The sequence below is a fragment of the Melospiza melodia genome, chromosome 6 (genome assembly GCF_035770615.1).
Source record: "Melospiza melodia melodia isolate bMelMel2 chromosome 6, bMelMel2.pri, whole genome shotgun sequence".
Classification (NCBI taxonomy): Eukaryota; Metazoa; Chordata; class Aves; order Passeriformes; family Passerellidae; genus Melospiza; species Melospiza melodia.
Genome location: NC_086199.1, coordinates 51,084,818 through 51,200,223, shown reverse-complemented (window position 1 = coordinate 51,200,223; position 115,406 = coordinate 51,084,818). Strand labels below are relative to the sequence as shown.

General features: G+C 42.8%; 1 protein-coding gene across 6 annotated transcripts; it reads right to left on the bottom strand.

Annotated features, from left to right (window-relative positions):
• Positions 1–4,656: 4,656 nt before the first annotated feature.
• Positions 4,657–97,490, bottom strand: MICAL2 (microtubule associated monooxygenase, calponin and LIM domain containing 2). 6 transcript variants are annotated; one of them, XM_063160607.1, is made up of 35 exons: positions 97,139–97,490; positions 79,763–79,970; positions 79,013–79,129; positions 77,957–78,058; positions 75,964–76,119; positions 74,659–74,759; positions 72,256–72,513; positions 71,354–71,469; positions 70,275–70,401; positions 69,996–70,086; positions 69,756–69,903; positions 67,723–67,922; positions 66,728–66,840; positions 63,602–63,673; positions 62,877–63,026; positions 61,653–61,757; positions 60,224–60,436; positions 59,920–60,021; positions 59,193–59,321; positions 53,580–53,678; positions 53,087–53,167; positions 51,547–51,733; positions 50,382–50,470; positions 49,957–50,056; positions 32,883–33,075; positions 28,816–28,991; positions 27,136–27,210; positions 23,427–23,524; positions 20,498–21,791; positions 16,349–16,443; positions 14,381–14,473; positions 12,888–12,981; positions 9,074–9,173; positions 8,567–8,640; positions 4,657–7,827 (listed from the first exon to the last, which is right to left on the bottom strand). In XM_063160607.1, the coding sequence occupies exons 1-35, from the start codon at positions 97,400–97,402 to the stop codon at positions 7,643–7,645; spliced, it is 5,805 nt and encodes a 1,934-aa protein (XP_063016677.1). In that variant the 5' UTR covers positions 97,403–97,490; the 3' UTR covers positions 4,657–7,642. The 6 variants fall into 6 exon arrangements, with proteins under 6 accessions (XP_063016677.1, XP_063016678.1, XP_063016679.1 ...); XM_063160608.1 differs by lacking the exons at positions 53,087–53,167; positions 53,580–53,678 and having other exon boundaries at positions 60,224–60,442; XM_063160609.1 differs by lacking the exons at positions 53,087–53,167; positions 53,580–53,678; positions 59,193–59,321; ... (1 more) ...; positions 60,224–60,436; positions 61,653–61,757.
• Between the last annotated feature and the right edge of the window lie 17,916 nt (positions 97,491–115,406).

Below are 115,406 nucleotides of genomic sequence, written 5' to 3'. Positions count from 1 at the left end.
TTTGTTGCATGCCGTTTGTGTGTGCCCTGGAAAAAAACTCTATTCATCCATCCTGCTATCAGTTATAAACAGGAATGAGCCCAAGGCTGAGCACAATCCTTTCCTTACATTTACCCTCTGGTTCTAGCACCAGTTACTGTCTCAGGCCTTTTCTCTTTGGATTTCAGCCTGAATTTCACACATTATTCTCTTTTTGCAGAAGTGCTGCTTATACAGTGTGTGTATCATTTTAAATAACATAATAAACGACAGCTTCAAAGGGAGAAATACACACATCATGCACTTTTTAAAATATGCCTGTAAACCTGTGCTATTTACAAACAGAGCAGTGACCCAGCTGAATCTCCCTTTGGAGCCAAATGACTATGCATGGATGTCAATATAGGATTTTGTGGGCACAGCAGAAGAGAGAACATGTTGGTAAGCACAAGTGCACTTGCCTTTGTACCCCTGTGTTTGTGGTAAATACAGAAGGAACAAGCCAGATGCCTCACAAAGAGCAGTGGATACTGAGCTGTGCAGTACAGAGTGGTCAGAAATCAACAAACATTTGTCAATTCCCTCACAAAACTCTTAAAAAGACAGAATCATTCCTATTTCTCAACACTCAGTATATGTAAATTAATGATAAATACAGTGTTACTTATTTGATAGCCTTGTGAACTATGGGAGTTTGACATCACAAGGTGAAAAAAATGAAATGAAACAAAGTGTTTAAGATGAAATTTATCAAATCCGGAAACTCAAATTCTGTGTGCTTTAAGTAATGATGCTAAACCAACAGCCAGACCCTAAGTTTAAAGTTTTGATTTTGGGATTTCTTTCAGGATCTTTGTGCAGTTTGTTGTGTGTAACATTACTGCAGTGTTTTTCCACTTGTGATGGATAGTTACAAAATTTCCCCCCTGTATCTCAAATTTAGAATTATATATGCTACTTTTTTTTTGTTTTGTTTTTATATAGGAGAATATATGAACATATAGCCTTAAATTAACACTGTATTAATCACAAAAAGCTTTATAGAGATACACAAGGTCGAAGTTATGGCCTTAATACTGCATTGATCACAAAAGGCTGTATAGGTATTCACAGGGTCTGAGTTGTGGCAGCTCTGGGGATGGAGTTTGCTCTGCTCTGTATTTGACAATAGAACACTCCAGGATGGTGCTGCAGAGGCCAGCACAGCACACAGCAGTCAGCAGGTGCAGTGAAACCCACATTAAGCAGGCTGCTGCTGGGGCTGGCCCTGCTGCACCTGGCACAGGGAAGTGCAGAGCAGACCATGAGAGCTCTCACCACGCTGCCTGTCAGCGCCTTGTTGGGCCAGAGGAGCCAAACATTACATCAAATTAATTGTATCCTGCTCACTTATTTACTTTTGCCAGGCAATAAAAGGTGGCTGAGTCCCCTCCCCTCCACCCTACAAATAATTCTTATTCACCTGCATATCTGACCATGCACAGCTGGTTTTTATTTCTTTTTATATGAGATTAAGATTGGGCATACTCATATGCTGGAATTTAAAGCACAGTTATGATTTCTACTCTAACTTCTTTGGTAAAAGAATATTCTGTTTAAATAATGTAACAAAATAGCATCGTTTTACAAAAGTAAGAGAGTATTTCCAAACAGATTCTAAAAACGTCCAATGAATTTTTGTTGTACATCAAGGAGCAAAACAGATAGATTAAGATGTGATAAGGAGACATGTACATGAAAGATAAAAGATAACATGTTGTATACAGGCACAGAAATTAATAACATGAAAGCTTCAGAGGAAAGAAAGTGGGTTTAAAACTTTTTGGCAAAATGGGAACGTCATCCTGGTATTCACTACTTTTGGTAACATGTTGTTACATCAATTAGTCATCTATAAAAACTGGGCCAAGTTTACCTGCCTTTACAACTGTCCTTCTTGAGATAGTTTCAGGAAAAAAAAAAAATCAGTATTATGGTTTTTTTTCCTTAAGAAGTTTCAGTTGTAGCCTTTGTTTGGGCCTGTAGTTATGTACAGGTGTGTTACACAAATGTTCTAGCAAGCACAATACTGGCATGCAGTGACACCATGATATTCCCTGAAAAATCCCTTCACCAGGATTTTTCTCCTGAGAAGCTGAAAGCCTCAGAAAAGAAATGTGAACAATAATTATCTGACTGCTTGGAATGTGGTCTGGAGGTTGCTCGAAAACAGGTGCATCTTGGATTGCTTCCATGTGAATTGTTTTTAATTAATGAACAATCCCAGTCCAGCTGTGTCAGACTCTGTGGTCAGTCACAGGTTTTTATTATTCATTCTTGTTAAGCCTTCTGATGTCTCCTTTCTCTTTCTTTAGTACAGTAAAATATAATATAATATAATATAATATAATATAATATAATATAATATAATATAATATAATATAATATAATATAATATAATATAATATAATATAATATAATATAATATAATATAATATAATATAATATAATATAATATAATATAATATAATATAATATAATATAATATAATATAATATAATATAATATAATATATCAGCGTTCTGAGAACAAGGAGTCAAATTCTCATCTCTCACCTCATCCTGTGGTTTCTTCTGTTACTCATGAGAAGCAACAGAAGAAACCACAATTTTTCTCATAAATATCAGGCAAAGAGATCTGTGTGAAGTCCAGCAAGTACCTTGCCCATTTGAAGGAACAGCATTTGCATGCTGCCACGGCAAACCCATTGTGCTAAACAATGCCAAAATGTGTGGTCCATGAAAGCCCAGCAGGGACAGCATAAAAACAAAAATCTTAACAGCAGCAAAGTTACAAAAGGTACACAATGTCTCCAATCTGCTATGCCACATCCTGTTACTTGCTCAAGCAAGGAAGAAAACAGTGTATCTCTCATGGAAAATAACTACTAAACTAATGCAAAAATCTTAGTTGAAATCAGAATGCATTGGGCTACAAAACAGAAGTTTCAAGGCACATGACCTTTAAATTTGTTTCCTATGGTCAAACACACTGAAAATCAGTGAGGTGTCCTTTTACCTTGGAGGCAAATGGGTTGGTCTTGGTTCAAACAGTGATTTACAAAATTGTTTTCCCCAAGCTTTTTATAGAATCACAGAATTGTTTAAGTTTGAACAGACCTTTAAGATCAAGTCCAGCCATTAACCCAGTGCTGCCAAATCCACACTGAACCACATCCCTAAACACCAACTGAGTTTCTTTAGATCTGTGATCTTTTGAAGAGGGGATAAGGAGGGTGTGTGCATGCACTGTGATTAGAAGAGCCCCAGTAAATTCCTGTGGTGGCATTTCTATTCTGCTCCTGGGACGGAAAAGTCCACAAGATGGAAGGGAAAGGACATGACAGTGAAAGGAAAATCTCAGTTCAAAGATGCCAGAAATGACACTGACCTCTGAAGAGAAGCAGCTGTCTGTCAGAACCCAGGAAATTCCTCTGGCTGCCCTGGAGGACTCAGGACCCTGCCCGGGGGGCTCAGAGACCTTGGCACAGAGCCCAAGACCCCTGTGCCTTTGATTTAGCCCTTGAAGCAAATTACCACCTTCATATGAAGAATTACAAGTCAAGAGAGTTTAAGTAAAATAATAGTTTGTCACAGGGTGAAAAATAGATTTTTGGGTTTTTTAGAATGGGGGCTTGGGGTCCCAAGATGGAGGAATTTGGGTGTACCCTGTCCTTCTTCTTTCTTCTTCTTGGCCTCCATCTTCCGGGTGATGCTGGCACTTTTGGATTGGTTTAGAGTAGAAGCTCACTGTCTAACATAGGTGATAGGTATTGGGAAGTTATGTAAATATTGTATATGTAGTTTTTAGTATAAAAAGATAACACTGCCCGAGGGTGTGTGCCTCTGTCCTGCTGAGCAGACCTCAGCAGGCCAGAGAAAGAATTTCATAGATAAAAAACAATAAACAACCTTGAGAATGAGAACTGAAGAGCTCTGACTCCTTCTTCGACCGCCGGGCTGGGAAAAGAGACTTTCTAACCCATCTCGGGTCACTGTGAGCAGCAGAGATTCTGAGAGCTGTCCATCTGTCCTGTGAGGAGGAGAGACCCATCCATCAGTCCAGAGTCACTGAGCAGGGCACAATCCTGCTGGCTTATCCTCTTCTCTCCTCTGGGCAGCACATGGTCTGGGTCAGTGAGACTCTCCCACTGCTGGAAAGCAACAAAACAAGATGACCTGATAGAGGGAAAGTTAGTGCCATTTGAAAATTGACAATTAATTGGCAATTATGATTTTGATCACCATTTTGTCAACACTTTTCCTTTGAGTCTTGAAGGAGCTGTTGTAATTTGTGTGTCAAGCCCAAGGAAAGCAGCTGGTGAATTCCTGTGTAAGCATGTGTGGAAGTTGTTGGTCTCCTGGGGTTTGTAATCTCTTCTGTTATAGATGCCCCCTAACCTCAGTGTCATTATTTCTGAACCACAAAAGGAATCTGTGCGTGGCAAGATGCTGTGATTTACTTACCAGTACATGAGTTCAGAAGATGATTTAATTTCTTTAGCCAAAGATCTGTCCTCATCTCACATTATTGTGCTGTAGGTGTCAGTAGAAAGAAATTTCTATGGAAATTATCTGGGGACTTCAAGAGTGAGCCAGAATTTTATTCTTTCAAATAGATAATTTCTCACAACCAGCCCATTTAGACACACTCAGTACATTCCAGCACATCACGTTATACCCCAAAATGACAGTGCTATACCCCAAAATGACAGTGCCATCAACTTGAAAATGAACAAATATATTATAAATTAGGGAGCCAAGTTACAGAGAAGATTGAGTAGCAAGAAAACTGATAACCAAACCAGTGTTTAAATACATTTCTAGTAGAAACCAGCCATAATAAATTGACCTGGCAACAGTGCACATAGCTTCTCCTTTTTTTAACCCCCTTCTCTACTCTCACTATACACAAAGACCTGCTTTAAACGACTTAGGAGTTTACGATTTTCTAAATCACTTGCACAGTTTATTTTTGGGTCTGATCTTGTGAGGTACTTAATATCAGGCAGGGCAGCAGTAGCCTGACAGGTTTTTCCACCCAAGAGCAGACAGTTTTGGGTGGAACACATGTAACCACCACAGGGCATCTAGAAAAGTGCTTCTTTAGCAGAGAATGTTTTTGATGTCCATAAAGTTCTGATGGCCCTCAGCTCCTGCAGACTCTGATACTCTCAAGAGTGCAAGTCTTTGAAGCTCAAGGGAAAGCACCCTTTGGAGTTTGGTTTTATAGCTGAACAGGTATCTATCTGCTGTAAACTGAAATCTCAAGGCATATTTGCAGCAGCAAGACTAATGTGAATGGGACTACTTAATTGTAAAAGTGAGGTGAGAAAACCAATCTTTGATATAACTGGAGATTTCTGCAGAATTCTCCTCCTTTGCAAAGCTCTAAGAATTTTGCTTTCAAACTTTTGAAAAATACCTTGAAATCATTATGATTTTCACAGAAAATGATGACATTTCTTAGACTGTCTTTTTCTACAGGACTGCATGAGGGAGGATTGGGGGCAGTGATAAAACCCAGAAATTTTCTCCACCAAACTGGAAATACCAGCAGATCTCAACAGAGAAAATGAAAATATTTATTGCTGCTCTGCCTCTCCTACTTTGTGTCAGTCTTAAGTAATAGTTAGTTTAAAGAATCAATCACTGCAATCCATCTCAGTAAAAATGTCATCTGAAGATCAGGTATGCTTAGCCTATGAATGAGAGGGGGAAAAAGTCTGGTGGTAAATTTTGGAAAACATTTAAGTATTTCTTCCATATCTTTTCACTGTGATGGAAGACAAATTGTATGTTAAAGCCCTGAATGCTGTGTTTTAAGGGTATCCCTTCAAGTTACAGTCACTGAGAACACTGTTTAAAATCTTAATTCATATTTAATTGCTAATTATGTACCAAACCTATACAGCTGTCTACTCTACAAGGCACAGTTTTGCTGTACACAGCTGTTAGAAATACACATTTTTCAATCAAAATCAGAGACAACATCCAAACTGTAAGATGCAATCAGACACTCTTACCCTCTCCAAACAGTCTAATAAATAGATATAAATAAATACTGCAGAGCAATAGTATAAAGCTTGCACCAACAGAGGTATATTATTTATCTGTGACCAATAGCAAAATCTTGCTTTTACCTTTAGAAAGGATATTTCAAATTTCTTGCAATAAAGAATGAAAAACAAAACCAAAACCAAACCAACCCTAAAGATAACTCAGAAATTATTGTGACAGGATCCAGTGTGTCTGTTACTTTACCAGTACCCACCAAGAGGTTTTTCAGTTTAAAGCTTTTTTAATAGGAATGCTTCTATCTTTGGCTGTACCACAGGCAGATGCTGCAAATTAGCACCATTCACAAAATAATGAGAACATCAAATCTTCTCAGAGCACGAGGTAAAATGATAGTCAAAAAACAGTCTTTCAGTTTCTTCTTGTTTTTTCCAGTTTGAAAATCTAGTGTATCACACATACAGCTGGGAATATTACCAATCTTAAATTGGCAGAATTATCTCAGATTTAAGAAGTTACTTAAATTAGGAGAATTTCTGCATGCCTTTTTGCCAATATCTACAAATGCGTGTACAAAAAAGATAGAAGATGGTCCCTTTAAGCAAAAAATATGCATATATTCTCAAGCAGCAGGATAAATGTAATTGAAATACACTCACAATATTTTCTTTCAAATGTTGATACTAAAAACTCAACATTTTTGCAGTTCTTTTATGGGATGGTTGTCGGGGAAGTCTTTAACTACTATACCATTTATTACACCCAACAATACAATTTGTGATGTGTTTTGTGAAGAAATTGTAAAGTATGCCCTAGTAAATTCTGCCCTATAGTCCAATTGGGACTGAATTACTATTTTTAAATTATCTTTTTGCTGATTTTAAAGACCTTAGTCTCTGATATACAGAAACTTTTTTGTGCATGTAACAGCTGTAAGGATAGTCACCCCTTTGATAATCCCTTACACTTTTACAAAATGCAGGCATTTAATAATGCTTTAACTTCTTGTTCAAAAATACACAGTGCAATAAAACTTATAAATACCTGAAAAATTAATTTCTGGTGTTGCATTTACAGTCATTTTAGCAAGTGCTCATATGTAGTTATTAGTCAAATGACTCTTCCTCCACCAGAAATAAAGACTAACCCTATTTTTATGAGATGCTTGTTTTCTGACTTTTCTATACTTGACCACGGCTTGGCTGTGCCAAAATATTAACAAAGCCACACAGAGATTCAGACAAACAGATGGAGAGTAAGGCTGTCTCAGAAATACTAAATGATGTCATCATGTTCCTCAGAAACTCTACTCTCAGCACTAAAATAAAATTCCAAGAGCATAATGGAGCTCTGATTTCCCTTTCACTGGCCCTGGTGCCTGTCAGACAGACACATTAAGTCCAAATCTGGATCCCAGTGATCCTTTGAGCTCACAGTGAAATGACTGTCTCTGGTCTAAGCAAAAGACCTGCTTTAAAGCTTTCGATAACAAAATGACGTGCTTCCCAAATAAGTTAATTTAAAATTTGAATTCCTTCATTTTCCAGAAGAGTGTATCTCCGTGAGAAGGAATACTGCTGAAAGGATGTTTATTTGCATGTGGCTGTTTAAATCCTGCTCAGCTGATAACCTGTAGATAAAATGAGGCTTTCAAAGTGCTGGTCTTCTGCTCTTTCTTTCACTCTCTGCTCTTCTAAGGCACATACGAGTCTGTCCCTTTCTTCAACCACTTTCATCATCTCGGTAAAAATTTCATCCTCCTCGTTCAGATCCATCTCATCTTTAAGGCTGTCTAAAAGGCCACAAAAAAGAGGTTAAGAACCAGATCACTGTTTGCATTTTAACTGTTGGTGCACAGCTTGAATTAACACTATCATCAACGACAAATGTAGTCAGTAGCAGTTAGTATGGTTAAAGTTACAGCTTAGGAAAATTTTCTCCTGGATTTGGGCCACTTGAATTTGATCATTAGGGTTCCTAGAGTCTATAGTAGATCTGGTACAAAATTTAGACTGGAAGGGATAGGAAAAGCACTACTTAATTATAGAAGCAATTAAGCTGTAGTTTAAATTTAGCTCACAAGGTAAAAATCCCTACATAAAATGTAGTACCTGTAAGGAAATGGAAAGCATTTTTCAGAAAATGTAGTGAAACCTGCCATCACTTGCAATCCACATGCCTAGAACAAATCAGGATATTTTGGGATACTCGGTGCTATGGAAGCACTCTTCTCCCTGCATTGCTCCTCCCCACACTCCTTTTCAAATCCCAAATGAAAGGACAAGCCCAGGCTGTAATCCCAAGTACTTCACAGCAGTCCCAAAACACTGTGGTGCCCAGCAATGCTGCATAAGAGCAGAAAATCTCTTCTCTTAGGTGACAGAAGAAGTCACTTTCCATTGGTGTCCATCATCAGCTGGCCTGGAGAGCTGCCTGAGGGAGCACAGGAGCCTCAGCCACCCTTTTTGGAGCAAGCAGAGTTGGCACAGTCTGTCCCTGTGGGCTGCAACACACTGTCCCCTCTGACTTACCATCAATGGCCATTTTCTCTCTCAGCTTTTGCTCCAGCCTGCTTTGGTGGTCCTCCAATTCTAGCTCTTGGGCTCTGGGTGCAGCAAAAAGTATGTTAAAGAAGCAGCTTTTTTCAATGAAGACATATATGTTAACATGATTTCAATTCTGGGATTCTGTGTTGTGTTTATCTGGTATTTTCTCTTGCCAAAGCTGAAAGGTCTGCCTGTGCCAACATCTCCAGAGCAGCTCCAGGAGAACCACTGCCACCTTTTACATTAGGTATGGGGTTAAACTCCCCCATGCACAGCAATGCTTAAGGCTTTGAACCACCTGTGCTTGGCTGGTGGCACCCACATTGTAATTCTGCATAGGGCTGAACACACACATGAAGGGCCTCCAGAGCTACTCTGGATTTTATTCCTCAGCTGTCTCAAATGCAGCACACAGGAAGGTGTTCAGGTGTGAGTTGTGAGTACATTTTTCCCTCTCCCCTCCCATCTTTAATACTTCTTGTTCTTACTTACATAATCAGGAGCTCAGACTCATAACGCATTAATTTATTCTTCTCCATGACCAGCTCAAACCATTCATGTAGCATCTGATTTTCATCCTTTGTGCCTGAATCTGTGGGAAATAGGAGACTTCAGTGTGCTTTCTTTCCAATGCTTTTGCCAACTAAGCTCTCCTGTGTAAGCCTACATGACTCCAAATGGAGATGGTTTTGGTGTGACTTACCCCAGTAATGGCTGAGTACAACAGGTATGACATTTTTGTCTATTTTTGGTTGACACTTGTGGCTTATTGCAGCTAAAGATGCATTGGATTTTAAAAAACTTTTGTCCTTAAGTTTTTCCTTTCAAATAATCACATATTGGGCACTATTTCTGTCCCTTAGCTCAGTGTCTCCTTTGAAACTGGGCTTCAGAGCTGAACTGTGTCTTGGTGGATATTCCAATAACACCATCTGCCTTCAGGATGTGCACACTGGCAGCTTAATCCCTGCTTCCAGTGGGCATCAGACACACCACTGCAAATTCTCTCCAAATTTCCCTTCACTTGTCAACTGGCCTCTAAATCTGCGTCTGCTTTCAATGACAAATCTGTGATAACTGGGTGGTTTTATAACACAGGGCATCACTGATGGACAGCCTTTCTCCCAAAGAGCTCACAGCTTGACTCTGCCTCGCTGTAGAAGAGGGTGGATCTCTCTCACTGGGTAAGGACCTTTACTCTCCTAAAATACCATCTGAACAAAACTCCTTGGCAATGAAGAACCCCTGGGTGTTTTCAAATGGCAAGTCAGAGCACATATGTATTTCTTTTCCTTGCTGTCCTTTTTAACATCCTCGTGACTTCACATTTCCCATTCATTTTTTCACAAAACAAAGCCACCCCATCTCCCTTTGATGCAGAGTTACAGCAACACTGATGGCACAGCCAGCACACCTCCCACATCTGTTCTGCCTGTTCCTGCCTGCTGCCACACTTTAGAAACTCTGTCTCTCTAATAAAAGACTGTGTATTGTAGCTTGATTGAGGTAAGCAAAGATACTGCAGTTTGCAAAAAAACACTCGTTTTCATAAAATCCACAAAAAGATGCAATAAAAGTAGCCCTTGTTTTGCCTCCTCCTCCATCCCACAGAATCCCCCTAAGTGTTCCCAGTGGCATTTTCCCCCTGAGCTTTTCATATGTTTGTTACTAGCAATTTAAATACTTATTTAAGTCTGATGGAGCGCTCAATGCCTTCCAAGGGCAGAACAAACCAAAGAAGCATTTTGGATGATATAGTTTGACAGATATTTTTAATAGGTTAGAGGAAAAAAAGTTTGTGAGTTTGTTTTGTGAGCCATGTTGGCTTTTCCCTACAGCATTGCTAAAGCAAACCTGTCCTGGTTTACAAAAGTCTCTTGACTGAGATCCATTTGAAAGTCAGCCATTCTTCTTATTACATCAGAGGCATTTCTATTTTCATCACTTTTGAGGGAATTGTATATAGGCTGTGGAGGAGTATTTACTGAACACTCCTCTCAAAACCTGAACCTTCTCAGGTTGATGCTTCACTGTCCCTTCTTACAGTCATCACACAGTAAAGGGATCTTGGCCAGTTTGCACCTTTTTAGGTACAGTTAAACCTCATATTCCTTATTTCTACAGTCTTGCAACTGATTTCTTTTGACTCTGTTGAAAATTCCGACACACGTCAGATATGTTTTTTGTGAAATCAAAAACTAGCTCCAACATGTGCAGATATTTATTCACCTTCCAAAGCATGGAGACATTTCCTAACGTTCTCTCAACATAGGTTTTCTTCTTTACCATCATTGTTTATGACTTGATTAGTCAACTGAACCCTTATGCTAATTTCAGTGGAAAACGTGTTTTGAGATTTTTATTTCTGTATTTTCTTGTAGGCAGAAGCTCTCCATAAGCCTTCACAAATGTCAGTGAAAAACAAAGCAATGGTACATCAGTGATTTATTATTTGGTATTTTGAACCAGAATAAAGGAAATAACGAACATGAAAAATTATTCATAGGACTGATATTATTTCTTCTCATTTTTGGGGGTGGTTTTTTTTGGGTTTGTGGTTTTTTCCCTAATGCATGAATTATTGTCACTACAATTACAAGATCATCAAAATCTCATTTTGCTCATCAGTCTTCATGGCAGTTGTTTCGCACCCACGCATGTTCTCTTCTAATTCAGTTGAGGAGCTAATGAATAACTCCCCCTAACAAAGAGGCCATTCATCCCAGGCTTGCAGAATTATTAGAGGAGAGTTGCGTAAATGTCACTGCAAACTGCTGTTTGCAGGCCTGCCTCTAAATTTGGTTATTCACAACCTTTGCAGCTCAATATTATTGCTGAACTGTGATCGTTTTCTAATTACCTTAATAATACCTATTAAATCACTTGAATTGCATAAGCGCAGACCTGCTTAAATACAACTTAACCTAATAAACACTGGTCATTCATTAAAAAGTAATGCTCATTATTTTTAGGAAGCTTGAACAGAATATTAAACTCAGCAGTTCCTGCATCATTACACATATGTTATTGTGAGCAACAAAGCACTCACATTTTGTCTGGGGAGCTCATGGCTTTTGCACCAGAAGAGTTATTGAGAGACAGTAACATCCTACCTTTCAGTATCTGCCCTATTTGTAACTGGCCACCTACACACAAACAATCAACAGGGAGAAAAAAACAGTACTTTCACCTTAATGAGGGCAATCCAATTACCAGGGATGGTAAGAGAATGAGAAGCATCGATCTCTTGGCAGGCAGCCTTCTTTAGGAAATGCGATTGTCAAAACAGCAACAACAAGAAGTGGCTCTAGGCCATTTATCCTGGCATTCTGTGCCTATCCCAAGAGCTAGAAGCTTCTCGTCCCTCTATATTTTTGAGATTTACAAAAAAGAACCACCTTCATAAAAATCAGAAGAAAAAAGCTAACTCTGTAATTCTCACAGCCTTTTTAGCAGACTTTCTCACAGGCAGTGAGTGGGGTGCTGTTTGATAAAGGGTTATGATTTCATTTAAGAAAAATAGATTATAAATTTTTAGATAAAATTTGGAATAGGCTGACACAGTCAATTCTAGGAAATTAGTTAATAAATATGAAAGGTTGGGTGAATGCTCTCTTGCTGAACTTAGTGTTCAGAATAGGGGTGAGAGCTGCTATGAAATGTGGTCAAAAGACCAGCATGGAGGGGTTGGACTGGATTACCTGGTTAAGACAACAACAAGATCAGGTGCCAAAACATATCTGTTGTGCAAGTGCCTGTCAGGAGAACACAAGGCTGCCATCCCCTGCCATCCTCTGGGGGAAGAGCTGTGCTGGTGGGGTCTGTGCCTGTAGCCTGCTGTTGCTATAGCATGGCCACTGGCTCTAATCATATTAATGGCATTTCACACTCCAGGAAAGTCATTAAAGACTCTGTTACTAGGCACGGGCTGCTGCTGGCTTGGTAACTGAGATATAGCTCCTGGAAACCTCACCGGTTCCCTCCACAAGATGAAATTTAGCTCAGGATGGGACTTAAAAAAAAAAGTGTGGGGGAGGTGGTGTTGGGGGAAATGTAAATTCACATTCAATAGCATTGTCATTAATTCAAAATCTATGATAACCAACAGAAAATTTAAAGCATTCAATGTAAAGGTGCTTGAGCTAACAGAGAGTTTGAGAAAAAGGTTTATCAATCATTTTTGTCGTGCCAGTTATTGTTCCTTTTCGGATTTTGCACCAAACTATTTCCATGACAACCATTAAAACCCTGTGTTTTGGAACAGGTTAAAAATCCCACCACTGAACAAGCAAACTGCTTTGTGTACCTGCTTCTCCTCTTAGTTCTCTCTCCAGTTCGACACCAAAAATCTCCAAAGTTCTTTGTCTTTCCTCCAGTTCTTCTAGCTGGCGCTGGATTGCCTGCAAAAATGTAATGATAGAAAAGCTACAGACACAGCTTCAAAATTCAGAGCCAAAAGATGGCCTCAGTTCTCAGAGAAACAGCTTGGAAAGGTCTTGGAGGAGTCGTGGCTCCTGCCAACTCATTGCGTGTCCCAGGCACCTAAGCAATTCAAATATGCCACCAGGTGCCTGTCACAACTTTATCTAAGTATCACAGGCACCAAAAGAACCTCAGCTTTTTCTGAGTTTTAGCTCTCCCATTGTAAAAAAAGAGATCACAACATTTCTGTGTCTCACAAGGTGCAAAAAGTCAATATTTTCACATTCAGAGACATATATTCTGAGATATTACATTAGTAAAGCTCATATAAATAGGGAAGGTTTACAGCTGGAAAGCTCTGCTTGCTATTTTATTGTCCATGGGAATTTTGTTTGGTTTGCTTTCATATTTCACCAGCTTTTGACCCAGAAAGAAAAGGATCTAATAGCTGTGACAATTCAGTGGCACTTCAGGAAGGATTTCTACATCCATTGTCCATTCCCTCTGAAATAAGACTTTTAGAGGTGTGGTGGGGATAAAAAGCATGAAACACCTTAAAAGGTTGAAATGTCAAAGAGAGATGCTCAGCAGTTCCCATTTCAGGCTGTGTTAGGGCATTCCAAGCCAAGCCCTCAGCAACAGCCTAACAAATACAAAAGATCATTCAAAAAGTTTGGACTTCATTGTTTCCACAAAGCATTGAAACAAGAGTAGTCACATATGCATCTAATGTCACCTGGAGATCATTTACAATTCTGAGATAAAAAACTAAAACACAGCTTCTCTTCCCATGTATTGAGCAGGATACATCTGAGATCAAATTGTGCAGAAGTGCATGTACAAATCTTAAACTGTAATTGGAAATAATCACACATCAGTAGAGTCCAGAGCTTTCCTAGCATTCTCTGAACAGCAGGGCCTGTATAAAATGAAGTGGCTCTCTGTCATTAAGGGGAAAAATGATTCACTTTCGTTGTTGTAGCAGGGAGAGAACAAAAGCCATCACTGCATTTTTGTATCCTCCTGTCATGCACAGAGGTAATGGCTCAGTTTCGTACATTGTGCAGGGCTGATGTTACTTCCCCTTTCTATCTCTCTCCCTCTTCAGTTCCCTTCTCTTATTTCCAGCCACTATTCCCTCTTGTTCTTCGTGCACATCTACAAAATCATGATGCCAGTTATGATGATCTCCAGGGACTGACATGGGTTTGTCAGGGCCCTGGCACAGGCCTCTTCCTGCTGCTGCTGGGGCATTTCAGCACAGAGAGCAGAGAGCCATGCTGAGGAGTGAGGGGAGCTGCAGAGCCCCTTTGGGTCCCCCCATCCTCACCAGTCACTCCTGGGGACAAAGGGGACATCTGTGAGCTGCATTTTCACCTGTGCTTTGTGAAGCCTCTTCAGCTCCTCTTGTTTAATCAACTGCTTTGTCTCCTTCTCCAGCTTCCTTCTCTTTCTGAGAGCCTTTTTTGCCTGTAAGAGACACAGAGGGAAAGAAAAAGGCAATCAAAGCACGAGTCTGCCATTGCAGCTTTCCTCAAAGCTCCCCCAAAACCACAGAGCCCCTGAGGGTGGGACTGACCCTGGGGACAGTCTGAGCCCATCCCCTGCCCAGAGCAGGCTCAGCTACTGCAGGCAGAAGGGAAACAGCCATGTAGGAGCATTTACAGACATTTGCTATGCTGCCTTTAAAGCTTTACAAGCTCCCAAGGCAGCCCTCAGCGGGTGTCAATAAAACATTTCCAAATCACAAAGCTGGCTGTATACAACATCCCACTATACACGGCCATGCAGAGGCTGGGGAAAGGACCAGTTTAGGGAAATGCAACCTATTTCCATTGCTGGAGCTCTAAAGTGGTGAATTCACATCATGGGACACTACTTGAAGCCCTGTGAAACCTTCCCTAATGCCATTGTTGTGCTGCATTACAGAGACTTTTGCTTTTCCCCAGGGCACTTGTTGCTGCTGTTGGGAGATCAGGACAGCACAGGGAATCACCTGCCAGGGAAATCACCTGCCAGGGAAATCACTTGCCATTTCTCCATCTTGCCTTTGACCCAAGCTGTCCTGAAGTGCTTCAAGGCTGTGGTGTTCCCATTTTGGAGGAGGCAGGATACATGAGCACCACAGATGGGACAAAATTAAAAATTAACCAGCCACGAAGTCACTAAAATTATTCTCACCAAGTTTTGCCAGATACAAACGGTGGAACTGGCAAAATAGCAGCCAGAAGTGGCATGAAAAGGGATGGTGGGAGACAGCTGAAAGAAGCACACCGAGTGGGGAATGTGCATCCAAACTGAGCCACTGATAATGCCCATGTGCAACAGCTGCTCCTTCTTCCCCTTTCTGGCAGCTTTCCTGGAGCTCTGCCTTCTCCCTGCCCTGGTCCTGCCCTGCCTGAACTGCTGGGGTCACTCCTATCCAGCTTGCTCCCATGTCTCCCTTCTTTTCTCTATTTTATTTAAACCTGCTTTAATTCTCCATGACATTATTGTACTGCAGATTGCCTTTCCTGTAACAGGCAAGATGAATGAAGAATTCCTGCCATCCCAGTACACCCTGACACAGAGCCACTGGGGACAAGTGCTGCCACACATTGCTCTGCTTTGGCTCCACTTTTTCCATTCAAAGTCCCACTTGGAACAGATATTTTTCAGTCTTTTTCAGTACTTTGCTTTCCTTCCTCTTCCCCCCACCCCCAAAGGCAGCAAATCAAAAGGCCCCCTCATACTATAAATCACATTTACTGATATCCTACACAGGAAAGAGATATAACACCTTTCTGGTGAGCCATCCAGACAACAGAAGCTGTGTTTCCTCACCTCAGAGCTGGGTTGGAGGGTTCAGGGGGCTGTAGCCCCCAGCTCCTGCTGTCAGCACTTTTGGGGTACAGGGCCTGGGGGGGGGGATTTATCCTAATTAGCACAAGTGGGTGAGCCACAAACAGAGTGTTTTCCAGGCAACCTGCCTGCAGCTCTTCTCCAATGAATCTGCATTCCCCCAAAGGAAATCTGCATCTGTTTGGTTTGTTTTTTCAATAGCTTGCTTGTTGGGCTACTTATTTAAGGCCACTTAAGGATCAGCTTCAAAGCAGCTTCAGTGAAACATTTCTGTTTGTCAGATGAAGACCTCCTCTGTCAGTGCTGGTATAACCAGGGGAAATTGACGGTCCAAAGAGGCAAAAGAATTGATGATGTTCATCAGTCTTAATGTAATGACATGTAACCTCCAATGTTCCAATCCCCACTTTGAGGAACTGCTGCATGTTTTAGACCAAAATCATATGACGAATTTTCAATACAGCCCAACTAGGGAAATACCTTTCTGTTTCCAACTCAAATTACCTTCTGTGTTAATGAAGGCTTGGATTCAAACTCCTCATCAGAGGATGAAGTAGAATAGTCAGTAGCTTGTTTTCTGACAGGTATGTGTTTATATCCTAAAACACAATAATAAAACGATCAGTGAAGCAAAAAATACTGTTCTTTAACTTAAACAGACACTTTGCACCTGCCCTGAGTTCTAATCAGCAGCACCTAGAGCAATTTGGACATTCAACTGACAACACTAATTAAAAGTTTTATCCCTGTCAAAAACTCTCTGGCCATATATTTTATTTTTTTCTAGGTACTCCAAACAAATAAATTAATTCCTTGAGCACCCTGCATGTAGCACGCTGTTCTGAATGCACTCAACATTCATTAAAATGTATATCTGAAGTTAGCCATATTACCCAAATGATTGTATAAGGCTCACTATACAGTGTAATTGAATGCACAAAGTCTCAGCCAGCTCTTAAACAAATTACCCTTATGTGGCTTGTAGCATCTGGCACCCATTTTTACTACATGACATCTGCTCAGTGTAAAATAGTTGGCGTCAGAATGTCTGGTCATATAAAAAAATCACAAATGTAATCAGAAGCAAATGGACTAAGAGAACAGGGCTTTATCACACAGCCTCATGCAACATAAATATTTCATTAATTATGTCTAAACAAATGTCACTTATTTTTCTGCTTTAGGAATATTATCACATCATTGGGCTGTTGATTAAAATGCCATAAGAAGTCAGGAAAATCTGTACATCACAACAATACACTCCATAAGGAAAACTCAAAGTTTGCCTTTGGAAGAAACATGCTTTCAGAATTATAAATTAAATTACATTTAATTGCAGCAATTTTATCTTGCCTGTTTTTCCAGCATCTTGTTTCAACTGGGTGTAAATATTTGAATTTCTTCTTAATTTGTCTAATGCGTAGCTTCATTCTCTTTAATTCAGAAAATAAAACCTCTTTTGGAACATCTGTCTCTATGCTTCAACCTGCTGCAGGGTTAATGATTAACAGCTGGCCATCTTGGAAATGTACATAATTTAAAGCTAACACTGTTAGTTTTTCTTTGTATCTACAAGGCAACAGTTGGCTTTCTAGGTGTGTTCAGATTGAAATCTCCTCCCCTTCACCCAGTGTAGATATTTCTTCTTTGCCTTGCTCTGGGTCTCAGGGCTGAATTAGGACTTTTGCCTCCAGCCCTTATTTAAACTCAGAATCCATGAAACGTGTTCATCCCATTGTCCTCCCCTTTGGGTGATATCAATAATTTAGGAAGCATTACAAGGTCTGGAGGAGAAGCAGCCTGCTCCATACAATGAGACAAACAAGCAACAAAAATCCCCAAACCAAAACCCAAAAAACCCCCTCCAACCAAACAGGGTGAGATAGGCAGAACTTAGCCAACAGCTGTGAGAATTTGGACAAAACAAACATAACAATGTTCAAACTTAGGGACTTTACTGAGTCATTAAGATCTGACATTTAGAACTGCAGTACTAAAGTTAGATGATAACAATTTGCCTCCAAATATGACAAGCCTAAAGCTTGAGCTGCTGCAGAGCTGATATCAAAAATGTAGGTTCTTTTCCAAATATTAACTCAAGTCCTCTAGACTTGGGCTTTCACTTTCCAGGCATCGCATTCCTTCAGACTGGGAGTTATTTATTGCATATTTCTTATTTCCTGAGTACTCTAGCATCTCCCTCATTTCCAAATTAGCATATGTCATGCTAGAGCTTTCCCTCCCCATGGAACAAGCCCTCAGATGGAAGTGCAATGCTTTTGAGAACCTCTCCCTTAACATGAACACCCAAGGTACTCATGTTCCCAGGTAGCCTGAGGTCCCCTGGAAAGCAAGGGAGCTGTGATGTGAAGAGCTCCTGAGGTGATGCCCTGAGTTAGATGTGGGAGCATTTCTGATTGTCCTGCAGATTCCCAGGGAAACCCAGCCCTGGTGTCCATCTGCCTGTCACAGCTCACTGCCCTTTCCTCCCTGGGCTGCTTTTGTGCCATGCAGCCTGAACACACAGAATGTCTTGGAGCAGGAATTGTTCTGATGACATGATGCTGTATTCATCTCTTGGCTTCCTCCACAACTGTCCAAGACTGCATATTTTTGTAAAGTCATGGGATTAATCCTGACCACTGTAAGAACTTCAGTGTTTTACAAGAGAGAGAGATAAAGTTACACACATCTCCTGGGGCACTGGTGTCCAAAATGAGATGGAAGCTGGTAGGAAATGGAAGGAATGGCCAGTGGGAATCCAGAAGAATGAGCAGCAGAAAGAGAGGACTTGGCTTGGTTTCATATCTCTGCTTCTCCACAGATTTCTCATGTGGTCTTATGCTGGTAATGAATTTTCTAGTGCCTCAGCTCCCCTTCTAAAATACAAAATCAGTGCAAAAGCAGTGTCCTCACTGAGCAGACACTGCAAACACACAGAGCTTCTGGGGCACAACAATGCAGTAATGGGAACCTGAAACATTTGCAAGCAATCCCTTCCCAGTCTGAGTGAGCACAAAACCAGCAAAGAGAGCTCACAGCACGTTAAATTTCCTCATCAGCTGAATTTGCTATCCTGCCTCAAGTATCAGTAATTAACATGGCACTTTGGCATTTTTTTGAATTTCAAAAGGTCAAGTAGGCTCAGGAGAGAACAGTTAGCCATCTGATTGAACAATTGTATTGATCAGTTTTTTGGGGGCAGTTTTACTGCAGGTTGGAACACAAAGGAAGCATCAGAGGACAAAAGCCTTAAAGATATTTGTGTAGTAAATCAAAAATCTGAAATAGGTGCTGGAAGTACTTTTATCCCTTAAAGAAATTTTCTGAAATTTGTAGTAAATTTCAAGAGAGGAAAATAATAACAAGAAGTGTGTGCCTAAACCTTGTCATCACTTCATGGCTAAAGTTTGCCAAGCCTGGGCCTCTGACAAGGGCCTGTATGAGACAGAAATGCCATTTCTGAGAGTCAAACAGGACTCAGCTCTTTACTAGTTTTACTATTTACAGATTAACTCAAATATGAATGTTTTAAAAACTTCAGAGAGCTACAATGTTGAAACATTGAAGATAACAGATCACTGGGCAAATTACTAGATTAGAGCTTCATTTTTTCTTTTTTTTCTAAACAGATTTTGTATTGCCTATATTCAATAATTGTAATAATTTAATAATTTCTCTTCTGGCTTGGACAGCAGAGGAATCCAACACATTACACCAGCATGTTATTTCAAAATATTTTCAGCATAAATCAAGTAAAGCATTATTCAAACTTGCAAGAACTTTTCCCATTTCAGTATGAGCACAACATACCAATTACTGCAAAAATATTTCACACCTGAATCTGTGTGCTGCACTTAATTCTTTCTGAGCCTCTGCTCACATCACTCAGACTGCTCTTGGTCTGGCATCAATATTTCTTGGACTTGTCTGCAGTTTTAATACTAACCTTTCTCTAGCAAGCAAACAAGAAAATTGATGCCTTTTAATCACTGCCAAGATAGACTCACAAATAGGTCAGAGGAGGTCAATAAGGTGCTCTCTCCTCTCAGATTGAACAACAAGGGGATATTAATGACACTGCAAAGCTCCCAAAAGTATGTCCACAGTGGTCACTGACAGCAGAGCTGAGGAGACACGTGCTGAGGAAGCACAAACACAGAGCAAAGCTTCTTGCTGCTGCAACCATATTGCTTCAGTCGCTGGTTCCTCATGCAGGGAAAACAAATGTACTCTGCACTGCAAAAACTGGAGCTTTTGGTGCTTGTCCTTCTGCTTGCCTGCTCTCGTCCCCCTTCCACAGCCTGGTGTCACTGCAGAAGCTGCTGTGCCCAGCGTGCCACTCTGCCTTGCCACCCCTGACCCAAACATGTCCCAGCAGCAGGGAGCAGCAAACCAAACTCTGGTCCAGCAAGATGCTTCTGCTTGCAAGCCCACTCCACTCCTTTAAATCTGTAGTAACTCCTAAACTTTAGCCACAAAATTGTAGGAAATACCTAGAAATTAAACATAGCACACCACAGGTGTGTGCCTGCATGGGCATGCACAGGTCTTTCAAAGGTTAAGTGCTATTACACAATAAAAATAATAGTGATGATGATGATGATAACAGTAATAATAATAATAATAAAGTAATTCCTCTGGTGTCCTCACCTGTGAAAGGATAGCACAACCTCTCTGGAGAATGGTCCTTAAGGATAGGCAGAGATGACACCAAGGAATTCTGTTCCCTCTCATGAGCTTTGCTTCTCAGTCTGTTGAAGAGTGACCCTTTCTGTGCACAGTCACCCAGACTGTCCTTGGGCTCTGCAGAAGAAAGGGGAGTGGACTTTTCCTTACAGACACATATTTCACCCATGGGAGTCCCCAGAGGACTGTCCTCAAAGGTGAACTTTTCTAGGAGTCCTGGGACCTCCTCCATCCTAGTGCAAGCTGGTTTCTGAGGTATATGTGCTGTCTTGGAGGGCCTGTGGGGTGTGAAGGATACCTCCTCCCTGGAGTCCCTTACAGATATCCCTTCTGAACCCACAGAAGAACGAGACTGATTTGAGTAAGAGCTCCCATCTCCTACGTATTTTCCTGCCCACTCCCTTATTTTAGGATGCTGTGACTGAGTGTTGTTGTTGTTCCTGTTCCTTTGGCTCAGGGAATACCCAGGAGCACTGGGGAAGCTGAAGAAGGCTTGTTCTGAGGAGGCTTTGACTTTGGTGTCCAAGTCCTGCTTTAATCCTTCTGGAGCTGAGGTCAGAGGCTCCCAAATGGACCTTCTGATGGCATTGGCTATGAGCCTCAGTGGGGACTTTGGCTGGGTGGCTGCATGCTCCCTGGACACCACATCTGGAGCCCTCAGAGCACCCTTGGTGTGCACTGATGAAGCTGGTGGAGAACCATCTGCAAATAGGGGCAGTTGTCCAGGGCAGCCAGGGCGTTTGAACACTTCTTTTGTCCAGGCAGCATCCCTTGTGTCCAGAGCCATGGGGGCTCTGTTCTTTGCCCAGCCTGCACTGCTCCCTCCTGGCTCTGTCCTGTCTAAGCCACACAAGGGCTGCTGCTGCCTCTGTTTTGCCTCCTTAAATTCTTGCTCAAACTCCTCTTCTGGGTGCCTGGTGGCTTTGCCATCTTTCTCTTTCAAGTCCAGAGATGACCGTGTGTTTGTCTCCCTGTTAAGGTGCTCTGGTTCAAAGGTGTATTTCCATGTTTTTTCCTTCCAGTCCCAGGCTGAGCTGTCACTGTCTGTGTCTTCAGGCTCAGGAAAATCAGCAGCCAGTGTCTGATTCCCAGCAGGGCTCTGTGGAGAGCCCGTGGTGCTGCTCTGAAAGGGACAGTGGGGAACATAGCAATGGGTGTCTTCAGGCATCCCCCTGGCTTTTTCTTTTCTTTGAAACACCGGGCTGCAGGGTTTGAAATGTCCTCTTGAAATTTCTGGTGATTTCTTGTAAGAAGCCAACTGTGAAGTACATTAAAAAAAATTATTTTAGGGATATAAAAACACTGCTTTGTGTAGCTTCTATTTCATAAAATATTTTATTCCACTTTAATCTCAGCATAATAGTAATGAACATAATGTTTAATTTATACACAAATACACGTGTAGATGATAATGTGAGAAAAGCTTTTCTCCCTAAAGGGCTAATATTTCTCTAGGAGTAGCAATCTAATAATAGTGGAAATTTTAATAGTCTAAAAATAATGTTATTCATCTTTATGAATTGCCTTTAATATTTTCTTTAGAAAGAAACAATCCTATCTCCAGGAAAGCAGACAAGAGCAGATCTGCTCTATTCTCCTGTGCATTCCAGTTGCATCACCTTAGAGTTTTGAGCAAGCAAAAGAGACCATTATCCATCCTCTTCAAATTTCTAATAAACACTACATGTTTATGTAGTGCAGGTAGGAATGGAAAAAGTGACCCAGGAAAGATTATAAAATGTAAAATGGTAGTTTTATACAATTAAATTAGTTCCCTCTCGTGGTTATTTTTCCTTTGGTAAAGGCTTAAATTCATTACTCCAGCCACCAAAATCTTCTGCTAAAGATAGTAACAGGGATAAATACCCACTTTATGTAGCCAGCAGAACAAAACTAGAGTTCTTCCTTCCTTCTTAAAAGGGAGGCATTTTATCATCAGTGCTATGTGATAATGGATGCTGTGAAGATTGAATTCCTGCTTCCACTTCTGTGCCAGATACCCAAATTCACATGGGTGAAGCCATTAATCTGTCTGACTTTTCACTTCCCAGAAGCAGCAGAAGCAAGGCAATAATGATTGCACTTTGTTTGATGACTAAAGTTGTTACTGGCCAGGATTTTGGATTAAAAAAAAAAACCACAAAATGTAAGAAACAATAAACAAATAAACACCCTGTTAATCCTTGCTTTCCAGAGTAAGGAAAAGGGCTGTGAGCAGTGCTGGTAGGGCAGGAGCTGAATGGGGTCAGGCAGTGCTGTGCAGCTCTGCTCCCCTGGGACCTTCCCTTCCTGGCCCCATTGTCCTGCACCGGATCTCAGCCACCACCATGGACGTGGAAGAGTTCATTTTTTTCCCAACACAGGTCCAGAGGTCAAGTAATTTAAGTCATGTTTAACCCAAAGGTGGGACAAGTGTCCAGGGCATGGAGGATGTGGGCTGGTCCCTGCTCCACCTGGATCCAGGGACTCTTTGCTCAGGATGGGCAGTCAGGACTCCTGCACTGCTGCACTCATGGCAGGCCCACCCTTCCTCATTCTTATAAAAACTAAAAATAAAAAGCCTTCAGAAAACACCATGGAAATCTGAGGTCCTGAAGGACCCAGAAGATGCTCCCGAGCAGTGGGAGTTGTGAAGTCCTTTTCCAGCCTAAACTACTCTGTGATTTTATGACTGATGCAACAGATTAGTGGCTAACTCCTTGTGTGACTGAGGCCTGAGTCTCACAGACACTTGATTTGGGAATGAGCACATCACATCCAAGTCTCTTCCCTCTGTACAGCACAAGTCTGGCTCCACCCTCAGTGGTCACTGTGAGGACCAAAGCTCTTTAAAGGAGCAGGGACAGCTTGCTGAGAGTCCCGGCCATCCTGCTGTGCACAATTCCCTTTGTACCTGAGTCTGGGAGTGCTTCTCTGCAGCACCATGCTGGCAGCTCCCTGAGCTCTCCTTCCCTTGTGGCCCAGGTTTCTTGCTTGACAGCAGAGGAAAGCCTGCAAAATACACAACTTTTACCTTCCCATTGGTATTGACTTTGTCTATAAATATCTAAAATGAAGTCTGCAATTGAAGAAGAAGAGCAGAAGATTAAACAGCCTCCTGAGTAGAGTTAAACCTGAAGAACTGACCTGCAGCATTGAAGTTTATGGCCTCACTCACATATGTGTGTGCCTGCTGTGCCAAACACATGTTGATATTTTCAGTTCAGGACCTGAACTGCTTCCACTTCAGGGCTGGATGTAGTGAAGCACCTTTGGAGTTCCAGGAAACTTCTGGAAAGCCAGTCCTCTTTAGAGGGCCTTCAGGCCTCAGAAGCAGAGGCAGTCAAAGCAACCTGTGACTTTTGAACTTTGGGTAATTCCAAGAAATGAAGGAAATGGATGACTCCTGAGAGGGCTGTCCATCAGAATGGGGACAAAATAGGAGATGTATCCACGTGCAGGCAGCAGGGACAGAAAAAAAGTCCCCCAAGTCAGGACAACAGGCAACAAGATCTGCTGGGATCAGGCAGGGTAATTAATTACTAAAGGAGGCAACACCCACCTGAAGGGAGGCAGGAGAACTTTCCCTACTTGTGCCTATGGGAATTTTACATAACAAATAATCTTTGGACAAACAAAAGTATCCCTGATCCAAGATATTATCATGTCCAGCTATAACATGACAAGTATATTCACAGCTCAGTCATTAACTCCCAAACCCAAGCATTAGTCTATGGGGAGAATTCCTGCCCACTCCAGCTCTCATGGGCACACATGAGAACATTGCTCCACACAAAGCCACAGCCCCCACCTGTCACAGGGAAAACAGTTTTGTTCCCACCAAGATGCTGAAAAGCTTTTGAAAGCTTTGCTTTCAAAATAGGATTTAAAATAAAAAAAAAAAAAAAAAAAAAGTTCCCTAGGGCACTGTCATGATCTTCTTGGCCCCAAATCCCAAGATAAATTAGGAGCATGGCGTTCCCTGTGGCCGTGCATGGGGATTAAAGGTTTTGAAAGGTAATATCCTGCTCTGAGCCTTTCAGCCAATATAGCCATGACACTGATTTCCTCTCCTTGGCTGCCTACCCTGTGCTGTTTATGAAACATATGTGTTTGGGGAAATATGCCTGAAAAGGAGACTGAGGTTTTTTTCATGTGACTGATGATCACATGAATTCCTTTAATCAAATTGGATTAAATATAGAAACTATGACTTACAGTCTTCCTCCAGAGAGTAAAAAAAGCTTTTATTCTGCTCCCAGTGTATGCTGACTGTGCTTTACACCTCATTCTAACAGCATACTTGAGCTGCAGGCAGACTCATGCAGCACATTGCTTCCCTCTCAAAGGCTTTTAGCTCCCTCTACAGCCCTTGAGCACACGGAAGATTTTAACAAAATGATGGAAAAATTAATTGGCAAACCTGTAAGTAATGCCCTTGCTGAGAACAAGCTGAAAATCAGTCAGAATTAAGAGTGACACCCCCTCCAGTCTTCTCTGCTTTCCTCTCTAACAATCTTTCTTACCCCACACACAAACCTGGATCAAGAACCATTACTGATCTTTTAAAAACTGAGATCAATTCAGGCAAGACTTTAAATCCAAGCCTTTGGTGGAGCCAAACTCTGCTGTCTGTGCCAATTCCCACGTGCTCTACAGTGCTCCAGAGGCAGAGCCAAGGCTGGCAGGGATGCCAGGAGACCTTGGGGACACCGTGTCCCACCTGCTCACGCCAGGCATGGTGGGGCACCCCAGGAGCCTCTCAGAGCCTCCTGGCACAGGCAGTCCCAGGGCATGCAGCCCTGTCTGTCTGTCTAGCACAGCTGCCTCTGCAGGGACAGACCTTCACAGAGCTTGTGGGAGCCTCCTCTCAGGAGCATGGAATGGCTGTGTGTGTGCCCTACTGAGATTTACTGAGTTATCCTGAGGCACCCAGGCCTCCAGGGCACTGTGGGTGGGCAGTGACAGTGCTCATGTGCACCTGATTGAAGGCAAGGCTGATGCCAGGAAGAGGAAATGCATCTTATCTTGTCATTTGAGATATAAAAATTCATCCCATAGCACAGGGACTTGACAATAATCTCAAAGCTTTCTTGTGCATTCAAAGCAAGCTGAAATGCCTCTGCTTGAGCACTGGTCCCAGCATAGGCACAGGGATCCTGCCTGCTTCAGCAGCAGAGCCATAACTTATCTGGGATGCTGGGCAGCAGCAGAAATGCCCGTGGCTGCAGAGGGCAGCTTGGGGCAGGGTTAAAGAGCAGCTGTCCCCACCATTCCCAAATCCTGCTGTCCCTGTGCCCAGGCACTCAGTTCCCTGCACAGATCCCACCCTGCTGCTGCTGGACACGCACGTTTCACACTCCAGCCTGCCAACACCCCCACTCCCAAACACAGCTGCACCTCTGGGGGGCTCTGGGGGCTGCTGGGCTCCCCCAGCCCCTCTCTGGTGAGGCCATTCCCAGCAGGAACCTGCCAGTCCTTGGGGCACAGGCAGGGAGGTGAGGGCTGTGCAAGCACAAGGGACATCCAGCCCCAGGCAGCAGGGCTGAAACCAGGGCTGGTGTCTGTGCCATTCACATTCTCTGAAATATCCCCCCTCCCAGGAGTTTCACCTGGGAATCTGAGAAGCCTCAGAGGAAAAGGGAAACAATAATTATCTCATTTGCTTCTCCTGTGTTGTGCTCACATGTGGAATGTGTTTGGAGATTGTTTACCCACAGGTGATTGTTTCATTGCATTCTGCTGTGAGTCAGGAGTTTTCATTATTATCTTTTTAGCCTTCTGTAAGTATCCTTTCTGTATCTTTAGTATAGCATTCTTTAATATAATGTAGTATCATAAAATAATAAATTAGCCTTCTGAGACCATGGAGTCAGATCCATCATTCCTGCCCCCATCTGGGGGGAACCCAAATACAACAGGTGTCTTGTCTGGGGACCCCAGCCCAGGAGGAAGGTTACCTCAGCTGGGAGGGGTGACCACACTGTGTATCAGAAATTAATAGAGCACAATCTCTATCAAAATCACTGCATTCCTGCGTGACTCCCACAGGGAAAGGCAGGTCAGCCCAAAGCAAGGAAAATTGCTACAGGACAAGAACCACTAACACTTATTTTCACCATCTCACCTCTTGGGATTGGCTTTGTCCCTTTCACCAACCCAGAAATATCACCTGGGGGTTTTTTACCCAACAGAAAAGAGGTGACAGCACCAGTGGGAGTGTGTCAACAGGCACCTCCAGGAGCACTTCCAGTGAGTGACACCAGGTCAGCCCCAGAGCCACACCTGATCAAAGGCGATCAGTGCAGGCAGGCTAGAGACAAAATCTGCAACTCTGGGACAGGACTGTGTGTTCCCACCTGGAGAATGAAGTGGACACCATCTGCTGATGGGTGCAGTCACACAGAAAGGGAGTTTGATCTTTTGAGGGTAAGAAAATGGAAAGAAACATTTGGTGTGTTTTAGATCTCTGTTTTCTCAATTAGTCTCTCAAAATACAAAACTAGTAGTGACTTGTGACTCAAAACCACAGAAACTCTAAAGGAAAAGAGGGAATACAGACAGCTAAAGGACAGGAAAACAGCATGAATAGTAGATACAATCACTTCTCAGGCTCTACTCACTTGTTTGGAATTTTCTCCTCCAATTCTGATACTTATTTAACGCCGTGGACTGGAAACTGTTGGCTCTCTGGAGTGCTGGGCAGAAACAGAGGGGACACAGGGTAAGCTAATGCAGCACAAGCCGGAGAGCAAACGTGGAGCTGGGGAGAACAGGCGGCAGGAGGAGCAGAACCCCAAATTCCCGGAGCAGGGGCTCCGTTCTCCGAGCAGCTGCAGCCGGGAGAGGGCAGCGCGCATCCGCAGGGATGCATGAGCAGCTCCGAGCTCTGCCTGACCCCGAACCCAACAGGGATGGGGCAGGAAAACAGCCCAGCAAACAGGGACGGGAGCAGTAAAAACACCCCAGCAAAAGGGATGGGGGCAGGAAAAACAGCCCAGCAAAGAGGGATGGGAGAAGGAAAAACACCTCAGCAAAGAGGGATGGGGCAGGAAAAACATCTCAGCAAATGGATGGGGGCAGGAAAAACACCTCAACAAACAGGGATGGGGCAGGAAAAACACCTCAGCAAACAGGAATGGGAGCAGGAAAAACACCTCAGCAAACAGGGATGGGGCAGGAAAAACATCCCAGCAAAGAGGGATGGGGACAGCAGGAAAAACATCCCAGAAACAGGGATGGGGCAGGAAAAACACATCAGCAAACAGGGATGGAGCAGGAAAAACAGCCCAGCAAACAGGGATGGGAGAAGGAAAAACACCTCAGCAAACAGGGATGGGGCAGGAAAAACACCTCAACAAATATGCATGAGAGCAGCAAAAACACCTTAGCAAACAGGCATGGGGCAGGAAAAACACCTCAACAAACAGGGATGGGACAGGAAAAACACCTCAGCAAACAGGGATGGGGCAGGAAAAACAGCCCAGGATGGAGCAGGAAAAACACCCCAGAAACAAGGATGGGGCAGGAAAAACAGCCCAGCAAACAGGGATGGGGGCAGTGGGAAACTCAGGACGAAGAGGGACAAAATCCTTTGGTGGCTACATGGAGCCACAAGCTGCTGGGCACCTTTTGGGTCTGCTGCTGTCCTTTTGCATCAAAGGGCATCCTTATTCAAGAGGGGATTTTAATTGCTGTGTACAATCCCCTCTTTTCTGCTAGGATTAAAAATGCATATATGGATGTGGGAGTGGTGGGAGATGGGAAGAAAGGAACGCTGGCAGCCTTTTATTTTCTGCAGAACCATGTCTTTGGCTGTTTTGTGCACATCTTTTAGTTGTGACCAGCTCCAGAGAAGAGTTTCTTTCCATTTGAAGGCAGACTGCTCCCAAACCCCTCCCCACCTCCCTGCTAGCTATGTCCTTTCCTCCCTGTGCTTTCACTGGGCACAAAACCATGCAGCAGCTACCTGTAGAAACCCAAACTGTTGCAAGCAGAGCTCTCCAGTGATTCCCAGCCTCACCCTTGCCTAGGCAGTGCTGCAGATTACCTAACACCACCCTAACATTTTACTGGTGGGAAAACATCCCTCCCACCCCTGCAAGCCAAGCACGAGGCACAGCTCCTCCAGGCTACCCTGCACTGTGGGAATGTGCTTTTGGGCAGAAAAAAGGCAGAAAACCCCCCAAAAAGACAACCTGGCCACACTGCAGGAACAGCCTCCACTTTGAACAGTCTCCCCCAGTCCTACCTGCACCCTCAGAGAGGCAGCTGGAGCACCCCCACGCCAGGGTACTGCTTACCATCAGCCACTTTGGATGTTTTGGAGCTTTCCTGGGACACTGTGGGGCTCCTGATGAGTGATGCCCACCTCGGGATGGGGCTGGAGCAGGCGGGGGGCGAGGCTGGCACCAAGGGATGGGCTTCACCCACCTCTGAGCTCGAGGAGCCCCCGGGCACATCAAACTCCAGCTCAGAGCTACAGGGAAAAGGGAGAGAAAAATGTGTGATTAGCTTTTGGCAAATATTGAAATGAGTATTATATGGGTTGTGTTAGAAAGTTATGCTGTATTAATTCTCTTAAGCGTGTGGTGAATATAGTTTTAGGTTATAACATCATGTTAAAATAGAAACTATGCTATGTAGGGTACTTTTTCTTTTAAGGGAGGACTCACAGTGAGACAGCACCCACAGGACACCTGAATCTTTCAGAGAAAGAGAAAGAGAATTTATTGCTCCATTATCAGAAGAAATGAACTTCTTCCCACCTCACTCAGCCCTGAAGACGCCGCCAGGATTCAGAGGAAGAAGCTGACACTGCCCAGACAGAATCCTGTGTTTGAATGGAATTTATGCATCATGTATGAGGTGTATAAATATGCAACAGGCTGTTGCTTTTAAGGGTTAATCCTCTGTTAACATGGGTGGGTCCTTTTTCGGGCTTATTTTGCCCAGAAAAGGTACCTGGATCATCCATAACTCTTTGTTTTTATTGTCTCATATTGTTCTAATCCAAATTGTCCAAATTATTATTACTCTAACTATATTACTATTTATATAACCATTTTATTACTATTAAACTTTTAAAAACAAGTGATTGGTGTTTCTCACAAGGGCAAGATGGAAGTGGGACATTTCAGGAGGTGCAACCAGCACTAGCATGAGCCCTGACAGCAGTGTGGGTGTTTCAGAGGAAGAGGTGCCTGGCAGCCAAAGCTGATGGCCTCATTTTCCTCCTTTCATCACCACGATGCCAGGACTGTGATTTGCTGTGGGTGCTACCCAGCTGAGCTATCCCCATTGCCATCAGAGTCTGGATTTGCACCCACAGCCACAAGGTTCAGCACCTGGGATCAAACCCCTCAGTGAAACCCCTCAGTGCTCACACAGCAAGGCCAGGCACTTCTGCCTGCAAGTATGAACTGAGGGAAACAGCATTTGCAGTGCTGGGATTGGCCTGGAAACAATGCACCGTGCCCTGTTCACATTTTTCCTGTAGATTTGTGAAAATATGAGGAGAAAGGAGCCTGGAGGAGAGGCGTGAGGACAGCCACAGGCCCAGCAAGCAAGGCTGAGTCAAGAAGCTGGAGAAAATCGTAAGCATAAGTCTAGAGAGAGAGGATTGGGTGAAGCTACTTAAGCAGCCTTCAAACGTGCAGAAGGTGTCTGTAGGAAAGAAGGAAACAAACTCTGCTCATTCCTGGGAGCCACTGGGCCAGCCCATGGAACAGTGAGCAGCACAGGGAGGCACCTGAGCTGATCAGAGGCAGATTATGGCATCCCCTTGAGTAAATGTAATTAAAAATACACAACACAAACACACCATGCACATCCTGACCTTGCCTCAGGGCACATCAACCTTTTGAGGTGATTATTAGCCCTTTTTCTAGTAACCAGGCCATTTCTTTCATCTCTGAAGTCCAGGCTGTAGGGAGCAGACACCATCAGCCCTTCTGATGTGACCACATTGCCATTGCAGCCACACATGAGTGCACTGCAGCAGGATCCCTCTCAGCCTCTTTTGCATGCCAACAATACTGCCAACCTAATTTATTCCCACCTAAATCTATTCCTGTGATGATTAATAGCTGTACCTCAAAAGAAGAGGAGTTCACATTGCGAGCAGTCCTGCTGGCATGGCAGGAGAACGCTGCTCTGTGTTTGTACAGAAGAAAGCAGGGTTTTGTTGTCACAGCCCAGCAGGAAGAAGAGGAAGAGGAGAGGCTGCAGGCCTGTATAAAGGCACACATTTGGGTAGCACCGACCAGTGCTGGCCCCCAGCTGTGCCCAGATCCAGCCAGCAGTGCAGGGAGGCCAGGGCAGGCAGGACAGCAGGGAAGTGAGCACCTCTCCAGGTGCACTGCTCTCTGAACAGCAGGCTGAACCACAGTGGCCTTGAATGTCATGCTAAAACACACTTTTTAAGCTGCCTTTCAAGCAAAGTCAACCATACAGATAGATACAGACATATATATGTAGAAGTATAAATATATGAAGTCTTTGACCCTGTGTGAGACCCGGTGTGGTTGGAGAGACACCACACTGAGATTGGGCAGAACGCCTCACCGAAGGAAAGGAAAAAGCCCTGCCATGAACATTGATTGATATCTTTCTGTTTTAAAGAGCAAAACATGTATTTTCCTTGGCCAGCAAGGAGGTAAGTGCTCTAGTATGAGGTTTCTCCTCTTGTCTCTGCTGGAAAGGGGGCCATTATTCACATTATTCAAAGCCTGAACTGCACAGCTGTCACTGCTCGTTTTCCCAGTCCCCCCGAGTTCCCTGCAGCCAGCCCAGCAGTGCCATTTGTCACTTGCTGTTTCTCTTGTCCCCCCTTTCAGGCAGGGACTGTCCTGCTGGAGCAGAGGGGGCAGTGGGACATTCACCCCTGTGCCACTGGCACCCTCTGTGCTGTCACCCCTGTGCCAGGTCCTGCTGTCCAGCCCCAGGGGAAGGAGCTGATCCCTCAGATCAGGGGATTAGCTGGCTTCCATCACTGTCAGGACATCAGGAGCTGCAGGGTGCTAGCAGGGGATGCAGCACATGCTCTGCAGAGGAGCTGTCAAACGGGCAGGAAACCCTTCCCTGTGTTCTCCATTTCCTCATGGACAGGCTCATCCTTCCCTGTAAGAGCACCCAGCACTCACAGGGCACAAACCCCATTTACAGCCACCTCAGGGAACAGCAGGAGGTTGCATTTCTCAGGGCCAGGCTGCTCTCTAAAAGCTGCACACAGCACTACAAGTGGGTGTTTAGAGGGTGTCAGAAATCTGAATGAGCTTCCCAGCAGAGCAGCAGTGTTTGCATCAATTGGTCTCTTGGGTTTGCCTTTTCTCCTTTTTGTTTTTCACTTCCCCTCTTACTGTTTAGTTCTCAGTAAGGAAAAGTGCTTTACTCAGGGGAAACCAATCTAATCTTCAGATGGAATGAACTGCCACAGAACCCTGCCCTAAAGCAAATATACTCTCATGAGTATGTAGAAATTGGGCTTCCTCTGACAGCTCCCCAAGGTTCATCAAATTTCAGATTTCTTAGGGATGGGCAGGCTCTCAAAACCCAGGAGAGGCCCAGGGTGTGGAGCTGCAGGATGGGCCCAAGGTGGGAGGTGGCCACGTCACAGGATGCACCTTTTGCCATAACACACCCATTGCCCAAATCCCAATTCCCTGTGTAACAAAAATTGTCCATTCCAAGAGCTGAACCCAAGCTGATCACAGCAATGCTTTACCCTCTGATCCAGGCCCCTGTGTGGGATGGGAATGTTTGAACATTTCCTGCAAAGTGATTCATGTGCCTTGTGGGGATTTATGGTTGCGGTTAAGAACAACTGTTATTCTGAGCATTTGTGAAGTTGTTTTTTTTTTGTTTGGTTCTTTTCTCCCACCCTCCTTTGTTGTACATACATCCAGTACTATATTATGTTATGATTTTCTTTAGCATTCCAGAGAAAAGCAAACTGCTCTTGCAGCTTTAGTTGTGTTTTAGGTACCTGCTAGCATCACTGGTGACCATGACTCGAACAGCCCGGAGGTTGTGCTCAGCCAGCTCCTCCTCGGGGATGACCCAAGGAGAAAAAGGAAAAGCAAACTGGTCTTGCAGCTTTAGTTATGTTTTAGGTACCTAAAAGCAAACTGCTTTTGTAGGTTTAGTTGTGTTTTAAGTACCTAAAAGCAAACTGTTCTTGTAGCTTTAGTTGTATCTTAAGTACCTGCTAGCATCACTGGTGACCATGACTCGAATGGCCAGGAGATGCCCAGCCATCTCCTCCTCAGGGATGACCCAAGGAGAAAAGCAAACTGCTCTTATAGGTTTAGCTGTGTTTTAGGTACCTAAAAGCAAACTGCTCTTGTAGGTTTAGCTGTGTTTTAGGTACCTGCTGGCATCGCTGGTGACCATGACTCGAACAGCCAGGAGGTTGTGCTCAGCCATCTCCTCCTCGGGGATGACCCTCACGATGGCCCACTCGGGGGAAGGGGGGCACAACCAGGGCTCCAGCTCCTGCTCTTCAGGGATGCTCCTTGCCTTCTTGGGGGAGCTGGGCTCATCAGCCACGGGCAGGCAGCAGCCTGGAAGGCACAAAGGGGACAGCAGGCTGTTAGGGGAGGAGGGAGTCCATGGGGCACCTTGCCCCTGCACTTGAGTGGTCCTTGGCTGGTGGTTTCTGCCTGGGGTCCCCAAAGGCACAGGCAAAGTGTGTGCACTGACAGCCTGGCATGGCAGAAACACCCCTCCAGCCCAGGACAGCCCTGTCAGGGCTCCTCAGCTTGGATCCAGAGAGAAGGAGCCTTCAGGGGCAGCCTCAGCTTCTGCAGCTGCGGGTCCGTATTGTATTTGCTGGGACCCCCGTGGCAGGGAGGAATGATGGATCTGACTCCATGTTCTCAGAAGGCTAATTTATTATTTTATGGTACTATATTATATTAAAGAATACTGTACTAAACTATACTACAGAATAGAGAAAGGATACTTACAGAAGGCTAAAAAGATAATAATGAAAACTCGTGACACTTTCCAGAGCCCCGACACAGCTTGGCCCCGATTGGCCAAAGAGTGAAAACAACTCACAGCAGAATCCAATAAAACAATCTCCTGTGGGTAAACAATCTCCAAACACATTCCACATGAGCACAACACAGGAGAAGCAAATGAGGTAATAATTCTTTTCCTTTTTCTCTAAGGCTTCTCAGCTTCCCAGGAGAAAAATCCTGGGTGAAGGGATTTTTCAGAAAATGTGAATGTGACAGGTCCTGTGATATCAGCCTGGTGCCCGGTGGCAGCAGTGCCACACGTGCCAGCCACACAAGTAGGGATTTATGGGCTTTTTTCCAGCCTCTTATGGACCTGTTTGCATGGCAGGAGGCAGATGAACCAACCTTGCTTGGATGGCTGAACCTTCAGCCTCACCCTGCAAGTTTAGGTCAGTTTAGGACAGCGGGAATGACGAAAATAAACACAGACCCCCTCAGGTTATTCTTGATTGTGTACAGCAAATACAGAACCTGGTTTGTGAAAAGCAGCAGCATCCCAGCAGCTGAACAGTGCTGTCCCTGAACTTCACATTCAAGCAGGGGAAATAAAGAATAAAGCCATGTTTCCCTCGCTCACTGCAAGTGGTTGTGACAGGAGATCGTTTCTCCCTGTGAAATCCTTCACTTCTGAGCAACCTTTTCTACCCACAATTTCCCACCCAAGCAGATACAAACATATCAGCTGCAAAGTTCCCTGGGGCTGGGTGCAGAAGGGACAAATTACAAGCTCCAGGAGAGTGGCTGTGCCCATGTGTGGTGCTTTACCTGCATTCAATTCAACACTGTCCTTCTAATTTACACCTAGACTAGGGGAAAAAACATCAAACTCGGGACATGGCTTATTTTCTGATCTGCTGGAGCAAACCATCCAGTTAACATCAATTAAACTCCTATTTAACTTGCAGTGCCTCCATTTATGGCAGGAGTGCACTCACTCCATCCTTCTCTTTGCAGGAGTTTTTAGCTTGAACACTCTCAGGCCCTACATCCAGCTCAATAGCACCACAGCAGCCACATGTTTCTTGACTGCAGAGGTTTCATTTCCTCTGGGAGATAGGAGGAAATTCATACCTCTCTGATTTTTATGTCTGACTTCTAGTTCGGCCCAACCAGGCCACCCACCCAAGGATGCTGTGGGTTCCAGCAGCTAAGGAAAATTCAGTGTTCTGAGCCAATTTGTAAACCCCAAATCTTCCAACTCAACTTTCTCCTTAAAAGATGGTGCATTTTACATGAAAATCAGAGCAAGCAAATGCAAATAATATTTTACTAGCTCTTTCTATAAGTTCTGCACCCATGCTGGCAATAAACACTGCCCAAGGTCACTTCAAGGGGCTGCCAAAGAAAGTCAGTTTTGCCATCGGCTCGCACACTCAGTGTGTTCCTTCCCACGCCACTCACTATGCTTTCCCTGCCACACTACCAGGAAAGAGGAGAAAACATGTTTATGACTAACAGACACACAGCTGGAGACCATCAAAACCCACAGACAGACAGACTACCTACAGTGATTGCTAGCATGGTTCCTGAACGTGAATACATTTCCAGTCAACATGTCCCTCTGCAATGCCTTGCTGCACATCCAGTTTCCAACCATAAGGGACACGTAACAGTCAGAGCTGGTGAAGGACCTCAGGGTGCCACCATCAGGACACCAGATGACAGTGATGGATGGTACCATTACCTCTCTGAAGAGGTAAATTTCTGTGCTTGCTTTTTTCTATTGCATTCTTCCTTTTTTTTTTTTTTTAATTTCTTTCTGGCATTACAACCTCTCCACTTCTTGAACTCTGCACCCAGGAGCTGACCCTCCCAGCAGGCTGTTAAAACAGCAGAGTCCTTTCTGAGCAAGTTCAGTTTACATCCACAGTGATGCCAAGCAGGTTCAAGACCAGCACCCCTGCCCATGGCAGATCTCTGTAGATCCCTTCCCACTCAAACCACTCAAGGATTTGAAAGCAAACCCACTCCTTACTAACATATTTTATCAATATTTGTAGTGAGACATATAAATTGAATAAATTACATTGCACTCAGCTCCATCAAAGCAGAGACTGGACCATCTTGGTGTTCCTGTGTGTGGGACACCCACATGGGCATGTGAACTCCAACACTAGCTTACACATTCTGAAGGGACTTCTTTACAGCTCTTATTTTGCACAGCTAGAGAAGAAGGGCTATGTGAACTAATTTCTGCTGAATCAGCCCAGAGGCTGAGTACTCACACAAAGGTGAGGCACACATTTATGCTGCTGGACAGATGTTAGGCTAAATTAGAAGCAGGTCATTCAGAAATTTCCAGCCTCACAGCTCTCCCTGAATCCTGAACAGCCAGCCATCCTTGGTTCTCAGTGATCTGTCAGCACAGCAAGGCTGAGCAGGAGGACCCTGATTTTCTGGAATTCTGACTTCAGGGTGGAAAGCAGGCTGTAAACCTCAGTGCCCATCATAGTGCAGATTGAGACTGCCAGGACCTCAGAATGCCAGTGAAGGACTTCAGGCTGCTGCTGCTTGAGTCCTTTACTAACTCTGTGCCTGGCTCTTGAGTATCTCCAGCAAGGGACACTCCACATCCTCCCTGGGCAACCTGCACAGCCACTGCACAGCACAGCAGCTCTCCCTCATGTTCAGGTGGAACCTCCCGTGCACCAATTTCTGTCCATTGCCTCTTGTCCTAGTGCTCAGCGCCACTGAGCAGAGCCTGGCTCTGCCCTCTTTTCACCCTCCCTTCAGATACTGATAGACTTTGATTAAGTCCCTCTCAGTCATCTGTTCTCAAGGCTCAAATCTCTCAGCCTGTCCTCATGAGAGGATGCTCCAGCAGCCTAATCATTTCCTCCCCAGGACAGGAGGTTTTTGACTAGAAGCCAAGAGGCTGAGTCAGAGGAACTGAGTTTATCTCAATTAAAGCTGCAGAGGCATGGTGTGTGCAGGATGGAACAGGCACAGCCCTGTTCCTGCTGTGCAGAGGGTGCCATGCCATGACCTTTGCGGGGCCTCACCAGAGGAAGCCCCACTCCTCAGGAAACAGGCCCTCAAAATAGCATTTGTGTAAGGAATTACTTCATTTCCACCGTGCTCACTCCACACTCCTTGTGCCTCAGCATCCTACAGACTTCCAGCAGGGAATTTGCCTGCTCCACAGCACACTTTGGGCTGGAGGCCCTGCTAATCCTTGGCCTAAACACCCAACTGACCCAGGGAAGGGGGCTTGTCATAGATGCTACATATAAATTCGTGCTGAGGCTATAGTAATCTCACCTGATGAAAATCCTGGCATGCCAAAGGAGGATTCTGGGGAAATTCCCTCTGATGAGATTGCAGCGATATGCACCAAGATCCTAGCCTGATTATTCATCTCCAGAAATGTTGATTCCAGAGGATTATTCATCTGACTAAACCCTAGCAATATGCATTGAATATGCATCATCAATAAGATAAATCTGTGTCTCCTAGAATGTATGTTGCAGGAGATTTTCCTCTAACAAGGTGAATTATTTACCAGCTTTGGGAAACTCTCAGCAAGAGCAACAGCAAGGAAGGAAAAACTACATGAATATGCCAAGAGGATAAGATCAACATAAGAAAGCAAGAAACCCTTCCCAGCAACCCTCAGAGCTTGGAAACGTATAAAACAGACTTAGTGAGAGCTGTCTCTGGGTGATGCACAGAGGAGAGGAGCCATAGTGGCCCTCCATCTCACCCAACGCTGTGAGCCTGGTTCAGCACTGATCTGAGCTTTGCTTGTGGCCTTTTTACCTTTGTATTTTAATTATGGAATAAATTCTCCTTATTAATCCAACTGCCTAATTCCTTTATAACAGGCTGGAGGAGCAGGACAAGGCCCTGTGGGAAGGTGTGAGCACTGTCACCCACATATGATGATCCTTCTCATCCATAACCCTGCCCCAGTCTTTGGCTGACTTGCATTTAGAGCAAAGAACATGGCTTTAGAGTTTGTGGGGTTTTTCTGTTTGTTTGCTTGTTTGGTGGTTGGGGTTTTTAACTTTTTTTTATGCAAGCAGTGAAGCTTAGCTGCCTTCAGCTGCTTAAGAGCAGCAACACAGCCAGTGATTTGAACAGAACAATCACATATTCATCTGGCCTTCCCACTCAAACACGATGAAAAATGTGGATAAAAACAATTTCTCCTTTGTCTGCATTTCAAAACTCACCTCACCCTCCTCACATGGGCAGAGAAACGACTGTTTTCCTTACAGGGCAAGGATTTAGCTAAGCCCTGTGGTAACTGAGAAGTATTCCCAAGGCTTCAGCTTGCAGGGCTTGTACCTGGGTTGGCTCTCACCCAGAGGTCAGGGCTGGTCAAAACTGACTCCTATCCATGGGCTTGGCCAAAGAGCCCCTGCAGACCCCAAGGACAGATACAGATACAAACCCCTTCCCTTTAAAACATAATTTTTCTCTCCATTAAGTGTCATGCCAAATGTTTTAATTCAATGTTGTGCCAGCTCAGACAGAAATGTCTGCACCAGGCCTTGAATTAGTCAGAGATGCAGCAGTGAGGGACAAAGACATTATAAAAGACCTTTCCCTCCATCTCTCTGGAGATGCTTTCCCGGGCTGAGCCCTTCAGGAAGCTCATGGGCTCAAGGCCTTGTCTTGCTAACCAAAAGCAGGCAAACTCAGCACAGCTCTTCTGCTTGCTCAAAGTTCAGTGCAACCCTGAATTTGCAAGCCTCTCTCAATGACAGGCTTGTAAAATTCACATTGCTTACAGAGTGATTATCCACCATAACCTAAAAAGCATTTCTACCTTTTTTCTTTTTTTAAATAACTTTTTGTAATGGCAGCCTCAGTCTGGATGCATTTCAGCATCTAACAGGGCCATCATGCAGCACCACTGTCCTGCAAAGGCTCGGTGCCTGTCGCAGACATCCTTTTCACTAAAAATCCTTTCTTTAGGATTTTCCCTTCTGGGAAGCTGAAGGCCCAGAAAAAGAATGGAAACATTGGTTATCTGCTGCTGTGGAATGCAAGAGGTGCATCTGTGACTGGCCCATGTTGGATGTGTATAGTTAATGGCCAATCAAGGACCGAGTTCTCTCTGGGACAGAGTGGGAGAGAGCTCCTTTGTTATTCATTCCTTTTCTATTCTTAGCTTAGCTAGCCTTCTGAGAATTTTTCCTTCTATTTCTTTTTAGTATAGTCATAATGTACTATATATATCATAAAATAATAACTCAAGCCTTCTGAACATAGAATCAACATTCTCGTCTCTCTCTTCACCTGCAAATCCTTGTGACCACAGTCACAGGTGCCCAAGGCAAGAACATGGCAGTGAAACCTGATGTCCCCACAGTTGTCGCCTTTCCTAATGGAAATTCTTCCAAAACCATGCCTTGGATCAACGCATTTGGAGAGCCAAAGTCATCCCAAGGTCCAGAAACAAGAATAGAGAAATCTCCTGGGATGTGGGGTCAGGGCCTCTGGCATCTCAAGAGGTTTTGCTGATACTTTGGGTTGCCTTTCTTCCCTGGGTACGAGGGCAAAGCTGACAGTGCAGCAGAGCAGTGGAGAGACCTTCCCTGTCTGTATTGTGCTGCCTGTTGCAGACACGAGCCACATGGATATTCTTACAGCCTGAAAGCTTGCAGTGACACCCTGCTCGGAGGTGAGATTACAATGGGCTTTGCTGAGCTGATGAAAACACCCTGGGAGTCCCTGGCACGGGTCCCCTTCAGAAACGTGCCCAGCAGCAGTGTGCCACTGCAGCTGTGCCAAAGAAGCTGCCCTTTCCAAAGGGGCTTAGCTCTACCCACCCCGGACACCCTCTCTGATTCCCAAGACAAGGCATTGATCACTGCAGCATCCCAGTGCCCCCAGCCCTAGGGCCAGGGCTGGCACCAGGCACGAGCAGGAGATGCTGGGTGTGCTGCCAGTCCTGCCCCACAAGGCAGCCTGACTCCAGCCCTGTTGGGGAAGATGAAACAGGAAAGCCTTGTAAATATGATTGTCTGGCAAAAGATTTTGGGAATATGGAAAGTATAAGGGAGATTGAAATAAAAGCAAGCTTTGAGATACCTTAGCTACTGAACAACTGGAAAACAATGGTGTGGCTGGCTGAAGGTGATCCCCTTTTGATGAAACAACACCCTCTGCTTGTAGACAGCTCCAAGGTCAGAGCAGACCCTACAGCTTGGCAGAAGGGGCCCAAAGAGGAGTTTTTAGGGTTTAAAATGTAACACAGTATGGTAATGTAAAGATTCTTATAAGCTATATGTAAATGCTATAGGATTTGTTATTCAATGCAGAAGATGATTTATGGTATTGTAAAGGGGACTCACTCTCTTACGCTTTTGCTCTCTTATCCTTTTACTCTCTTGCCCCTCTTACTCTCTCATCCTCTCTACCCCTCTCTTCTTTGGGGCATGCTCCAGCTGTGGCTGCAGCTCCCAGCAGGGCCCTGCACCCAGGCTCTTTGCAATAAACCCCAAATCTCAGCAGGGCCCTGCACCCAGGCCCTCTGCAATAAACCCCAAATTCCTGCACTCAGGCCCTTTGCAATAAACCCCAAGTTCCAGCAGGGCCCTGCACCCAGGCCCTCTGCAATAAACCCCAATTCCACAACCTGGCTTCAGAGATCTCTGCTCTCCGTCTGTCCTGACAATCCTACCCCTCAAAGCTCCTACACAGCCCGGCTGCTGCTGCTGCTCCTGACTCATGTGCCAAGGCAGATGACACTGCTGTGACCTGGCACGGAGGTGACACGGCCCTGGGAACCTGCCAGCTTCAGGCAGAGCCAAGCTCCTGCTGGGGCAGCTGGACCGGGTCAGCCGCCTCCTCCCCTGCCCACAGTGGCACAAAGCCTGGGCTCTGCCAAAAACCATTCCCCTCCCTGCCAGCAGCCAAGCAGCTCAGACACCAGCTGGCCCAGGGCAGCTGCCTTTGATCAGCTCCTCCCAGGAGTGGCTGCTCCCCACGTGCCTCTCTCCAGCACGGACAAAAATGGTCAAAGATGCTCCAGTGAAAATCCCCAACCAAGGCAGCTGCAGCCAGCTCTCCATCAATTGGATGCTGCTGGGCCACAAACAGCAGGAAGTGTTCCCATTTCTCCTCCCTCCTCCTCTGTAGCTGGTTTTAAGTTATGTGAGGGGAATTAATTTTTAAGCAAATCCTGTGGGATTTCTTGGCTAAAGTGAGTCAGACCAAACGGGAGCCCCACATAAGAGGAAAGGGGGAGTGAACCTCACCAAGTCAACCGAAGTATGAAAGCTCACACAAACCCAGAGAACATCCCTGAAGGCAGATGAAAAGCATGAACAGAGGCAGGAAACAACAAATTTTAAAATTATATCTACCTTTCTTCTTTGGCCTACAACACACTCAAGGTACTGGTGGTCAGGAACAACCAGTTTTATGGGGAGGGTGGTACAGAAAACAACAGCAAGAACTCCTGATCTGCCCAGGCTGAGGTCCCCACACACAAACACAAGGTCTGGGGGCTGACCAGGTGGAGATGCCCCAGCAGGACCCTCAGAGGGGACAAGAAATTATCCCTCCCTGCTGCTGGCAGTGAAAGGGGACCTCATCCCTGCTCCTCAACTGTGGAAAAGCAGACAAGAAGCAATTCCTTGTGAGCCTTGTTTGGGGGATAGGGAGGAAGAATGAAACCTCCTGAATCAGTTATCCCAGCCTGCAGTGGGGATGTGATGTTCTGTAGCACACCTGAGGGCTGTGAAGCAGGAACAGTACAACAGTACTTACCCCAAGAGCCCCAGCCACTCAGCACTGGCACGGGGCTTTCTGGTCCTCAGCTGAAAGGCACCACCAAACACAGAGCAGGGTGTGGGTGCCTGGCACCCAGGGCTGGCAGAGGGCTCACCCTCCCTGCCTCATTCCAGGCTCCAGCCTTGCTGGCACCCTGCGTTCCCCGCTGGCAACCCTGAGGCTCTTGGCCTGCCACTGCACTGTCACCTCATCAGTCACCCACAGGGCAAGGGCACCCTGCCTGGCCTTGTATGGAGCTGCTGACTCAGGCACTGAGAGCACTGGGCAGCTCTGAGGTGGAGTTACTCACAAACGTGGGCAGCTCTGATGGTGAAAGCAAACACCAGCTGGCATCACACACCGGCATTAGGAAACTCAGTCAGCAGACCACAAATTGATCTGCAGCACACCCAGCCCGCTTACTGCCTGACTCCTCACTGTGCAATAAACCAAAAAAGCAATCTGAGTCCAGCTTACGAAACAGCAGTGCTTCAGGAGAGCTGTGGGGACAGAAGGGAGGTGTGCCAACAGCAGAGCTGTGCAAGCACCGCTGAAATGAACCCGGTGAGCTCAGGGGCAAGATCCCGAGCAGAAAGCACTGTCCAGGAAAGCACAACCCACGTGGCACTGGCAGAGGGAATGGGAAAACACCTCCAGCTTGGTTAGACCTTGGTGTTGCTGAAATACAGGGCTCAGCAGCCCACACGAGTGAGACCCAAGCTCAGAGCTGTCAGAGCTTCAGCTGCATCCTGCAGCCTGAGCTCAAAACACACAAGGCTGCATGGGAGCACTGCCTGTGTCACAGCTGGACTCTGAAGGAAGACATCCCACTGAGGTATCCCACAGATCTGCCTTAGGAGGCTATCAGGCTTCCAGCAGCATTCCCAAACTGATGTGCTGTCCCAACTTCGACTTTTCATCCCACCTGAGAAAACACCAGGTAGGTTTTTGCCCTTTGAAAAGGATTCGTACAAAAGGTATGGGGGCTGACATTTCACAGATTTCAGTTCTTACCACATCTCCTCTTCTTCCTCCTCACACTTCTAACAGAAGCAATTTCCACTTTGTTGTGGCCAGCACATGGCAAAGAGTGAAGGGCACTGCTGCTCCCATTATCCATGGGGTGGCACTGAGCACCAGATCAGCTGCCTGCCTTCCAGCTAACACTGCCTACAGAGGCTTTCCTGCCACCTCTGCCCATCCCTGGTGCAGGGATGAGCCCCCTCCTGCTGTCCCCATGCCAGGAGATCATCTCCTCACTCTCCTGTGAGCCCATGCCAGCACCTACACAAGTTCCTCAGCAGCAAAACACTTTCTCCAAGTCTCCATCACCTACTTCGTAAACATTTCTGAATTCCGGCACAAAATAAAACCATGGAATTTGGAGCTCTCAGAGTCAGCCAGAGACTCCCATGATTTTTTAATGCATCTGAGGGCACAGTGCACGTATATGTGCTAATACAAACTGAACAAAAATTAACAAAGGAGAACAAAAAAACAACTTAGAGGAAACCTATTAGATATACTGAATAACTGAATATGTGTCTTTAGGAAAAATTGATTCTCAAACAAAACCTGCTATGATAGCATACTACTTCTATCACTTTAGAGTAAATATATATTTAATTAGAGCAATCTGTGTTAGTCTGGTATATTAAGGCATGTATTAGTTATGAATTTGGAGTGCAGCAACACCACTTTCAGTTTCCAGTGTCCTTCAAAATAGTATTTTTGGACACAGATTCAAAGCACTAAAAACCTTAAAACAAAGACATGAATGAATGAATACCTGCAGAACAAATGCTGAAAGGGCAAATTCAATACTATAGCAACACAGAAATTTCATCATTTCACATTTCAAAAAAACAGTTCAGAAATTCCATCCATTTCAAACAAGTTTGGAGCCCACCACCTGATGAGATTAAAGCCTCACTTCTTTTATGTGAGCACAGCTCATGAAGTAAAGGAAAGAGACTTGGGGAAATATTTACATGACTAATATGTATACCTGCATCAGGCATTGATACATAACATCATCTTCAGTGACATGATCTTTCAGGCAAAAAAAAAAAAATCAAGTCATCTGCAAACATATCATGTCTTTGAAAACATAAATATTAATGCAGAACTCAGTGCATTTCAAAACTCAGTGTTTTGATTGGAATGTGAGGAATGAGTGAGCCAGAAGTGAATTAAAGCCAATTATAGTAACTAATTGCCATAATGCTGTGGAAAAATGCAGATCATAGTCTTTGCTTGAGGTTGGAAGACACACAGAAGCAACTTTCACTGGCATTTTACAGCTGTAGTAATTTAGAAGAAACTCAGAGGAGCAGAAATTACTCTTCTTGGTAATGAAAGGCTGGTGTTTGAATTTGAGCAATTTTGAGAAGTTTTGTCTGTATTCTTCTATTCAAATCAAGTATGTTTAACACCTGCAAGACCTTTTTAATTTTAAAGGCTTAGCACAATTATAATAAAGGTGGGTTACCTTTAGTGGATGCTGACATGTTTGATTTTTATTAACAGACACCTAGGCAGTTAATGCTGCTTGGCTTTGAGGATGAAAGGCTAGCCTGGCTTTTCAAAAAAAGAAAAGGCTCTGCAGAGAACTCCAGGGCACAGCAGGAGGAAGATCCAGGTCTCCTGCTCACACAGCAAGAGAAGCAGTCCCAAACCAGCTTGTTACATTCACACAGCCCTTAACCCACCAGGCTCTCCCTTCAGCAGCACCACCAGCAGCAAAACAGGGAATGTGTGGTTTTATTGTGTAATAATTTGGACCAAGAGCGAGGGAACCAAGACAAACATCCTCCTCTCACGCTGATCACTTAGTCTGTTTTATCTCTTACCCATACACTGTGTCCTGCCTTGTCCACGAGTGCGTGGGCTGTCTTCTGCAAGGTGATGCCCCTGCTGACAGGATTGCCTATGATGTGACTGCCTGGGCCTCCTGCACCTCTGGGAGAATAAACCCAGGCTCTAACGTCACCCCAGTTCCAAGTTACTGCACCGATATTTTAGCAGGAATGAGCGAAACTTTATGAGAACAGCATGAACAGCTGATGCCTCTCAACGCTTCAGTGCCACACAAATCATCACCTTCTGCAGGCAAAAATGCTCTTCTGATGTTTCCCTGTCACTGCCTCAGCCTAAAACTGTAAACTGTGCAGAGAGCGAATTCAGTTTTACCCCAATTGCTTTGTCTGATACAATCAAGTGCCAAGGATTGTCCTCAGTGCCATTTGTTGCCCCATGTTTTCACAATGGATATCATCTTCCCTTCAGACAGCAAACTTTTAACTGAGCCTGGTGGCTTTTCCTTTGGCAGGGAAGATGGAAGAGTTCATTGAGAATAATATTTGCTCTTCTTTGGCAATGATGTTGTCTTTAGCAACAATTTTTAAAAAAATAATTTCTGTCATTCAAACAACCCCAGTGAGGTTCAGTTTTAATTCATTAAAAAAAAATAAAACCACACAATCTTTCCATTAAACTCTTGGGACTATTCTTTCTGGGATTTGTTTGTTTTCTGTTTTTTTTGTTTTTTTTTTGAAATGCAAAGGAAGAGATTATAGCTTAAGAATTGCAGAGTAAGCAAAAGAAAGAAAATCAAGGGGAGGAAGACTTAGGAAAGTTCTTTTGAAGAACCTGTTGTTTAAAAAGAATTCCACCACCAGCTTAAAATACAAAAATTAAAATAAAATTTTAAAAGAGTAATTACATAAAGCAAGGCAACTGTTAACAGGCAATGGGTCACCACCAGCTTCAGCTTCCAGAGGTCCAGCAGGTACTGGGAAGAGCACTCCAGAGCGAGTAGCAAAGGTAAAGATTTATCCTGGGTTATTGCCTGCTTTTCCCGAACACAACAAAAAACCCAAACACATTAACTTATTACCTTTATGACATATGTTAATATGTAAAATAGCAGTGTAAGGAAAGGTAGCAGAGGCCAAAGAGAGGAGGACAGCGCTGTTTGTGTGTGCCCCATGCCCACCAACACCAGCTCCTCATCCCCAGGAAGGGTGAATCCCAGCACCAGTCACCCTGGCCAACTCCTCAGGGACCTTGATGTGCATCACAAGGGACACACATGCAATGACACCACCACAGGGAAACTCTGGGGCCTCTGCTCGGGCCACAAGCAGGGTAACACCACAGCATCCACCACAAGAGGAAGGTGCAAACCCAGCGTGAAATCACTACTAAGTCTCTGAACCCAGGAAATCTTTATAAAAGGAAGAGATGAAACAAGGAGACTTATAAAGAACTACATTTATTTTTGTTTACAGCAGATATCATAAATAAAGCTAAAACAATTTTCACCATGTGCAAAATACAGAATTTCCATGTGAAAATTTAAATACAGAGTTAAAAACTATTTAATAAAAATATTCAGTTAAGATTATAAAGTAAAATGAAGACAGAAGATTTAGGAAGAGAAGGACAGAATCCTCACTGAGCAGGAAGAGCAAGGAAGACTCTGCAACAGAGAGTAAAAAACACAGCAATAGGAAGGGTTTGAAATGGCAGACCTTTATGTCATGACCTTCATATTAAAGCATGCTGAGCTTTGTAACAACCCACTGCAGCCCTGAAATACACTGGGAGTCACATCCCAGCCATTTGTGCAGGAAATGACGTTTGAAACACTGAGAGATTCTGTGTGGGCACAGCATGGGGACTTTCAGAGCCATCAAGTCATTTTAGGATACCCACACAAATAAATACAAGTGGCTGAGTCGTGCAAATGTAGAGACCAGCAAGATAAGAGCTCTGGCCCTGCTGCCTTCCACATTTCTGGCTGAGGTGTGTGAAATGGAGTAGATGGCAGAGGATGTTTGGCCCCTCCTAAAACTGCTCTTAAGATCAATTCCCAAAGGCCCTTCCTTCCCTTTGAGAGGGGTCCTTGGCAGGGACAGCTGGGTTATGACCACATCAGCCAGACCCTCAGTGTACTTGCTGGTCACCCTGAGCCCTTGGGTCTTGCTGGGATTCATTTCCCCTTCTAGACTGTCACCTATACAAACTGAACCTTATGTAAAAAATTCATACAAAACAATGGTGGGAGTTGGTCATGGAGAGGGGAGCAGCAAGAGAAACCAAATCATCAGAGTGCCAGGCAAGGCCCAGGCAATAAAACCACCCAAACCAAAGCACTCTGGCATGTTGGTAGTTCAGCCTGAGAACTACATGCACTTTTAACTTATTACCTTTATGACATACGTTAATATGTAAAATAAAAGTCAATTTTAGGCCTGTCTATAATGTCACTTGGGGTGGAAGACTAGAACTTGCATAGTTTAGGCTACTTTCCCTACAGAACCTTTTACACCACACTTTTCCAGTAGGAAAGCAGGGAAGTGCTCAGACACTGCTTGCTCATTGGGTGTGTGAGCTCAGTGCAAATAGGTGCTCATGTTAACCCAGAGAATCAGCTGGGCAATCACACCCTGACCTTATTACAGATCTTTCCTTCAGTTCTATGAAAGAAATAAGGCTTTAACAAGTTCTTTCAAGAAACCCTCTACTGCCTAACTTACCTTAAAGGCACAGGGAAGCGCACATGCACAGACACAGAGAGAAAAACATTATTTTTTCTAGAACTGTGAACTCAGCAACAGGTTAAATAATCATGCCAAAGCTCTATTAATATACCAGACACACAGATTGCTTCAACAGTTAAAAAAAAAAAAAAACAAACCAAGAACACACAATGAAATGCTTTCAAACAACAGGGTTAGTCATGTAATTTTGGAACTGGAAAAAAAATCACCTGAGAGCAGAAAGGCTTCAGCCAGTGAGCGGGTGCAGCACCGGAATGTTGAATTGGACTAAAAGCAATGAGGGAGATTGGCAGAGAAGACAGCAGGGAAGAAAACACAGAACTTCACTTGGTTATGTAGGAAAGCATCAGGAAGATTACATAGGTACAAAGAATAACTGGCCAAAATGGAACTGCCTTTTTTCATTTAATTATCAACGAGAACAAGCAGGTATGAGTATTACTAGCACAACAGTAAGATGAAGAAGTCAAAAAATTGAGCAATTGGAGTAATACCAATAAAATAACCCTCCCAACAGAATCATCTGCAAAATCCCAATGGAATATGCATGGCAATTAAGATTCCTCAGGAAAACATTTTCATTACACAAGTTCCTGAACTCTGCTGTGGAAATGTAGGGATTTATGCCCCATTATACAAATCTATACAAAATCAATACCATATTTTAATTTGTTTTTAATCTTATTTTTACACTTTCTACTAGTAAGATTCATTTGGTTTAAGTTCATTGGCCAGAGATTTCCAAGTTTCTTGGAAATCTTCTACATCTTCTACAAAAACTTTTGTAAATCACCATTTTCCCTACGTTTACCATTATGCTCTCTCTGCCATAGTAAACAGCAGGAGAAAGCTTTAGGAAGAAGTGTTCCTAAAGACTCTCCTATTGACAAACTGAAACCAAAATTGATGGCAGCCCAAATTTGAAAACTCGACTGCCCAGCAGTTTGCTGTTCTGCAGGAGTAACTACACTGCAGACTGCCTCCTTTTTAGGGTGAAACAGTTTCTATCATTAGAAAAATTATTAAAGAGAGTGCAGTGTTTCCAGGTCAGGTTTTTTAAGTACTGTAAGAAAAGTACAGATACATTACATATATACAGATGGCCACCATGTAACTGTAATTATTGCTGTGTCCACTCAATGTCATAGCAAAGTTTGGCTGAATACATGTTTGAGCCTTAAAGGCAATTTTTGCCAAAGGAATGCTACCTTATATCTAATAATTTTCTTCAAGCACTTTTTCAAGTTCTGTGCATAAAAATAACATTTTTTACCCCAAAATACATAACCACTCTAAAATGTGAAAAGCTCATCCTCATAGTTTAAAGAAAGTCAAACTATCTAGTAGGAAGATCCAGTTTGCCATTTATTTTAAACAGCAGACACATTTCCTTTTCATACCTAAGAGGCAAAACAATTAAAATCATCTTTTCCCACATTATAGCAAATCAAATCAAATCAAATCAAAACAACAAACCCCAAGGCCTGCCAGCCCATAAGCAGCACTGTCATTTGGGACCACTGGCAGGTGATCCTCAGTTTTGGTACTAACTGAATGCAACAGTATTTCCTATTGCTTATGCCACATTCTTCTGGCTACAAATAAATGCTACAGACGCTTTTCATTTTAGGCTACACATATTAGATTTACCTATTTCCTGGTAAACTTCTGAATATAAAGAAGTACTTGAAAGGCAGGGAGCATGCTTACCTCGCTGGCTAACTAGGCTGAAAGTAATGAGCATTGGGATGTCACTGTGTCCTTGCTGCTTAACAGATTAAGGCAGACCTTCTGATTAAGGCTGAGGGACATCTGAAAGAAATTTACTCATCTGCTGCTCCAGATAATACAATTTCACCTTTCTGCCACTAGGTGCACACGTTGAAATGAATTACCCAAGTAAGAAGTTATCATCTAGGAATACATTTTTTGGCTTTTGATGTTTGTTCTAAACCTGCATTTTTAAAAAATTCCAAAAGAGACTGGGAGCAGTGCCTGCACAGAGGCACAACAGGAGTGACTTCACTTACAGAGGAGTGCTCCATAAATTGATATGCCTCATATCAGCCACCAAATGAGGAAGCCTTGACTTGAGGAATGTTCAGTCTACTTCTTCCTACCAGTTTCTTTGACTTAAAATTTCAATCAAGTCTTCACTCAACTATCATTTGCTCTTCAAATTTATTGAAAAACTTCAAATAAATTAGTAGAACAGATAGTACCCACTATCAACAAAAGGTATCCATCACATGTAAAGCAATGTAAAAGGCATTTGACTTGGAGCAATGTGAATTATGTACACTATTTTTTTGAAACATATTAACGCAAGTAAAAATCTCATAACCTAGAGCAAAGATGAAAGCAAGAAGAAAAAAAAGCTACGTGCTTTACTCAGGTTTCAAATCTCAGCCATTTGTCAGAAATATTCCTGAAAGAACAGACATTTTTTCATGGTCTAACTGAAAAAAGAAAAAAATAAGCTGGGGAGAATAGGGGGGAAAAATGGTTTCAAAATGTACCATCTTCTCCAACAGTCTGATCACAGAAAATAACAGGGAGGAAAATAATCTAGAAAATATCCTTCATATGACTCCATGTTCTGGAAATGTGTTTGGACACTGTCCTTCATGCTCTAACATACAGTACATTTTGTGTTGAAAATTTCAATTGTACCTCGCTTCTATCAGAAGGAATCCACCATTCAATGAAGTCACGCGTCACATTGCACGAAGAGCAAAAACAAAGCCCTCCAAACCAAAATTTCCCCTCGAGAAAATAGCCAGGCTGTTAATTTTGAAAATTTGAAAGGCACAACTGAGCAAGACACGCGGAAAGATTCAAACCCTACAGAATCTTTTCACCCATTCAAGTATGTTTTCAAGTGATAGCTCTGCTTCCCGGTACATGTGAGTGAGTACCTCTAGGAGAGCGCAGAGGAGTGGCACCCCAAGGCTCAGGAGTTCGTACAGGTAGGTATAGTTATATGCATTGTCCCTGAAATGGAGGTGGGTAGCGTGCAGGACACCATGCATCCAGTTAGACAGGCGGCTGGGAATGTCAAGCAGATCCCTGGTCACCCGCAGGGGCCAGCTTAGCGTGCCCCCTAAGAAGGAAGTCAGGATACCTGGGGACCTGTCCTCTGGACTGCTAGCAGTGGACAAACTGCTTTCTGTGGTGATCTCTGTGGGTTTGGCTTCCACTTTCTTCCACGCGTCTATCGCCTCCTTAGGAAAAGCGGTAATAAAATAAAAAGTGTTAAATATGTTTCTAAAGTATGTTAGTCCAATTTCTGCTACTGTCTTCAAGTCTTTACATACATTTTCATTTCCAGTTGCTCCGAAGTTCAACTTTACTTTGCATAGAAAAGCTAAATTCCATTGAGAACCAGATTATTATTAGATATGCCAAGCTCACAGAAGGAGGAGGTTTGTATTTTAGCACTGATTTTCCTGCACATGAGGTAGAAAACATCCACACACACACATGTATTTCACTCTGCCCCAGATAAAGGTGCCTCAGCATTGCACTGACAATAAAATCTTTCCATACCTTTCCGTGGATCTGTATTGTTGCCCTTCTCTTTCTGTGTTTCGTACTGATTTTGCAGTGTGTAAAATGAGGTTTACAGTAAAATTTACCTACAAGAGGGAAAAATCATCAGTTACAGGATATGTTATACATACATATATGGAGTGAAAAATCACTGTTGCATCTATTAAAAAAATGAAACCAGGATAATGAACAGTTGGGTGGCAAAAGGAAAGGGAAACCTGGCACTGATTCTGACTAACAGCTCTGAATAGGTTTCTTTTACGGATTTGCACATTAGTTCAGCAACACAAGGTCACTTATCTACCTCTCAGGTATAACATTAATAAACAGCAAAAAAACAACATCCCATAAATACAAAGTTACAAACCAACAGAAGACATCAAGCAGGAAAAAAGAGGTCAATAATCTGCTCAAAAGACATCTTTTCAGAATCTCCACACTTAAAAAGAAAAAGAACCACTTTGACCTTGAATCTTTAGTATTTCTGCAGAGGGAGATCAGGTTAATACTCTGATCTACTCAAGTACTTTGGAAGGGACAAGGGAATTTCAATTCAGTTTGATAATTCCATTCCAAACTTTAAAAGAAAAAAAAAAGAAAAAAGAAGGAAACCCCCAGGATTTAGTGGGATGAAGCACCCAAGATCTGAACCTCTTGTTCTACAGCAGCCTGGAGCCTGGAATAAATCACACTGTGCTTGGTCAGTCCTACTGCTTTCAACTCCTGACCATAACACTGTAACAGAAATAACCTACATTCCCTGCATCCATGTAAATCTGCCACTGTTATGGCTTGTCCTTATAGATCATGTTATTTAATGGCCAGCTTTAAACAGAGATAAGAATAACTTTATATTATTGGAGAAACCTCACCCCTTTTTTCCCCCCTTACTCTGACCTGTGATTTGACAAATTGCATTTTGGTTACTCAACTTATTCTCCACTGAGGATTTCTTCATTTACAGCTCAGGTCTGTCATAACTCAACTCTTCTGAAAAACTAGGACTGCATGTACAAGGACTCAAAGATCAGCAGGGACACAAACAGCACACTTGGCAGACCTCCTCCTGACCGTGCTACCAGGACAGACCTTTCTCCTTAGTTCCAGCAAGAGCACCAATCTCAGACATTTCAAAATACTTCCAAAATAGCTCCTCCATTACCTTCTTCAACATCAAAGGCATAAATTCCTAAGCGGAGTGTTGTAGAACAGATTTCACACTTGAAGCACTCCCTGTGAAAGAAGTGGCCCTCTGCACTCAGCCTCTCCATGACATAGACCCGTTTCTTGCAGAAATAGCAGATGTCACTGCCCCCGATGGACTTGGGGAATTCTTTTCGCAGAGAACCCTGTTCAAAGATAAAAACAGAACATAAAGCTGTGGCTCCACACCCAGATATAAATCCTTATGAAAGGGGCAGCTGCTTTAGCTTCTTGAACGGTTGTACAGCACCCTCCAAGCAAAATTACAGTACGCATCAGTCAGCTTTTTAATTACTCATTATTGCAATTCTGTAGGTTTATGCAAAAATTAATAAATCAGACATCACAAGGACTTTAAAGGGGTGACTTTGATGCTGGACTTGCATCCAGTTTCCCTCTGGGAGTCCACTAACATTTTGATTACTCAGGTCCAAGAGCAGCATCATCCCTGAGTGCTCCCTCATCACCCTGCACCATCCTGGCTACAGGACTCGTGTCTCTCTCAGAAGGTGAAGACACACCTCACCAGCCTCAAACAGCAGACTTGCATCTGCAGCCAAGCAAAAAAACACCCTGAACTCAGTTCAGACACAATCTGGAGAAAAATGCAGGCTTGTGCTTTAAGTTCCAGGAGGAAAAGCAGTCTTCAAACACTCCATCCTTCCCATGGCCACAGTCGTGCCTCCCCTCTCAGCCGTGCTCCTCTTGAGACCACAGCCCAACCTGGGGCTTGGTTAGCTTTAAAAATCACTTGGTTTCCTACCATACACATTCAGAACATTTTTAATGCATTCAAAATACAATCCATATTAACCACACGAAACTATTTTGAAAGTTTGCTGCAATTAGGCTGGTAATGAACATTCTTTAATTGCCACAAATTTCATCCCCTCTTACATACATATGCAAAAGGTACAGAAAAGTGAACTAGAAATTGATTAGATGCCACTGGACTTCCCTTTTCTTATTAGAGGCAGGTAGGAGGGTGTTACTTTGCATTACTGTATTATAGTTGGTACAGGTGAGCATGCTGTGCCTGCCACGTCCATCACCACCTCCCTCCCCTTCCACTACCCCTGCTGCCACAGGAGAGCTACCACATGTGGCATGGAGGAGGAAAGGTCCAAGGCACATTCAGACAGTAGCACACAGTCCACACAACTCATCTTCCATTTGTGAGCAAAAGGCAGCCTTGGAACAATTTTTTAATGTTAAGCAGAACTCACAAATGTCGTTGTCACATAGTCTTGTGCTTAAAAGTTGAGAATTCTATTCCACATCTGCCATTAGTAATCCATTTTGCTCTGATGGATCATTTTAGAGCATGAATCCTTCAAAACAAACAACCATGCAAATGGAAAACCACACAGATGTGCTTTTAAAACTATGGTGTTAATAGATCAGATAGTTACAGTGAAGCTGAAACAACTGAGTTTAGTGCTGGCTGGTAAGTAAAGTGTCATCAGCACAACACAACACCTTACTTGGCTTCCCAGTACCTGACAGCCCTGAGTGGTGGAGGCAGCAGATGGAAAGTGAGGAATGGGGCAAGAACCTGCAGCTCTGTCCAGAGACCGCTTCTGAATTCAAATTCAACACAGAAGAGTGTCAGAGTTGAGAAACAGCCCTCTTCAAAAGGAGGCACAGTGATTCAGCACTCGAGTGTTAAAAATAACTGCATAAGCATGTACTGCACAAAACTTTCTTTAGAAGCCACCCTGAGTAATAATTGTCTTCTGTTACTAATTCTACAGTAATTACATTTAATAAAAGCCTCCTGAAGTTTTAATTCAGTAACAGAAATAGAAATAGAAGACGTGGAGAGCAACATTTCCATCAGCACATTGTGCTGATGTGCACTTGATTCTTTCATAAAGTGTTAGACATTTCATAAGGCTTCAAGTGCTCCACATCTGGGGTCTTAATCAGGATGGCATTTTGGGAACATTACTCTTAAGTCAAGTTACTGTTTCTTTGCGGGTTTAGTCTTACCAGTTCAAGCTGTGGCTTGGGTCTGTGATCATTCACATACAGATTTACAAGAACTTCAGCCACAGCTCCAATTGCACGTGAGACCTTTCCTACAGTCATCTAACCAGGAAAGGGAGGAAGATGAAGAATAGAAGGAAGAGCTTTAGTCACCCTTGAAAGAGAATTTAAAGACAAAAAAGGACAAGAATGATTTGGGCACATGCAAACATCGATACAGGGAGGCAGGAGAAAGAGCAGAGGGGAAGCCCAGCAGAGCACAAGCATGTCCATGCGTGACCAGCGTGGGGCCACAGAAGGCTTCTGTGCAGCCCACAGACTTTTCCCTGAGGATGATCCTGATGGGAACAAATGCTTCTCCTCAAGGCTTCCTGCTGTGTCCATGAAAGGCTGAGCTGGGAGCCACTGCATGGCTATCTGAGCTGGACGTTCTGACATTAAAAAAACCCCTATTGTTCACTTCAACTTCTCTGGGACTTGGTTATAACATTTCAGAACAGAGGGTGGGATTGAACTCCATATTAACACTCCCCAAACTGTGACATTTCAGGGAACATTCTATGAAAATGTATGAACCAAGTCCCACACAGAAATGTTTTGTTGGTGCTCACAGGGCAATAATTTGCCCTCTCCCCAGTGACTCATGGCAATGCCAGGGAAGACTGGAGAAACCACACTCATGAGAGGGAAACTTCTCCTTTAATCTGCTTCATCACACTGCTGCAGCCATGAAAATTAGGCTGTTTTTAACCAAATGCATCAATCAGGCCTGCAAGAAGGCAGCAGTGGCTTAGGCTGTGCCTCCAAAAGCTCAGTAGACAGACCAATGACTGCATGGCGTGTGCTTCCCTGCCCAAACCCTTGCCTGGGCACTGGAACAGGGGAAAAGGGTCTGTGCATGAGTGTGCAAGGGGCAGCAAGCAGGCAGGTACTCTGCTTCTGGAAAACAGACAGTAAAGGCTTCGCAGATTTCACAGAAATATCTTTTGCTCTAAATCAAATTTCCTGTATTGATTGGGATTCCAGCTTTCTAGTCAATGTAAGGTCCCACAGCCTCCCTGGCAGCAAATGCAGCAAGGGCCATCCTGGTCTGGCCAGGGGTCTGGTACTCTGCTTCTGAACTCTGGGCACTGCTTTTTTCCATGAGGACAGATACATGACATCATATGTAACACTCCTTTTGCCTCTCACAGAGCCCAGATCTCAAGGAAGTCACCCTCTTCTCAGTGAAATAATTTGTCTACTGCCACCACACCAAGTCCTGCTAATTGAAGGTTTTAAAGTACCAGAGAGTTACCATGAAGAAAGGAAAAAATATAAATGCAACGGTATTTGGAATACTTTAAAACAATTTTAAAGCATTTTTGATCAAGTTTAAAAACACTTATAATGCACTGTGGGTGTGTTTTCAAAAATTAGTAGGGATTAAAAAATTCAAGGGAGTATGTCCAACCCTTTACAGCTCCCCTTATCTTTTGAGAGTTATCTCATAATTAACTTGATGTCCAGGCAGGTACAAAATATACACATTAAGACTACAAAGGCTATTTAAGGGACAAATTTCTTTCCTGTTTGGTTTTAGTTAGTACAAAAAAACTTAAAAATATTATTCAGTATCTGGACAACTTGTGGGTAACAACTGCAAAGTGAACTGCTAATTTCATACCACAACACTGTCCCAAGTGGCACATCAATTTATAAACCCCTACAAGAAGTGCTACTTGCTACTACAGGAAAACTATGTTCCTTTGATGTTCCTTTGATTTTTTTTTTAAGAACATGGAACAAAAAAAAATTTCCTCCCCAAATTCTGCACCTGTGAATATCCAGAGCCATTTCCAGGCCATGTTGTACATGTACAAGTAATATACATGTAAATGTACAAGTTCTTGTCCACAAGATCCAAGGTAAAAGAAAGTGTTCAAAGTCAGTTGAAGCAGAAAGTTTTCCTTGAACTAGATAAATACTGGAGCAATCAGTTAAATAACAAGGTTGTGCTTGAATTTCAGGAAAAGTATCCTTGAGCCTGAACTACACCTTGAAATTTCTCAGGTTGGCTGATTTCTGTTCTCCATCCATTGGAACAACCTATGTCAACATTAAAGCAGTCAAAACAAAAAAAAATGCATGTTTATACACACTTTAAAAATGCTATTAAAAGGAAATGTTCCTATAACAAATGTGAATTCACATTCCAAGTAAAAGCAAGTGAGATCTCACTTTAATTTAGCAACAATGCCCTTAAAACCATGGTTTAACTTTTGGTCAGCCCTGACTTGGTCAGGGCACGAGATGTTTGCTGTACATCCCTTCCAACAGAACTACTCTGCTCTGCTCCAGTGCCACTCAGTCACCAAACAGAAGCATCAGGGCAGGATGAGGATCCATCAGGGCAGCCCCAAGGGCACCTGCCACCCTCAGAGACACCAGAGAATGTCCTCAGTGCCCCTGAGGCTGCTGCTCTACTGAAGGCACACACAGCTTTGTCATGTTCCATGCACTGTCTGCATGGAACAGGCTCTTGCTCACAGCTCAGGCAGCTTTAAAGCCCTGGCTGAACAGGAATCCTAAAGAGTTACCTTACATGGTGAATTTCAGGCAACAAGCAGAAAACACTTAAGAATCCCAAGAGTTTGTGATTTCCTCAGACCATTGAGCTACAGTGGCACACTGCTTTTCAGCAGGTTGACCAGGGTGGTTATTGCCATGGGAAGAGAAAGCTGCCTTCTGTATTTCCCTGTGTTATTATTCAGAACTGCACAGCCAGCCAAGTAAGCCTCAGTAGCATTCTCATAAAACAAAGGAACTATGCTCTCTGCCTCCAACAGCATACAATGCTTTCCCTTTGTTCTTTCATATCCTTAATGATTTTCCTGGTCTTATTTTGCTTTGAGGGTGATTTATTTACTTTGTGTACAAGCTGCTACGTGTATTTTCCCTCTGAGATAAACAACATTTGAGTAATAAGTTACTGTGTGTAGGAAACACCCCAGCCCTGCTTACTGCTGGCAATTAGAGTCACGTCACTGAAGGGAAGTTGTTGGTCCAAGCTCTGCAGGGAGTAAATTGATTGCAAAAACTTCCCAGTTCTTACAACACACGGTGAGGACTCACTCATGCAAAGCTCAGATGAACAGTGTTTTCTGAAGGTCAATCCAACCTTGAGCAGAAAACAGGAATAACCAAAGCCCAGCCTGTAATGTAATATATGCTAACTCATTATTCTAGCTACGTGAATTTTGACAGCTGATTGAAGCTAGAAGGTACTTTTGATTACTATTGACATATTGCACACAGAAGGTAATTCTTACTAAGTTGTAATGACTTCATGTCTTGAAAGAAACAATACAGTCCCACAGTCTTCTTTTCAAGTGCTCCTTGCAGGACTTGACTTAATAACAAGTTTCTGTAATTATAGAGTATGATTTCATAGCCACCCTTTTCAATAACTGTGCCCCCATAACTAACACTGTTCCAAGCAAAACTGAACAGGTGCAATGGTTTCTCATGTCTGGTAACAACCTCAGAACTCACCTGAAATTTAAATGACAGCACTAGCTATTTAAAACCATGGGAGGTCATACATCATGAAGCCTTACAGAACTCTAAACACTTCCATTACCTTCTGTCTGTGCCGGGGAAAAAACAGAAACACTGACAGCAACACACAGCAGATCTTCCTGTTGGTTTATCAATCCCAAACCACTTTCTGATACTGAAGTCTACACTCAGCTAATGATACTTCTCAGAACAGAGAGCAGAAATTCACATTTTGAGACCCATAATCCCCCTCCTCAAGATAATGGAGAAATAGGCAGTTCCTGGCATATTCACAGCAGAGGTCCAAACATATTGTTGAACAGCACTTGAAAATGCACACTGTGCATCTGAAATACTGTTGAATTTTCATTTAGATAGCACTGCATATTTAGTCAGTGTTTTATAGAGCAGGATAAAATTTTCACATTCTGAAAAGTGTGCAATCTGTAAGGATAAAACAAAGAGACAACTATTTGACCATGAAAGGGCAGGGACAGATTCTATTACCACCTGTGCCCCTGAAAGGAGGAGCAAAGATCACCTGCACATTACTAGACCTGCTATTTAAAAATTCTCCAAAATGCCACACAAAATGCACCACATTTACACCTATGAAATGCATAGTGTACAAGAGGCTGGCAGCCTGTACAACACACGGAGCTGGGTATGCATGCATCAAAATGCTCATGCATGTAGATCTGCCAAAGTGTAAATGTAGGCCTACTTAACCAGCCAAATATTTACCCAGTGAGATGAACATGTATTTACTGTGCTGGTGACAGAACTCGATTTTCTTGCTTCAGCTGAACTGCATTCTACCAGTATCTCTAGAGAGAGCATTTTCAGCTGAAGTAAGCCCAGCCTGAGTGAAACCAAGTAACAACAAACTATTGCCACACCATTCAAATACAAAGGCAAACTAATCAAGGCAGGCAGTGCACTCTAAACAAAATCCAGTTTTTAAAATATCCAGAAAAAAGATTGGTCGGGACAAAGGTTCTCCAAGAAGTGATGTTAAAATCTCAATGAAATTATTTCTCACAGAGCTCCCATATGATTAAAAGCCTAGTTCTCATATTCTAAAGGGTTTTTCAGATAGCTTGGGTTTGAGTTTTGGGGTTTTTTTATTCTCTTTCCAGAGTCACAATAGTCCTCCAAATCAAATGAACATCAGCTCCCAATCTTTTGGAAACCATGACTTAGCTTAAAACCCATCACATGCTACACCTCTTAGCTCATAAAAAGTAAGAGGTAAATCCAGGCAAAGGAATTACTTTGAAGCTGAATGAAGGGAATTAGGGGATTACTGCAGCAAGGCACCTGCTGAGCTTGCAGTGTCCTTGAAGGGCCATGTCCCCTGGATTTCCCTGGGGACTGGGAGCCAGGCAGTCACTGCAACGCAGCCCATGAGCATCAGTCTCTGTAGTAAGAACTGAGTATCTCTGACCCAAGTGTCACCTCCTTCTTTCCAAGTATGGATGTTTCCAGAAGTTCTGCTGCTACAAAGAAATGTATTCTACCTATTCACATGCAGAAGCAAGTTTAAAGTACTAATAATTAAACAAACAACAATTAAATGTCTGTATTGGTAAATGCTTGTACAATTCTAAGACATGTCCAGTCTAAGATGGGGTTAAAATAACCATCATTGTGCAGGTTTTCCCCTGCAGAGCAGATGGATATTCTTATGAAAAGAAACATAAATGCCACCCAAGAAAACTAACCAACCCCACAGCACACAGTTTGCTTTATAATGTGAAGCTTTCCTCAGCATGCCTGCGGTATCATCCTACAGCAGATCATTTAAAATAAGCAGTGATGTAAAATTTTCAGAATTGAAGTAAAAAAATGTTAACCATTTGCTTTGTTCTTCAGCTTTTACCTAAGCCGTATCTGATGACAACATTTCTCTTACAAACATGCAGAACTAACAACAGCAAAAAAAGGAAAGCTTGATTTAAATGTGAATTACAACCCATACAACAGGTTTGCTGGCTGCACCTTCCATCCAAGCCATTTCTCAAGCAGCTTGAGCACAAGTCTGGGTTTTACATGAAAAATCTCTTAATAGAGTACCTGTTGAGAAGAAACAGCAGAGGAAGCTGAACCAACAGATGATGAAGCAGCAACAGCTGAATGATGAGGTGGAGAGCAAGAGGGAGTTGGGGGCTGAGAATGGGGTAAGCCTTTAGTAGGTAGCTTATTCTGTGTAGAGCAGAAACAGGAGAGTTATCCAAGAGACAGTGACATCAACACAGGTTAAGTTCACAGTCATGCATCAAAAAAAACCAGAAACATAACAATGACAGATCTACTCTTCTTGCTACCTCTGCACAGTAAGGGCCCATGGAAATCATCATGGCATCTTCATGGTAAATGGTATTATTGTACTATTTCTTTAATAGAAATATTCACAGTGGGCAGTAAGGTAAGATAGTACTGGGAGAGAGCATAATGAAATCCAGCAAAAACCAGAGTGCACCAAGTACCATTGCTCAGCAGCTGATCAGAAACTGTGAGCCAGCAGTGTGTGCTTAAGCACAAGACAGTTTATTTGAACACATTTCTCTCCTGCTAAAGCACTCTGATTAGCTTTAGGATTCAGATTGTTTCACCTCAATTGAACTATACAATAATATTTAAACAACACTTTTTACTGGTTTCAGTGGAACCCACATTACTTTTCAGATCCACACAGAATGAAAAGAAGTTATAACCAAAACTACTTCAATTTCTTTCCCTTCATGAATTCTTATACATCTTCCAAATAAGCAGTTCTTCAGGTGCAAAACTTAAAATTCACCTTTGGAAACTCCATGTATCCGAACATTGAGGCGAGATGTGCTGCTTTCTCTTTAATGTTCTTTTTATGGAATTCCCTATTTGCTATGGTCTGAGCTCTTTTCTGCAGTGACAGCCAGGGAAGGACAGCCAAGAAAAGAAAGAGAGAGATTTCAGTTAAAACCACATCCATCAACAAAACACAGAAGTTTGTAGAAAGACATCTTATTGTCTTAATACAACCTACAGTCAACAGAGAACAAGCCAGCAAAACCACAGTACACAGATTATCACAGAGACAGAAAGGAAAAGAAGTTGCTTGTCACCTGTTTCATTTTTTCCTCCAGGTGCTGAAGACGCTCAAGCACTCCAGAAAGTACAAATGCAGCAGAACAGGCAGAGGCGAGATTTTCAGAGGTTTCTGACAGACTGGGCTGGGGATCTGTTTTGTGCACAGTCTTTGCTCTCCTGGCCATATGATCAGAACCATTTAAAGACTGTTTGGGTTCCCTGACCTCGTGCTCACTCCTAGCTACCACCTGAAACTGGGAAACACTTGAAGTGAACAAAACTCTGCTTTCTGCACTACCATGCAGGATATGCAGCTTTTAAGGATGCTTCCGACAGAACGGCGCAGTCATGCACATAACCAGAAATAAAATATTCTCACATCACTCTTTGCACACTGTCTACTGCACTTGTGGTGCTTGTGCACATGCACTGAAATAAATCAGTCCTACACAACTTGTGCAGGCCTTGACATCCTTCTGCACACTTGTGAGGTTTTGTGAGTAACCTTGGACAGCAGCAGTGCAGAAGAACATTTTCCTCTAGGGTTTACAGCAAAGGTTTTGGGTTGGGGTATTTTAGCAGCACATCTGCCTAAAACTAAGCTTGCAATTATATTTATGAGGATTTCACAGTCATTCCTGTCATAGTTCTAGATCTAGTCTGACCTAAATCAGCATATCATGTATTTCAGATTTAAGGCATTTTTTGAGGAGTTCAGAATGCATCTCTGAATTTGAGTTTTCATATAAAATACGTTCTGATCTGCTGATTTCCATATGCAACACGGATCTCATTTCACTGCAGACTGCTCTTGAAATGCCATTACAGGATGTTTACTTCAATTTAAAACTCTGATGAAAACTGAGTATTAATACTGTTTGAGATGAGATTGCTTTCAGTCAAAGTACTAAGAGAAAAATTTAGACTACATTTTTCCCCATATATGTGATGCTGCAAAAGAGCTTTCAGCAGAAATTCTTATCACAAGTTCTACTTATAGAAATAAAATACCTGGGCACCAATATCAACTTTTCCATGCTCAAGCCTTTATCTTAGATATTTTTGCCAGGTTTCTCTCTTAGCCTTATCATTACAATAACCCAAAACATTGGGTATATGCACAAATTTTCAGGTACTGCTGTAGTTTTCTCATATGTTAAAAGCAGCTGTGTAATTACATTCATACAATTTGGAGTCTAGATACGGTAACACAGAAATCAACACTTATGTTTTCAGGGTATTCCACACTTTCAGAGAGTTTTCTCATCTGGCAAAGCAGATGTAAAATAGCCTTTAATTTCTACTGGCATTTTTACAATTCTCAGCTAAACGTGTCTGTGAACTCCACAGTTTCCATCCAAATATTGCTTTGTATCTTATGTAGCTCTGCAATAGCAGTGAGTTCCCAGTAGTGAGAGAAATGCTGTGCTTGCCAGGTGTTTGTTACCCACAGGAGCTTCCTACCTGCCTTTTTGGTTGAGGTGGAAGAAGGCTTGGATCCATAGGTTTAGCAAAGCGAGGATTAACAGGAGGGTCAGAGGAGAGCAGGGCTGGTCTATCTGTTAGCTCCTTGTAAAGCATTTTTAAAATTGCAAAGACAGAATGAAGGAGAAGAAGAAAAAAAAAAAAAAAGAAGACAGTAAATAGGATTCAAAGAATTTCTGAGGCAGAAAGAAAGAAAAGCTTATTTTAAAGATGCATTACTATGAAGCTTAACAACACATTTTGCATATTTTTGCCACCTACCCATTTTATTAGCAACTTCTACCATCAAAGATATACTTCAAGATGAACACATTCAGTACTTTTTAACAGAGTTTATGATCAAAATAACTCCCTTCAGCATGGCCAAGGAAATCTCTGGCCACTTACCACACACTGAAAGCTCAGGGCATTGACAAGTAGCCAGGCAGTGTGCAAACAACTTTGGCTCAAGGACAGACAAAGTCACTGGACATCTATAAAGCCTACAGTACTGGAGGACCTCAATATTTCAATAAACAAGCAGATACAAGGATGAAGAAATAAGAAAGTCACCATCTTTGTCAAAACATCCACACTTTGCTCATCCTTCCTTCAGGTCTTTCAGATGACAGATCTAAACTCTGCTAATTCCAGCTGTTTCTGGCTGAAGTGTGATTTTGAGCTTCTCCCCTCTACCTTGGCAGCATGGGATTGTTTTTAAAATACCTCTAGTCACACTAACAACAAACCATGAAAACACTGTACAACGTACAAATATATTCCACTCTGCCTAGTTTTGGAATGGAAATGGCAGCCAGACATATCTTGCAAGAGATTAGGTTTCCTTTTAACACGTCCTAGGTTTTCCATAAAGACAGACTCCACAGGATATGCAGTGTCCTTTATTTGAAAAACACAGGCCACAACAGGCCTTCTGCAATATTGTATGCAGCCACCTTAGACTTCCAAATAACACAAATTCCACAGGCTGGCTTCCATGAGATTCCTAGACACTATAACACAGCAATATGTTATTGTTAGATGCATTAGTCAATCTATATGACTTGTATTGAGAGAAATACTTTTAATTTGCATAAAGTATTAAAACAGACAATCCACTCCAAACACCTAAGACTCCTGTCTTCCTGGGAAATCTGCATTACCTCCACAAGGAGGGACTACAGCTCAATTTCAGAGATGCTTTCATGTTCATCTCTGACCTACCTGTCTCCTCAGAACTGTATTTGAAGCATTCTCTTCAAACTTTGCCAGCAGCTGAGTTGCCATAGATTTGACTTTGTTCTGGTTCACTCCTTCTCTGCATTCACTCTGTTCTTTCCCACTGTTTGTCCCCTGGCTTGGAAAGCCTGAAGTCTGCAAGGAAACAACAAACGGTGTTTTTCTTATGTTTCCTACAACACTCATGAAGGGAGAGGAGGAAAGAGGTAACATCCTTTTCAGCAAAGGGTGAAAGGAAATACAGTCTGCAGTATACTAAAATGACATGTTTAGCATGCAAAAGTCACCCAAAAAATATTTTCTTGGGTCCCAGAGTACAGTAAAAGGGAACATTAATCGATGCTGCTAATCATAAAGCAGAGTCACAAAGGTGACTAATCAGAGAAGGGCTGGAAACCAAGCTGCAATGTAAACTCTTCAAATAAAAAATTGTCTAAATAGACAATTAGGAAAAGGAAAAACAAACCAATACCTTAAATGTTCCTGTGTCAGAACAAAAACTAGTGCAATTTAGTTAATGCTCTACTCCCTCCCAAATGATTAAAATTCATTTAGCTCTTCTTTAGTGCACACCACAGTAAATTCAAGATTTCAAGGGAGAGGATTTTTCTGTGCCATGCTCCAAAGGCCAAACCTCGTCCCCCCAGCTCCCACTGCTTTCCCAGCTCTGGTGCCCATGTGGACACGGGTGGGCACCACTGAACACCAACCTGCTCAAAGACACCAAAGAGGCCTTTCCGACGCCTCTTGTTCGTCTCATTCTCTTCTGTTTTCCCTTCAGCCTGAAAGGGCAAAGCCAAAACAAGTTCCATGGGTTACTGCAGCAATTCCCAAGTTTACCCCAGCAGCTCCTCCCAGCCCAGGAGAAGCTCCATCCCCAGGCAGGTGAGTCTGGGCTGTGCTCAGCCAGGCACACACGGTGAGCAGTGCCAGCATCAGGGGGTCTCGCTGTCCCCCTGTCAGACCCCCCAGCTCACAGGACTGCTCCCCATGCAGGCGTCGGGGCAGTAAAAGCCATCACACAGCCCCTGACTGGGAGCTCTCACTGCACTCAAGTGCATGAGAACACATGCTTGTACACTGTGCTGAACAGGCCCCACAACTTGGTGTTTATCTTTCCCTCTTTCAGTGCTGAGGAGTTTAGAATTCATAAAGTATTAACACATCCTTGAAGAAAAAGGTTCTACAGCATGAGTAATTCTCTGAATTTTCAGCTAGACTGCACTGCTTTCCAGAGAAGTAACAAAATCCAGAAACCCCTCAGTCTTTCACTGTAACCCCCAAATCTCTCTTGAACCATCTGTCTGCATGCAGATCATGAATTCATAGCACAGTCATACTTTAATTTTTGGCTGCATTAAAGGTCTGTCTCCCTCATAAGGTTCACCTCCCTGACTATGGCTGAACATTACAGCACTTAAGCAAACAAATTGCTTATTTTATGCTCGAGCCATGAACATATTTCACTATTTTACTCAATTAGAGATTACACAAATCAGTAATACTTCATACTCAGTCTGCACAAATTTGAAAAGTAGTCAATGCTGGCAAATTTTTATCACTTCTTATAACATTCAGTCGTGATGATTTGATACGGTGATAATTTATGAACAATAAACTATACTCCACTTATTGGCATTTGCCCACGTTGTAACTTAGTGTCGTGTCTGCTCAGCCAACTTAAAAAACAAATAAAAGGAGTAAAAGGAATTCCTTAAAAAGAAATAAAGAAAGAGCAAAGAATGCAGGCTTCCTTTTTACATATAGACTGTAATAAATCATTATGCAATGAAGACAAGTAATCCCAAACAACCTGTGGGCAAACACCAAAGGATTCAGATGACAATATTTCAATTACTTTGCTCTACTATGTTGTCTTTCAAGCAGCAGCTCAGTAAAACCCAGCTTTGCACTACCTACAGTCATCAGTCCACCCAGAAAGGGTGAACACAAAGCAGCACAATGTATTCTGCATAATAGCCTGGGCCACATAAAAGCAGATTTTGCTTGAGTGAGTGGAGCAAAGCAAGATGCTGCCTTTCAGAGATGGGGCAGAAAGGACTCTCATTAACACGCTGACTAAGAAGTGAAAGACAAAGCAATTTAATTGCCGAGCAGGACTCCAAAAGGGCTGCGCCCTGCATTGTGTAAACACCTCCATTCATTTATTAGTCTGGAGCACAGGAAATCTCAGTTCCTCTCCAGCCGGGCTGACACTCCGAGGAGAATGGAAAACATGACCCAGCCCAGCACAGGCTGCCAGAACAGCCACAGCCAGCCCAGCTCCAGGCCCCGCTTCCTGGTCTCTCACAGCCCAGATAAGGATCCCTCCTCCAGCCCAATCCAAGGACAAACTGCAAGCCATGGAAGTTCAGAGAGCAACGCTCTCTGCTCTGCTAAAGCCTGGACAGAACATTTGATATATATACACCTTGATAATGCTCAGCACCACTTTCTGCAGGGGAAAGAACCCTAAAACTGAAACCACAGCCAGACCCTGAACTCAAGCAATTGCTTCCCAAGGAGCTTAATTTCTCAGCTAGTTTCAGCTGGTTATGGCACTCCCAAGTCTGTCCTAATCCAAGAACCCTAAGCCACCTTGCTTGGTTTCACAGCCCATCCGTGACAGAGCTGCAAAACCTCGCACACAATGCCTTGTTTCCCAAGCTGATTTGGGAAATAACACTTCCACTTCTCATTTCCAATGGGCTCCCCTGGTGTGAAACCAGAGGGGCCCTTCAAGCAAATCACCTCGTGCTTTCATGTACTGCCAAGAACTCCAGCTCCTGCTATGACAGAAGGCTTATTTCATGACAAGAGGTTAATCAGAGGCTCTATGGCTCAGTAATGGAAAGCTCTCCCCACTGCTAAAAGTCTGTTTACTTCTGCAAACAACTCATTGAAAAACAACACTGTGGTCATGATAAAGGTTTTCCTTCTAAAGAAGTCACCCACAAGAAAAAGCAAAGTTTATTCTGCCTGTTTGGTTTCTCACAGCTTGGCTATCTGGGAACCATGTCACTTAGTTTTGTGTATATGTGGGTGGCAGGAAAAATTATTTCCTAACAAGGATATTTTAAGTTACTGGACAATTGATCGTCCATAGGTTTTGAAAAAGAGTTTGCAGGATGGAAAATATTCAAGACAAAAGTCAGTGTAGGAAGTATCTGGAAATTCTGGAGTAATTCTTCAGGTGAAAAAAATAGAAATCACATTTCTACAAGACAAGAGAGCCACAAATTTAAAAAGCAGTATATTAGAATACTGAGAAATGCAGTAGATGTGTACATGTGTTAACTCAGGCCTCAGCAAAGCTTCAAGGCTCTGTAGTCCTTAATCACAGCATACATGGGCACGGGGTTTTTTTTATAATACAGGGATATAACAGGGCCTGTCAGTAAGTTTTCATTAATAAGTAACCAAGAGAGAAAAGTACACGGGCATGACTAAGAGATTGTTATCCCAAAGTTGCTGATCAACCTGCCCACTGCTTGTCGCCATTGCAGGTTTCCTCTGTAGGAGCTGGAAAGCTTCTCTTCAGAACCCTGACAGCATCCACAAACTGTGCAAATCACTGCTTTTTTCAACAAGCAGCACTCCCTCCCAATCAATAAACACTCTAGCATAGCACTGATTATTTGAACTGGTATAAAATGAAATGGCTGTATATTTAACTCCAGGAATACAGAGCTACAGGACTCTTTCTTACAGGTAGAAATAGCTCAGAAAATTTTAGCAGTGTATATATAAACCCCTTATTTCTGAGTCTGAAAGCTTATTTTCATCTTTTCAGGAAAAAAAAACATTCACAGGGCAAGTCTTGCTTCACAACTCACCTTTGGTACTCGTTTTCTTGGTAAAGTTAAATTGATATAATTATTAAAGATGAAATTTGATGATTTTAGTGAATCAGGGTCATTATTTTCTCCATTTTGCTTCTCAGCAGCATCTGTTGAAAAAACAACTGCTTAGGATATTTACTTAGATTTGTTTTTAAATTATTCTAAGCCAAAGTTTTCCAGTTGAGTGCTGGTAGCAATTATATACAAGAAACACAGACAAATAAAAGTAAATACATACAATGTACAGTGGCTTTTTAAAAAAAGGAAGAGAGAAACACCAGCATCAGTGTGCTACCAGGGAATCACACCAACAACTTGATACATGCCCTCCATGATGTCAAGTAGCAGTTATCCAGCTGCTCCTACTCCCTGAAACCACCAAGGACCCACAAAACCTTGGTCTCCAATCAAATTCTCCCCCATTTCCTGTGTTAAGCCCGAGGTAACTCTTGCAGGCCTGAAGGGCTCTGCTGGTGATTTGTGGGAGCAAACAAACTCCACAGCTTTTGTGGAAGCTGTAAAGCCGGTATGTTTATTACAGTGCTGGATGTGGGGATCATCACCCTAACATGACATGCATGCCTCTGGGAACTCCAGATCCTTTTTTATCTCCCTCTCAAACACATATGCATGCAATGTCACACTAAGTTCATTTTACTGATTTCATGTGATATTTGCCACTAATTCTTCTTTATCAGAAAGAACTCCTGGCTCATTTTGACCCTGCTCTGTCTGTCTGCCCCCTCCTTATCTCTGTCCTTCAGCTGAAGCTATTTCTCTGAGCATAGGGTTTTGCGAGAACAGGCAGTCAGACTAAACAGCCATGTTTGCAAACTACAGATTCAAAGATGTACATTTCGCCTAAATCAAAATAGTTTGATTTAGGCGAAATAGGATTTCTATTCTGGAAAATTCCTACTGTGCCTCAGTGGGAAAAGCCTGTCGGCTGGAGAGCAGTGCCCATCAGCCGCTCGGGGCGTGGCGCTCACCGACTGCGCGCAGCGGCGTGCCGCGGAACAGCTCGTAGAACTTGGACAGGTAGAGCACCATGCTGAGCTTGTCGGGCTCCCCGGCCGAGCCCAGCTCCTGGCCCGTGGTCACCGGGGGGATGCCGAACTCCCGCTCGGCCACGTCGAAGGCCAGCTGGTTGTTCCTCACCGCGTCCTCTTCGTTCAGCGCCTCGAAGTCACTGCGGGGACAGACAGACAGCGGCATCGCTCGTTCCCGCTCCACTCGGGGACGCACCGCGCTCCCGTGGCACAGCAGCACCAGCATCTCACTGGGCCAAAGCTACAAGAGCCTCACACAAATCCCCTCATTGTAAATACTGACTTTGCCAGGAATGGAATTTAAAAGCTTTTTCACTGAACTGGTCCTTGATGTGGCCCCACAAAAAAAAATATCTTTTATTTATTGGAGAGACACAATTCTTCCTCAGAAGTGCTAATAAACCTTTTCCTTCTCCAAATACAGCTGAACTACTACAGACTTCATCCATTAGCAAGAGATTACTTAGGTTCAATTAGTTTTATAAATCATCAAAGCCAGGAGGAAGACATTTAGGACAGCATTCTATGGAAGTAGCATATTATGTGTGTGCACACACACGCACAGACACTACCTTTCCTTTTTTAACGTGTTACACATACGGTTTGAGCAGGGACCTCCTGCCCAGGTCATAACTTAATTTAGCAGTGCACTAAATAAGTGCATCACACATCTGGAACTCTGTTATTCACTCTCTAATCCATTTTCTATGAGATCTATTCTAAGACTCTGATCTTTTGAACAGCTTCCAAAATTCATGATTAAAATAAACATGTAAATAAATTACAAAGCTCCAGGCAGGGAAGTTTCTTTCTCCTCACAGTGGAATGCGAGTTTTTGAATTCCCAAAGAATTTCTCCTCTTCTCTCACCCACCCACTGCCCATTTCTGGAGCTAGGAGCTGTCACTGGCAGCCACCTCTCCTGCCTGCCTAGCTTTCATCCAGCCAAGTCCTTCAGCAGGCTCACTGAATGCAAGAAGCCAACAAGATCCAAACACAACATTAATTGAACAGCAGGAGGTCTGTTAGCTCAAGATAAATTTATCAACCTTGTAGAGAGCACTGTAGAGAACATGTTTTCCACAGTCAGCAAAGATTACTTTGCTTTCTGTATCCACTCTCCCAAAAACATCCAGAATTCTAATTCTTTTAAACCAACCCAAGGCCAAAAAAAAATTCCTGTTCTTAAAATCTCAGCTCTTCCTCTGGCAAAACTGTACAAACAAGCACTCTAGGTACCACTCCTATTCTTTTCCAATTTATCACACCTCATAAAAAAGTTCAATCATTCCTTTCATTTACCCACAATAAAGGGAGGATAACAGTAATTCATGTGTGACTCCTAAGGCTCTGCAGGAAGACAAGAGAATGCATCCACTGCATTTTGGAGACTGGTGAGAAGAGAGAGTCACCCCGCGGACTGCACCCAGCAGTGCCAGCAATTGCTATTTCCTGACACCTGTTACACACTGACCTTCCTGTATCTAACTATGGGACATTACAAAATATTCAGATGCATGGAGTTGGGGCATGCAGCACTAGGACCCCAGAAACTGTGCCAGAAGGGGAATGCTGGCTTACACACAAGCCCTAGGGCAGTTAATTTTCAAGGCCCAGCCCTTGCTTTGCCCAAGTGAGAGGACTCTGGGCTCTCCTGGACAGAGCTGTGCAAAATCTCCATCTCCACAGTCCAACATTTCCCTCTTTGACTGTCACAAACACGATAAATCATAGGGTTCAAAACCCTCCTACCTCTTTGAAAGCACATCTGTTTCATTCTAAACAGCATGCAAGGACATCTAGAAGAAACACAGCAAACCCAACCCCATCCTTCCCCCCTCCACACCTGGCCATGGTGTGCAGTTCCTTGCAGAAAGCAGCCACACAAGGGGACTGCAGAGCGCCAGGGCTGCCCTGGTCTTACCCTGCCCTTTGCAAATGCCTCAGCCAAGGAGTTCCCCTGCTGTCACTTACATGAGGTCAGGCCTGAAGCGATGGATGATGGCACACAGGGCAAGGCCACTTTTCCAGGAGCTGGTCAGGTCAGTGACGTTGACGTTTCGGTATCCCTCCGTCTGCTTCTGGCACCACGTCAGAAGCTTGTTAGGTCGAATATCTGACTCTGCAGAAAGGGGAAAGCAAACCTTTCAGTCAGCTTCTCATGCTCAGAAGGCCACAAATGTTAAGCCACAGCAAACAGGAGATGCCACTTACCCTGTCTTGTGAGGTTCACTGATCTTCTAATGGAGCTCACTCTCTCAAGAGGACACTGCTGTAGCTCATTGGTAACATATAATTGTCTCACCTACAAGGAAAAGCAATCACCAGCATAACATCAGACAAAAAACCAGTTCTGTTTCCAGGTTAACTTTATCAGCAGCTGGTTCTAAATTAAGGAGTCTCCTGAAGATTTTGTTTACACACCCCTTGCAGCCCTATTTACTCTTGATAAAATAAGAACTGATTTCACAAACAAGTCTTTTAAGTACTGACCTGGTGAGGTCGAACACAGCTCGAGTTCAAGTTTGGGTATCTTGTTCCTGGGTCAATGGTGTACTGGTCAAAGTTCTTATTAATGTTTTCAGGGGTCGTCTGAGGCAAGAGTCGATAAATGCTCTCTCTTGGAGAGGAAAAAGATGCAAGATTTATGTATTAAAAAAAATATTTATTTATAAAAGATTGGGGGTTTTTTGCAGCTGCCTAAACTTCATTTTGTTTCTGCCAGGACAAGTGTTAGGGACCAAATGCATAATGTATCCATCCCATTCCTTATCCCCACTCAGCAGAAGAATGCCAGACAGAAAAAGGACAAGACGGACACTTAGAGATTATGCCCACATTTTCCTGAGGCAGGAAGTGAGCAAGAAAAAGGAGGAAAAAAAAAAAAAGAGGTTACATCATCTAGTCATCTGGTTTTGCTTTAACATCTACTCAAGAAGTAACTTTTTTACCACATAATAGCACTAAATCCTGTCATCCTGCAATTCCTACAACCACCACAGCTTTTTTTTATGCTGTTCAATTTTCCATTTGGGATTAGGCCATGTTTCAGTCATCCCACAGGCTTCTACCTTAAAAATTCCCAAAGTGCAGTAGTTAGTAGAGCTCCTGCTTGCATTCCCACAACCATGACTCTTCCCCAAAACAGCCTGGGCAGCTGTAGGAGAGCAGGGTGGCTGCCAGCAGGACCTAAGTCAGCAAATTCAACCATCAGACCATGATGACGCCAAGACTGCTGCTGTACTTAGCAACAGATTTTGTTGCTCCAGTCAAAAAAAGTTTCTGGTGCAGCATTATAATAATTCTCCACATATTTATCAGCCTAAAGAGAGCACCACTATGCCAAAATGCAGTTAAAATCACAGAGACCAACTCTGAAAGCTGTTACTGTTGAAGAATTTAATACAAGGTCTCTTTGGTCTATTTCTTTAAGGACCACACTTTAGTGCCATAAATCAGTGATTTAAACCCTAACACTATTTCTCCTGATAGCACTCTGACATCCCCTGCCTTGCAGGCCTGCAGTGGCTCTTTAAAAGGCTGGGAATGCCGGGGAGCAGAGCAGCACTCACCGTTCAGCCAGGATCTCCAGCGGGGGCTTCCCCTGCGCCCAGCCCCGCACCATCCACGCCGTGTCAAAGGCAGCCAGGAAGCCTCGTGCACAGCCAGTGCCCATCGGCCAGAAGGGCTGCAAGGAGCAGTGACACTTTAGTTCTCTGCACTTCCTAAGTTCTTACTACAACAGCAACCTTCAGTGTCAGTTTGGAGTCCAGGGTTACATACTGTCTAGGAAAAATAGCCCAGAAAGAGTCAAAATGCACCACAGGTTTTAAATGTGCCTCTCCTTTAAGTCTTAGGCAGGGGAAGAAGATTACTTTTTTCACTTTTTCCTTTTTTTAAACTTCTATATATAGAAACAAATTTCTTAGCCCTAAAAGGTGTAGGCTGAGAATAAAAAGAAGACTCAAGAATGATTTAAGGAAAAAAAGATGCTCTTTTCACCTCCTAAATTTGCTTTGGACTGCTCTTTTCAAATGCCTCAGGCTGTCAGCATGAATTTAAAAAAAAAAGTTGCAGCATACACTTTTCACTTCAGAAAGAAAAACAAGGGAACATACTAAGACAAAGTGACTGTAATAATAATTTGGATCAAGTTTTTGTCTATGATGGAATTCAGTAAAATTATGCCATGCACCCAAGCTGAGGACACGGAGCTCACAGTTTTCAGACAGAAACACAACTTGCATAAAGCAAAATGGGATCTCAGCCACAGGCTGCCAGCCAAGCATTAGCTATGACAAACTATGGCATAATAAAGGAGAAAAGAAAAAAGGGGGAAAATCTATTCCAAAGAAGGCACCATTGTTTCAAGACATGTAAAAGAGGACATTTTATACAGGAGGCTAGATTGAATGGTTGGATTAAGGAAGTAAAAAACCTGAAAATACTACTTGGAAGGTAATCCAAGATATACCTCAAGCAAACTATCTCCAACAAGAGCCACCAGGAGCTGATGTCTGTGCCTCTCTCTCACCAGCGCAGCGTTTTCAGATGCATACATGGAGGTAAAATCAAACATTGCTACATCTGGTTGGCCATAATGATTAATTGCAAAATCCAAGGAAGGCAGCTGGTAGTTGGTTGCAAAGTCAGCAGCTTCTCTGGCGTAGGACAGCAAATTGCTCTGGTTCACATTTTCCCCACAGAGCAGCAGCTCAGTGTCAACAGAGTCCTGCAAGGAGAGAAGGATGTGGGATGAGAGACTCCAGTGTCCTCTCTGAACTGGAACACTGCAGTCTCACAGCAGGACTGGGAGCCACACATCTCACAGCAACAAGAAACAAGTGACACTCGTCATCTCCAAAAAGCCAATGCACAAGCACAGGTACTGCCCCAAACAGAAACTTCCTTGCCCACACTGAACGAGCAGCTTTGTTTGCAATGGAAAATTACAGCTCCTCCTGGTTCCTTGGTGATGTGATCTTTTCAGAACATTACTTCCCTCACATCAAAAGATGTCATCTACATCACTGCAATGCTTTTCTGCACACGTACACCCCCCATCTGAAACCACAGGAGAGCAGAAGCACTGATGCTGTGACATGGAGGCTCAGCCTCAAGGCTTGACTCGACATCTCAGTAACAACTTCACACTCAAACCTGGACTGTAGCAGCTTTTCTGTTCATTTTTGGGCCAGGTTTTTCCTTGGGGAGAGAGGTAAAGGACCCTGCCTTTATAGGTCATCCTACTTAAAGGCAGTGATTATTAATGAGGCAGGTTCTATTTCCAGACTAATCATGGATGAGACCCCTAATCACAGATGATACCACAGAACTGCTATTAGCCCAGTTGCACCAGACACACTGGGGTGGTTGATTTTTTTTCCATTCAGAGCTGAGTAGGTCATGAAAACAGCTCTGATGAGCCACAGCTGCTGCTCCTCTGCTCCAAACTCCCCACAGATCCCCTGGGACTGCCCTCACCTACAAACACGAGCCCCACAATCTCAGGGCCTACACATATCAGCAGTGATGAATCATCTCGAAAATATCATCTTAAACAGACACCTATTTATGGAAACAGACACAAAATCACAGAAAGTAAAGAGGATTTCAGAAAATTGCTTGAAATGAAAAATACACAATTGATATTAGTCCCTCCATTTCCAAGCTGTTATAACTTCAAGTGGGGTTCAAGTAATCTAGTGAGCCTGGAAGAAACTGAACTCAATGTCATAGGTCATCTTTTACAGAACCACAGGTATGTGAAAAATGCCATGGGGCTTTTATTTATTTATTTTATTTATTTTATTTTGTGTTACTTGGTGCATTTACTGTAAAGTTGAAATTACTTGCACTTAGTAGAAAAGAAAAAAAAGAATAAAAAGGGAAAAAAATTGCCTATGTTTGAACAAAGCTTGAGGCCAATGAACTCCAGGAGGTAGAAGATGGTGGGTTTGATTTACCAAAGCCCATTAACAGTTTAAGTTAGAATGCAAAAAAACTTGATATAATATTTCCTGAACACCATCCCTTGCAAGCTCTAGTGGCACTGCATTTAGACCAAGGGGTTTGACCCTTCCTCTCTCCTGCCCTGGTTGGTCATGGACAGCAACTCTGCCCTGGGAGCCCCTGGCCTCCAAAAGGGCAGGGAATCATGGCCCTGAGCTGAGTGGTCCTATCAGAAAGCCAAAAGCCCTCTTAACAGCTCCCCACAAGTACTTCCTTCAGGAAATTACACTTGGCTGTTTTGGCACTGCTTTGCTTTCCAAGAAAAATTGAACTCTTTTGGGTTTCCAGAAAGGGAAATTTAAGTGGTGCCATAACACTTCCTAGAAACAAAAGAAAATAAGCCCTGTATTTTACAGAAGAAGAAAAAAAAGAAAGAAAAAAAATACCTCAAAATCACACATACCCCTGAAAGGCCAGGCCATCATGTTTATAGCCTTCTTCTTTTATGTTTCACCCATTTTAAAGAATTTGCAATTTAACCTAGGGTAGGTTTTTACACTTCCTTACTTGCCTGATAAAACTGAATATAGCTGTGCTAAGTTCACCCTTAAATAACTGAGGTTTTATTTTCTGCTGTGATGATCCCACCATGAATTTCCAAGGTGAGTCAAGATCCCATTTCAGCCAGTTTCAAAACTGATTAATTTAGGAAGTATTGTTTTCAGTTCTCTATTGAAACTTTGAGCTGACTGAAGGGAAAAAGCAAATCCTAAAAATGTCAGAGTAAGATCCAAGTGGCCTGAGCTTGAATGAAGTGATTAAGTCTATAAACACCCTGTCTAACATCCAGCAACATTTATGCAGATGTTCACACTTACTCTGTGCCAAGTAAATAAAACAAGGTTTAGCCAGCATTTTTACATACGTTAATAATCACTCCTTTGTCCAGAAGACTCTGCTTTTTTGCTGTCATCACAAAATAATGCGTGCTGTCTTTATAGTAAACAATATTCTCCAGGTCAATCCCTGAAAAGAGAGACAGACACATTTGTCACTGAACGCAGAGCTCTGCCCGTGTCATTCACCAACAGCACAGGACTGATCCCAGCAGGTGCCTTTCCTTCTTGGGCTGCATCCCCTCTCCCAGCTGGGATGAAGGATTAGAGGGCAGAATGCTGTGAAACAAAACAAGAGAGGACAGTGGTCCCAGCCTATCACTGTGGGACAAAAAGTAACACAATGCAGACATGCAGCTCTTCCAAGGCCAGAAGAGAATTTTTAATTTCTGACTCCAACATTTATAGATTTCCAAAAGTGACAGTGGATTGGAGGGTGACAGTGCCACCTCTCCAATGACACTGGACAAACCAACAGTCCATCAAATTTCTCCTCCTCCATAAAAGAATGCAAAACAATGAGTTATTTACATAAAGTGTGTGAGAAAGTTTGTTACAATAATCAGAAGGCTTAGAAAAACTTAAAAAATCAGGGTGACATCACCCAATCGCAGTTTTTTCTCAGCACAGTTTAAAGTTACTCAGCATTCTTTCAGGGAACATCTAGTTAACTACAGCATTAACAGCTCCTGAGGTAGAACTGGGTGCCAAGGGAGCAAAGTGTTTTTCAGGTTGCCAGGGCTCTGGCACTGGGTCTAACCAGGGGGTTTGGTTTCAATTACAATAGTAATTTTTTTTAAAAAAACAGTGAATGCAACTATTCTGAACCCCCTTTCCATTAAGATGTGTTTCACAGTTTATATTTTTAGTATTTATGGCAGATTCTAGGTCTTCTCAGTTTATCAGCTCCACACATCAAAAAGCAAGAATGAACTCCTCCCAGAAGGGCAGAGATTTTTTCAAAGGGTTTAAGCTGTTCAGCATGTGAACGGATAGAAACAAAACAAATCATGTCTTAAGGGAAAATCTCTGGGCCCTGAAAATGCTCTTCCAAATTTGTTCAACATAGCAGAAATTTTTGCAGTTGAGAAAAATTTAAACACTAAAACAAGCCATGATGTGGCAACACCCAAGCTAAAAAAAAAAATCCCACTGTACCATAAATGGACACCTCCATCTGCAAGCTTCTGACATCAACAATATTTTATCACTTGGAAATATTTTACACAGATTATTCAAAACTGATGATACCAGTAACAAGAGGGTGGCCTGGCACATAGAGTTCCCCTGCTGCATCTTGTATTTGGTAGTGGAAAAAATGAGGATGCACTCACCCGTTTCCTCTTTCAGGTCCTGGAAGAACTTCTGATTGAAGATGAAAGCAACCCCACTGATTTCTTCTACCTTGGCTTCTGCAGTTGTATTTCTGTTTATGAAATTGGCAGTGATTGCTATAGCCAGCTTTCCACGAAATTCCTTCCTCCTGAAGCCTGCGGAGCAGACAGGAATTAAAACCACTGCAAACCTCAGACTGGACTTTCAGGGAGGGTCAGCTCAAGGCAGCTCAATGTCTTTCCTACACTTCATCAAACAACATGCCGTCAGTAGATTCCACCATGCCTCCAAAATTCCTTTGAATGTAAAGAGTCTTTTCTCCCCATTTTCAGCTGCAAAGCTAGAGCAGCACTGCATTCAAGATAAAGTCTCATTGAAAAATGGTTGGATGGGGAACTAAGGGAAGAATTTCAGGAAAAACTATGACTAAAGAAAAACGTGAATTTTTTTTTTTTTTTTACATGTCTGGGAATATAACAGGTCAATTTCAGTGGAGGGAGACATTTTTAACATGCTAAATGGCAAGTTAGGTATTTCTTATATAGGCAATAAACAGCTCTTGAAAAAATATGCAAGAGATCAGCAGTCAAAAAGCAGCAGAGAATGATGTGAAAAATAGAAACCTCTGTAGCAGAGCTTAGGTGCACACACTACCAGCTAATGAGGTTTTCCACAGGTATTTGGAATTGAAAAATATTTAGTGGGTTAACTGTTTATTACCAAGGTGAGACCAACTGAGAAGCTCCTTGCTCCATCTTTGCTTTCACTTTTCACTGAAAAAAGCCCTCTGAGCCACAATCCTGCAGTCACACATTGAAGTTTTTCCATCTGTATGTTCCCCTCATCTGTTACTAAATTATGAAGTAGAACAGAGGATCCTTAGTGTATTTTTGGCTCACTGGAGATGGCATCATATGAACGCTATTTTATAGCAAGAAATAAATTGGTTATGGATTTTAGTCTCTGTGCTTCTTGATATGCTCTCGTTATTTCATTGGGATAGATTTGATAAGACAACACCAGCTTCTGTACATATGTTCAGCGCACCTATCACTCCCCTAGAACCTGGTATGATGATAAACATTAACCTCTTGATAGAGTCTGCAGGTGAGGTAAGAATAATTAGGTTTTGATGGTGCCTGACTATTTAAACAGTGTTTTATGGGGGACAGCCAGATAATAGTGTAGGGAAATTTCCAGTACAGCATTATAAGGATTAACTGGGAGCACATTGTAGTTGGCAGATAAAAGAATAAGCAGACAAACTATGAAGCCAATAAAAAAAAAAGGAAAAAGTGTACTTAGAGAATGGAAACTGGCTTGGATATAATTAGAGTTAAAAGGGAAATGCATAATTAAGTAAAAGGTTTGTTCCTGTGATGCAGGAGCAGCTTAGCCAGTGTCTCTCTAAGAAACACAGCTCAGGTGCTCTGAATTCTCAGCAGTGACTCAAGTTCAGGAAACATTTACACCCTCCACTCCCACAAACCTTAGAGCTATTTATTACCTTTTACCATTGTTTCTAAAGGAGCTGCTTCTGAAGTTCAGTCTCATTTACAAAGAAGTAAAGCCTCTGTTGCCTTCATTAAATACCTGACAGTCACCTTTTAGTCACGAGTTCAAGCACATAGGGCAAATTCACAGCACAACAGCAAAGGCTATGCCATTCCTGACCTATATCTTGTCAGCTTCCTTCAAGTTAAATCATCATATAATTACTTAACCTTGAAGCAAGCCCAATGGCACCACAATGCATTCTGTATGCACTGCAAACACACAGAGCTCAGAAGCAGTAATGACATTAAATGTCTTTTACTTTGAGCTATAACTTACCAACAAAACCAAAAGGTACCACATAAAATAACAGCTTTCACACAGACTTCCATGGATTGAAAGGTAACCTGCTGCTTTGTTTCTTTCTTTGCTCTGACTTTCAGATCTTTCAAGGTACCCTAAAGACAGTAATAAGGCTAAAAACACACATTCACTCACCTTCCAATGTGTTCCTGCGGCCGTCTGCACCAATGATAACATCAAATTCATACTCTGACAAAGGGTGATCCATGGGGAGAAATTCAGCTCTCCAACCCATCTCTGAAAACACAAATAATATTTATTAATTCTTCAGTATTACAACAGAGAAGAGATTTCAGAGTCTGAGGAAAGGGCACTGAGATACAGGGGTGCATCTCTCATTCTCTGGATCACCTAATGCAGCAGCTTCCTCTCAGAGCCACACCACAAGAAGATGCTCAAGCACTTGATTCTCACAGAAACAACGCCTCAGCCACATTACCAGGGCAGTACATACATGTGCTTACTGCAAGAACGAACTGGCTACTAAAAGAGGAAAAATAGCATTCCATCATCAGTGCTTTTGTCTTCTAAATAGAAATTAAATGGAAGCTTACTCACAAAGCTAAATTTATTCTTTTTACAAAGCTGATTATGTAAAAGTGTTTGTACTGTCCGTGTTTTAAAATTATATATACTTTATTTAAACTAATCTACTTGTTCTGCTGTCACTATGTGACCCTTTGAAGAGATACCACAGAGTTTAAATTAAAATTTTAAAATATTTTAGTGATACTACATCTAAAAAAACTAATATTAAAAAAAATAGAGAATTAGAATATTTTTCTATTGTTTAAAATTCTTGCATAAGAATGCTGATAAGCCTCTGTGTGCCAGTGGGAGTTATATCAAATGTGAATGCAAAAACAAGGCCCTGGGCACTTCATCCATCCTCAATATTTATATTATCAAGAAGATCCTGAGAAGCCACACCAGACTCCCTACAAAGCCTCAAACACATGCCAGAAGGTATAGTGCAAAACCTGAGCTTCTCAGCCTGGGTTGTGTTTTAAGATTTATCAGTGCTCTGTCACACTGATACTCATCACACTGCACAGAACAAGGATGGCTGAGTAAGAAGGGCAAAAAACTCTTTATTTCTGTAAACAGTGTTGGACTGCCTTATGCAACTTCACGTAACACCTGGCACAAAAAGAAGTTGCTGTGAGCAGAATGTATTATGATAAATAATACTTTGGTTTTCTTGATCTTCAGGAGGCTCCAGGACTTTCACGAATTCCAGGTTCACATGAATTTCTACTCCAAGGATAAGTGCAACTTTGAAGAGGATGAGTTGAAGCTGTCGAATACCTGTGGAGAGCAAGTGACAAAGATGTATTTGATAAGTAAGCAACCCCAGCTGCCACCAGCCTGCTAGAGAACTGAAATTCATTGTTACCACAAGTGTGTAGCATTTCTATTTCCCATACTGTAATGAATGCAAACATAGCAACTACCACAGGATGTTGTTCTCTTCCACCTCCCCTTCCTCTTGCAGCACAATCTTGTTGGCAAAACTCATTTCAGCTGAGTTTCTTAGAATGCTTTTGTAGAGGTTTGCCTCTTGATGATATTTAAAATGTGCTAACCAGCACATTTTAGAATACAAAATTTTACAGCATATTTCCCTGTAAAATAGTCCGCTCTGTTATTTGTGTCTACCTTCAACATACTGGAATAAATATCAATATTCTTCACACCTCATAATCAAAACCTGTTGTTTAACCATACCAGACTAACAAGAAAATCTGCTCCATAAGACTGTGTCTTATTCTATTTCCACCTTGCTTAAACAAGACCATTTTTTTTCCTCTCTGTGCACACATGCACTGGCACATGGCTAAAGTAGATGAACTTTCCGCCAAACCACGAATGTCTCCACCAATCTTCTGATCCTGGCAAGCTCTTATCTCAACAGCAGTGCCCATGCCCTCAGATACTTACTGATGTGATCAATAGATCCTGCGCAGAACTTGCCATAAAATTTCTTTGCTCCCAGTCCCCGAAGGTCGTGGATGGTGAAGGGCCAGAGGTGCAGCACGTTGTTCCTGGAGAAAGTGTCCCGCTTCTCCACCACAACAACCTTGGCTCCCAGGAAGGCAAGCTCTATGGCAGTCCGCAGGCCACAGGGGCCACCTCCAATAATTAAACACTGGCAGAGAAAAGGAGGGGGTGGGACACAGGGTTTTGGATTACTTCCACACAGTTTTCACCTTACTCTGGTTGGTATGACTTGAAATACAACTAGACTTGCACTACTGAGAGCACAAACAAGTAATTTACTTAAATCAACGGAATTTTTCTTGTATGTGGTATTCAGCCTATGTAAAAAGAGGATAAACTGTGCTTAATGCAGACACAAAAGCATCTGATGAAGAGAAGTAAGAGAAAAAACAACAAAAAGCCGAACATTTTTGAGCATCTGCTTGCACATTTCTAACCCTCATTTAGCGCTTCTCAAGTGCTTGCAGCTGTTTCTCAACAGCATTACAGTTGTGTAAAAGGGAGGGGAAAGGAAATAAGTGGTCTTAGTGTAGGCTTTTTTTATTTTAAAGAGGAAATGGGTGTACATTTACTAGATTTGTTGAACAAACCCACGATAAGCCAGTAGCCTTACACTATTAGCTACTCTCTTTCAAGTGAGGGTGGATGTAACAGCCTGGTTCACCCACTGATGTAAGGAGGACATGCCAAAGGAACTCAGCAGACTTGCCCTCCTCTGCCAGGGCCAGGGAACTCATCCTGTCCTATTCCATTTCACCCAGTGCTAAACATCCTCACTTTCAGGAAAATCACACTTCAGAAGCTTAAATCTATGTTGGAAGAATCTCTTCCAAAACAATTACAGAGGATTCCTGCCCAAATTTTAGTTGACAGCTGTAATTTTTCACAGACCAACGAGGAAAGGATTTCCAGAAAGCAAACTAATTAAACCCCAAGCTATCTAGTGCTTACATTCCCTTGACTGATTACTAAAACCTGATTAGAAGCAGTCTTATAGCTGGACAATGCTGTTGTTCCCTATCTCCTACGAACCCCTTCCACTCCTCCAAACGCCCCCAGATTTCACAAAATCCCTGCTGTGAGTTCCAGCTGTGCCATGGCTGGAGCAGGGACAGCTAAGGTGGGTCTAGGAGGATGGGAGAGCTGCAGCACAGCCAAGCTGGGCCGTGCTGCCCATCCCAGACCTTTGTGTCAGAGGCCAGACACGCTGCTGGGTGTCCCACACACAGAGCCAGGCACTGACTGCAGTTTCAAAGCAAGCACGGGCTCTATCTGCAGCCTCGCTGGATTCCAGTCTGGTTCCCGTTACATTGCAATTGCAGAAAGTAGAGTCATTTGTTTATTTTGGTTTGGTCATCATTTGTTTTCAGATCCAACAACTTGAGCAGAAAGTATCTGGTGCTGACTTCTGTCCAACCCAAATCATAGAAGTGCAAAAATGTCTTTTTTCAATTTAATAAATAATTCTAATAAATTCCCATTGAAAAAGAAACTCCTGTGAGGTGCTTTGGCTTTGCTTTAGGCAAGTGTTTTGTTAACCAGAGATATTAAAGTTAGGCTGTTGCCTTAGCCACTTGGCTTTGTTCCTTGTAAAAGAACATATTTAATTCACAATTTCTGAAGAACACTCCTCGCTGCATGATGAATACTAAAAAAAAATAAAAATCAACAGATGTAACAATATAAAGGAAGACTAATAGAGGGCACATGAAGCCTAGCTGAAGAGGACCTTTTTGCACATGCTCCTTGTGATTAGCATGGGAACTCTGAGGTCTGACAAGTGAGTGACTCAATTGAGCCTTCACAGCTTCCAGTCATGTTGAGCAGGCAGTCAGAACCATTTTACAAAGCAAGCCCATACATGGTCTGATAAGGTGAGGCTGGTTTTTTTTTCGCTTACAAGCTGTATTATATATAAATAAATGCAACTTTAAAGAAAATAAAAAATAAAAAGAAACAGCAGTCTTTGGAGATTTAGTCATAGCAGACCCTGCCAAGTAACAAAACCCGCACAGAAAACCCTTCGTTCCTCCTGGTGCTTTGCAACACACTATGTTAGCATTTTAAGGAGGATTCTGCCCTCTTCCCTCCTCCTATCACATTGACAAAGTACCTTCATAATTGCATAGAGACACTATGAAAAATGGTTGTATGTTTGCCACCACCCGTGGTTACCTCCAGAAACACATTTATCTACATCTCAGAGCTATTTGTTCTAAGATTTATTGAGGACGCTTCCTGCTGGTGTAGAATTTACTCTTGGCACTTCTTCATCTAATTTTGAAACTTCTGAGGTCAAAACCAGTACAAAATCCTTGCAAAAGTAATTCTTACTACATTTGTGTTCCTAACTTTATTAAGCAAGGGAAGGGCCCATGCCACTCCCCTGTGGTCTGCCTGCCAACAGACTCCCAGAAGAAACCTTCCTGCAGCCAGACTAGCAGGAACTTTGAATGGCATCCTATTTTCCCCTCCTGTTATCCCAGCCTCCTGGCTCATCAGGGCCTGCTTTTGGAACTAATTTCTTGCAATTTAACACAAATCATGACAGCTGGCATCACACAGGGAGTCTCAAACAATCAATCCTGAATGAACAAATGCCAAGGGCTTCTTGACATCCCCATCACCATTCACACATCAACTGCCTTTTAACAGTGCCAGATCATCTCCCACAAAGCTAAAGGACAACTTGACTTTTCAAAGCATCTCTCACAAATTATCCCAAGTAACAGTTGCTGAAAAGAACAGACAAAGAGCTTTTGCATATTTCTTGCTCAAGCTGGAAACGAAGGGAGAAAGTCTTGTTTAGTTTTATGGAAGAATAAGATCATGACCAGACTTCTATAACCTGCCTGAAGAATCAGTATCATGTTGGATGTTACATCTTGTTTTACCACTGAGATAATAATACTGAGAGAAGACATTTTTCTTGGTGAAAACCTCCTAGTGCAAATGGCTGATCTTCTGCCTGCAGATGTGCATGAATATTTTCTGTCAAAAGAGAAGCTTCATTGAATTTAACATATTTCCCAAGAACAGCACCTATGTTAAGGCAAAATTACAGAAAGAATATGGGTTACAAAATTCCCATTGAATGAAACTAATGTAAGTTTCCAGGCCAGTAGTAATTGCCTAGTGACTAACTTGAGACTATTTCAGTTTAAATTCATACTTAATAAGTAAAGGATGGACATTTTTGCACTTCACAATAAAACACTAATAAGCCTATGCATATTTTATAAAAGTTGTTTATTCAAGTTGCTGAGTAAATAGTCTGTTTCTATGATACTGTTAAAAAGTATTGTACTCTTCCCTAAAAGATGATTGTTTCTGTATAAATCTTGTCCCACACTACAACCAAGCACAGTACACAATGCATTATTTATTTTCAGACAGAAATAGAATAGAACTTCACTGATTTTTTCCTTGTGCAATTTAAATGTATCAGAAATTTTCACTTATATTTACTAATATAAACACACATAGCATTTGGTAAGTCTCATAAGCTTGATTGCACTCAAGGGTCAGGCTGACTGTAAGAGATGCTACTTCCTCTCTCTATGTTTGGGAAGAGCAGTGCCTTGAAAATCTCCAGGAAATATTCCCAGTGCTGAGCTAAATGGCAGCACAAGTCACCTCTCCAATAGCAGAATGGCTTCTGTGCCAGGCACAGGATTTTGATATGATCTCCTGTAGATAATGTACTCAAAATAGGAGGGAAGGGAGAGGGCCTCTTGCAATCCCTCCTTTCCCCTGCTATTAAATCAGCAGCAGCCTGTGAATCCAGGCACCTGCATCCCCTTGTGGAAAAACCATATGCAGTTAAACAGCTGAACATCACCACTATGTTTAACAAAAAATACCCAAACAAACAAACCAAAAAAACTCCAAACCAACAAACAAAAAACCCCCACAACAACAACAAAAAATGCAAAAAAACCCTACCTCAAAATAACACTCTACAACAACCCAGTCACAAAAATCTCATCCACTATAACTGAAAGGCTGAATCTATTCATTGACCTTGAAAAATTAAAAAAACATTAGCTCTCAGCATTTAGATGCTCCAGGAATCTAGCAGGTGGTAGTAGCATGGGGGTGGGAGATACAACAAACAGCATCTCTTGGCATAGCTAAGAGCAGACAAATCCTGTTGTGGCCCAGTGCGTTATCCCATTGCTGTCATCCCACTCTAAACCCCTCACTCCTCTCCTGTCCAAGGTACCCAAATATTAAATTCATCTTGGAAAATAAGGGGGTGTTAAATGATGATCCACTCCCTGTATGTCCTTGGGATGAAGACAGAAGCTTCAATAACTCCAGGAATCCAAGATTTCCTCATTTCTGCCTTTCAGCTGTTTTGGAGGTGATAAAAAGGGGATTATTTTTAGCCTCCAGCTCAACAACAGTTGGACAGACACAGGCACACCCTTCATTGTCTTGCGGCATGCCAAGCCAGAAGCATCACTGCTACTCTTCAGTGGAAATGGTGAAAAACCAGCAAAACCCATCTGCCCAGGTTACTGAACTGCCTTTAGCCAAACCACCAAATGGAAACTGAACTACAGGCATGGATCATGCTCCCAGAAAGGAGCAGAAAGGGGGGGGCTTTCCCACAAGCCTCAAAGCCCCCTGATCCTCACAACCACAGGTGCCCTCAGCAGCTGTGGGCCTCCCCACCCAGTGACAGGAGGCTCTGTGCAGGACACAGAAGGACAGTGCTTTGCTTTTCCATGGCAAACATTCATTTCCATAGTCACCAGGTCGGGGACCATGAGAGAAGACAACTTTCACACCGGCCCAGGCCTTTGTGCAACACCCAGAGTGACAGGGGTGCACCAAGGACTAATTAGGCTGATTCCAGAGGGTCACATCCTGCATGGATTTGGACAAGTGCTTATTGGTGATGGGGCTTAATGTGCTGCAACATGAGACAGGCACGAAACAACACATTTTCTGTGCCTGTTCCCCTGGAAAGGCTCCAGACAAAAGCAGCTGCACAAGCAGCTAAGGCAGAGGCCACCAGGAGCTTCCTCCACCACGATGCTTTCCAGGCCATCCCCTTTACTAGATATGAAAATTCTTCTGGCAAAAATAGGACTGCTCAGCAGGACATTCCTGACTTACTGACTTATAGTTCATCTCCCACTTGCAGCCCCAGATTTTAGCACATAAATCCACTGACAGCCACCAGATTCAACACTGCAGCTCAATGCACCCTGAACCCACTGAATAATCAATTTAAAGTTTGAAACATCATCATGGAAGACACTGAAAAATGAAAATCTATATGCCACTTCAGACAACATTAAAAATGTCACAGGCTGAAGTTTTATTGTTAATAAAAATCAATTCTTCCATCTTCTCCCCCAGGAAAGGGGGAGAGAAGGCCTAGGAGTAATTAAACTTGACTACAAAGATTACATAATCTTTAAAAGGGTTTTTTCCTCTGTTGTACTGTTTTATGAGCTCTTTATAGAATTAGCAAGGTTAAAAAAAATGTCATTTGACAAAAATAATATTCACTTAGATGTATTTTAATAAGAAATCCTAACTCTCCAAAGGGTTACATGGACAATTCTTAAATACTCTACAGATAGGTCTAAAAATCTACCTTAAAATACTATTAAGATAATACTATTATCTGGATCTTGCTGAACAGGCATTTTTGGAGAGTGAACACCACATAAATACCACTGCTGGGGAAGTTCAGAGGTACCTGGGAACAGCAAGGCTCACACACCCCTAATTGCAACAAAACCTTGCGTCAATGCACGAATTCAATGCCTCACTACAATTCCACCTCTGCTTTAAATCCCTCCAGTATTTTACCCTTTGTAATCCCAGCTGAGCACCTCAGAAATGTGCAGTTTTGTCCTCTCCCAGATCAGTGATTGGCAGAAATGGAGCCACAGCTTTATTTTTTTCCCCCTCTAAGACTGTACCATGGATCTGAGGCCACCCAACCCAGGGTGACTTTGGCCACAGCTCTTTCCCAGCAGCTGCTGCACTCGCAGCTGGACACAGCACAATCCAGGGATCAGAGGATCTATCTTTACTGCCCTCCTGTTTTATTGAGTCAAAATGCCAGAAGTGAAACATTAGCACATTTATTGCATTCATCTGGCTCATCTTTACCGGGATTTTTTTCTCTTTTTTGGAAGATAAGCTTCTGCACGGAAAAAAGTACGTGCCTTCATTTTTCCTGGATGTATTTGGACACACTTGTCCATCCATCCTCTCTGTCACATGGATAGATGTACTAATATTAGACCTGTGTATTAAAAAAAAAGCCCTTTCCATAGTTTGAAATTAAAACAATGGTATGAACGACGTCTGTAACTCATATTCTGCTATGCCACACATTAAAGAGGGGCAGTGTGCACTCAGAGTGTTGGAAAGTCAAGAGTGCCTTCCATGATGCATCAGAGCTGTCAGGACTTTGGGGCTTTTCTGAAGAACTCAGGTGGCATTTGTTGTATTTAAATTTGGTGACTCGATCTCAAATCTTTTAGAAGAATATGCAAAAATACTTCTTGGAAAAATTGCAACTGACAGTCATAATACAGCAAGAATGCCTGGAAACTTCCCGTTGCCCTGCACCAGTTACAGTTATCCAAAAAGCCTAGACATTACTAACAAAAAAATGTTACACTCATTTCAGTAAACATATCCACCAGAAACCTGGCAAGTGCTTTAATCCAAAAATCTCCTCAAAAAAAGCACAAAATAAGCCCTCCAACATCCTTTGGAATTAAGTGTGTTTGCTGTTCTCTTACCTGCCTTTCATTGTAATCAAAACACAGGGAAGAAAAAAAGAACAAGTCCACACCCAAAATCCAGAAGAGATTGCTTTCTTTTCTTTTTTTGGCCAGCTGCTTAAACAATCAAAACGAAAACAAGATAAACCTTGCAGAAAGAATGTTGCCTGACTATCCCAGCCATGAACATGGCTGGCAGCATGTAAGTACCTGGCCTGTCACACTGAGATAGTGCTCTGAGGCTACACTAAAGACTTGGCAAAAACAAAACCACAAGACAAAGAATTCATCCAGAAACAAAAACTGATGGAGAGAGAGAAAGGCAACAAGCACCTCACACCTGAGCATAGCAGAGACCAAGCCATGAGTCTGGGGAGCTTTGTGAGCAGTGACAGAGAGAAAATGGTTAATCCCCTCCCTGGTTTCCAGGGGCAGGGGCTGTGCTGGGCAGCCAGCAGAGGAGGAAAGGATTTCTCATGCTCTATGGCATCTAAAGCATGCCGGCAGGTTGGTCAACAAGCACGGCTTGATTTCAGCAAGAGCTTGGTAACATGCTTTAAAAATGCACCCCTGCTGCTCCAGTCTGGCCCATCGACAGAGAAACCTGGAACTTTTAACCAAACATCACAACAACCTAACAAACGAGCTGAGTTTCCACTTGGAAATTGGCTTTTTCAGCTAAGTGGGGCCTTAGCTTACTTTGAGGGTATTTCACAGGATATTTTAAAATACATTCTAAAATTCACTTTTCTATTAGGTGAATTGTTAACCAATACCCATTTAAGACATGGTTTTTAGAAGCCAGTCCTGAGTAAATGAGCTCATATAGATATAGATATCAAATCTGAGTCTGAACCCAGATTTTAAAATTTTATTTATTTTTAAAGATTCTAATAATTTAATCCCACTATTCCTAACTCTCCTAAGCAGAATGACTGTACAGCAGTGTACATCAGCTACAGATGAGCTCAAAGTGCAACACAGTACCAGAAACCAACAGTTCTGGGCTCTTGGAGTCCTTTTTTTTCCAGCTCATCATGCAGCCTTCAAAGTCACTGCATTTCTACTGCTGACACTCACAGATATTTAACTAGCAAATCTAAATACAGGTCCAAAAGAGTGATAATCTGATTTTTTTTCTAATTTACCTAGTCACTTGCACAAACCAGTTCACCATAGGTAGATAGTGCCTTTAATTTTGACACTTTTTCTTACAATCTGAGAACACCAGGAATTACTAACCAGCACTTCTTAGTAAGACAGCATGCAAAAGTGCCAGCAAGCAAAATGGACTTGAATGTTCAAACAACCAGAATTAAAAATATTTACCTTTAGCACATTTTTAAGAAGGCTTCTGATAGCGGGGAAAGTTAACAGCACTCACAGAACCCACAAATCAAGCTGCTGGCAGCATATCACAGTGAAAGTTAAATCTTAGCACTTCTTGCTCTTATTTCCAAAACCTTTTTTGGCTGAAAACAAGGGTAGTACATAACCCTTATTACTAAGCAAAAGAGTCTCAAAAAATAAATATAAAATGGAGAAAAAATATAAAAAGATGCACACATCAAAAAAAGGGGCAGAGAGCTGGAAACAAACTTTGGCAGCAAACTGCACATCACGAGGCGCAATACTCTCTTCTACACCAACATCCCATCCGACACAACAGAAAGGAGATAAACATACAGCAGTGTTTATTTACACGTATTAATGAGTCTGTTTTCACATTCCAGGCTGGGTGAAATGCAGATGGAGGCACCAGCCCTGCTTGTTCTGCCACTATCAGGGCTCTAGCTGGGCTGCCAGGCACTGAACTTCCTAGGCCAGGTGCCTCCAGGCAGGCAGGGCATGCAGAACCATGGCAGCAGCCCCACCAGGAATGGCTTCCTACCCCATCCCATTATTTCCTACCTTGCTAAAGCACAAGTAAGAGAAAAAGCGAGGAGAAGAAACCTGAGAGAAATGTCTTTGCTTTCCACTGAGTGCTTGCTGATCTGCATAACTTGTCATTACTGCTCTGGGCGTGTAGTCCTTGGCAGGAAGCTCACTGCCATCTCCTGAAATGTCTTCTAATCTGAGTTGCAATTTACCCTGGAGCAGTTGTTTTATCTGAATTGTAAATCCTGCAAGGACGGCAGGCAGGGTGCAGGCAGGACAGGAACAGGAGGAAGGAGCACTTGCTGTTGCACAGGTCCCTTCAGAGCTGCTCTCACAAACCTTTCCAAGGGGCAGGAGAAGCAAGCAGCACAAGGCTGACTCTCAGCACAGCAGAAGCACATGGTTTCTGCTCAGACAGTATCTCAGTCAGATGAACAAATCGAGAGAGTGCTGCAAGACAAGGCAGACAGTGTCTCTTGGCTGGTTTGTCCATTGGAAACAGCGTGCCCTTGGAAAAACAAGAGCTGCTCTTCAGGAGCAGCAAATGTCCAGGGCAAATGGCAAACTTTGAAAACCTAATCAGAACTTGATCTATCAGCATCAGCAAGATGACAAGAGGCAGAAGGAGAAATGCCACAGCAGTTCTGTGTGGCTTGGCACTCCAAGCACTCCCATGGTGCTCCCCTTGGGCCTTCCCTAGCACAGATTAGGTGAAGGTATTGAAGCCTCTTCTGCTGGTCCCGTTCTGCAGAGCTCTGACCATTCCTCCTGCTCTGCACTTGCTCCACTTTACCTGCCAGAATATTCTAGCTGGGGTTTCATCTGCACTAAGGAGGTGGCTGGATGTGTGGGTCCTCAGAAGCACCAGATAATTTTCTGCAGCATATTCGCAGTTTTCTCAGAGTATTACACTCCTCTAAGGGAAAGTTCATAATCACCAAGTAGCTTCTAGCAATTTTACCCTGTTGATCCCAGGTTAAGAACAAATATCCCAGAGACCTGAGATGCAAACAATGTGCAGAAACCTGGTTGCTTGTAGAAACAAATTATGTAAGTGCAGACTTGTTAGGGAATGTGGAAATTTCAAGAACCATCTGACAAAAATAACCCCTCTTTAAACAGTGTAGCAGAGAAAATAAAGCAAATTAAACCAAGGGCATTAAAAGGGAATTTCTACTTTTTCTTTTCAACAGATACCAGCTAAACTTCTTTTTTCACCATGGATGCCATCAATGTCATGGCTTTTTAGAGAGAAAACACAAATAGAAATTGTCTTGTTTGCTTATGAAAATAATCTTCTACTAAAATATTTTACATTTTCTCTTCTTGTACAGCATCTTAGAACTGTGATATTTTGCATACTGCAAAAAGAATATTCAAAGCTATCTGCACTGAGGCCTAAGCAGCAGATAATGCAGAATTTTGTTTGTCAGCAGAAAGAGAGCAACCACATCCCCAAACCCCTGTTCCCAGGGCAGACATGGGAACCTCAGGAAGGACCTCAGCTGCAGGAGACAGGAAATTACCTTATTGTCTGAAATCTGGGGTTTAGCAGCCAAGTGTTTAATCACTTGTTGGTAGCAAAAGCTATGTATTTCCTCACTTATCAGTACACAAACATTACCAGAGGGAGGCTGGAAGCGTAGCTAATAACAAACCCCTGATGACCACCTTTGGCACCAACCCCACAACAACCACACGTGTCTCTTGGAAGGCAGGAGAAAGACCTGGCCCAGCAAAGCATCCTGCCCTGGAGCTCCCCTTGCCCCCCACACCAGCCTCCCTGGTGGATGGACACAGCCCAGCTGCTTCAAAGAACCAAAGCCCCGCAGAGCCAGGGCCATGGGAACACACCCTGTGGTAACCTTTTGTTTCATTCAGACCTCATTAAGCCACTTGTGGTGACAATAGTGCTGGTTTGTGTGAAAGTAACTGTGTGTCACTCCCTGTGGGAATCTTCATAAAATATCTAGGAAATCAGGTCAGGGTGGGACAGCTTCCTTCTTTCCATTACTTGCAAAGCCATTAAGTGAGGGACAGAGAAACAGCACAGTTCTGTTAAAATACAGATGTAAAGCTACTGTTACCTTCCAAGACAAAAAAAAATTTAAATTCCACATGCCTAAAATGTCTTATCTAGCCTGTCTGATTGCTCTGCTTTGGCCAGGCTTCACTGCTTTTCATAACTGATAAAGCTGAAAAAACTGTGTGTTTGTGGAAGTGTCTCCAGGATAATGAAAATAAAGTGATTTCATTACCAAATCACATGCCAAACATTTGCTTTTGCTGATGTAATTTGGCCCAATCTCAGCTTAAAACACATCACAAAGAGTCAAATACTTAGTTTTTTTTGAAAGCAAAACAATCTGTTGTGTGTCCTGTCATCACCACAGCTTCTGCCTATTCCCGCTCTAAAAATCCTTGGAGAAATGAATGCGAATGCAGTGCTCAACAACTGTGGTTTCACTGCATGTTCATAGGTGATTTACTGTTTCTCCACTCATCTCAAGCAAACCTCCCCTGCCACTCATCCTCATTAGTCCCATGTTTTCTAGAGCTTTGAAATAGAAGTTGCTTATTAAAATCTTTAAAAATAAATCTACACTCGAAATCTGGTGCAAGGCTTTCGAATCCCCATCCTAAAAGGCAAAAGCAAAGAAGCACCAATATCAAGATCAACAGCTTGTCTTTCAAGTGTATGAAACACACCCAGTGCCACTTAAAATGTCAGTAGAATGTGGCCTTCAATATTCCCAAAAACCTTGACAGCTTCTGGATTCCACTATCCAAGCATTATTTGTTTGTTTCTTTAAAGAAAATACACACACATACAAAGGAGCTGAATGCCTCTTTGTAAAAAGCCACAACCTTTCATTCACTCAGCTTCCTAACTTGGCAGTCATCTTCTGGCTGACTAGTTCAAGTTCTGTGGACTTCACAGGAATGCTTTTTTATTAAAATAAGCAAGCCAGCAACACTATCTAATATATCTGCAACAAGTTTGGTGTGTTCATTATAAACCCTGATTATCAGGTTTGGAAATCTCCCTATTCCAATAATTATTTTGAAGAAAATAGTAAATCTGGCAAAAGGGATCAGTATTTACTCTTTATAAGATGAAAGAGGTTACAATTTTCATTATAATATGGATATTTTTTCTGTTGGAGCATAACTGGCTTTGCCTTCTTTCATCTTACAATTCAATTACTCAATTAAAAACCAAATGTTTGTCTTGAGGGATGCAATCAGTCAGGTCAGTTGAACACTCAAACTCACTGGCTTCTGTACCAGTAGGTACAGCACTGGAGTAACCTGGCTGAAAATCCCCATTGCCTCTGGAGGATCAACAAATGCCAGCACCTGGGGAGGAAATTTGGCCACTTTACCTGCAGGTTCATACACGCTGGATGATTTGCTTAATTAGGAGACAAGTATTTGTTAAGCAGGACAGAGGAAGACATGTGGAACCCAACCTGCCCGATTTACCACGAGGGGCAAGGCTGCAGAATGGGATGTTTGTAATCAGCTGAGGACTGGAAGGAAGGCACTTTGTGGCCAACAAGAAGCAGAGAGACCTGGCACCCTGCGCTCATCCTGCCCATCACCCTACGGCTACGGAACAGGGCAGCACCCAGACACACCAGGAGCTCCTTTCCCTTTCTCAGCACCAGCAAAGTAGGTTTGGTAACTCCCAAGGTATTCATTTGGCAGTCTCTAGAAATGGAGACCATGTGAAAAGCAGTGGAAGGGGTTTGCAGATAAAGACCATCCCCCATTTTATTGCTGATAGGTACACCAGTCTGGTTAGAACAGGGAGACGTGGCTCGGGTTCAGTCAGAAAACCTCCAACCCCAGCTGTGACCCAGGGCTCCTCCTCTGCTGACTCACACCCTGGCCCAGCTCCCCTGAAACCACAGGCTCTCTGCACTGCTGTGCTGGATAAAGCACCACCATGGAGCCCTCTCTGCAGCAGGGACACAGATGCCACCGGGTCCTGGTCAGACTGACAGCACATGACAGTACCAAAAAGAGCCACTTCATCCTTATGTAAGTCCTGGAAACACAGTCAAAAACAATTTTAGAGTCATTCTCTTGCAATAAGTCTCCCAACAGGAGTTTTCTGAAGGAAACCTCATCTATTGTAAAACAAGATTTGGAAGGCTGAGTTCAGGAATGAGTAAAAGAGAGGCATCTGAGGACCACGTTTAGTGGTGAACACAGTGGTGTTGAGTTAACCAGCTGAACTCAATCTTAGAGGCCTTTTCCAACCTAAATGATACTAAACTTCAAGACCATTGAATTTGTTTTTTAGGGTTTTATATGAGTCCATATACACATATACCTACAAATGCACATATGTATGGTTTTAAATGCACAGCTTTCAAAACTTCTTAGCTTAATTTTATTTCCTTGCTTTATGCTAATATTGTTCAGCCTCAAAACAGCAGCTCAGACTGTACAAGTCTCCCGCCCACGAACTGTGCCCAAGGTAGGGTCCAAAATGCTCAGAAGAACAAAGCTGCACCCAGGCATTTGTCCTCCTCAACTGGAGCTTTGTCCCAAAACTCAAATACCCAGAGAGAAATGCCAGAGTTTACCAAGGCAGCTGATAATTACACAGTAGCACTTCAAGCACAGTTTTCTTAGTTCTCAAGTGTAAGCATGTATTTTGCAAAAACAGCATGCACCTTTGAAGGGGAAGGCAACACCACATTTGCATGCTTCAGAGAACTAGCACCCCCTTCTCAGAGTGAGCCTGGGATGTTTCCATGTGCAGAAATTTCTGCTCCCCTGAAGCATGGGAGAGCCTGAATTTCGGGTGCACAGCATGAGCCAGGTGCTACCCCCTGATACATATTCATAACTATCTCTAACATCAGTGGGAGCCTCATTTACATGTGCATGCACATATTCCTATCATTTACACAGGTAAACTGAAAGTAAATGTAAATTAAGTGCAAGTAATGGATCTGCTCCATACAGAGAGGCAACATTCACAGATGTCTTAAAAAGGCTAATGAATATACTAACACTAGCTGGATATACCCTTGTTCATTATTGCATGATGTTTTGCATGTTCAAAAATTTAGACTGATATTCAAACTGCTAACGTAGGAAACAACATGCATTAAACCTTTAATGTTCTTTGATTGTCCAGCTCCATCCTCCAAAGAAACAAATAATCACTTCAGAGTCCAGCCATGCTCCTCTGCATTAATTAGTAGAAGATGAAAACCAGAAAGAAATTTTGTCAGCATTAGAAAAATGTGCTTTTTCTGCACATATTTGCAAAAAACCACAGTGTGATATCTACAGTTTTGCCTGGTTAGTACAAACTTTTGTTTCTCCCTAATGCTGGTGAACTAGGCAGGTGCCAGTTCCACAAACAAATTTTGAACAGGACTCATTCCCATCTTAGAAGTTCAAGATTGAAGGAAATCTATGTTTTGTGAAGATTTAACACTCACACAGGCAGACCCCTACAGTTTCAGAAAAATCATTTCTGCCCCAGTTCTGTTCATGTCTTTCTTCAGCAGTCTGGCTTTATTTTGGGGCAGGTTGTTTTGCTTATTTTCCTACAAAGAATTCAGGGAAAATAATGCTCCCAATAAAACAACTCTGAAATAGCAGTGGGTTTAAACTTCTTGAAAATTGCTCAACCAGTTTTATTCATCCAGTTTAAAACTGTATCATTGTAGAAACTTTGAAAGCCATATTTGGCAATGTTCTTCAAGTGCAGTTAAGACACAGGATTATTGTTATTTAGCTGGAGTGGAACGTTCTGTATGCATAAAACTTGTGCATATTGCAACGAGTAACTCAAGTGTGGCTGAAGAGTTTACAAGCGCAAAGTCAACAAGTACAGCATTCAGCTCTTAAATACCATGCAAAAACAAAAAGAAAAAAACCAAAGCCCAGCAGTTTTGGGATGAGGCAGTAGATTTTCATTTTGTTTTTAAAAAAAAACCTCAAAAAAAAACAAACCAAAAAATATCAAAAAAAAAAAAAAAAAAAAGCACCAAAAAAACCCACCCCAAAATATCCAAAAACAAACAAAAAACCCAACAAGCCTCCTCTGAGTCATTTAGAACCCAACTGCATCTTCTCTATCTCCTCCAAAGATTGGGAAGATTGCAAAGTCATATCTAAGAACCATGAGCTGCAGGCTCATCTACAGCATTCAAGGCCACAACCTCATTTAAAGCCTTGAAGTCATGTTTTGTTTTTTTTTAAGTGATGCCTACTAGCAACCTTGGCTCTGCAACAACAAAAATCCACTTAGCTCATTATTTCTCAAGTTGTGATGCTGCTTGTTAAAGCAGGGTTTTTACTTGGGGCAGATGTGCCTCGAGCAGCCCCATGGAGGTGAGCACTGGGCACGGCTGCCAGCTGTGAGCTCCTGTTCCACCACTGCAAACAGCACAGAATGAGACACAAAGCCAAAATCACCAGCTGCACTGCAGGTAAGGGTGCTGCGCATGCTGCAGCCTGACCTCTCTGCACTGCCTGGGCTGCCAGCATTTCTGAGAACCCCTTATCTGTGAGTGGGGCAGTCAGAGCCCACCACCGCAATGGTTGGGGGGCACACTCCTCTCCCAGCACAGCAGCCTCCCCTCCTGCAGGGCCAGGCACAGAGAGGCTGTGATTCACACCCCAGGAATGTCTGGTAGATATCCCCACTGTGGCTGCTGCTCTCTCATTGCCAGCAATGTGAAGATTCATGTTTCTCTCGTTAAATCAGCGATGACACGCTGAAGTGCAGGGCTGGGCACGGGCCAGGCTCGTGGTGAACATCTCCAACTATTTCACGGAATATCTGTACCCACACTCTTGACATGCAGACATTCTACAGCCATTTGCAAGTTGGTCATATGTGCATCATAGAAATGTCCATTAATTTCTGCAAATACTTACACCATGCCACTAAAAATAAATCTTTCATCTCAAGGGGCAGTAATACCATACTTTCAACACTGTTGAAGGTGTTGATTAGCTTCCTCCTTGGCAACACTGTAAAGCATTACACAGACTATATATTTTATGCACCAACCCATTTCCACAAAATCTTCTCACAAAATAAATATTAATCACTTTGCTTAGGAAGCTTACAGAACAAAGCCTTGGCTTCGTAATGTCACCATTTGAGAGAAGACTTAGTTTTTACATTTCACACGGGTCTTAAAACTGCTTTTTTGTGTTGCAAACACTTCCCCAGACTTAGCACCACAGAAATTTGGACCTGAGGCTGTATGTGTATGGTGAGGTACGTGTGTAATATTTCCTAAAATTTGTTAATCATCAGACACTTTCTCATTCCTTCCCTTTCCTGTCTGTTTTCATCACAAAGATGTTCCATGACATATGTTGAAGGACTTTTCCAAAGAACAAAAAGGGAGGAAGGAAGCACAGGTCAAAAAGGGAAATGAAGGGAAAAAGGAGAGGAGAAAACCAGAGCCTGCCAGGAACACAGTCTAAATAGCTGTGATGACACTCCTTTACTATATAAAACTATATTAAGGACCCTTATGACCTTAAAAAACATTAAAAATCATTGAGAGCATATGAAAAGTAAATAAAACCAGAGGACTCTCTATGTACTCAAGGTAACTTGGTGTCCTTCTCACGCTTTTGAGAAGTTTCTTCTGGTTTGCATCATTGACAGAAAGAGACTTTCAACACTACCTGTCTACTGAGTCCATGAAAGAACACTTCAGTGATAGTTTTAAATAAAAAAATCCTTCACATTTTGGTGTCTAGTTATATCCCCAGTATGCCCCTCCTCTCTGTTCTACCTCTATATAGTCAAGTAGCTTCTTAAAAGTTACCCTTCTTGGGGCAACATTTAGCCATCACTTGGCAGAAAATGAATGAATTGCTCTTGGGACAAAGCTAGTAGAAATATTCTGTGGTAGCCAGATGAAACAACTGGCAGGAGTATTTTGTACAGTTTTGTCAAGATTTAGAGTGCTCATTGGTGCACTCTATCAAAATATGTAGTGCATGCTCTGTGAAAAGATCATTTCCTGTCCTCTCCACAACCAAGCAGACCATTTCCCTCAGTAACTACCACAGAGCAATTACCCCCACTCTGCCTGTGAAAAAACACTACCAGGAAAGGACTTCAATCCATAAAGAGAGCAGGATTGTCTTCTGCTGTTGTACAGCAACTGGAGCCAATGCCAGGTGACACCAGGTGACAGAGACAGACCCCCCTTCAGGGAGCAGCTTAGGAACTGCTGCTGAAACACATTTGGCCAGCCCTGGTCTCTTACAGCATGCACAAGCTGAAGAGCCTGAATATGTCACAGTTTGTACTTTGCAAACCCCTGTTTAATAAAGCAAGCAGTTCTTGAGAGTCTGTAATGAATGCAGCCTATTTCTTCAGGAGTTTCCATCTTACACCTATTTGGTGATGAGATATAAAAAGGACAAAGTCTGTCTTAGACTGTAAAACAGGATGCTTTAAGGCTCACTCATATATTGTGAGTTTCCACTGAACTTTCAGGAAAAAAAAACACTTTAAAATTTGTCCAAAACAGTCACTAACCAGTTTCAGCATATTAAAGGAAGGGTTACTGAAGAGACACACTGTATGTGATGGAAGAAACCTTGCTTCTGCAGAAAAACAAGTTTAAAAATTCCTAAGCTATGAAATCCAAAACTCAATTCTACTTACCTTAGTGTTCATACAAGACTTCCCACGTTTATACTCTTTGTGACTTGCTCTCTTATCAAGCTTGTTCCACAAAGCTTTGGCCTTCCATGTGGTCACTCTCGATTTTAGTTTGGTGTAAAAGTTTCTGTTGTCCAAAGGATCTAAGTCAAGTTGGCGAGTGAGAATATTGAAGGCCTGAATGGTGCCTTTGCATGTTGATGCCTGTACAAAGTTTTCAAATATCTGGCCAGCTTGATTGTATTTTTCATCATCATTTTCCTCCATGTTCTGAGAGCAGAGAATTATTAAGCTGGAGCTCTCGTGCTGGGGTACAGGTGATCAACAATAGCAAGTACTTCCACGCATGTTATTCCTAGAAAAGATAAACACAAGTCATATTCAAGCAGGTTCTGTGTGGCAAAATTAAATCCACCAACTGCACATACAATATGAACATAAAACCCCAGCATACAGTGACTAGACTGTTGGGAAGGATGAAAGTTTGACAAGAAAGCCTCACAGATATGTATGCTTAGCAGAAAGATTTTTAAATGTGGAGTCTGATGAAGGAATAGAGATGGAAGCAAGTTTTGATATAGAAGAAAATAATTGCTGAGCCAGTCTTACTGGATAACCAAGGAGGCAAAGGTTGTGTATGTGTGTTACAAACAAACATAACATATCCGTGCTGTCACGACTTACACTCACAGAGACTGTTATAAAAACCCTGCTAACTCAAGCCTACTGCTACAAGAAGAACCAGCTTCACTGAGAGCTTGAGGATTTTTTTTTTTTTGTTCAGTCCTAGATAACTGATGTACAAACCCCAGAAGTCCAGATTTTTTCCCCAAGCAGAATTTATGTAACAGCAAGCGATATTTTGGTCTTAAGAAGTCATGGAAACCTGCAGCCAAAAGTCAACATGGTTTGATGGATTTTTTTTTTTTTGCTGTTGCACAAATTAGGGCCGAGGGTGCAGCTTACCCAGAGCAATTTAGAGTTGGCACAATCATTTGCCACAAGCAAATGTACAAAACAGGCTAAGCAGAAACATCATCACAAGTTACACCAGAACAAAAGGAACCAGAAAACAAGTAATCACAGAGAGCCCCCCTTTTCCTAACACTCTTGCCAAAATGAGAAAGGGTTTGGTGCTCTAGCACATAGAAAGGAATTTTATCTCCACGTCTCCACATGTTCCATGCTGAAGTTATGTGTTTGGAGTCTTACCTTGTCATGTGCTGATGATATAAAGTAATGATGTTTGTCCTGCTAAGCCCCACTGGCTTTTCCTAGTAACATGATCACTGTCAAAACTGTGCCTGATATTCCAGATAAATGCCCTTACATTCTGGAAGAGCAATGCTATTCTAAATTAACACAAGTTTCAAAGAACTAAAATACTTTCATTGCGGCACTCCCTTATCCTTCTTTAACCTTGTTCTTCATCTCTAATGGGGAGCATCTTAGAGTCAGCCAAGGTCCACAGAAAGTATCCAAGTGGCTTTCACATTTTCCAAGAATATTGTTACAGGTTATGTATAAACTTGTCCTCAGAAGAAGGTTTACCTGGACGCAAGTTCAGAAATGTAAGTCATGTATTCTTTTTCTTGCTATTAAAGAATTATCTGCCAGTCCAAGAAACCAAAAACTAAATCAATGCTTGCCTAACTTCCCACATAATTAGTTATTTTACTTGGAACGTCATCTGTTGGCTGATAGTTTCAGAATAAATTGTTAGAAAGGCCTTTGAAGTCATGCTTCTCAGTCTAACACTGTTCACAAACTACTCATTCTCTGCTTGCATTTCCTCCAAAGAAGAAAAAAGAAAACATAACCAGCGTATTTAAGTAAAGAAGAGCCCCACCAGGTCTGTCTTACCATCTTCTAATACAGAAAATATTATGCAACTTATTAAAGAGATCCCACAGGGAGATATAAGGAAGCATTTGGAATACTCACATTCCCTATCTGTGCTCAAAATAAATAACCTTCGTATGCACATCATCAGTCTGTTGTGGGTTTGTGGGTAAAATGAATTGGCAATGTTGAGAGTTGCACATTTTCTAAGACCAAATGTCATGATTAAATGTTTGGTGCCAAGAACAAGTCAGGAAATTTTTGCTTTCCCCTCTGAATACTTCATTTATAGTACGTTTCATGCCCTCTTCTACAGAGCTTTGTGAGGTAAAAGCACAAACGTTTTACATGCCCCACATTTCAGAAGATCTAATTTTTCAAGCAGCTGAGTACCACAAACTCCCATTGCCTCAGAAGGAGCCCAGGACACGGAGCACTTTCCCAGGTTGGAGCCCTGGATGATGAATGAGCAATGTCAGCAGGAGGGAGCCTGCCTTTGCCAGCCCTGGGCAGGTGCGAGGGAGGCCCGGCATTCCCCTCACCGTGCTGCCTTTGGGAATGAGAGCACACAAAGGGTTTAGGTTGGTCCAAAAAGGACCAACAGATCCAAAAGTTCCACAGGAAAGGCAAGGAACAACCATGAAACACAGCACAAGGTGCTACCAATGAGGCTTGAACAGCTTGGTGCGCATGCACCTCAGGATTTGAGGCCCACTAAAAAAAATACTTAAAAATCAAGGCTGAACACTTACTTTACCCAACGTTTATACTTGCCTGAGATATTTCACTAAGAGAGAAGTATTCATTTTCCTTTTCTCTTAAAATAATTCCAAGTGGCTTCTCAGGGAGCGGGGCAGTGTCAGCAACACATCCCGCTGAGGGCACGTTGCTCAGGGTGGGAGTGGCAGCCACACACGCTCTCCCCTTCTGTGCCATTTACATTCTCTGAAAAACCCCTTCACCCAGGATTTTCTCCTGGGAAGCTAAGAAGTCTCAGAGAAAAAGGAAAACAAATTTTTATCTCATTTGCTTCTCCTGTGTTTTGCTCATATGGAATGTGTTAGGAGATTGTTTACCCACAGGTGATTGTTTCATTGCATTCTGCTGTGAGTTGTTTTGGCTCTTTGGCCAATCAATGCCAAGCTGTGTCGGGAGTCTGGAAAGAGTCATGAGTTTTCATTATTATCTTTTTAGCCTTCTGTAAGTATTCTTTCTGTATTCTTTAGTATAGTTAAATATAATATTTTTAATATAATATAGTATCCTAAAATAATAAATTAGCATTCTGAGAACATGGAGTCAGATTCATCATTACTTCCTGCCACAGGGCACCCTGCAAATACAGTACTCTGCCACCAGAAACTCAAGTTCTGCTCCTGCTTCCTCTGCACTGCTTTATTAGCTCACCCCGAGACGCTTGCATTCATAAAACACAAATATCTTTGAAAGGTAACTCTTGGCATAACTGGTAAGCGCGTGTGATCACCAGCTCTTAACTCAGTGCCTTTTCCAGCTCCCAGAGACTGGAGTTTTATGGCCTCAGCTGCTGCCATCCAGCAGAGAAGTGGGGGAAGAGCAGAGCTAAGAGAGGAGAGCAGTATCTGAACCAAGCAAAGAAGAAAAGCAAGCATGAGGCAGTGCTGGTAACAGCAGGGACAAGGCAGGACCCACTGCAGACAAAGGTAAGGGACAAAAACATTTTTAGCATGGAGTGGAAGTAGGTGCTGTACACACACAACCCTGGCTTAGCCTTCCTCTGCCTTTCCATTGGAAAGGACAGGCAGGACTATCTCCAGCCACAAAACCTCCCTTCTCCAACACCACTGGGACTACTTTTTCTGGGCACAAAATCTTCTCCTCAGGAACTTCCGACACACTCCCTTCTTGCCCATACTGACAAACTGAGCAGTGGCACTGGCATCTCAGTAGACATTTGCTCACTAGTGAAGCATTTCTCCTTGCTGTGTCAGAGGTCACATTCTCCAAAAAAGTAACATTTTGTGGTCAAAAAAGCAGATGAGACAGGAGACTCTGGTTACTAAGGTTTCTGGATTGCTGGAAACACCACTTAATTTCTCCTTTTTTTTTTGGCATGAACACTGTGTTGACAGATGACAGAGCTGAAGATGGTGCTCTAAGTATATGCAGCTGATGGAAAATTATGCATTTCTTTCTGAGGAGTCACTGATATTTCACTGCAGTACTGCAAATAACTCACTAGAAGCAATGTAATAAGGATAAGGAGTTCACCAGGGTCATTCTTGCCTATAAGTTTCCTGTTCTGTAACTGTTTCAAAGACTTAAGAGGCAATGCATTAACTGCTTACCTGTAGCAGAAAAATTAACAGTGTTTGGTGAAGTACTTGAGTTCTTAGAGTATTATAATTTATCCTTTTACTTCCTTCATCATATAGATCACTCTAGGGATGAAATATAGAGCCAAAAATCTCATCAAGGTGACTATTGATGCTGAAACTGCAAACCATGCTTTTTGAAGTGACTTGTAAACTTCCTCTAGTAGCACAATCCAAAAATAAAATGCATTTTATTTTAAACTTCATTGAAGTGGTGCAGACCCCAATAAAAATTTGGGTCAGTGAAAGGAAAAGAATGAGAGAGCAGGAAACAGGCTGCACAAACAGTTCTTTCAAGTCAGAACTGAAGCATCTGTGGGTTAGACACAAGAATTGCCATTTTAGGTCCCCTGCATGATGTATTAAGCACACACAAGAACTTGGCCTTGCACACAGCTTCCCATGGCATTGCAGGAGTCTCTGGAGGACACAAAGTACACTGGGAAGAAGAAGGGCTCCATTTCCATGGTTCCTCCACTGTCAGAAGTTATCCCTGGCTCCTTTCTGCCTCCAGCCAGGGCCAACAGGAATGTCAGATAAGGAAAGCTGAGAAGTGCTGCTCATGCCTGGTGGCTGCCCAGGAAGAAAGCAAAGATCTTGTTACAACCAAAAGGAAAGCAGTGCAAAAAGAGGCAGAGAGAAAGCAGAAGTTAAAGCAATGGCACGTGCACAGATGTATCCATAGGAAAACTAATGGCTCCAGTCTTGGCTGACATTTCCTGTCAGCAAAACAAGCTCTGCTACTGCAGACAGTCTTGAGAATACTGAAAAAAGCCGCTCCACTGTCAGGGCAATTCCACTAAGTGTCTCTAGTCAGATGGATGTATGGAGCTGGCTCACATCTGCACATGGAGTCTCTCAGCAGCAGCTGAGCAAGCAGTAAAGCTGACATATATGAGTCATTATAGGAAAATAACATAACTTTTTGACAGCAGCACCATACAAATTGCTTGTCAGCAAGGTCTCGAGGTACTACCAACAAAAATTAAAACCCTCTTTTTGCTTATGTGTCCCACTGGAACAAGAACAACCCTAATTTAATTCAAAATTGAAGCACTTAAGTTCCTCCTCAGTCCCTTAATGCGCTGCTTCTAATACTTGAGAACATGTTCCTTGGGGAGATCAGAAAAGGATTCAATTCCCAGCACTCAATATCACTAATCCTGATTCCACTTTCAATACAACCCTAATTCTGCCACGTTTACCAAGAGTAAATTCTTTTCTTGAGACTCCAGTTTGGCACACAGGATACAGTGCATTTACTGTTGGCTTAAGGTTAGAAACAACAACAGAAACAAAAGACTGCAGCAGTCATCACAGCAGTCATCTACTCCAGCCCTTCCTCATCATGAGTTTAAAGCAGAATATTTCTGCTGCCTCTTTCCCTGACTAAACTAAGAGATCAATACCATCATAAAATGTGAAGTTTGCAAGTGAAACTGGCTGTGTTACAAAACTTTCTGAGTCTTTCAGTTTAGTTTCTATTGTGATGCACTTTGTTTTTATAGAGACCATTTTAAATGTAAACACATCTGTCTGAAGGAAACACAGCTTTTTGGTGGTTTGGTTTCTTTGCATGCTGTCCTAAAAATGACATAAAATGAAAAAAGAATTCGATGTAATTCTGGTAACAAGTGAAGTTCTCATTTGCTTTGCTTATAAAACTAGTTAAAAGCATGTTAGCCTGAAATACTAGTTTTGTGCTGGCCACAAACAGACAACCCATCCCTTAAGATGCACAGTCCTACCACAAACATCAGGGAAGGGAAGCTGCCTCTGAACAAAGCTTCACAAACTGTCTTTCTAAACAGCCAGATTACTCTTCTGTATTTTTACAAAAAGCCAACTTCCACGGAACCCCTGCAAAATAACTTTTTTGGGCCAAGTCTGGAATTCCAAACAGCTCCTGCTGAGACACTGTGTGCCTGTGAACTTACAAGGTTACCATGCACGCTATCAGCTTGTTTTGCAGTGGTTATATGAGACATTTCAAACACAGCCTTCCAGCAAGTGCTGCTGTGCCCGTTTAACCTGCTGCAGCTGGAGCACCCACGATAAAATACAGCTGGAAATGTGCACAAGAGCACTAAGGCTTAGCACTGGGTATTTTAGATTCGTTCACAGGAAGCATAAAATAAAATGACCTATCTGCAGGGTTTTATCTGCCACAACACAGACTGAGTCACATTCCACACATTTTAAAGCGTGAAGCTTTAAAAACAGTCGTGTTTGTTTCTTGGTGTTACCAATCTGAGCTTTGCTGTGGGACTGCACTAAGGACAAATGAAGTGAGATCAGCCCCATAAGGCAGACAGCAGCCTGCATGTGTCCCCACTCATGGAAACACACGGTGCTGGCAGGGGTGAAGAGTGGGAGGCTGCCCCAGGGGCCACATGTGCACCCCAGGGATGGGGGCTCAGACCTCTGCTGGGCCCAAGGACACAGCACTTGCCAGCTTTCAGATAAACCCCACAGAGAACTGGCAGCCACAGGGCTCACACTGTTCTGCTGCCTGCACAAGGAGTCCTGTCCTGTAAACATCACTAAAACCCTCAGATACTCATTTTGCAAAGAAAAGGCACAGATTTTTCAAATGAACGACAATATATAATTTTGTATTGTATATATACTCAAAGTACTCATCTACTTATCAGTAATACCATCATTTCTGAAGAATAAATTATAAAATAAAGAAATTTTCTTTTTATTTTAAAGCAATGTTGTTGTAGCTACACCAGTGGAAATTATAACTAAACCTTCAAGACCAATGGTTTTAAGGAGAAATGTCTCCAGCTCAATTCTTATTCTGTGCAGGTTACAGTAAGTACTTTAAAATTATTTTTTACAGGCCTGCTAAAAGCTCTGCTGCAAAGTCCCAAGTTTCCATACAGTCTGTATCTTCAAAGGTAACTGTAGATGATTCTACCACAGTCATTTGGGGTTAATGCTATGCATAAACAAGATATTATAACCTGACTCTTGTTTAGACTGGTTATGAGGAAGAACATTTTTCAGCTCTGTTGTAGTAGATGAGAAACACAATATAAACAACAGTAGAAAGTTTATGCTGATGTTTTCCTAGGTTAGGATCACAACAACAAAGAAAGACAGTATACCAGAAGGGTAACATCAGCCTACCTCTTAAGAAAAAGAAAGCATACTCTTAAGAAAAAGCACCTGTTATTTAAGCTAGAAAGATGTTTTGGATGTAGTCTCAGTGAAAACAATTTAAGCTCTTTGAAACTCCTGCCTTTCTTTTTCTATAGTGACACTTATAATTTCAAGCTCACAAGCTAGAACAGCATAGATAGTAATCACAGAATAGGCAGTGCTGGCTGTCCTTTGATCAGCACTAGATTTTCTACTTTCAATAGGATGTTTGGAACACTGAGCCAGACTAACTTGGAGAGCAAGTAATACCCTATTTTCCATTCCCAAAATCACAGCAGCAGGGAGATGGCAAGGCCAGACACACTGAGCAGGGATGGATGACACAAGAGGATGAGGGAGAGGAAACTGTGGCACCACTCCTGCCCAGCTGCCAGTGGGAACTTCGACATCCCACTTCTCTCACAGCCCTGCGTCTTCCTCTCTGTTCCTCACCCTCAGGTCACAGGCAAAACTTTGATGGCACAACTGTGACTGTGAGGAAGACAAATAAAAGCATACCCTGTAGCTGACAGAATCCCTGCTATATATAAAGTTATACCAACAAAACTGTGCCACATTCGGCAGCAGTTCCTCTCCTACAGCATTCTCTTTATGCACGGGGACATAATTACGGAGGTAAACACACCATAAAAGAGAACAAACACATGAAGCAGTAAAAAGCAGACTTTCTTAGTCAGCAATCACAGAAATTATGCTGGTTTATGGTACTTGGAGAATAGGAATAATGCAGAAGGATGGGGCAGCAAGACAGGCTGACACAGCAAGGTGACAGTGCCAGAGCCCAGGAGGGGCCACCTCATTGCTGGTGGACCCAGCAGGGAGCAAGGCACAAAGAGTGCCACCAGCCTGGAATCCTTGATGCCCACACACAGCCCATCTGTCCCCTCACTGATCTCCCCCAACCCAGAAAGCAAAACAGAGCAGCAATGCTGCTTCTCTGAGAGATGCCCAAAAATATCAGCTGGAGACACCAGAAAGTGCCCTCAGAGAACACTGGATGCCAAAGCAAGGCTGTCTTTTTTTTCTCCTCACGATTTCTGTGAGAAAGGAAATTAATATTTGTCCAGGGTTTTTTGAAGCAAAAATATGAAATTATGGCTGTGCTGAAGCAAACACTCCAGGCTATGTCTTGGGGGAGAAAAAGAACGGCACCAGCATTAGTTTTCATAGATTTGTGCCAAAAGCTCTCAGGAGTGTATTTCAGATCATCTTTCCAAGCATGGATCTGGAGATCTCTACTCTCCAGTATGTGTCCCTCTGGTTACTGGGGCTGTGGCAATTACCCAAGAGGAATACACAGCTGGCACTGGGGCTGCAAGACCCTGAGGGCTCCAGGCCACAGTAATTCATTTGGCAGGGCTGCCCTCATCTGTAGACATCAGACTTCCAGATCAGTAGCGAGGATTAATCCATTGAAAACACAGACAAGATTGCTTTGCCAATGATCAAAGAAATGCAACGTTCTGGGCAGTATTTCATATGCATACACACACATTTTTCGGAATCAACACATTCCATTTTCCATTACTGCAATTTTATCTTTTTTCAACACAAGGTATCACACAGTTCTTCCTGTGTTTTACTGGGGCATTAATGTTATCAGTCACACTGAAATCCATGGAAACCACAAAGTTAAAGAATCAAAGATGCCCAAAAACAGTTTTGAGTTGTAAATGAGGTTCCTTGGGTGCAGCAATGCCAATTCCAAAAAACAAACACCAAAAACCAGCCATTGAATGGCAGAGAAGAACTGAGAAGCTGCATCCAGACAAGTCAGCCAGAGGGTGATGGGAAACCAGAAGATTAGGTTAAACACAAAACTCTGCTCCAAGGAGTATTTACATAAAAAGACAAAAACAGAAAGCAAGCTACTGTGTTAGTTTTGTATCTGTTCTATGTTTTTTGTCCTTGTAAACTGGACCCACAGTTACCAGAAGAGATTGGAAAAGACATAGTTTCTGAAAGTAGAAACAGTATTTTTGGAAGAAAATGTGCAGGACAATTTCTACCCTCCCTCTGCCCAGACTTCCCAAAAAATGAAGAAAAACAAAGTATAAAAAAAACCCAAATGAAGATGCCAAGAGAGTTACAAAAACATAATCCATTTCTGCTGCACAAAAATCCTCCTGGTCAAGCTATAGAATACATCTTGAAATATTAGTTTTGGGACATCCACCAGAAAAAGAAAAAAAAAAAGACCCATGGGAGTAATATGCTAGGAAGTAGTCCCATCAAGAAATTTAAAAAAAACAACTCTGAGGGCAGAACATCATTAACCAGCAACAGGAGGGATGGCAAATGCATCACTGTTTTTACAAGGCAAGCTGAGATACAGTCATGATTACATTATGATTCATCTTCTCCAGCACAGCAAAGTTTACTGGAAACTGTGAAATACCAAAAAAACCACTTCTTAATCGTAATTGTTCATCATACTGCCCAAAGTTTTTCTCTATGTAAGTCCTATCAGTACTGAAGGTCACAGGTTGCACCTTCTGTATTGAAGTTTTTATGCAACAATGGCCATTTGCTTCCAGTCACCTCCCAAACTGAATGACCTGTGCTGTAATATGTAGATGTTATCATCCTGCTCTTCATTAGTCATCCATTCATTTGGAAAACTTACTTTATCATGCACCTGTACTTCACTGCATGTAAGTGGGCAGACATTGTAGAATGCAAGCACTTGTAAAGTGCCAAGGCAAACGACAATGTGGATTTTTTTTTTTTCCTAAAAGGCTCCTTTTTTCACTGTCATCTAGTCCTAACATTCCTTTTACTGCACAGAAGAGCCAAAATCTCTCAGTGAAAGCATCTGTGGCTAGCATCAACACACATACCTGAAAGGCAACGTGAACAGGGCATTTAAAGAGCTGAGCCTGTGTAAGTGCAGAAACATCACAAGCATGTCACACAGACCCAGGAAGTTTTGAGGCAGCACAGCCACTTCATTCCCATTTATTGCCATGAGGCTATGTGGAGCAGCCACAGCTGACTGGGGATCCTGAAATGCTGCCATGTGTGACTGCATGGTGCTCACTTGAACGTGGTGTTTTCAGGGCAGAGGAGATAAGAGGCATCACATTTCCCCCTACAGCTACAGGAAGGCAGAGCTAAGCTGCTTTGGTGCCCCAACTCTCAAAGAGCCTGTAATTTTCAGAAAGGGAAGCGATTAATTTGTTCTGGGTTCACAGAGTGCCCAGTACCCAAGGTGCTGATTAGAACTGGCTTTGTTAGAGAAAACAACAATTTAGGAAGGCGAGTGGTTTGCAGAAAACGTCTTGGGTCAAGCTGGTTTTGCTTTAGCTGATCCCCTGGGCGTCACATTCCTCCCTCACTGTGCCTGCTCTGCCAAGAGCCAGGACTGGGGAATGGGGATGTTCAGCACACGGGAAGTTTTTATCCAACTGCTGATCAGGAAACCCAGAACCCATTCATCCAATGTACCTACACAAAGCAGACCAACTGAAGACACCAAAGATGTGTTTCACTATTACAGTCCCTTAATAAATAGCTCCAAGAACTTTAGGATTCCCCAGTTGATAGAGACCAAGAAGAACAGAGAACAGACCTTCAAAAAAAGGACGGAGAGATTAATGTGTGAATCTAAACTATCCACACATAAGAAATACTGTTTAGTTCTCCATTTTACAAATATGATTTTTTAAAAAACATTTTGTTACTGAGCCCAAGACCTTATGTTGGCTTGGACTTCATTCTGTTTCTATATTAGTACAGGTTTCTCCCTCTCTTCTGCGTGCAGGTGAACAGTATTGCTTTTATTTCACTGAAATGTGTAACCAGATCTTTATCTATGCTCCAGTTATCAAGGTCTAGTTTACTAGGAATACGGAGTTGGCTAATGCCCTAATGCTGTATTCCCAGTGTGATTAAATACCAACACTACCAGCACCCCAAAAGCCATATGCACAGAACAGCCTTTGTTGCAGTGTCTTTCAAAAGAAGGACATCCTTGGAGCTCACTACATGGGCTCTGAGGTCAAAACACATGAAAACAGCACAAAAACTCAGCTTTTCTACCCAGATAGGGATCTTTTTTAATATATTTTATCCTCTCCCAACAATTGCTTGAAACTGCTACTTGGAGTACCAAAGAGAACAAGTCAGTGATATACTGCATAAAAAAAAGTTTGGGACAGTTGGCACACCTGGTCCAAAAGGATACAATTTACACCCTATGAGCTCACCCACACCAAGGGTAAAAAAATTGAGTCAACAGAAAAACTAAATCTCAAGTGAACATTAAAGGATATTAATATCAGCTCTGGAAACAACATTTTCAAGAAACAGTGCTTTATTTTGCGTGCAAGTTATACCACAGATAGATACTACTTCAAAGAAAACACTCACACCAGTAACCAGAGTAAAAAAAAAAAAAAAAAAAAAAAACCAAACAAAATAAAAAAGCTCATATGCCAAGTATTTCCATAATGCATTTCTAAATCAGAAAACCTTATGAAAGGAAGTCTGGAAGTGACTGCAACAGTCACTGAGTCAGCCCATTTCCTTAAGGTACAACATGAGAGGTTTTACCCCTGCCCTCATTCCTGCCAGTACAGAGCACTGTGAAGCACATGAAGTTCAAATCCTCCAGCACCTCCTGAGTGCAGCACAGGCTGGGAACATCCCTGTCCCCTTGGTGCTGCTCCTGGTGTGGCTGGGCAGGGCTCTCAGCCCTCCTGGTCCTACCAAAGCCAGACTGAGCACAACTTCTCCACTGATGCTAACAACTTCAGGCAATTCCTTCCAAACTGGGCCCATCACACAGACCAGTCTGTGCCTGTGGGAAATGGGCTCCTCTCTTGGCAGATTAACCTGCTGCCTCAAACTGCCTGTTTAAAACCACACACACACGTCCAGGCAATATTACAGTGATTTGGCTTGGGAGCACATATTCCAGCACTCCTGCTGCCACTAATGACGTGGAGCCTTCCACAGGAGAAACTTTTTCTGCATTTCATTTGATGGTTTATCCGTCCTCCACGATCAGAATTCTGCCTCCCTCCACCACACACAGCAAGGGCTCTTCCACCCCTGCCCTTTGCTGACCACCAGTCCTGCCAGACAGCACAACCAGTGCCCTGCCTGGGGGAGCAGCACAAGGTAACAAACAGAAAAACCTTGGTAACCAAGGGTTTGCTTACCACATACTCCAATCCATAAATCAACCACATGCAGAATAGTTTATTCCTAGCTTTCTGTCATTGACAGGACAAGCTCTTAGTGCTAGAATCCTGTTTTCTTCACTGGCCAAAAGATGCCATAGGTTTGCATAAAAGAAGACTAAAAAAATTGCAAAGAGGTACAAATTTGTTAAAAATAGGTTAAAAACTGTTGTAAAACAGTTGATAGATCGTTAAGCATGTACTGTTAGTGTGGTTATTATATTGTAAAAGGGTTAAAAGGGTAGTTGTAAGAAATAGGGTACTCAATATACCATATTACAACTAAGTAAAGTGCACCACCCCCAATGAAATGAGCCAGCCTGGACAGAACTGTAATGGGCCAATCCAGCACCTTAAACCTTCATGCAAATGAAGGATCCAAACAGAAACCAATCCAAAGGGACAAAAAACAGGATAAAAAGAGGCTTCTGACCCACTGAATGTGTGCTGCTCCATCTGGGACATCGGGAAGTTACAAATGTTGAGTTGGCTGCTAAACCCTGCTTATGCTGCCCATGAATGTATAAACAGAGTCTAAGGGAGATGGCTAGAAAAAAGTGCAGAAGGCAGCACTTTGTTGGATTCCTAATATCCAGCATATCATCTAATTATGAATCAACTTTTGCAGAGCCCATTTCCCCAAGGCATCTTGGCAGGCAGGGTATGGCAGCACATGAACAGTTCACCTCGGTATTTTCAGGTCAGTGCAGCACCAGGCAGAGAGCACCCTTGCCTTCCAAAAACAGGAGCTGACAGCTTTGCACAGGCCCCTTCCAGCCCGAATTCTTGCTGCTGGGGCAGCTGCACTTAGGTGCTGGCTCCTTTACCTTTCCTGGCAGGGCCACCCTGTCTGGTCTGGCAGCTCTTAGGGCAGAGCTCTGATCATCTCCAGCGGGTTAAAAGGTCAGCTGAGTAAATCTGCTTAAGGCAGAGCCCGGCAGGCAGGGGCAAGGATCACAACAAGGACATCCAGCACAGCCACTGCTGATGTGGCTTCACCACTCCCAGTCTGCAAGTGCTGGACTGGGAGAGGAAACACCCTGGCTCTGCTCACCTCTGTGGAGTTTAAATCTAGACAAATTTGGACAAAATAAAACCTGAGTCTGGAAGAGGCACTGCATGTACCTGCTACAGCTGCTCAGAATGGCAGATGTCTGAATTTTGTAGCAGATTAAACAACATGACTGTGGTGTATTGATAAAAATCAAACCCACCTGCCTTTTCATGCAGAAGCAACATGAAAGGCTCCATCTCAAGAGCAGTCCCTGCACACTAACCCTGACTGGTGCAGCAGTTTGGCTGCCAAACTGCCTTCATGTACCTGCAGCAGCACAGAGCAGTGTCAGGAAAGAGAACTGCTCTGGATCAAAGAGAAAGGGCTCACCCATTTCCTCATTATAAATTCTTGACTGGCAATCTGGTCTCTCTTTGTTCAGAGACTTGAAATTTTGCCTTTAAAACACCTGCTGGAAGAACATCCACCCCAATAATGACTCAGTTGACATTTCTTACACATGTGCCCATAAGAGCATAACAAATGTTGCGAGGAACAGTGATGAGGGGGAAGAGCGCACCCAGCTCTGACACACTGTGACTGCACAGGCACAGACACTTCTGGGGTTAAATACAATAAATACAACGTCCTTGCACTCCCAGACAGAAGGATTTTAGCAACAGCTACCTACACAAATCCCCTTTCATGCCTACACCCTATTTTTCTGAACTCTGCAAGGCTGCATTCACTGGTGCACCTCACAGCTCAAAGCTGACAATTTTACTGCTGGAAGTCTAGTCAACAGTGGTAAGAACATAATCTAGAATACAGGCTTAGGAGAGAAAAGAAACAGGTAAAGGCAAAGAAACGGAAAAAGCAATTAAAGTAGAATTTGGGTGGAAGAACCCTTAGCCTAAGTCTCAGTGCCACTCTGACACTTTGTGACAGAAGTTCACAACAGCCTTGTAAGTGACACTGACCAAAACCTTCAAGTCACAGCACCTCTAGTGAAATTTCCAAACATGCAATACCAGCAAAAAGCTCAGCTGTCTCCACCTCTCCTGAGCACTGGCAAGGTTATCATTACAGTGTCAGCGCTGTAAAACAAGCCCAGTCATCTACAATTGCAGCAGGGAGGGAGGCGGTGGCTCTGCTGAGAGCAGGGCAGGGACTGCCCCGGCCAGGGTGTGCCAAGCGAAACTTGCCATCAGCACAGCACATGACTAAGCACACACTGCCCATGCCAATACCCAGATGGAAGAAAGGGAATTTCTCCTTACCTCCCCCTCCCACGGACCAGTGAATACGGGCAAGCCAGAGCACTGCAAATGAAGCTTGAGAAACCTCATGAATAATAAAAACAAAAAAGGCCAACATATCACAAGATGCAAAACAAAAACAACTCTTCATCCAGGACAGTGGCTACAAATACTCTTTTTAAGATTAAACTTTATCAAGTAAGAAATATCAAATGTGGATTCCGTTGACAAAAATAGAAAGGAAATGCATATACACTTAACAGAGACTCTCCATGTGAATACAGATCTGTTTGGTAATGAAATAATTAATGTAAATTTTACCTTTTTTTTCTTCATTCTAATTGTGTTGCCAATACTAGTTTCTAGTCATGAGGTCCAAAATAATCTATTAGTTTTCATTTTAAATTCCCCAAACCTGGCAGAAAAGAGACAAGCACTCACTGCTCTGCATATTCTTCCTGAAGAAATCAGAATCACTGAAGAAATTATAATCATACTAGAATCATTAGCCAAAAGGAAGAAAACACTGTTTGACTTCACCTGCTCCTCCAAAATTAAAAAAAAAAAAAAAAAACAACAAAAAAAAAACACTTATTTCAGCTCTGTGACTGGTAAAATATCCCAGCTAAATATTTTACAACAGACAAAACCCAAAAGAAATGTAGAAAATTTGGACTGAAAACATGAGGTGCTTCTTAGTATGACAAAGGTGCTTTTTTTTTTCTTTAGAGGAATCAGTTATTAAAACTAATGTAGTGATGGCTCCATGAACTCACCAGAAGCTCTGATCACAACCTTACACTGCCTCATGAAAGCCAGCAGGGAAGTTGGGCAAAGTCATGAACTAAATTGGTTTCATAGAAGTCCCAGTAACTCTCTCTTGCCCACACTTCCAATAAATTTTGCATGAGGGTTGGCCTACCAGCTGGATAACAACCAATTAGGGAGAGAGACAAGCAAAACCCTGCCATCCTTTGCTACTTCAGTAGGACAAATCAAACTGAAAACCAGTGATTCACATTCTTTGTTCACTAGAACTTATTAAGGTAAAAAAACCTCTGCTATATCTGCATTAATATTTACCTCTAAATTAAATCTTGTGTGCAAATGTAAATCTGCTATACTACGTATGTTATTCCTGCATTTATTTGGAAATTAATGAACTTGGAAATTAAGAGAGACACTCAAATAATTTCACAGTTGGTTTTCAGAAGCCAGTGGCTGTAGTTCTATTGGCTTGAGATTTCAAATGAGCTAAACTGTATCACAAACACGTATCCTATCAAGTTCTGGGTCAGAATCCACAAAACTTTACGACACAAGGCAGAAGTTTCACACTGACACTGCTCTGCAGAACCACCTGACCATCCTGAAGGATGCATGCAGGTGCTGCCTTAGAAAAAGCTGAGCCAAGAAACTCTGTCAAACGCAGCATTAAGTTATTCATGTGCTTTACTGAGTGTCAGGCAGAACCCTGGACTAACCTCTGCAAGGGAAGAGTATTGTGAACAACACACAAAAATATCGCACCTTGCTCTGAAACAGCCATAGGGTTCTTTTCGGTCTCTATTAATGCCTGATAAACAAAATAATTGGGAAGACATGCTTTGATTCCATAACTGAGTTTCAAGATGCTTCTAAACACAGGTTACTAATACCATCAATCATTAAGTCAGGTAGGAGCTGAACAAGTAGCTATAGACAGGTGTGGTGGTCCATATCTAAATGCATAAGTAGGGCATTAAGGTGTCAAGCTTCTGCAGTTGTCATGAAATAGAACCAGAAATTCTGCTGGAACCCTCTAAGTGCATGCACTCTGCAATCCTCTGTGTGAACATATTCAGCCAACAATCACAACTCCTTCCTCAGTCAAAAAGAAAACAGAGAGAGAGAAAATAACATTGCCCTCTACATTTTTGCATAGGGAAGTGCGAGATAAAACCTTGTGGCCCTCCTTTTCCACATAAATACACAGAGGTGAATGCTTCACTGTGACTTTTCATTCCCAGGTGGGAAGGAAGCCAGGATGAAACCCTTCTCTCAGAGTGAGGGTGCAGCACCCAGCCCCTGACACTGCTCCTGGTGCCTGTGCCAGCATCTCCCAAAGCACATCTCCCTCCCAGAGCTGCCAGCCCCAGCTCCGCCCTGAAGCACAAACCTCACTGCCCGAGGTCAGCATCCCCCTGAGCCCCCTCCAGGGAGGAGTAACACTGCTCTGTTCTGTGCTATCTTTAACCTGACACTGATATGTGAAGTAGCCGTCAGAATTACTCCACAGGGGATACCAAAGGCAGTCCTTTCCCCACAATGCGCACAAGGCTGGCCTGGTGCACATTAACCTATTTCCCTGTCTGCTTATCTAAGCATCCCAGCTACAAATAAGATGTGGCTGAGCTGTGGCACTCGTGGTTGTGCCTCCCTGCAGTGTGCAGAGCAGCTCTGCAGTAGGTGCTGGGGAGGGCTGTGAAATAGGGGTCTCCTCGAGCCAGGTCTCATCAGCTCTTGGAGATCTAGTTCTCACCCAAGATAGCTCAGCTACCTTGGAAGGCATAAAATCAGCAGGATGGCTTCTGTGGTTTGTATTTCATATTTCTAAAGTCCCGTACCTTCTCAGCAATATTTCTTTGGGCCAGTTCTTCACAGTACAGACTACTTCTGCTCATTGCTGCTTCTTAGTCAGGGCTCCTTCCAGGCTCCCCCTGCCTGGCCAAGCCCACCCCCTTTTATCCCAGTTATCTTCACTAGCTACAGCTGCTGCCCAGTTAAGGACATCACAGCCCATCAAGAACAACCGGGGCTTATCAGGGCAAGGCCTATATACAGATATTCAAATACAATACAGATATTTTACTAGGACTCCTACTATACTGTGGTAGTGTTTGAAACAAAAAAAGTTTTAATAAAAGGCAAAATAACAAAACTCTTTACGAAGAAAAACCGAGCCAAGTGCAAAAAGTTCTTGCTTTTAGTAAAACACCTCACAAAAGCAATTCATTGCTTTCTTCTCTTCTTTTCCTAGTAAATTGCTCAAGACTTTTTAGCTTCTGTCCAATTGGCTATCCTTAAGTTTAAAGTGAAGTCCCCCAAATCCTATGCAGTGTCTTTTCTAAAGGAAAAAACTTGTGAGCATTTTTCTTTTTTGAAAAGACAAAAGCCAGTTTTGTCACTCCATCACCAAAGAGCCATTCCTATAGTGCTGTATGACCCATCACCACTGTCCTGCAGCTCAGACACCCACTGCCAGACAGATCCCAGGTAGCCAGGACAAGGCCCAGCACACCAGAGAATATTTGCACAATTCCCTCTGCCACACAGGGTTATTTATACACCCTGGCAGGGCAGCATCACAGTGCTGTGTGCCAGCAGTGCAGGCAACAGATTAATCCAGTCCCTGCTCCTTGACACTTCCACAAGGAAACAGGTCACAAATAGAGTGATACCTGCTTGGTGTACTGAAAAATGCAT

Coding starts and splice junctions, on each gene's coding strand:
- MICAL2 (XM_063160607.1), bottom strand. CDS start 97,402: ATGGAGGAAAATGATGATGAAAAATACAATCAAGCTGGCCAGATATTT. Junction 33,076..49,956: donor TCCAGAGGACAGGTCCCCAG/GTATCCTGACTT, acceptor TGTGCCTTCCAG/GCTGCTGCCTGCCCGTGGCT. Junction 16,444..20,497: donor GTTGTGCTATCCTTTCACAG/GTGAGGACACCA, acceptor ATTGTGTTTTAG/GATATAAACACATACCTGTC.